General features: G+C 37.1%; 1 long non-coding RNA gene across 1 annotated transcript; it reads right to left on the bottom strand.

Moving 5' to 3' along the window:
• Positions 1–3,232: 3,232 nt before the first annotated feature.
• LOC105482736 (uncharacterized) lies at positions 3,233–106,080 on the bottom strand. The gene is made up of 4 exons (XR_987830.3): positions 105,977–106,080; positions 101,729–101,893; positions 18,639–18,750; positions 3,233–4,357 (listed from the first exon to the last, which is right to left on the bottom strand). It is a non-coding gene; the product is annotated as an uncharacterized lncRNA (long non-coding RNA).
• Positions 106,081–144,179: the final 38,099 nt, after the last annotated feature.

Below are 144,179 nucleotides of genomic sequence, written 5' to 3' on the forward strand. Positions count from 1 at the left end.
CCTCATGATCATCCCAATATTTAAAGGCTGAAATGCACCAGTGTATAGTCTCCAGAATCCTTCTCTAGTGGCACTCACTTCAGTGTAAACTCATCTGGTCTTATGGCTTTAAGTACTGTTTATTTTCTCATGATTCTCAAATTTATATTCTGGGCCTGGACCTCTCCCTTGAACTAGGACATATCTATCCAGCTGCCAACTCAACTTTCCATTAGGTTGTCTAGTGGCCATCTCAACAGAACATGCTGCAAATCAAACTCCTAATCTTCCTTGCAAAAGCGCTTATCCCACTGTGTTTTCTTTATTAAGTGAATTGCAACTCCCCATTGCCAAGCTCTCAGGTCCAAAAGTTTATATTCATCCTTCAATGTTTTTCTTTTTCATACCCCCATTAAATCCACCAACGAAACCTTTTGGTTTTACTTTCAAAATATATCAGAATTAGACCATTTCTTGCCATTTATACTACTATCACCCTGGGTGAAGCCGGCATCCCCTCTCTGGATTATTGCAGTGCTGCTGTTCTTCCTGCTTACAGTCTTGTCTCTGGCAGTATCCTCTGCCAGCAGTAGTGTTGCTTCTCTACTCAGTGGTATCTCATCTCACTCTAAGTAAAAATCAAAGTCCTCATCAAACACTCTATCCAGCCTTAAAATATGACATGGTACCTAACAAATGGCAAAAGAGAAAGATCAATGACATAACTCTTTCTTCCTCTTCTGTTCTTATGCCATGTTACTTTATTTAGCCTTTGGAGAGCTATTTTGTGTCTGTTACAAACTTCTCTGCCAATACATCTCAGCCTTTGGCACTGATGAAAAGGGTCAAAGAGAAAGCTAAACAAGAGAAGGTGAAAGGGGACTGAGATATGGTTATGCAATAGGGGAATGTAAGTAATGAGTAATGGGAAAACACCTTGTGCCTATGCTCTCAGGACACAGCCTAAGAAAAGGTAATTACTGCCTAAAGGCCACTTAGGGTAACCTTCTTTCAAATTCTGTTAGGCAGTCTTGACAGTTAACACACTGGCCCTTAAAAAGATTATTGACTAAACTTAATTATTTTTTCAGGGATAATCATATAGTGCTAAGTTTGCACTGATAAATTTGATTCTATAAATATGAGATATTACATATGCTATATAAATATGACATACAAACATGAGATAAAAGAAATTTTTCTTTTTCAAAATATAAATTTTCTAGCTCTTTTCTGTAGTAATGGGAGAAAGACAGGAGGCAGATGGCTGAGAACACACAAATGGAAGCAGGGCTGCTGAGGGCACAAAAGCTCGAAACAGAAACAGACTATTTGTTAACATCTCGTAAGAGTGCTGGGAAATGATTGTGATTGTTTTCTGTAAATATGGGAGACCCTTTCTCCCATTTATCTTCTTAAAATAATTTTGTACAAACCATTTTCTCCTTCAATCTGGCATACTCAAAGCTCACACTGGGAGTAATTCAACAGAGATTTTAAAAATTGTTGCTGAGCTATTGTGTCTGAAAATTTGTCTAACATTATAGATGTAACAACTTTTGTCCAAAGATTTCAAATGACAAAAGTGACAGCAGAGACTCATCTTTACTGGGCACACACTCTATGCCCAATATGAGGCTAGAAGACTTGAAAACATGATCTCATTTTGTCCAGGCTTGGTGGATGTTCATCCCAGCTAAGCCATTCCTTTAAGCCTCCTCTAATCATCTCCCTCGCCCTCTTCTCAGCAGTGATTTCAGGACTTCTCTAGTCTGCCCAGACTTCTGACCTTGTCATCTTTCCCCACTCTTGAGAAATGACTTTGCCTTTTACACTACACAGAAAACAGAAATAATGAAAGGGAACTGTCTCAGTTCCCCAAGCTAATGACTTTGAACACCCCTAACTCACCTTTTCCTTTTTCTATTCTTTTCTAACACAAAAATTCTCTAATCTCTACCGATTCCAAAATATCAACACTAAAACTTGCGTAGGGGTCTCCCATCCTTATAACAACAAATGAACAAATAAATAATGGAACTCTCCTCCATCTTTCCTCTGTATCTCTTTTCTCTCCTTCAGAGCTGAACATTTTTACTCAGTTTTCCCTTCTTCGCCTCCCTTTCTGTTGCTGCTTTTTCCATGATCTTCCTCCTTTGCCCCCCTTATTACTAAGTCCAGTGAACTCTTCTCCATCCTTGTCTCCCATGACTTTTGTGTGTCATTTGATCCTTGATTCCTCTCGAAACATTTTCTTGCCTTGAACTCCATGACTACATGTTTTTCTGGGTTTCCTTTGGATTTTCCTTCTCATTCTGCTTTGTGGAATACTTCTCTGCCTAGTTTGATGCCGCATTGATATTTTTGAAGGTTCTAGCCTACAGCTTCCCTTTTCACTACCTGTAATTTCTTGGTAGTTTCACTTTAGCAACTGAGCTTGTATTATTACTTATTTTTCTTTCCTGTTTTGTTACTGTAAAATTTTCTATTCAGGGATCCCAACTCCCCTGCACATTTTGTAAATGTTTCTGGATGCCTTCTTTGCAGTAGGTGGAATTAATATTTCTTGCTGATTACAAGAACAAAAGTAGAATTTTCTTGGATGGATTTTGGTTTAAAGGACTCTCCTCAATAACTCTAAATCACTTTTCTTTAGGTCTTATTTTAGGTTCACTGTTTGTGTCTCCTCTTTCCTTGGGGCAGGGTTTAGCTCACTGATTTAGCACTTTAACTCCTTCCTGCATCCTCTATGTAGATTATTGCGGTAAGTAGGCTTCTAACCACAGATCAATTATGCAACATGGTAGACAACTTGTCTTGATGGATTTTCAGAAGCATGAATTAAGGTTCTCGTTAAGGAGGATGGACACAATAGATATGAGGACTCAACATGCTCATAGGAAATGAATGGACTGGGTGGATATTTGGGCTGTGGTTTGAAATGACTTGTAACTTATCTATGGGAAATAAAACTATACCTAAACTGGGTCCAAATCTTGAAAGATGAATAAATTTCTTGGTAAGATGTTACATATGTTAATAGCTTTGCAATACTAATACTAAATTTTAAAGTTTATTAGTGACTCTCAATATATCCACCTATGATGAAATTTAGTAGGTTTCACTCAATATAGAATGTATTCATTACTTAGTTTCCCTTTTGCAAACCCTTGTCACAAGGGACATATCAATAAAAAGCTATTGAAATAGAAATAAATGACCTTTTGAGCACATCATAAACACATAGGTCAGGTCTTCCATATATAGGCTTACATTTTTCACACGTTACCATATGTTCTTTACACATCATACACCTCTTATTCAGAGTCTTGGCCACCACTCAATTACGCTTACACCTGCCTAAAACTGCATGCATGCGTGTTTTATATTTTTATGTACAGTGTATGTATTTAGGTAAGCCAATATCCACCCCTTCCTTTTCAAAGAGATTTATTCACTTAGGGGAGGTCTACCTTTCATTCACTGTGCATGCAGAACTCAAATTAATGCTAAGGTGGGTTATGTTTTTATGTCTTGGGAAGAATAAACTTCTTAAATGCTTTACAAGGTTTTTATTTTGGCACTGGGACAGGACCACCTTGTGCTCTCTGAGTTGCTAAAATATGAAATTGTTGATTCATTCTGGTTTCTGAAGGCAATTTTTTTTTTAACAGCAAAGAGAGGTAATCTCGGTATTGTGATATACTCCATGCCACAGTACATTCAAGGTAATGAGCATGTTTGAAATGGAGGCCACTGGTAACAAGAAGATGCTTAAATTGGGGAAAAAATGTCTAGTTCAGAGCCAAAAGCTGTTGTCTTATTACAAGTCAACACCATCTATTGTTTCAAAAAAATGTTCAAAATGGTAATATGTGAGGGAAGTAGCTGAGTTTTATAAAAGATGAAGTTTAAAGTGTCTCTCTTGTGTAGCAAGTGAACCTTAGATGAAAAATCCCAGTGGGGTGAGGAGAAAGGTAAGTTTTCTACATGGCTGTACATATTTTTAATAAATAAACTAAGATCATTTATTTTTCCTATGTCCCAGTAGCCACCTTTCTGCTACCATGCAGTTCAATTTACAGAGGTTCTGTGACGTGTTATTTTTATCTTTATAGTACAAGCATATAGTAGCACAAGGCAGCAACAGAAATGCAAAATCACAGCTTTTTAAATCCAGACACTTAAAGCTAAAAAATGTCTGGACCTTGCTTTTGTTAGAGCGACACTACACTTTTTGGCCAGCAGCAGGAGGCATTACTGCATCACAGTCAGAAGAAGCTGTAGGTCTTCTTATGACTTCTTAGGTGTCCCTTCCCATCGGAGTCAAATAATTCCTCTTCTCTGAAGCCACCTTTCCCATCTGCATTGCATTTCTCTGCACAAAGGGAGTAGAGTGAGTCTCACATTAGAGGGCAAATTAATTCCCTCTTATTTTACATCTGCACTGAGAATAAGCAGGCTCCAGGCCCTTCATGATTTTGAAACTTATATATGCTGGGTTTATAAGATATCAGTATAGCCCATTCATTTGGTCCAATACATAAAAAGAGTAGGAGGATAAAAAGAAAAAATCAGATTGAATTTACCATTGAAATCCATTATTTTTAACAACCAGAAGGGTTAAACCTCAGTATCCAGTAATCCCATGTCAACAAACACAGTGGGTCTTCAACTTTGACTGGGAAGCTGCCACTCTCAGGAGAAAGGACTCATGTAACATTCGTACACATCAGTAAAGCACAGCTTTATGTCAACCCTATGTCATCTGTGTCGTTCACTTCCATCTTGCACAGATATTCAAATAGCATTTTTCACTGCACAAATATCATTATAGCCCCAACCAAATTAACCTCGCAAATTACACTGTCTCTGGCCATGAAGCCTGCTTCTTTCAGACTGCAGAAGGTGCCCTGGAAAAATGAGGAGGAATTAGTTTATTTTACTTACTACAAAGATAGGAACATACTCTTTTAAAAAATGACATAAGTATGTGTACCATGTTTTCTGGCTACAGGAAGATTAAATTCCTTTATAATTATGCGTTTTATATAATCATGCCAGGGCATAGCTCAAAATATTTGGATTCACATATCCTGTGCAAAGGGGAGCTTTCCACATAAAGAAATACTCTAATTGTATACAATGCCTGTCTCAGACAGGTGGGATGACAAGAGGTGGAAAGAAGCTATTGCTTGCTTCCTCAGGAGTTTCTGTACCCATTAACCTATTTCATCATGAAACTTCTGTGTGCGCAGACCATTAAGGTAAAGAAAAAACTCTATTTCAAAGTGTGTATGTGCGCTGGTAAAAGGACATCTTTTACCAAATAAATCTTAAATCAAACCCATCATGCAGCCTCTTGTCAATGCTGGGTTCATAGAACTGTGCTTTTCAGATGGTCAGAGGGTGTCTGTTCCTCTAAAATGACCCTTGATCCAAGCGGCTGGGCAATGAGGATGATAGATTCAGACTGCCAAGTTCCCATCTAGCACTTACCTTTGTGCTTTTCTCCTCTTCTGTTGACATTGACCTCACACTCAGCAAGGTACTTAGATTCAGATTCATCCCTGCAAGGATTTGATGACACATTTTTGCAACTCATATCTTTCCTTGACCACTCCCCGAAATATTCTTGCTGCAGGATTGAGTCATGGCCATTTCCATCTCTGACTTTTGGGTTTACACTCAATCGTGTGACACATATTTACTGACTACCTAGTATATGCCAGGTGCCAACTGTGGAGAGTACAATGATGAAGAAAATACAGTCTTAATGGAAATGACCATCTGCTGGGGGCTACAGGTAACTAGAAAGATAGTTTATAATCCTTACATCGTAAGTGCTGTAGGAGGGGACAATTTGGGTTTCAAGACGGCAGAAAGGGAAGATGCCAGGTCAGAACTGGGGGTGGGGGAGTTAACTGATAGGTGTCCCTAAGGGACTCTTCCTGGAGGAAGTAGCATGACCTCTGTCTAAACAATAGGGCTGAGTAGGGTCACAAGTTAGGGTTCTTGTGCAGTTACATGAAATGAATTTTCATGGCCGTGTGCATCCAACTTCTTAGATGCCATACTGGTTTCATTCTCGAAATATTTATTCTCAAACATCTGCTTCTCCTCCTTTCTCTCAGTCCTACGACAGAAAACTTAAATAGTTTATTGAATTGCCATGATTTCACCTAAGAACAGTGGGCCATGTAACACAAAGGAGAGTGAAACTGTGAGGCTCTGTCATAGCTGTGGCCGGTAGTGGATGCCGGCAAAGCACCAGCAGAATTTCCTGCGCGGCGGCTGTATTCCTATCCCTTTCATAATATTATTCATCTGTGTCTTCTCCACCTGTCTTTTTTCTTTAAACTGTCTCCAAAGTTTTGTCTGGTTTATTGTTTTGCTTCAAATAACCAGGTTTGGCTTTGCTGATTCTCTGTTATCTTTGTTTTCTATTTTAGTTCGTTAAAATTTCTCCTCTTTATTATACCATAAAATCTACTTTCCTTGGTTTTATTTTTTTCCTCCTCTCCTCTCAAATTGTAAAGCTAGACTCTTAAATAATTAATTTTCACTCACTGGTGATATAATTCAATGCTAGAAATTTCTAATAAATATTGCTTTATTTCACAGGAGATTTAATGTGTAATGTTTTCCTTGTCTCTCAGTTCCACGTATTTTTAAAAATCCATTTGATTTATTCTTTGAGCCATGTGTTCCCCAGAAGTGTGTTTAAAAACATTGCTATAGCTACCCCAGCTCTCGTTTGGTTGGTATATGACTTGTATTTTTTAACTCTGCTTATTTGTGTCCTTACGTGCTGGGTATGTCTCTATAGTTTATGGGCAGTTTATTTTTTAAAGTTTTAAAAAATCCAAACTGATAATCCCTGTATTTCATTTCTGCCATTTCAGTTCACTTCTTCTTTGCCCATTTCCTGTTTTCTTCTTTTGTATTTCTTGCTTTTGTTTTTATAGATTTTTTTTTGCTTGTTTTCATCTTATTTTTTTCTCTCACATATTTGGAAGTTATAAACCCCCATTCTATTGTTTTATGGATAATCTTTGAAATTTTACCATGCACACCTAAAACTTGAAAGATCTGAAGTTAACAACTTGATATCGACTTGAATAATATGTTATATGATCTGAATGTTTGCATTTTCTGAAAATTTAAAGGTTAAAACCTTCACCCCCACAGTGATAGTATTAGGAAGTGGAGGCTTTGGGGTGTGATTAAGTCAGGGGAGTAGAGCATTCATGAATGAGTTTAGTGCCCTTATAAAATTGATCCAAAGAAACTTCTCTGCCCCTTCCACCATGTGAGTATACAAGAAGGCCCCGTCTATGAGAAGGCAAGCACTAACCAGACATCACATCTGTTTATGCCTTAATCATGGACTTCCCAGTCTCCAGAACAGGGAGAAATACATTTCTGTTTATAAGCTACCAGTTTATAGTATTTTGTTATAATAGCCCAAACGGAATAAGACAATACAGAATTTATTACACTTTAATTTCAATCAACAGTTTTTTACTCTATATGCTGAAAATTTCTCAATATTGTAGATCTCTTTTTTTCCAATCACATAAACTGGACATTATTCATATTTTAATTGAGTATAAGCATAATTTTTTAAAGATTTGTTACATGTTTACCAGAGTTTTGCTTATATCCTCTTTCAATTTTGGATTTTCTTTCTGGAGTCATTTTTCTTCCACTTGAAGTACTGTGAAGTTTTTAGGGGTTATTTTAATGAAATTCTATTTTTTTTATAAACTCTCAATTTTTGTTTGTCAAAAATGTCTTTATTTTTCTTTTTGCTCTTGAAGGATAATTTTGTTGTACACAGTTCTAAGTTGAGAGTTACGTTTCAGCACCATGAAGATGTCATTAAACCGACTTTTGTTTCCCTTATGGCTTTTGAGATATCAGTTTTCCACTAATTATGTTTCTTTTCTTTTGTATAGATCTGTCTTTTTTCCTCTGGCAGCTTTTAAGATGTTCTCTTGTTTTTTGTTTGAAGTTTTATAGAAACTTCAAATGTTCAGGAGTATTTTTTAGAAATGTATTTGGCTATATCAGGGCACTATAGATATGGATCCACTTTATTTTCCTTCAGCTATCCTGGCTCAGTGGATGAGTTTCAGTGGATGAGTTTCAGGTTTGCCCTTGATTTCGTGGTGGCTAGCATTTGTGCCAAGGGTAACTCTGAGTTTAACATCACTAATCAGTGTTTGGCTTTAGCTCACTGTTCTTGAGTTTGTTTGTTTGTTTTTAAAGAACCTTCATTCATTAATTTTATTATAGGGATTTCCCTTTCTTTTTCAGAATTCTAGCAATGCATTAAATAAGTACATTTGTTATGTAGATCCTCTTTTTCTTTCCAGCTCATCTCTCTAACCCTCCTTAGCAGGAAAACGTTCTTAACTTTTAGGAACTCGTGACTGGAATTGGCCCACCTAGAAAATCCAGAATAATCTCCCCATCTCAAGGTCCATAACCTTGATCACATCTGCAAAATCCCCTTTTCCATGTAAAATAACATTCATGGGTTTTGGGGCTTAGGGCCTGGGCATGTTATGGGGGTTGGGGGGTAGATTCTTCCATCTAAATAATTTATTTCTATGCTTCAGGTTCCTCATCTGTACAATGAGGCTAATACCTTCTCAGTTGTATTTTGGTGAAGATCCAGACATTGATTTGTAGTGAGAATCAACAGTTGAGGTATGGGTACTTTGCACATTTTAAAGTAATATATCAGTATGACATATGAATAAAATTGTTAACGAATAATATGCTTGCTAGACTTTCTTATTTGACTTTGAGTCTCCAATAACCTGAAAAGGATCTAATATTCGATAAATGTTTGCTGAGTGACAACATGCATAATTATTTCTATTTTTGTCTTTTAGCCGGGGAAGATCCCATTTTTGTGAGGCTTTAAGAATATATAATTGGTAGCATTCTCTTTAATAAATAAAATATGAAGTCCTAAACAGAAAATTAGGCACAGAGCCTTGGAAGGGGCCTGTGCAAATGAGGTGCCCTGAAACTTAAGCTTCTTTATCTTTCCCCCAACTCTACCTCTACCTCATCTTTACTTTTTTTTTTCTTTTCATTTTCTTGCTCCTCACTACCTTATTGACTTGCTCCAGTACTTCATTTCCAGCTTTCTTTTTTTTTTATGTTCCTTATCTTGGAACTAAAACCCCATTTCGTTAATGTCCTACTGTCTGTAGTCCAATGTGATAGTAATGATGTAAAAAAGAAATACATAATTAATCTATTTATTATATATTTATTGTGTGCCCACAACATGCCAGGCACTGGGTTCAAAGCTGTGGACACTAGGATGACACCACATGTCACATTTCACAAGTTGTCTGGTCCTGATTGGGTGAAAGAGAAATCCTGAGGGCAGAGGGTCCTACCCTAGAGATGTACTCAAAGCAGCCTGAGAAAAGTAACTGGAATGGAATTAGAAGGTACGTTAGAAAAAAGTATATCTCAAAACCCAATTAACAGAAGAATAAGCAAACGTAGGAAAGAGGAACAGATTTAAAAGCCTAGAGAGTTGGAAGCAAGACAGGCTTTGTCCACACGAAGAAAGAGCACAGGAGCCCAGTTAGAATTCAAGTGCTGAGGCCCCGGAGACACAAAGTTGAATCCAGGGCACCTGGTGAACTGGATGTGGTACCTAAAAGAAACTTTATAGGACGACATGCCGGTTCTTAAAATGCTCTTATCAATTCACCTTGAAGTCTTAATTTGGCATCAAAATCTCTTTCCAGAGATTTTTTTTTCCCATCAATCTTTTCTCATGTCAAGAAAAACTTAGGTTATTAATCTCTCATAGACACTGTGATGTTTGACACATATTGTATTACTGGGATAAATGGAATTATTAATAGAAATTCCAGGGAACCTGAAGGCTCCTGGGAAACATATTTAAAATGAAGGAGACAGGATTATTTTATTTTATGGAAAGACTTTTAACAAAGTTACAGGAAGTACAAGCCACATAACCTTGGCTTTGTCCAATACTGCACATTGTGTGCTTAGTATATGTTGGCACACAATAAACACTTGCCTGTTAATGGTTTGCCTGGGGTTTTACATATTCAAGGAATTTTCACATGATTTTATATTTTTTCCTATAAAACTCTCAGCATTTGCAGAGATGTTATTACTTATTTTGCTTGGAGTTTGTTCTTAACATCATTGATTTATCCTCTAAACTCCTGACACTATCTTGTTCCAGAAGCTGTGCTATGTGCTGCGGATGCTAAGATAAGTAGATCATAATCTCTGTCTTTTAGAAGTTTCTGGTCCAGTGGGGAAAAAGACCATCAAACAGAGGAATGTTCATATCTACTGAACCAGACCACAGAGAAGGAAGGACCCACCTGCCTAGAAAGGCAAGGGAAGACTTCCCAAAGACTGTCATTTTAAAGCTATGTCCTAAAAGGCAAGCAGAGAATTTGTTAGGTAAAGATAACCAATGGGAGGAAATAATGAATTAATTAAGGCAAAGGAGGGATGGGGTTGGAGAGTAACCATGTGTAAGAACATCAGGTTAGGATTTTGAAGCAGCTTAGGTGTTTGGAAGGACAGGAGAGGGTGGCTATTTAGGTCAATAATGTTGCAAGGCGTAAGGTCATCAGATCTCTTGACAGTGGGTTGAAGTCTTCTCTGCCACTGGACTGTGCTTTCTCACTGGCTTATTTAGCATTATGTTCTGGAGCCTTAGTCCCTGGCATATCACAGGCACTCAAATACCACTTTTTCATGCTTTCTCTTCTACACACACACCCCTACCCCCACCCACATACTATACACGAGTTATGACAACTAAACATCACTTGACTAAATTTTTTCTTCAGGGGGTTTTACCATTGTGAGAGGTTTGACTTAATGAATCCTACATTTCAAAACCTACTATTTTTTTCTAGGGATCTTGTACTTTTAAATAAATTAGTTTTGATTGGGTTTTCTGTACCTAGGTTGTGTCCCCAGTTACCTGGTAGGGTCCTTTGTGACTGACAAATTGCTTATCTTCTCAAATTTAAGTGCATTTAGGAACTTTAAGTCTGGTTAGTTAACACTCTCATGAGTTCTGGATATGTGGGCTGGAGAAAATTTGAACAGAAAATCATAAGTTACAACTTTTGACAAATTTAAACTACCCATGAAATAATTGACTGTATTTCAACAATCATTTCTTCTCTGATGGATCTCAACTAAAGTAGAAGTACTGAGAAAGATAACATAATATCTCCTCTCTGTTTTCCTCCATTTAGAGCTAATTTTCCACTTGGACAAAGCAAGAGAAAGAAGAAATATCTATAAATAAGATATAATGATAGTTCTTTCAACTGCACTGACTTTGATTTAAAGCAGGAAATTTTCTACCATATTGAAGAAAACATAACATAGCACCCTCTTTCCTTGTAATTTATTTGGCTGTGACTCATTTAATGCAATATTTAATTGGAAAGCTGGTTTTCAGCAAATTGTTTCAGTTAGCACAAGGAACAACTACTGTTTACAATCTATCCTTTGTATAGAAAGGAAACACTAGGAATAGCATTTGAGTGAATGTTTTCAGTGCAGATTTGAAGAACTCCATGACAGTTTTCTACCTTCACACTACTTTGTTCACTCTAGTTTTTGATCTGACTTCTCTAGATAGTGCCCTTTTTTTTTTTTTTTTAGATCTTGTTCATCTTTCCTGTAGTCATACTTTATTGTCCTGTATCCCATTCCCTCATAGTTCTACTCCCGATGGAGTGAGAAAATTCAATCTGCAAGCCAAAGCATGTTATTGAGTGGTAGCATGTGAACATGGTAGCCATACATCTGAAAACATAGGGTCATGTCTACCACAGTGGAAATTTTACGTGCTATTTGGGCAGGGGGAAGTACATTTTCTGTTTATGTGCAGAGAAAAGACTTGTCTCCAGTTAATGCATAGATGAGAAGAGGAGAGGTTGACTATAGCTGCAATTGTAAGACCAGATGGAGATGCATAGCACACTTTCAGATTATGGAGCTTGGAATTAAGTGTTCTCTTTCTTCATCTCTGATGAGTATCAATTTTTCCTCTTTTCTTCAAAAGACATGTTAGACCTCAGCAAATACCTGTAACCTTGAGATATTGTCATACTGCTAATGATATTTTAGCTCTATATAGACGATCTGAAAAGATTTCTTTATGATGATCTTTCCAGCTGCTTCAGCTGCATACACACAAAATAGATGAATCACATTACTAACAAGGATATTTTCTTAACAGCATGGATTGAGTAGGAGGGGTAGAGGGAGATGGCAATGAAAAAAGGAACTTGATTGCTTCTGTTTGAAATAACTATCTGATTAAAACAACAGCAACAATAACAACACCAACAAAGAGGAAAATATACTCTACCACCAAAAAAACATAACAATTTTCACTTTGGATGGACCATTTCCTTTGAAATGAAAAGAAAAAATGAAGCAGTTACACCATGGGTGTCCCTAGCACAAGATGTATCCAACCTATAACTTCTGATTACTCAGAAATTCACAGAAAGTAAATCCAGATAGGATTAAGAAAGCCCCTAGGGACTAACAAGTGGAAGAATATTTATTTGTTTGCACCAAATAGTTGACTGAATACTGAATAACTATTAGCTTAAATTGCGATAAACTCAGTTATTTAACTGAGATCTAACAGTTTGCATTTTTCTTTTTTTCTCCTAAGCAGCCTCTGAATAACATCTTTAGAGTATCTCACAAACAGAATGACTATGATCTTTATAACTGAATAGCAGCTAGCAGCATTGTTCAGCAATTTTCTAATATTTCCTTTTGTTTTCTAAGATGGCACTTGTTAGAATATAGGAGCAGACACTCACAGAGATATTTTTCCCCTTTTGGAAAAGAGTAAAGGGATGCTTTATCTAGAAACACGCATGTCTTTTATGATGAAGGGATATAGTTTGAAATAGAAGACCAGGTTCTGACTCAGAATTTTGTTTCCCAATCACTGATTAATCTCCACCTGCTCATTTTTCCACATCCTTTGGCAGCAAATGTGTTGATATTAAGGTTTATCAACTGATATCAATTGACACATTTGATTTTTTTTCTTATTGTTGTTTGATGTAGACTATCCCATTAGAGAATATATTTGTAGCCAGAAAACCACCTTGGACTTTTAGGGAGCAATTCCTCCCTAAAAGCGGAGCAATGGTCAGGGCCTTCTGGAATTACTCCTACAAGAATAGGAGCAGGGAAAGGGGATATATTTTGGAGAGGAAGTGGGATATAAAGAGGACATTTGTGCACAAGGATTTAGGATATTAGCTTAAGTAGAGTAAGAAGGACAGAGCTTATAACCCCAATGGGATGAAATGGCTATCCCTATTTCTTTGTGTTTCTAGGTGTGTCTGGAGAAACAATTTGTAATATTAATCTAGAATTGTTTTCTCCGTGAATCTTTGATTCTCTTCCTCTCATCCAACTCAGGGAAGGGGTGTGAAAAAGCAGAAAGAAGAAATGACATTCCAGTATTTCTGGCTTTTTATTAGTTAGTTTATCCGTCATTTAAAAGCCCCACAGAGGAGAGAGAATTGGCAGGCTGGACAGAGTATCTTGGCCAGAAGCAGTAGGGAGAGCTGGACTAAAGCCCGTAAGACTAGAGAGATGTGTCTCCACTTGCAAGGAGAAAGCAAGATAGTTTGTATAAGTCCCTGTGTGGTGGAGACCAAGGCCTCAGTCAACAGAAGTAAGGTTGAATGGTGGAAAACCCCTGAGAGGAAATGACTGTGTGGGGTATTTGAGAAGGTGGTTTCAATGGACAAACTCCGAGAGAGCTTTTATGTCCCATGTGTACCTGGCAGGAGTGAGCCAGCATGCCAGAGGGGCCATGTGGAGAAAGACAGAGGGTGTCTCAGTAGCTGTCTGTGTGTGGACAGATGCTTAAGGATCAGAGAGATCCCACTCCTTAATCCCAAGGCATTCTCTCAGAACACACTAAGGCACAGAAAATCACGAATGGGACTGAGTTTAAGTTTCCCACTACTCATGCAGGAAAGGGGGCTCTTACAACAAAAAGTTTTATAATGTAAAGATTGTAGATTTCTCGCTCACTTGAATTTGTGGACTGAGATTCATACCTGTAAATAGAGTTAAAAAGAACAACAGTGTGATATTGACATGAGGCCTCAAGAGATGGTTATAAGAAGCAAAAGAAGGGAAGGAAAAAGAGCACACTAGTCATATGAAGTGACAGGTGCCTGAACCATCCTGTCCTGCTGCCTTGGAACTGAGAACACCCTGAGTTGACTGTGTAGGAGACTGAAAGGATTGAGCACTTACTGCTTCAGCGTGCTTTCTTGAAGAGCAGCTGGAAAGCATCTAGAGCAGTGAGATGACCATAGCAGGAGACCAATATTGACTAGGAGACTGTGGGGCCACATTCCATTGTCCACCGTGCTGCAACAAGACCCAATGGAAGTGCTTACTTGAGATACTGGGTCTTTGCAGGCTTGAGTGTGGAAATATGTAAGGTTCTTCTTTTGGTTTGTGAAACCCTCAAGATTATGAACAGCCCAGAGGAGTGAAGAGCATGAAGAAGGAGAAACTGGACTTCTTGCTTATAAGACAGGTAGCTCTGTTCCACATTGTCGTGCTGACTCCCTGAATAGCAGGGCATTAATTTAGGCCAGTTGGTCTTTAATTATTTAATATAGCAGATACATAGTCAGTTCAGGTTGAGGATATCTGATTTGTTGGGCAAAGTAGAAGACTTTAAGAGGGCTAGGTTGGAGTTCCACATTCCAACTTTTAGGAATGATGTAATCTCTGGCATGATCTATCTCACTGTTTCCTGATTTGTTAAATGGAGATTACTACATTGCATAGTGATACAGAGGGGGAACCATGAGTACAAGTTGAAATCTTAATCTCCAAGGAAGTATTATGGAAGTACAGGGGAGGAATCAGTAATTCTTCCTCAGAAATGGAATCAATGACATTTGACATTGGGATTGAAGACTGAGTAGAATTTCACTGGAACAACAACGAGGGTTCCTACACAACTAACGGTTTATGTACAATAATAGTGTATATGCGAGGCTGTGTGGTATGTGCATAAAATCAGTCCTGCATCAATGCCTACCCATGTCATTCTGGCATTCTGCTAGAACCGTCTGTAACTCTCTACCTGAGACTTTCTGTGTATTGGGCAGGCTGGAAATGGTAAGAGATGAACGTATGCAGTAGCTGTTCTTGGCCAGTGACAAATGGATTGGAGAATACACACTCCACCTTCCTTGACCTTGGAGGCAGAAGGGATTGGGGGTTGGATAATAAGGAAGAGTGTTCCTCACTATCTTTTAGAACTCCCCAATAAGATTGAACTCAGTTGACCTACATCTAACACCTGCTTGACAAGGCACAAATTATTGGTTCTCTTTCCTTTTCTATATTTCTCTCCAGACATTTACTGTTGCTTCCTGGGATCGTTTCCCAAATAATATAGCACCAGTTCTCAAATCCTTGTCTCAGAATCTGCTTCTGGGGAAACCAGCTTAAGACAGAGACATTTGTTGCTCATATAAGGCATAAGGAGAGTCGAGGCAAGGGCTGGTAGGGGAGCTGTTATTTAAAGGTAATAGTGAAGCCCAGCAGGACATGCTGAGCATTTAGATAATACAGAAAATAGGGAGCCATTAAAAATCTAAACATAGGGGAAACTGGGAGGAAAGCAAAAGTGATATTACATATCCACTTTTTAGAAAGCAAGCACAACTAGCTTTATAATGAAATAGGTTGGAGAAGGTAGGGAAGGCATTTTATTGGTGACAGTGAAAGAGACAAAAGTAGTATTTTGATGAGTAATAATGAAAGCTAAATTTGTGTACTAATAGGGAATTTGCAGAGAATCTGTAGGATTAGGCAAATAATAGGGTAAGAATTTTAAAGGGAGGAGAGTGTACGGTCATTGATGAAGCCAACATTTTTGGCCTTAACAGACGGGTAGGTGGTGAAGCAATCAACACAGATAAGTAAGAATGGAGAATAAAACACTGGATTTGATTGCTTGTGGAGGATTCAGATGGCACCATCTAAACTTGCCATTTAACAGTTGTTGAACTTATTTTGACCCAGGCAACGACTAGATGGCTAGGTCCTAGTGCTGAGAAGTCACAGTTTCTGCTCTTATGCACCTTAACTGAGTAGTGGAAATGTTGTAAACGTGATATAATGAGAAGACTATTTACACATAGGTGTTGGTTAAAACTGCAGGGGTTAATTTTTTTATTAGTAGAAAAATATTCTACTGTTTTGCTAAGATAATGTCTGAACTTGGTGGAATTTCTTTTCATAGGCAAATAGTGCTGTGAAAGAATAGATTACAATATTGTAGCCCTGAAAGTTTTAACATTAATATTTTTTTAAAAAGAAAACAGAAAGAGAGGAAGTGCATAGTCAAAAGAATTAGAATTCCCCTGTTTAAGTTGATGTAGAATAATAAAAATCATGAGGCATTGATTGTGGCCTTATTATGTATTAACAGTCTTGTCTGCTAGTGTTAGTGTGTCTTCAGTGGCAGAAAAAGTAAAAATAAATATATTTTCTTCTCTTGATGCTATTTGCCTTATTTGTAAATAGCAATATTTGTTTGACTTCTTGGAAAAGAAACAATAACTGAATTGTGTTTTGAAACTCAGGGAAAAAGACTCAAAAGTGTGTTCCATGCATTGCCCAATTCTTTTAAAAACAGTGTTTCAATACAATTTAGTATTTCAATAATATTTTTTTCCTAAAGGATGGTAGTATAGAATCCTGACATGATAAGCACCTAACTTTCTCAGCTTGTTGTATAGGTCTTGTGGGCCTTTATTTGTTTAATTGAAATAATGTTATTTTTGAATCATTTAATATCATCTTGACTGCCTTGGCTTTTTGTGTCCCAATCTAAAATAATTCAAGAGATATAGGACATCTGCCTTGTAAATTACATAACGTTTTGTATCTTTTACCATTGGGTGGTAGTTTTTAAAATTATTGAATCTATCTTCAATTATTCATTTCAAATATCGCATATACTTTAAAACCTAACTCACAACCAAATGACCTCTTTTGGGATATTTTCATCCATTGTGACAATTTAATATATATATCTTACATTTCCTTGATTTATAACTATTGTTTTTTTTTTCATTTATTTCTTTAGTCAATTAATTTCTTAGTAAGTATTTATAGAGCTTCTGAAGCTCAAGCCTGCCAGGGGAATCATTCACATGGGAACAAAAACTCTGATTTACCCACATTTTCAATAAATCCTTCATCAGGTTGCTGGTTCCTTGCCTGTGGTGAGCAGGCGTTGCTATAATGAAGTCCCAGAACAGTTTAGACTGGCAAAGGAACACTTTTCAAAGAACCTCGTGGGGCTTCACACTCAGCAGCTGGGGGAACTTGTAGGAATTGAGACCTTGGAAGATTTGTCTATTCTCTGCGTTGCTGTTTCTTCTGCGAAGATAAAAATCTAAACCTTACTCACGTTAAAGAGATCTGTATCTTTTTTTTTTTTTTTTTTTGAGTCGGAGTCTCGCTCTGTCGCCCAGGCTGGTGTGTGCAGTGGCACGATCTTGGCTCACTGCAACCTCTGCCTCCTGGGTTCAAGTGATTCTCCTGCCTCAGCCTCTCAGGCAGCTGGGACTACAAGCGCCCACCACCACACCCAGCTAGTTGTTTTGTATTTTTAGTAGAGATGGGGTTTCATCGTTTTAGCCAAGGTGGTCTCGATCTCCTGACTTCATGATCTGCCATCCTTGGCCTCCCAAAGTGTTGGGATTATAGGCATGAGCCACCGCGCCCAGCTGAGATTCCTATCTTTCATCTGGTGGTGCCTTTCTCAGAATCACATCCTCATCAGCCACTTGACGACACATGCCCAGGTTTTGCCAAAACACCACGTAAGCACTGGAAATACAACAGTATGGCAGACTGCAGTATGGACCTCTCAGGAACCAGGAGCATGCAAGATTGCAGTGCTTCTCCCCCTTTTGGTGTGAGGACCTCTTTATAGTCTTAAGGTATCATCAAAGACCCCAAACAACTTTTACTGATATGGGTTATATTCATATTTACCGTGTTGAAAAATAAAGCTAAGCACTTTTTGAAATTGTATTAATTAATTAATTTATTAAAACAACAATAGTAATCCCATTACAAGTTAGGTCTCTGTAGGTGAGGCATGTAGGTGATGCTGTGTCCATTTAAATCATTTATGTCATTCAACAAAAATTGAGCATTCTACTCTGTGGTGTGCATTGAATATATAACAACAATTTTATGTTGTTATATGCACTGGGTATACAACAACATTAATATTAAACCTATGTTTTGGTTATAGTGCAATAAAACTGTCCTGTCCTATGTACTGCTACAACAATAATGCTACTGTCTGCAAAGCATGTACAACACTACTATACTATTGTATGCACTGAGTACACATCAGCAATACCACCCTGTTTTCTGTACTAGATATACAGAAATTTTTGGGCAGATGCCCTCTTGAAGTCTTTACGTTTGATCCTTATAGATAGATCACAGATGAAAGTTGAAGACACTATTTTAAGAGTGAAAATACAAGAGAATCAAATTTGACCCACCTAGACTTGAAATGAAGATATTGATTTCCACAACGTCTATGTAGTTTGAGACGAAGAAACATCCAGAAGAAATTGGAAAAAACAGGAAGAATTGTAGAGAAGTCATTCTAACCTATGAATTAGGGAAGGTGGGTAGTTGGTGAATTAAAAAAAAAAAAAAAGAAGAAAAATAGAGGGAAGAAAAAGAAAGGGAAAGAAAAGAAAAGAAAGAGAAAACCACAAAACTGTGAGTGAAAATGATAGGAAATTATAAATATACATCATAAAATTTTTATCTTAAATACATAAATGCACATTGAAGCACATGGAGGCACTGCTTTCTATTCTCTTCTTTTAAGAGATAGGGTCTTGCTCTGTTGCCTGGATTGGAGTGTAGTGGCACAATCATAACTCACAACAACCTCAAACTCCTGGGCTCAAGGGATCCTCCTGCCTCAGCCTCCCTAGTAGCTAGGATTACAGGCAAGTGACATCATGGCCAGCTCTTTCTTTTTCTTTTCTTTTCTTTTTTTTTTTTTTTTTTTAAATTTAAAAGAGCTTTATTTCTCCCTGACTTATCCCAAGGACCTTATAAGACATCCAAACCATTCCATTTCTTCCATATGTCTTCTAAAGCCATTTTGAATAAATCCTTTTTTTTTAAAAATTTATTTATTATTATTATACTTTAAGTTGTAGGGTACATGTGCATAACGTGCAGGTTTGTTACATATGTATACTTGTGCCATGTTGGTGTGCTGCACCCATCAACTCGTCATTTACATCAGGTATAACTCCCAATGCAATCCCTCCCCCCTCCCCCCTCCCCATGATAGGCCCCGGTGTGTGATGTTCCCCTTCCTGAGTCCAAGTGATCTCATTGTTCAGTTCCCACCTATGAGTGAGAACATGCGGTGTTTGGTTTTCTGTTCTTGTGATAGTTTGCTAAGAATGATGGTTTCCAGCTGCATCCATGTCCCTACAAAGGACACAAACTCATCCTTTTTGATGGCTGCATAGTATTCCATGGTGTATATGTGCCACATTTTCTTAATCCAGTCTGTCACTGATGGACATTTGGGTTGATTCCAAGTCTTTGCTATTGTGAATAGTGCTGCAATAAACATACGTGTGCATGTGTCTTTATAGCAGCATAATTTATAATCCTTTGGGTATATACCCAGTAATGGGATGGCTGGGTCATATGGTACATCTAGTTCTAGATCCTTGAGGAATCGCCATACTGTTTTCCATAATGGTTGAACTAGTTTACAATCCCACCAACAGTGTAAAAGTGTTGCTATTTCTCCACATCCTCTCCAGCACCTGTTGTTTCCTGACTTTTTAATGATCGCCATTCTAACTGGTGTGAGATGGTATCTCATTGTGGTTTTGATTTGCATTTCTCTGATGGCCAGTGATGATGAGCATTTTTTCATGTGTCTGTTGGCTGTATGAATGTCTTCTTTTGAGAAATGTCTGTTCATATCCTTTGCCCACTTTTTGATGGGGTTGTTTGTTTTTTTCTTGTAAATTTGTTTGAGTTCTTTGTAGGTTCTGGATATTAGCCCTTTGTCAGACGAGTAGATTGCAAAAATTTTCTCCCATTCTGTAGGTTGCCTGTTCACTCTGATGGTAGTTTCTTTTGCTGTGCAGCATGATTGTATATTTAGAAAACCCTATTGTCTCAGCCCAAAATCTCCTTAAGCTGATAAGCAACTTCAGCAAAGTCTCAGGATACAAAATTAATGTGCAAAAATCACAAGCATTCTTATACACCAGTAACAGACAAACAGAGAGCCAAATCAGGAATGAACTTCCATTCACAATTGCTTCAAAGAGAATCAAATACCTAGGAATCCAACTTACAAGGGATGTAAAGGACCTCTTCAAGGAGAACTACAAACCACTGCTCAGTGAAATCAAAGAGGACACAAACAAATGGAAGAACATACCATGCTCATGGATAGGAAGAATCAATATCGTGAAAATGGCCATACTGCCCAAGGTAATTTATAGATTCAATGCCATCCCCATCAAGCTACCAATGAGTTTCTTCACAGAATTGGAAAAAACTGCTTTAAAGTTCATATGGAACCAAAAAAGGGCCCACATCTCCAAGACAATCCTAAGTCAAAAGAACAAAGCTGGAGGCATCACGCTACCTGACTTCAAACTATACTACAAGGCTACAGTAACCAAAACAGCATGGTACTGGTACCAAAACAGAGATATAGACCAATGGAACAGAACAGAGTCCTCAGAAATAATACCACACATCTACAGTCATCTGATCTTTGACAAACCTGAGAGAAACAAGAAATGGGGAAAGGATTCCCTATTTAATAAATGGTGCTGGGAAAATTGGCTAGCCATAAGTAGAAAGCTGAAACTGGATCCTTTCCTTACTCCTTATACGAAAATTAATTCAAGATGGATTAGAGACTTAAATGTTAGACCTAATACCATAAAAATCCTAGAGGAAAACCTAGGTAGTACCATTCAGGACATAGGCATGGGCAAAGACTTCATGTCTAAAACACCAAAAGCAACGGCAGCAAAAGCCAAAATTGACAAATGGGATCTCATTAAACTAAAGAGTTTCTTTTTCTTTTCTTTTCTTTTTTTTTTTTTCTTTTCTTTTCTTTCTTTTTGTAGAAACGGATCTCACTATGTTGCCTGGGCCTTGAGTTCCTAAGCAATCCTCCTGCCTCAGCCTCCCAAAGTGCTGGGATAACAGTCGTGAACCATCACACTCAGCCTGCTTTCTTGATATATAGTCTGGGTATTTTGATCTGATTGTTCAGACACTTGGAGTTCCACATTGTCTGCTTTATATGAACCATATACATCATCACTCTTTGATAATTTGCAGATCTGATTCTATTAAAGTAGAACAAGAATTTAGACACTTGCAAAAGCAAAAACAGTCTTGGTACAGAATTCTTCCAGATTTTTATTATTTTTTCAATTCTCTTACAATTTCCTTATCTGCAACAATTCAGTAGCAACTTTTGGGGAAGTAAGAAAGGGGAAAGTCTTTCTGCTTTTATTTCTACTCTTTACAAGTGTTTCCAAAGCGTTCATTTAAGTATCTGTAGAAAATACAACCTCATTTTCAGTTTTTTTAAACCAACTAAAATTTAACATTTACTTCATTTATGAATATAGGCAAGAAACCATGGTGCTATTAGCAGTACCTGTGACTTTGTTCACAATGGCAATTACAGATACATTCGTATCACATTAGAGTTATTACAGATATTTTGAAATATCATTCATACACATCAGTACTTCAAAATTATGGTAATTATTAGAACCACTACCAGATGTTGTCAATTAATGGATAACAAAGTATGTGTATTACTATTAGCTACAAATTTGTTTTATAATTTTAAAAATGTTCTGATAAAATAATTTACTCCATTTTTAGTTGATTGATTTTATTTCATGCATTTAAAAATACTAATCTGTGAAGGGGCTTGTAGGCTTCAACAGACTGCCAAAGAAGTCCATGGCACAAAAAGTTATGAACCCTTTATCAATGACTATTCCAAAGAATGTTGATTTTGTTCCTGGGGATGTCAGAGACTGATTTCTCTAGTGACTATAAAGTATCATTTTAATCTGATCATCACATTCATTTATCAAATAATTTGATAAATATTTGGTGAGTTTCCACTGCAGGTTAGATACTGACCTATGTCCTTGGGATACATCAGTGAACCTAACAAAAATCTCAACCTTTGAGGAGTTTTCATACTAGCAGGGAAGGCAGAAGATAATCAACACAAAAAATACACAGATTATGTAATAGGTCCAAAGCTAGAAAGGAAAGGTGCCAGGAAGGCTTTTGTTGCCATTTTAAATTGAGTGGTCAGAGCAGGTCTCATGTACAGACTTGCCTATAAGGGTGAGCAAGTCCCAGGCAAAGGAAACAACTCAAAGCTCAGAGGAGGGATCATGTTTACTATGTTCAAGAAATAGCCAGAAAGACTCTGTGGCTGGAGCACAGTAGGATGAGGAAGAAAAGAAGGAGGGAAGATCAGAGAGCTAATGGAGGGAGGAGGAGAGTACATAGAGGTCTTTACAAGCCATATAAGAACTTGGACTTTCACTCTGAGGTAGGTGAGGAGCCTTTACAGGATTTTTTGGGAAAGAAATGCCATGATCTGACTTATGTTTCAAAAGGATCGCTTATACTTCTTGGTGGGCAACAGAACAGCAGGAAGCAAGGGTGGGAATAGGAAAACAGTTATGAGATGGTTGCTAAAATCTAGCAAGTCTGACCCACAGTGATAGCAATGGAGGTGGTGAGGAGTAACTGGGCTCTGAATATATGTTTAGGGAAAACACAAGAAGACTTCCTGGTGAATCAGATGTGCAATGGGAGTAATAAAGAGAGGAATCAAGGGTGACTCAAAGATTTTGACCTAAGCACTAGAGGGGTGAATTTTTCATCTACTGAGATGGAAAGCTTTGAGCAGCTCAGATATTTGGGAGAAGATCAGGAGTCGCTCTTGAAAAGTTTGAATGATCTAAATGGTAGACTTTGAATATAGATTTGGAGTCTGAGGCAAAGGAACATCCAGGGCTGGAGATGTAAATTCGGCAACAAAGGGCATACAGAGGGAGTCTGGATGAGATCCCCAAAGGAAGGAGAATAAATTAAAAAAGAAACTACAATCTGGGGCAAGTCAGTCCAGGACTAAGAGGTATAAGCAAAGATAAGTCATTTACAAAGGTCTGAGACTAATGACCAGTGAATTAGGAAGCCTTAGAAGCCAAGAAAAAAAAAGTATGAAGGAGTGGTGCCCTCTCTGTCAAGGGAGGTAAAATGTGAGAGGACCAAATGTGGGCCATGAGATTTAGCAACCCGAAGTTTATCTGAGACCTCAGCAAGAGCAATTTTGGTGAGAGTTAAGACCTGATTTCAGTGGATCTATGAGAGAATGAGAGGAGATGAACTGGATAGAATTAATAGACCCCCTTTCCAAGTGTTTTTCTGCAAAGGCAAAGAGAAATGGGGTCATAGCTGGTGGGGAGAGAAGGTCCAGTAAAAGGTTTTATTTCTGTTTTTTTTGTTTTGTTTTGTTTTTTTGTTGGTTTGGTTTTTCCTTTTTAAGATAAAAGCATAACAATCTTTTGTGCTGAGGAGGATGATTCAAAAAGTGGAAAGAATTGACAAGGTAAGAGAGATGGGAGAATACATGCAGGGATGCCGTTGAGTGGGCAGCAGGGCTTGCAATCTGGTGCACGTGTGAAGAGATTGGCTCTGGAAAGACCACAGATAATTCGCCTTTCAAAACAGCAAGAAAAGCACAATGAGTACACGTGCTTGTGGGAGGGTGAGCAGGTGCAGTAGTGAGAGACTGGGGAAATTCTCTTTTAATTGTTTCACCTCTGTCAGTGAAGGAGAAAAAAAGATCGTGCATTGAGAATGAACGTGAGGGAGCAGGTGCCAGAGATTTAAAAGGGAGGCGAGAAAGGACAGTTGATTGGGAAAGAGATAGAATAGTGGGTCTCAAAGGGCAGTCTCCAGATCAGCAGCATTGGTATCACTTGAAGACTTGTTGGTAATGCAAAATCTCAGGTCTTACTTCCAGCTTGCTGAATCAGGAACTCTGAGGTGGGCTCAGCAGTCTGTGTCTTAGTAAGCCTTGCAGGGATTCTGATGCACGCTGAAGTTTGAAGTGGAATGGATGGTGCCTATATGATTGCTGGGTCACCCCGCCTATCTTGAATGTCAAGAACATGCCAAGTGAGACCAGTCAGTATATTGTAGCTCTTTCTCCAGCTACAACCAGGTATTTCTTATGGGATGAGCAGAGAGTTGGATGTACAGGTTTTGATTGTTGGTTTATAAGAGATAAATGGATCTGAACAATTACAATAATAGAGATTGTGATGGGCTGAGTTGTGCTCCCCCAAACTCATATGTTAAAGTGACAACCCTCAATAGTATAGAATGTGATTGCATTTGGATGCAGGACCTTTATGGAAGCAATTAAGGTTAAATGAGGTCATTAAAGTGAGCCGTAATCCAATATGACTGGTGTCCTTATAAGAAGAGATTAGGAAGCAGACATGTACAGTGGGAAGATCATATGAAGACAAAGGAAAACAAAACAAGCCAGATAGAGAAGTCTCAGTAGACGCCACCTTGATCTTGGACTTCTAGCCTCTAGAAGTGTGAGAAAATAAACTTCTGTTGAATAAGCCACCCAATCTGTGGTACTTTGTTAAGGCAGCCCCAGTGAATGAATTAAAACATACCAGAAAAGGGTTAAAAGGTCTGCCTTCACTGGGTAGATTAGTACCTTGGCCACCACATGCTCTAAGTCCCTCTATGCCCTTCTGCGAAGGGGGATAATGATAATGATAGAGTCTACTCAGGAGCTGATATGGTTAGGCTTTGTGTCAACACCCAAATCCCCTCTTGAATTGTAATCCCCAGATATTTAGAGAGAGACCTGGTGGGAAGTGACTGGGTTATAGATATGGTTTCCCCATGCAGTTCTTGTGATAGTGAGCAAATTCTCATGAGAGCTGATAGTTTTATAAATGGTAGTTTTTCCTGCACTGACATACACGCTGTCTCTTTCCTTCCATCAGTGAAGAAAGTCTTTGCTTCCCCTTAACCTTCCGCCGTGATTGTAAGTTTCCTGAAACCTCTCCAGCTGTGCAAAACTGTGAGTCAATTAAACCTCTTTCCTTTATAAATTATCCGTTTTGGGGCAGTTCTTTACAGCAGTGTGAAAACAGACTCATACAGGAGTTATTGTGGAGATTCAGTGAGGCAACGCGTGGAAAGCCTCAGCTCAGTCCTAACCCATGATAGGTCCTCAAAAATGTCAGCATGAAAATGACCACTACCTCAAAAGAGCATATGTGCTTGGTCAGTATGGCTCTCCCTTGTGAATCCACATTCAGAGCCAAGATTGCCAAGTCCCGGGGGGAATTGGGCTCAGCAGCTGGCAATTTGAGGCATGTGTTCCTGAGCCCTATGGCAGTGACCTTTTATCCTTCTCAGGAATTGATTTTTGAAGCAGCCCTAAAGGCCACAAAGCAGGGTTGGGACTCCTGGATTGATTTTCTATGTTGACATAGCAGGCCAAGCCCTGTCTGGTTTATAAACTGATGTTGTATTATTTCCAAGTCTCTTATAAAACTGAGCCAGGAAAATCATTCTTACAGAATTATTGAGTTTTCTCTTGTGTAGTTTGGGGGGCTGTGGAGGCGGGGGACGAGGGGTAGGGAGGAGACTAAGCAATTTCTTTTCTCCTCCCAATTTTGTATTTAGCCATTTCGAAGTGTCGTCACACTGAGAAAATACTTGTTAATTGGCAATATGACAGTTTCTTATATAAGATTATCACTTCCAAGTGTGGTGGTTTGTTGTGTATTTCCTCCACAAGCAGTTATTTGTTGGTAATGGATTTCTGTAAGCCAAATTATATCCTCCCTTTAAGGATCATTTTGACTGTGTATCTACAACACCCTTTCAGAAAGGGCTAATTATTATTGACAGGGATGATAGAGAGACAGATTCTCCCTGTTCTGGGCAATTGAATAACCTCTTGTCCCAGTTTACTTTGTGCAGATATGTCATTGAACTAGCATCCTTGATTTGTGTTTAAACCACAATAACAATAAGTGTGGGAAGTCTCAGTTTATGTAAAGGGCAGTACTCCCACAATCTCAAACCTTTTTCAAAATTCTGCAAATGTACTGTTTGTGGATTCCACAGACTTTATTCATAGGGTCACTCTGTACAAAGTAACCATCTGCAAATGCCTTTTGTCCCATTAAATCAGAGAAAAAACTGGTGGTTTATAGTTGAATCAGTTCTACACACTTAACAGCTTGGTCTATTTACTAGAGTTTTAGTGTTTTTCATTAGTGACCTAGATTTAATAAGGATCTCAACCTAATGTCTTTACGTTTGTTCAAAATTTTTTCAAAGACAATATTGGACTTTAGATTTTATTTATGACGTTTTCTGTGCTGAGTGCTATGTTTCATGTTCACAAATCTCATATTTTTATATATAAAGTGAAAATTTACATTGTTTTACCCTGTCTTTCCAAAAGCTAATAGTTATTCCTATATCCTTCTATTTGTCACTGATTTGAAATGTCACTTTTGTTATGTAGTACTTTCTTACATATGCTGTCATCTATATCAGATAGCTGTCCAGTTCCATGATTTGTAGGTCTGTTCTCTTATCAATACCAGTCTCACTGAATGATTGAAATCTTATAGTGTATTTTAATGTATGTCAAGGATAGTCCTTACCTATTACTCTTTTTAATCAAAATATTTAATTGTTTTCTGAATGGTTTATTATTCCAAATAAAAATTTTAACATTGTGATGATAAAGACAATACTCTTTAAGTATTAAATTTAGCAGGTAATGAAATGATATCTGATAAAAGGTAATAGCTGTCTTGATTTTTCAATCACACCCTAAAATCAAACACTGTTAACAATGTGGTGAGTGTACTGCCAGATCTTTTTCTGTGCATTTGATTATACTTGTTTTCAAAATAGCTTGGGGCTTTGTTTTTACTTGAATTACCATAGTACACATACTAATATTTTCAACCTGTAACTACTGAGCACCCACATGTACAGGCACCAAGATACATTGGTCACCAAAGCAAGCAAATACTACTCGGCTTATGAAGTTTCCATTCTAGTGGAGAAAATGATGAGCAATAAGCATCACATATCATCAAATCATGTAACATCTTAGAAGATGGCAATGCAGTGAAATTGCAGAGCAGAGGAAGAGGGGTGAGAAGTTTGTGTGTGTAGTGAGGAGTGCCGCAATTTTAAACAAGATGGCCAGGCAAGCTTCACTGAGGGAGTATTTGGGCAAAGACTTGTAGGAGATGTTCCAAACTTAATTTAACACTAAACATATGGAAGACTTTTCTTATCAGCATATGAAGATATCTTCATTCTTTTAATTACTCTTTAATATTCTATGGCACTCTAATGCTTTTTTCTTGGAAACTAAGAATATAGGAAATTTTAAAAACACGATGAACAACATGTATTTACTAAACATAGAAATATGTTACTTAAGCTAAGAATATACATTATTTTTAACATTGATGAAATATCTAAAATAATTTACTACACATTAGTCATTAATCATCATCTCAAGAAATTAAAAACAAAATACCAAATGGATATAATTCAGATTATATCATTAAACTACATGCATAAATTTAGAAAAGAACAATGAATTAATAGCCAATTAAATCCATTTACCATAGACATTTTAAAAATACATGACAATGACAATAAACAGATAATCAAAATTGGTGTTAGAAACTGTTTTAAAACAAACAGTGAGAATATTAACCATCGATTCCTCTGAGATACAATAAAAGTAATATTCAGAGTTTATTTCACAATCCTCAAAATGCTGAATTGAAAGCAACATAGTTTAATATAAAGTATTGTACTTGAAATCAAGGAAAGGAATAAGTAAAATGCGAGTAAATCAGAATTTGCAAAGGAAAAATTATGAATCAAACAACATGGAAAAATAGCTGATAATCTATACCAATCTACTTTGTAAGTTAGTTGAAGAAAGAAGATAAGGGGATATAATTACAAATAAAAAGAACTTTTTAAAATATAAAGAAAAACATATCATTTTTATCATATATGTAATCATTATATATGTAATCAAATATATGTACAATAGCACATACATTTTTTTCAAAATCTAGAATCCAGATGAAATGCATAGTCTCTAGAAAAATGTAAATTACTATCATTGACTCAAGAAAAGTAGATAACCTAAATAGATCAATTACAATAAAACAAGGAAAATATAGTCAAAGTATTCCCTTAAACATTAAAAAATTTAGTTTTATTGTGGTTGATTAAAATGACCATTTCTTATTTTTCCTCTCAATTATTATTAAAAACTAACTAGAAAAATAAAAAGCAAAAAAGTTAAAATTTTGGTTGAAACCATGAGACTACTTAAATCTCTGAACTGCCAAATAAGAAGAGAGCAGCCCAAATCAGTCAAGGCGAAACAGGTGTGAGTGGAGAGAGATGCCGGAAAAAAATGGTCATAACTTCAGAGCTCAGAAAATGTTGACAAAGCATTCCTTTCTAACTTAACTGGCACAAGCTATTGCAAAACAGCACGTTTTTCTTTACAACAGGACCAGGGTCTAGGAACTCTTAGTGGGAAATTCCCTGAGTCTGATTCTGAGGAAAATAGAGAAGGAAATCTGCATGGGCCATGTTCACAGATGAGCCGCATTTGCAGGTAGAGTATCAGTGAGGTAGAGGGAAGGAAACTTCACGTTGTGAGCAGCTCTGCAGAATTGATTTTGGTAGACTGGGGCGAAGTAAAATGGAAATAACATAGATAATTCTGACTTTTTAGACTTGAACATGACTCTGTTCCCCTCCCACACTTTCTGGAAAGAGCTGGTCAAGGATTTTTAGTCAAATAAAAAAGGTATGTTCTTAAAAACAACAAAAACTAGCATAGTATGTATTGTCATTTTTAAAGAGAACATAAAAACCAAATAGCAGTTACAGAATAATCTCTGGAAAACAAACCTGTTTTTCACAGAAACAGTAGAAGTTGTTCCTAAATGTATCAATGAAGTTAAAATAAGACTTAAAGTAGCTGCTTTCATAAAACCAAAGCACAAAAAATTCATGTAAGAGTTCAGGAAAGATATGAGAAGACTACGGAAAGAAATTTGAGCTTGCAGAGTTTAGAAAAGTGGTTGATGATTCAAATGTATTTGAAAATATGATTCAAGAGGACTTATTTATAAAAGGAGGCCTAAGTCTATATACTTAAAGGACATATTCTGTTAACACTACTGGACTTGAAATACCATAAAGGACTCTCAAGCAGGCAAAGGGTTAAAGACCCTTCTAGGGGAAAAGAAATCAGGTCGTCCTTATTAGCTCTACATTAACGTAAAATGCTAGAGTCTTTTGAAGCAATAACCACAACCTGTAAGGAATATGATCCCTAAATTTTCCACCCAGATAAACTAATTCAAGTAAAAAGCAGTTGAAACTGTTAAGGGAATACTACTTTTGCTTTTCACATTGGCAAAGATCAACAAGTTTGATAACACACTATGTTGGCAAGAATAAGGGCACACAGTCCAGGTTCAATGGCTCATGCCTGTATTCCCAGCACTTTTGGAGGCTGAGGCAGGCGGATCGTGTGAGGTCAGGAGTTTGAGACCAGCCTGACCAACATGGTGAAACCCCGTCTCTACTAAAATTATGAAAATTAGCCAGGCATAGTGGCAGGTGCCTGTAATCCAGCTACTGGGGGGGCTGTGGCAGGAGAATCACTTGATTCTCTGCCTGGGAGGCGGAGGTTGCTGTGAGCTGAGATTGCACCACTGCACTCCAATCTGGGAGACAAGAACAAGACTTCGTCTCAAAAAAAAAAAAAAAAAAAAATCGGGAGGGGACACAGGTGTTCTATACATTGCAGGTGGGAAGATGCATTGGTATATCTTCTAAGGAGAGCAATATGACAAGGACTTTTGAAATTATATATACAAGTGCCTTTCGACTTGGGATTTTTCTAAGATTTTTAAGTTTTTTTCTTTCAGAAATTCTTGCATAAAATTACAAAGATATAAATACAAGTATTTTCATGTAACATTTTGCTTATAGAAAATGATTGGAAGCAAACCCAGGTGAGGTGACTTGTACCTATAATCCCAGCTACTCAGGATGCTGAAGTAGGGTGGGAGGATAGCTTGAGCCCAGAAGTTCAAGACCAGACTGGGCACCATAGTAAGACCCTGTCTCAAAAAAAAAAAAGATTAGGAACAAAGCAATGCTTGTCAATATGGGAATATTTAAATATCTTATTTAAATATTAAATACCTTATTGGTATTTACATGCATGACATAAAGAATACTTTAAAAGAAGATAAATAAATTTCTATTATAAAAGACTCGATGAGAACATTTTTGATCAGGAAGGGGCTGCTTGGCTTCTAGCTATGCAGTCAGATTCCTATAAATGTCTTCCTTTTAATCTATAAATTAAGCTACTATAACATGTCTCTTCACTTCATCCTAAATGTCTCCCCTAACCCGTGCCATCTTCCCCTAAGTACTCTCCTACTTTCTCTGTCTTCCAATCCCAAAAATATCTATCTTAAGAAAGACTTCAAAATTCATTTCTTTAGTGTGTAAATGCCTCATGTGGCTTAATTTGTAAATCTCGGGATTATTTGCTGTTCAAGAGAAGGCAACATTTAAGTCAAAGTATAAATATGTAGTTGTAGAGTCTCAGTACCAGCTTGCCTATGGATGAGTTGGTTTGTGGGTGGCAGGTGGTGGGGAGATGTAACCTTTCCTATTGCTTTTCTAATCTGATATTTTGCCTTCTTGTAATCCTGTCCTTGCTCAGAAAATACACGTTTGCATACATCGGAAAATAGAGATTTTTTTCTTTGCTTTCTCTTTTTGAAGTTCTGTGAGGCTCTTCTTCCTTTCCCATGGGTATTTGTGTAGGGAGTTTGTTTGTTTTATGTCCCTTCTACCACATTAGTGTGCCATACTGTATTCTACAAGTGGCTTGGGAATCCAATGTAAGATTTTTTCAAATTCAATATTTTATGTGCAAATCATGTCTAAGCATTCTCCTGAGCATTGTGAAGAACACTGGAGGTTTCGCCTGAGTTCTTCCCTCAGTTTAAGATTTACTGGTACCCTTCCCACCACATTTCCTCCAAGTTCCTCTTTCGCTGTCTACATACTTCTGTCTTTTAAAACACCAACTAATGTGTTCCCTTCTACACAAAGCCTTTTTTTGTTGTTGTTAAGTCTCCCCAAACACAGAAATCTTTATTTGGAAACAAATGAACTCATACAGCCCTTATTGAATGGATCTATAATGTGATACTCTGTTGAAAAAGAACATACGTATCTCTCCCTCTGGGCTTGTTGGCATGAAGTTGGCAAAAAGTTTTAACATTTTGTGAATATGCTTCTTTGATTACAATGTGTTGTGTTCAGGGATATTTATTTCATGAAATTAAACAGTGTGTCTCCCACACACATGTTTTGTAAGCACTATTGGCATAGTATTATATTAACATGTTTAATTTTTTTAAAACACAGATACATAACATAACCTGGTGCTTGCAAATAGGAAGCTACTCTGCTCTATCATTACCTCATTGGGAAATTACTGATTTTGTGAAAATTTATCAAGTGGTTGAAGATGGATCAAAAAGGGGGAAATCTCCCTTATGCTTCTTTTCATGGAGGCAGGCATTCCCAAGTTCCAGGTGGAATCTGCTCCACTTCCGGTCCTGGGTTGGGTGGTCTCTTCCCTCCTTTCTGACTGTGGCCATCAGCAGCAGGTTGACTTTATTCATTTAATCTCAAAATTTGGAATATATATTCAGAAACCTTCTAATTATTTGGAGTGGAATAGACTGTAGGTTTTGCTCTTAAGATACCATCTCCCTACTTTTTTTCCCTCATACAATAAATGCCTTTCCTTTGTCATTTCACTGCCAGGCACAATGCCTCTTCTAGTCGCATGTGTGTGCACGCACACACACACATTATTAGCTGGCTATACATGTAGAGGGCCAGTAGCTGGCTATGCGTTCAGATGTTACTGTTTCGTGTGTTGGCTCACCGACTGGCTTCTAAGCATTTCTAAGTGTCCAACATAGCTTTGTATTCCCTTCCCCCAGAACTTACAGAACCTACCACAGGCTTGCTCAGTGGGTAGTATTTGTTATCAAGGAGGATGGTGCACAGTCAGGCTTTCAGAGAGGGGGAGTCAGGATGGCACAAGCATTCTGCTGCAAGTGGCATGTGAGTTTCTGTTCCCTTCTGCTTTTCTACCTTCCCACATGGGTTTTTAAAGTGATGCTGATGAATGTCAGAACTGATGGCTGGTCAACTCATATGAATGTCATATAAACACAAGCATTTATGAATAGAAAACGTGTCAGCAGCCCAGTATCTCAGTATCTTCTCCTTCCTGTGCCTGAATCTCTTACAGGACGGAGTAGAGTTGTTTTATTTGACCCGTCCTGGAAAGGAAAGTGATACTTTGAAGCTGCTTTTGCAATGTCAGAAAATATCCACTGGTCCACCTTGGCTAATGAAAGCTGCTAGTAAATCATTCTCTCCTGACATATCAAAATAGGACAGTTTCCAAAATTCATGTTAGTCATAATTCAGTGGGTGAGATCTATGTCTTAAAAGAGTTAGGTAAATTTATATTTGATAAATATACAGAAGTAGCATTTTTGGGGGAAATACATTTTAAAATAATGGTTTCAACAGCTAGATCAATAGGTCATGCATAGTGAACCAATAACTATTATGAAATACCACCCACCTATCCATTTTATAAACAATTTATATAAATGCTTTTGCCTATCATCTGGTTTCCAGAAGACATAATACTTTCAATGTGATTCTGAAGTAAAACTTTTTAAAAAAACTGTTGGATGATCTCACACAAAACACAGTTCAGCTCTCTAATTTCCAGAGAAAGCAGAAATCTCATTGGACTTAAAATTTATGTTTTTTTTTTGTTTTTTGTTTTTTTTTTTTTAGTTCATGGAAAGTTTGGTAATATCAGATTAAAATAAGGTATAATAGGAGTGAATTCTATGCACAGTCCTGAAGCTTGTTTAATACTCCACATAAACAGCCCTTGTTGCCAGGGGATAGCTTGGAAATAAAAGAAAGTGAGACCTACAAACCTGTCTTTAAAAGGACACTGCACATACCTTAAAATTATATCCTCCTGGAGGAAGATTATTTATTGAAATAATTATAGAAGTTGACACTTTTCTGAGAAAGTTAGAAAAGTTCCTTTTGTGTTTTATTCATAGTAAAGGCAGTCTGAGAAAAAGGTCTCTGTTGACCTAGATTTGCTGTTTTCCTGTATGCCAATAATTCAAAGAACCCAAATTCATGCATCTGACACTATCTCATCACAAATAGCAGTATTCCTGAGTATGTGTTCTTCAAGAAGTTCAAATCATTCCACACACATTTTTCTCATGAATTCTCCCATACTATTAGGTCCAAATTTCAGGACTATGGAAATTAAGATTGAGAGAGGTGGAGTTATTTACCCCCAAACATGCACTATGCTAAGTAAGGAGCTTAGGCATGGAGTCCCAGAGTGCTCTTTGTACTGGGTGGAAGCTCCATTCTTCCACATAGGACCACTGGAAGGTGATCTACCTCAAGTGCCACATGCTTTTAATAAGTGAGGTTATATTCTTAGGCCAACTACATATCCATTGAATTTATTTACGGTGGCCACAGTGTCTCATTTGAAAGATCAATACCTCACCAACACTGAGCCATAAAACATAAATTCTTTTGGATAAAAGAAAGCTGCTTCCCTATCACTTTATGGAACTTGGCTCTTAGCATCATGGACCTGCCATCTTTCCCATTGGCATGAGCTTTGATAATTTATTTTGCCAAGGGCAAGATTTATACGCACGAACCACATTTATTCCAATAATGAATGCATTACTTTCCCTCAAATGTACAGTGAAAAATTACTATTAAGTCATTATTCTGTCTCAGCCGATGGGGCTGGGGATGAGAAATAGTCCTTTGAAGCTTTTACAAATTTTTTTAGCTGTCTTGAAGCCCTCATTCTTCGTCAGGTGTGGGAGATACACATGCCAGACATTCTAGGGAGAAGCTTTAGTCAATCTTTTGAAGAGAAGTCTTACCAATCTCCATTTGATTCTCCTGTTGGAGAGGTTAAAAAGTATACTTCCCAAACTCCTTTGCAGCTAAAGTCATTTACACGCACTTGTAACAGATTTGGAAATCAGAAGTGAGGAAATCAGAGGCCATTTTCCTGCAGTTGTAGCTACAGGTAAAATCTGGCAGTCACAAAGTTCACAGCGGTTCAACATGACATTCTGGGGAGCCACTGGTGTGAGGAGGCTATGATGGCTACAGTGGTAGGAACTGATAGCAGTAGCCACTGCCTGAACTTTGGATTTCACATATAATGGTATGACCTAGAAACTAAAAATTCAAGGGCAGTCCACTGACATCCATTCCTCCAGCCCTTCAAAAGACTTTGTAAGTGCACACTTCACTGCATGAAATCACTTTCTGTTTGATGTGTCGGTGGTGGGTTTGGAACTTTAGTGAAGCAGCAACTGTTCTTCTACTTTTAAGTGCTGAGGAATAGATAATTGGGAATTGGGTCATCATAGAGTAGAAGATTAGACATATTTAGGTTCAAATGCTGGTTTTTGAACCAGTATTTTCAAATACTCTGAAACTTTGGTTCTATTTTCTTATCTTAGGAATGAGTCTACTAATATCAGCTTTACAGGAGTTTTGTGAATATTATAAGTAATAATGTATATAAATGCTGAATTAATTATATTGATTTGGTTTTAGTAATAACATTTAAAAATTCTCTTACTGAAACCAGTTGAAATCATAAGGAAATTGATCATCTCAAATATTGGGAGTTAATATGCAGGATAAGCTCAAGGAATGATGAAATATGTGGCTCAATGATGTCAAACGGGTTCAATGATTTAAACAGTCCAACGACTTTTTTTTTTTTTTTGAAAACACAATATTACTGAACCACAGACATGATATTCTGGTGACTTTTGCACTATAATGTCTGAGTTGAATAGTTGCCACCGGAACCAAGGACCGTCAGATTGGCAATGCTAAAGTATTTACTATATGATTCTTTGCAGAAAGAGTTTACTGACCCTTAATATAAATATAGACATTACTATCTTCAGCAGTGATTTTCATCCTAAAAATGAATCCCTTTATGGCCAGAAGATGGCTACCAGCAGCCATTGGGCTGTAGATCTCCCTGTTTATAACTAGCAGAGGAAAGGGGAAGGTGGGAAGAAAATCATGTCCTCCAGGCATGGCTAATTTCTGTTCCTTCAATTTGATTGGACCAAATTATATTACGTGGCCACCCCTGGACCAATGGCTGTTGTAATGGAACCTGCTAAGCATGAATTGACTTAGACTAGACAGAATCTCACTCTGGAGCTAATGATGGGATGCTTACTTTAAAAATTTGGGATTCTGTAAGGAAGAAAGGAAGAAGAAATGGTGCTTGGGTCAGCAGCACACATTGTCTACCACAAGCAGTTAACAAAGTGCCTAGAAACATGTCAGGTGCTCAATAATTGTTCATTCCTTTGCCCAGCAGTGAAGGGGTCTACTTGGCTCCAGTAAAATGAGCGCCAGGCTAGGAGTTCAGAGATGTGGCATTTCATACTGGCTTAAGCTAAGACTAGCTTGTGATCTTGGAGAAAAAGTCACTTAAGTTTAATGTCTCCATTGTTATATAAAGGGCTGTGAATTAGGCAATACCTAAGGGCTATTCTGGTTCTTAAATAAAAGTATTCATTAAAAGATCTATATTTGTCTAATGCATTAGAGTTTTCAAATTTCTCTTTGTATACATTACAAGAAAATTTTCTGCAGCAGTCCGAAGAAGAATACCCCAAAGATGTAAGATTGGAGTATGTGCTTACTTCTTGATAGCTGCACATCCTTGCTGGGACTGAATGTCAACCAGAGGTGGGAGATGAACTCTGCCATGGAACATCTCATTCGCTCATTCATTCATCACATGTTATTCAATGTCTAGTATGTGCTAGACACTAAGCTAAATGGAGAAGAGGCTCTGATTTCACAGTGTCTGCTTTCAAATGGGGGAGGAAGAATTGTCACTAACCGTGAAAGCAGAACAACTATTTCACATAGTGACAGAGTGCTATGAAGACCATAAAGCGGGTGAATATAAGAAATGACTGTGAAAAAAATGACTGTGGAGGTTACATCATGTCAGGGGGTCAGGGCAGACTTCTCTCAGAGAAGTTTTCATCAGTTAAGATGTGAATGTATAAATCTGGAGGAATAACATCTCTTTCCCTTTTATGTATTTTGCCTGATTTTTAGGTTTCATTGATACAGCTATAATTTTCCATTTCTTTCCTAAGAGTTTTCTCTGTTGAGAAGCTTTTACAAGCCTTCCCTTGGGAAAATGTTATGTGTTAGAAGAAGGAAGACTGGAGAAGAAGAAATTTTAAAATAGTTTTTGAGTTATTTCAGAATTACAGAGCTATGTCTTCTAAGGTTGTAAACTCTTCTTCAGCTGTTATGAGAGTTAAAGCTCATATTTTCTAATTTTGGAAGCATATTTTAGGCAATAGAAACTGAAGTACCCAGAGACCTATAGCAATATCTCTATATGCCAATCAAGTTGCGTGAAGAGGCACAGAAACAGCACCCCAGATTCACCCACTCCTGGGTAAAGTGACTTTTCAAGCTTCAGAGAAAAAGAACAAAGTACTTCAAGAGGCAGCAGGAGTATCTTCCTGCTTGGAGTCTAAACTGAAAATGGATTCCTCATTTGTGCAGGGATTTAGCACTTCTGTTATCTCCACTCCTTGGTCCAACCTTAGCCGATGATGTTACTGCTCAATTAATCCTTTTGCCTCGATAGCAAGTGTCTTATGCTACGTTTACTAAACCCTCATTCTTGTTTCCTGTCTTTGCTTCCCTAAAACCTTGTTTCTACTTTTGAATGTGTTTTTCAAAGCAGCTTATAAGCATTTAGACATTTGAATATGTTACTAATGCCACACTTGTAAAAACAAAACAAAACAAAAAACAACAACAAAAAGGGTTAATCTGGGAAATCCAAAATTGATATAGGAAAGAGTAATCCTGCCTCTAGGCGAAATTGACCCAGTTAATGTTTGTAATGATGGGTTTGCAGGGATTTTATAAAAGTCAGTTTGTCTTATCTGTGTCTGGTCTATATAGTGGTGAGGTAAATGATTAATTCAATTAACTTGCTGACTCTCTCCTCTGCCCCAGAAAAAACATCAACCAGTTTTGTATCACTGCTTCAATAGCAAAACTCTGAAAAAAGTCACTTATTTTTTTATATGTGAATGATTAAAATGTGTTTTGAGATCGTAAATGCCCCGAACTTTTGAAGATAAAAATACAAAAGATGAAATTGATTGAGAAATAATATAACTATATAAGTAACATAAACAAGCAGTAATAATACAAAGATATTTTGCATACTTACATCAGGCTCCACCAGACAAAACATCAATCATATAAATAAATTCTTTTAAAATTATAAATCCAGTTGATCCTAAATCACACCTTCCTGTCTTGGTGCCTACCACAATCTCCGTATTGACTGGGGAAATGACGGAGATATTTTGAATAGATATGCCTATAGAAAATGATCATGATTATGAAATGATGATTGTGAAATGATCATGAAAACTGAGGGTTAAGGAGAGTCCAAGTAACTCCTTCAAAGTCACTTAATCCATTCAAGTTGGGTTTCAAGCCCAGATCTGCATAGTCTCCAGCTCTCTCCACTATAGCAGGATACCTGCTTTACTAAACTTTTGCATCTCCCATGTTTCCTTGCACATGTTATCACAGTTATTTGCTGATTGAATGAAATAATGACAATACACATCACAACTGAATGGAATTATTGAATTATCCTTCCAAATCCTAATCCTTAATTATTTTCACTGTAATTGTAACAGTCTAGATTGGTTCAGCTAACCTTCTTCAGAGGACTAGAATGTGAATATTTTAGGCTTTTCCAGCCATGCAATCTCTATCACACCTTCTTAGCCCTGTCCTGGTAGTATGAAAGCAGCAACTGGACAACAGCAAATCAGGAGACATAGCCATGTTCCAGTAAAACTCTACTTGCGGCCGGGTGTGGTGGCTCACACCTGTAATCCTAGCACTTTGGGAGGGCAAGGTAGGTGGATCACCTGAGGTTGGGAGTTTGAGACCAGCCTGACCAACAGGGAGAAACCCTGTCTCTACTAAAAATACAAAATTAGCTTGGCGTGGTGGCACACACCTGTAATCCCAGCTACTTGGGAGTCTGAGGCAGGAGAATTGCTTGAACCCGGGAAGCAGAGGTTGCGGTGAGCCGAGATCAGGCCATTACACTCCAGCCTGGGCAACAGGGCAACAAGAGCCAAACTCCATCTTAAAACAAAACAAACAAAACAACAACAACAGCAAAACAGGCAGCTTTATTTGCAAATCCAGGGCCACACAGTGGGCCTATTTGACGACCCTGGTGTAGATATCGAAACTATTCCACTGTCTGTTAATAACGAGCACTTTCTCCTGAGTGTAGTTTTGGTGACTTGCGGTACTTACATCCTGTTTATGTGTAGGCTGTGCTCACTTTGATTGGAATTGTCTCTGTATGTACCTTCCCTTGTATTTGTGACTGTTCCTCTCATGGCCTGTTAACTGAAATTATGTGCAGCAATTACGAATTACAGACTACAAAGGATTGCAGTTGTTCTCAGGACTGTTTATTCTGTGTTATTCTTTTTAACAAGGCACCAGTTAGGATAAATCCCTCCCCTCACTTTAAAGTAATGCCTCCTTATTAAAATTTTAATTCTCCAAGTGGTTCTAATCTCAGTTGTTCTCAGCAGTTTCTTCATCAAAACCCCCTCCACTACATCCAGCATTCAAACTAGGATGACATTTTTTACTGGTCTTTTCCATTTTTCTGTATGACTTCCTAAAAGCAATACCCAGTTAAGTGTCACCTAGGCAACCAGTACACTTAAATCACCTTCTTTCTTGCCCCGATCCTACCCTCAGAGAAGAAGATGCACATCCAAAATCCTCATTTGAAACTTCCAGACAGAAAGCCCAGTATTTGGAGAGTCTCTTTGGACAGCTTTAAACACAATTACAGAAAAGAAAGCGATGTGAGTAGGAGACAGAAATGGAAGATAACATGTAAGTTGGGACACCTGTGTTTGCTAGCATTTTTACTCTCCAGAACACATTTTTAATGTCTTATTTGATTTGTCCCATACTGCTCTCTGAAGTTTGAAACCTTTGATATTCAGAAAACATGAAGACTCAGAGAAGAAAAGTGATATGTTAGCACGCTTTGTAAATAGTACAGCCAGAACTCCTTTTATGTAAAAATCCATGGTACTTTCTACATTTTCCCATGGGTGAATTTTAGCCAAAGTTTCAATATTAAACCTGAAATCATCAAAAAGACTATGGTTAAATTAGACGTACTCTTGACCCTTGAACAACAAGGGTTTGAACAAAGGGGATCTGCTTCTATGCAGATTTTCTTCGGCCTCTGCCATCCCTGAGACAGCAAGACCAATCCCTCCTCTTCCTCCCCCTTCTTCAGCCTACTCAATGTGAAGATGATGAGAATGAAGACCTTTATGATGCTCTACTTCCACTTTATAGATAGTATATATTCTCTTATGATTCTAATATTTTTTCTACTAACTTACTTCAATGTAATAATGTAGTATATAATACATATAACATGAAAAATACGTGTTAATTGACTGTTTATGTTATTAGCAAGGCTTCCAAGGAACAGCAGGCTACTAGCAGTTAAGTTTTGGGGGAGTCAAAAATTATACACAGATTTTTGACTGAACTGTAGGTCAGCCTCCCTAACCTTTGCATTGTTCAAGGGTCAACTATATATACATATCTAATTTTGAGATAACACACTGGTTAGTATATTTATCAGTACTAGCCACAGTGTATTATGTCAGTATTTGTTGAACAAATATAACTACATATACTTGTCATGCCTAGTCTTGTTTCTATGGAAAAAAGATTTTCATTTAACTCTAGGCACAAAATATGTCTTGCTGTATCACAGGGGGTAGCGTCTTCCCTAGTGACACTGGAACAGTCTCCACAAAACAGTACACAGAGGGGTGCAGACAGCATAAACTTGGTAACACTTAAGGAAAGACACTGTATACCTCTGAGTAAATGAATGGCACATGTGTTACACGTCTCCTGCCGTGTTCCGGCACGGATTACACTATTGCCATGAGCAAAGAAGGAGATGGTATAATGTGAATGCCATTTATTTGCTATTATGATTTTTTTTTTTTTTTGAGACGGAGTATCACTCTGTTCCCCAGGCTGGGGGTGCAGTGGCGCGATCTCAGCTCACTGCAAGCTCTGCCTCCTGGGTCCACGCCATTCTCCTGCCTCAGCCTCCCAAGTAGCTGAGATTACAGGCACCCGCCACCTCGCCCGGCTAATTTTTTATATTTTTAGTGGAGACGGGGTTTTACCATGTTAGTCAGGATGGTCTTGACCTCCTGACCTCATGATCCACCCACCTTGGCCTCTCAAAGTGCTGGGATTACAGGTGTGAGCCACCGCACCTGGCTGCTATTATGAATTTTAACACTAGAGAAGTCCTGTGTTAACTATTTACTAAGTGTATTGACAGCATTCTTTGTGATTTACCACACAGGTGAGTTCAGAATCCTTAACACATCACTCAGCTACCAACGCCGATGAATAAGATTTTGCATCACAGTGGAAATCTGCTCACCACTCCTTTTGTAGATGTTCTGAATTAGGTGCCAGAAGTCAATTGTCTCATTATTAAGATGGGTTCTAAAGTGATTCATTTTTGTTGCACTTAATGACTGTTAGTTGAGGTCTAGCTGTATGGTGAAAAATGTTGATGACAATGTTGTCTACAGAAAGGATAGTCAACTTATATTAACTGTGAGTTATACTAGGAGCAATACTTAATTCATTTGGACTTTATTTGGTCATCTGCTTTTTATATTTAATTTCATTTCTTTTGACCAGGATGAAATAAAAACAACAACCGTGAAGTTCAGTCTCATTTATTTGACTGGACATGGCATCTAGAGATAAAATGAGAATAAATTATTTTCCATTAATCTTATTAATGGTTTATTCAAATGATTCCCCTACTTTTTACAATTTAATTTCTTAAGAAGTATTTCTGCAAAAATCTAGTTCCAAATTTATTTTAGAACCATAAGGCATTTCTCAGAGACATTTTCTGTTTGCTACCTGTTTCACATTTGTGGTTCAATTTCTATTTTTGCTTTCATCTGTGTTCTATTCTGATATAGTCATTAGAGATAACTTGAACATGGAGAGTAAGTAGCCTAGCAAAAATGTGAAGAATCTTGACACTGAAGTCAAATAGAAAAACTGAATTTGAGATTTGTGACTTAATACAGTTACATAGTATTTCCCCAACTTAGAAATCAGTTATTTTCTAAAAGTTTCCTAGTGAATTAGTCATTTGAACATTGTAGTTAGATTTTTAAAACTAATTTCTGAAGTCTAATTAACATATAATATAGGTTTGGGAGTTTATATGTTATGAGAAAAAGGCAATTGCTATGGTCTGAATGTTTGTGTTCCCACCAAATTCATATGTTAAAATCCTAACCCTCAAGGGTATGGTGTTAAAAGGTGGTTACTTTGGGAGGTAATTAGGTCATGGGGACAGAGCCCTCATGAAGGAGATTAGTGGTCTTATAAAACCTGCTCAAGAGAGACCCCTCACCCCTTTGACCATGTGAGGACACAATGAAAAGGCACTATGTATGATCCAGAAAGTGGAGACTCACCAGACACCAAATCTCCCAGTGCCTTGATCTTGACCTTTTCAGCCTCCAGAACTGTGTAAAACAAATTTCTGTTCTTTATAAGCCACCCAGTCTGTGGCATATTTTGTTATAGCTGAATGAACTAAAACAGCAATCGTAAGGTAACCTAATAATTGAATAATGTAGTATTTTATTTATTTTGAATATGTATGATGATAAAATATTCACTTAAAGAGGAAAAAGAAATAGCTGAGATAGTTTATAAAACTTCTGAAATGTAATTCAGGATATTTCTAGAAATGTTTGAGCATAAAACTTTTTTTAAATTGTATTTAATTACATTTGAAAACATGACTGTGTTTTTATTAGCATTATTCTTATTATTTTCTGCTCAAATCAGGGCCATTTCTGAAATATGTAGGAAAAAAAACAGGAAAAGGAATAGAAATTTTAGTCAGACAATTGGAGAAGAGTTGGAAGTGAGAAAGAAAGGTGAAGGATGATTAAAAATATTCGTCAGTTTGCCTCAGGTGAAATCAACTACAAAGTTTTATGTGATGAAAGAGAGAAAAGCAGAACATCTTCAATGTATAACATCCTTAGTTGAGAAGAGAGGAGGTGTTGAGAGAAAGATACTGGATTACAGTTCATAGTACAGCCATGGTTGATATCATTGGCCTAGGATGAGTTGCTATGTCTCAAAAGAGTGATGAAGATAATTTAGAAGCCAACAGAAATGACTACATATTAACTGTTTACATCTAATGAATGTGTCTAGCAGTTAAGCTTCATAACCCACAAAATGTCTGCGTTTCTAAAAACACACAATGAATAGGTCAGTTCGTACTTTTTGTGCATCTATGGAAGAGTTGGGGAGTAGATCACTTAAGGCCCCTAGTGGAGCCTTAAAACAGTTCATTTGCCAACACCTAGGAAAATTCAGTGTGACACCAAACACATTTCCATGTTAGGTTGAATTACTGCAATGTTGATATCTTCTTAAAAATTTTTTACTCCACCACAGTTTCCTTGGTGATGACTAGTACTGTTCAAAAGCTTTCATCTTTTTCTCCAGAACAAAAATCTGGTGTTTGTTTATGAGTTTATTATCTTTGGTCCAGTATAAACTTACTGAGGTGCCCTTTGGTTGTCCCTATGTTTCTTGGGAGCACCAGGCAGTTATCCAACATGAATGGCTGCATCTTTCATGTGTGATTTACAAGAAAATTTCTTCCAAAATATCAGAGACTTAACATCACGTCTGCATATTGCAATCATTCTCTGTCAACTTTTACTGTCTCTAATAAGCTATTTATTAATAATCTAATAATTCATGTAAATGTATTTATTAAATTTCTATTCATTACATTCATTTTATTTCATATACTCTATGTTTCATGCCAAAATACATAGAGAGAGATATAATTTAGGTGCATAAGTATCTTAAGAAGACAGTGAATATAATCTAAATTAATTTTTTTAAAAAGAATCTATACCTGCTATCTGGGCACTCATGGTTCATCTTATAATACCTCCTTATTAAAGCAAAAAGTAAATAATGTGATTTTGTTCCAGTCTAATTATTTTGAGCCTGTTTTCTGGCTGTGAAGGCTCAACAGTGAAATGGTCTTGACATGCAGAACACAGCTTCCATATTATATTTTATTTAAAGAATTTCTGAACAGTCAAGAACACCAAGGTCTTGAGGTAGATTATTTCTTTCACATTTTCTGAGCAGAAGTTTCCTTTTTTAAAAAAAGAACAGTTCTACCAAAATAAACTCAGAGAAGCAATGCCTTCTTATCTCAGTTACAAGTTGTTAACTTAAAGATATAATTGTATTTCCATATGTTGTAAATAGATGTTCTAAAATAGTGTGATAAAGAAGAAATTTTCCTTGGTATAGTTGGAAGACAGGAATTGTTTCTATTATATTCATTAAGTATCACTGGATAAAAGTAGAGTCTGTATATGCAAACTAAAATATGGATTGACCTAGCAGGTAATGATTTACTAATGCTAAAGAGATATTAGAGCTTTCAAAAATTCTAGGGATAGGCAGGAGTGTCAGCGTGTTGACTTTGTGTGCCTGATGATGATATCAGGGCAAATGATGGAATTCTCTTTGAATAACATTAGGATGAGAGTTTTAGAGGAAGGGTGAAACCAGTTGGGAGTGAAAGCCAGTCCTAGATGCTGCAGCTTCTGCAGCAGTTAGACAGGGCCACCAACTTGGCAAGGATGAGCCTACTTTCCCCAGATTTTTCCAGCTGGTGTTAACCCATTCTATGAGCTGCAGAACGGAGCTTCTGCTTAAAGACTCTTGAGCTTTTCTTCTTTCTTATTTAGCAAATGAGTAGAAAGAATGAACACATCTTTTAAAAAGTACCTGATAGAATTTGGTTGAATAGCTCTTAAATGATAGTAATCATTTATTTAGTGAACAAGATAGTATTCTTCCTGCTCTTATTATTCCATGCTTTACTTAATAACGCAAAGAACCGTATTGTTGTCACTAGGAATCATTTTAAAGTCCCTTAATGGAGATGGAATGTCTCAGACATTAGCATAATGTCCTGAGCTTGCAAACCTTTTCTGTGGAAATATGGATGCCAGTGAGCAAAGAATGAAAGCCTTTGGAATATATAGGCAATTACATCACATGATTTGAAGTATGCTAGAACATTTCCTTAATTGTCCTAAATCCTTTTGCCATCCGCTGAGTCAAAAATTCTACTAGTGAAGAAAAATATCTTTAGTTTAAAACTTTATTTTATATTAAAATTCTGTCTTCCTGATTTTGGGGGAGGGAATTTTTTTCTATTAGTTATATATAATTATTATTGGCAGAACTAATAATGATAAAAATAGAATCATGTATCAAGTGCTTTGTTATATGTCAGTCACTGGGCCCAATTTTCCATACACCTAAGTCTTTATGAAGACAACAGTAAAGAATGCCCAGGTGCAGGAGATGTTCTTCTTATCCCCATTGCATAGTTAGGGGTATTACAGAGCATTGTTAATCCCTACACTTTAGGCCACACCATTAGTGATTAAAGGCAGAATGTTCATCCCCAGAGCCCCTTTCTTTTGATCATTGTGTGCCTTGTTTATTACCTTGTTTAATCATTTTACATTGGTAAAGATAATGTCCTGTGAGAATATGAGAACATAAGAATATAATTAGAATGTAAGAATGTTCCTGCACTGGTTCATGCAGTCTCTTCCACCATTGTGTTTTGTCAATTAAAATCCTTTATAATCATCCTTCCAGGTCAGTTCAAATGTTACAGGCTTCAGGAAGTTTGCCTCAGTCCCTGCTATCCATTCTCCTCTCATTGTTGGAGTTATTTCTTTCTCTGTGCATTAAGAGGACGTGATCTGTGCCCAAATTATAGCACAGCACATTCAGCCTTACTTGATCCTGTCTATCCCATTGCTGAGCTTGTGTATTCGCTTAGGAGCATAAATTGTGTTTGTCATCTTTGAATCCCCAGCCCCTAGCTCTCCTACCTATTGTAGGTACACAAACAACTATTGAACATATTCTAATTTGTTCCTCAATATTGGGTAGAGGAAGTGCAATGTTTCTTGATCTTCTCTGAGCTACACCCACCTACAAGTGGAAAATTAAATCAGTTGGAAGTGCAGGGGAGAAAGGAACACACACATACACACAAAGCTGGCAACAAGCACACTAATGTCTGATGACTCTACATTTTTGCTAAAGAGCACAAGTTTGCTAAAGGAAAATTATTAGTTTGTTTCTGTGGGGACAAGTGGCATACCAAAGAGATTAAATGACCGTATCTGGAGTGCTTTTAGGCAGAGGAGAGGGCCGCTCTAAATCTCAGTTCTCTAATTTGTTCTAAGAATTAGAATAGAAAATACCTGGCATTTAAAAAGATATTTTAGCTGTAATAGTCATAGTGTTTTCTTACTGCACAGATGACTATAGGCAAGATTCTTAGCTTTTCTGAGCTTCTTTCCTCACGTCTAATCTCCTCCTGGAGATTCTCATACTTAATTTTGAAAGGCACTGTTTATAACTGACACAAAGTATGTGCCTGATGCATGATTCTCGCTTCCCCTTTCTCTGGTCCCAATGGAATATCCCTCAATAACTATTTTAAGCAGAGAAAAAACCAGTTATCTTAGGAAGAAGTTGCCCTTTTTTAAAATAGCAACATTTTACCTTGTGCTAGATTTACAGCCAACCTTTGACAGCTTGCTTTGCTCTGATTTTTTTTTTTCTGATTCTCAATTTGTTTGTTTTTTGATGACAGCTTAACTAATTGTATCTTAGACAGAAGAAAAATATTGTTTAACACTCTGTTTCAATGGCCAAGGAATGTATACACCAATGTAACTTGGTTATATGACAGCATGAAGTATGGACTCTTCAGTCATAACATACTTCAACTCATGAAGTCACACTCTGTAACCTTCTTTCAGAGGCAAATCCAATTTGATTTTTAGTAACATGCTTCTGAAGACTAAACAGTAAAGTTCACAGAAAATTTATTACGTGAAGACACGATCCAACAGGGTCACTTTCTTTAACAAATAATGGCAAAATAAAAAAAAAAAAAAAGAGCGATTGTAAGAGTTCATTAGTTTCAAGGACTGTTTATACATTGTTAAAATCTTTGTAAACCACTTTTTGGTGGGTGATAATGACCCTTTCATTTGTGGAATTTGGAGATAAAATGGTTGGTGTCTGACATGTCATAAAGGTTATGAACAGAATGGACATAGATTTGCTCATCAAATATCAGAGTACTTGAAAGTTTATATAACTTTATGGATTCCTAAGATGTTTGTAATAGAAACAAATGAGGATCGAGGCACATACCTGACCTTTTGAAGTTAACAGAAGTAAACTCAGTTCTCCCACAAAACATGGCAGAATGTACCTGTCAAAGTTAAAAATGTACAGGGTAGCCCATCTGTCTGGAAACAATCTCTTTTTAAGAATAGAAATGAAGTAATTTTTAAAAAGTGAAAACAATGATATTTTCTCTTGCATGTATAATTTGCAATTCTTAAGGGAGGGGGACCCCTATGTGAATTATAACAGATCTTCAAGGGAGGCTTGTTGAATAAATAAATGAATGGAAGGAAGAATTCAGGGAAACTTCAGCAACAGGAAAGCAAGGTGATCCTGTGGATTATTATGTAATATTCCAATTCATAAATCTTAAGCAGTGGCAGCAGTTCCAATTAAACCACTCACAGGTATTATTTTATTGCAAACTGGAATGATTGCCAATAAATTAAGAAGGTAAATGTTATAAAATGTTTACAAAAATTACACGAGGTATGTAATTTGAATGAGTAATTGATGCATGTTGACATTTGCTTTTGCTCTTTACTTTTAGTCATTTATTTAATTTGTTAATTTTATTTACTTTTTTTAACCATTGTTTTTACACATGTTTTCTTTGTCTGCCTCTTGGGTGTATCTGTTGTCTTCAGGCAAAGCCCACATGTCGTGGCTGAGGATGTTGCCCCCACTAGGTTGCTGGTTGCAGCAGCTACTGGAAGAGCCAGTAGACTCGTCATCTGGGTCAGACTATTTGCTGTGTTCAAATGGACACTGCCTGTCTTTCACTGTCTTTTTCTCTAAAGAAAATCTTAAATTTACTGAAAATTTGAAATTTAGAAAGGTTGGAAAGGCTACATAACACAGGACCTTAGATTTGGTGGTTGCATGTGGTACATGCAAAAAGCTGCTTAATTATGAAATGATGCCAGAGTGCTACTTGAACCATTTTTTTCTGGAAGGAAAGTTCAAATAAATGGTAAAAAGTTATCAATTATTGAATGCAAATTCCATGAGTTCACTTGTGTGTTTCTGGTATCCTTTAAGGAATAATATTCAAAAAAGAAGCTCATCATATAAGCAGTGGGCTTTGAAGGTCTCCTTTTACTTTCCTTTTAGTTTCCTAAGACATTGTGTCTTTTAGGTTCATTCCCAAGTATCCTTTGCTACGTTTTTCTTTGTAGCATTATCATCAATCCACCCAGACTGAGGCATGAGGCCTATGTTTACAAAGTACTAACCTTCATTTGGGCTCCCAGTCTTTCTTTTTGATCTTCATACCTGCTGTTACAGAAAAAGTCCAGCTCTTTAAACAATAGAGTTTCAGACAAACATCTGTCTCACCTCAGAAGCGTTTCTTCACAGGCCAGATAGCCAGGAAGCCATTAAATTCCAAATCCAAGGTTGCTTCCCAGGACAAAGCATGAAGCCAGAATCTCAAATCTATAGTCTGTTCACATTTTCAAACAAACAGGGTTGCCTTTTAAGGAGAGGCTAGTGCCTCTGAAAAACTTCACTTAAGAATTAATTGCATATATGAATCAAAAACAGACTAATCAACAAGTAAATGTTGAATTTTTCATAGGCTCTTGGCAATTGTTATTATAATAGACATTAAAAGACAAATACATCTATCAGTCCATTTAACTCAGTGTTATTATCCAAATTGACTTGCAAACATTAAACATATCTTCCTATAAAACATAAATAACATACCCTGTTTCAGAACTTTTTGAAGGTCCGTGTGCAGTTGAAGAAATGTTTATTAATGCTTCTGGTACTTATCCAGATTTGAGTCAAGAAAAGTTGGCTTATTTATAAACAATGGTCCCCAAAACTTGCCTTTCCGGAATTACAAATTCTACAATGAATCATCTGTATTGTCTGATGTATTTTCTAAATTTAGGACACAACTCATTATCTAAATCCTTGCTTATTTCAAGACTTCTGCCCTTAGTTCTTTAATATGTAAATATAAAATGAAAAGTCCCTAAATGCAAGGCACAATGTAACATGATAAAAACCTCTTTGTGTTAGAAAATTACATGTCAGAACTGGGTAATCTCTAATACCAATTAACAAGCAATGATAATTGTAAGTTTTTAAGAGCTAGCAAATGGGTTGCTCTGTCTCAGAGATGACTCTTTTTCATATACTTTTGACATTTTTCCCCTTTATTTTGTAAAGTCTTCTTTGTGAAAGACACAAGACTATTTATAACAATAGATGTTTTAGGAATTGGCAAACTTTAAATCCTAGACGGAATGGCAGAATAGGCCCTCAAGGAGGGAATGGACTTTATTTATTCTTGGTGAGTTCCAAATGCACAAAAATAAAGGGCTTGCCAGTTGCCAGTGGGAAGTGAACATAATTATGACTTCACAGCTGCTTCTAAAGTAAAAGGAGAGAAAAAAGGAAGAGTCATGCTTTTTTTTTTGTACTGTATCTAAAAAGAATATGCACAAAGGGAATATATTTATGCCAGATATAAGAAGCCATAAAGTAATACTGTACTACCAAACTTATGCCAAGACTTTCAGAAATCTTGACTTGGTGGACTGTAAATCAGAGATATGCATCTATACTACTCTAGCAATTAGAGCAATGTATGGAAAATTGAGTTCCTCAAATATATTCCCACTAGCTTGTTTCCCCTGATGCAAGTGGAGTGATCTTTCAGCCAAATTGTCGTCATCTACTTTACTGGTCTGACATTTGCAAAGCTCTGTTCAGAGAATTTAAAACTTGATGGATCTGACTCTATAGTGTGTGGTCTCAAGAAATGGCTTTTGGAAAGTTTTGTTTGGGACCTTGAAAATTATCCTGCATACATGCTATGAGATTCTCAAGGTAACTAGTTACATCTGCCAGGGCTGATATATTGTTTAATGTAGAACAGTTGTTGACAAATTTTTATGTAAATAGTGAAGTTGTAAATATTGCAGACTTTGTGGGCCATATAGTCTCTATCCCAGCTATTCAACTGTGCCATTGTTGCATGAAAACAGCCTAGATAATACTTAAATGAGCAAGCAAGACTGTATTCAAATAAAACCTTACTTACAATAACAGACAGCAGGTGGATTTGGTTCTAGACCATCGTTTGCAGACTCTTGATCTAGAAAGTTCTAGTCATAAAGCTGGACTTGCTAAAGCCAAATAGTTATGGGAATCTTTATCAAAACAGAGGTCTTTTGTTAATGCCAGTAGAGCTTTTAAGGATAATTTAAACATATGGATATTTTCCTCAAGATGTTTTGTCAATTACTAGTGGAGAGAAGGACACCAGCAAAGAGCAGTCCTTTACCAAAAACACTGCAAAAATACTTTGGTTACTTGCTTCCTTACAAAATCATTATATCATGCAACTGCATACAGGAACTTAGATTGAACACAAAGCTCCAAATATTTTTATCTCTACTGATCCCTAGCAGATGTAACAGAAAGAAAAGATGAAGAGTCAACCTGATTTCAATATAGATATTTTGTGGCAGCGAGAAAGGAGATGCCAGTTGAATCGGAATTATTTGTGAACCTGCTTGAGGCAGCCTCATGAAAAAATAATAATCGGGGGGCGGAGCAAGATGGCCGAATAGGAACAGCTCCAGTCTCCAACTCCCAGCGCGAGCGACACAGAAGACCGGTGATTTCTGCATTTTCAACTGAGGTACTGGGTTCATCTCACTGGGGAGTGCCGGACGATCGGTGCTGGTCAGCTGCTGCAGCCCGACCAGCGAGAGCTGAAGCAGGGCGAGGCATTGCCTCACCTGGGAAGCGCAAGGGGGAAGGGAGTCCCTTTTCCTAGCCAGGGGAACTGAGACACACAACACCTGGAAAATCGGGTAACTCCCACCCCAATACTGCACTTTAAGCAATCAGGCACACCAGGACATCATATCCCACACCTGGCCAGGAGGGTCCCACGCCCACGGAGCCTCCCTCATTGCTAGCACAGCACTCTGTGATCTACTGGCAAGGCAGCAGCGAGGCTAGGGGAGGGGCGCCCGCCATTGCTGAGGCTTAAGTAGGTAAACAAAGCTGCTGGGAAGCTCGAACTGGGTGGAGCTCACAGCAGCTCAAGGAAACCTGCCTGTCTCTGTAGACTCCACCTCTGGGGACAGGGCACAGTAAAACAATAACAAACACAGCAGAAGCCTCTGCAGATGCAAACGACTCTGTCTGACAGCTTTGAAGAGAGCAGTGGATCTCCCAACACGGAGGTTGAGATCTGAGAAGGGACAGACTCCCTGCTCAAGTGGGTCCCTGACCCCTGAGTAGCCTAACTGGGAGACATCCCCCACTAGGGGCAGTCTGACACCCCACACCTCACAGGGTGGAGTACACCCCTGAGAGGAAGCTTCCAAAGCAAGAATCAGACAGGTACACTCGCTGTTCAGAAATATTCTATCTTCTGCAGCCTCTGCTGCTGATACCCAGGCAAACAGGGTCTGAAGTGGACCTCAAGCAATCTCCAACAGACCTACAGCAGAGGGTCCTGACTGTTAGAAGGAAAACTATCAAACAGGAAGGACACCTACACCAAAACCCCATCAGTACATCACCATCATCAAGACCAGAGGCAGATAAAACCACAAAGATGGGGAAAAAGCAGGGCAGAAAAGCTGGAAATTCAAAAAATAAGAGCGCGTCTCCCCCGGCAAAGGAGCGCAGCTCATCGCCAGCAACGGATCAAAGCTGGACGGAGAATGACTTTGACGAGATGAGAGAAGAAGGCTTCAGTCCATCAAATTTCTCAGAGCTAAAGGAGGAATTACGTACCCAGCGTAAAGAAACTAAAAATCTTGAAAAAAAAGTGGAAGAATTGATGGCTAGAGTAATTAATGCAGAGAAGGTCCTAAACGAAATGAAAGAGATGAAAACCATGACACGAGAAATACGTGACAAATGCACAAGCTTCAGTAACCGACTCGATCAACTGGAAGAAAGAGTATCAGCGATTGAGGATCAAATGAATGAAATGAAGCGAGAAGAGAAACCAAAAGAAAAAAGAAGAAAAAGAAATGAACAAAGCCTGCAAGAAGTATGGGATTATGTAAAAAGACCAAATCTACGTCTGATTGGGGTGCCTGAAAGTGAGGGGGAAAATGGAACCAAGTTGGAAAACACTCTTCAGGATATCATCCAGGAGAACTTCCCCAACCTGGTAGGGCAGGCCAACATTCAAATCCAGGAAATACAGAGAACGCCACAAAGATACTCCTCGAGAAGAGCAACTCCAAGACACACAATTGCCAGATTCACCAAAGTTGAAATGAAGGAAAAAATCTTAAGGGCAGCCAGAGAGAAAGGTCGGGTTACCCACAAAGGGAAGCCCATCAGACTAACAGCAGATCTCTCGGCAGAAACTCTCCAAGCCAGAAGAGAGTGGGGGCCAATATTCAACATTCTTAAAGAAAAGAATTTTAAACCCAGAATTTCATATCCAGCCAAACTAAGTTTCATAAGTGAAGGAGAAATAAAATCCTTTACAGATAAGCAAATGCTTAGAGATTTTGTCACCACTAGGCCTGCCTTATAAGAGACCCTGAAGGAAGCACTAAACATGGAAAGGAACAACCGGTACCAGCCATTGCAAAAACATGCCAAAATGTAAAGACCATTGAGGCTAGGAAGAAACTGCATCAACTAACGAGCAAAATAACCAGTTAATATCATAATGGCAGGATCAAGTTCACACATAACAATATTAACCTTAAATGTAAATGGACTAAATGCTCCAATTAAAAGACACAGACTGGCAAACTGAATAAAGAGTCAAGACCCATCAGTCTGCTGTATTCAGGAGACCCATCTCACACGCAGAGACATACATAGGCTCAAAATAAAGGGATGGAGGAAGATTTACCAAGCAAATGGAGAACAAAAAAAAGCAGGGGTTGCAATACTAGTCTCTGATAAAACAGACTTTAAACCATCAAAGATCAAAAGAGACAAAGAAGGCCATTACATAATGGTAAAGGGATCAATTCAACAGGAAGAGCTAACTATCCTAAATATATATGCACCCAATACAGGAGCACCCAGATTCATAAAGCAAGTCCTTAGAGACTTACAAAGAGACTGAGACTCCCATACAATAATAATGGGAGACTTCAACACTCCACTGTCAACATTAGACAGATCAACGAGACAGAAAGTTAACAAGGATATCCAGGAATTGAACTCATCTCTGCAGCAAGCAGACCTAATAGACATCTATAGAACTCTCCACCCCAAATCAACAGAATATACATTCTTCTCAGCACCACATCATACTTACGCCAAAATCGACCACGTAATTGGAAGTAAATCACTCCTCAGCAAATGTACAAGAACAGAAATTATAACAAACTGTCTCTCAGACCACAGTGCAATCAAACTAGAACTCAGGACTAAGACACTCAATCAAAACCGCTCAACTACATGGAAACTGAACAACCTGCTCCTGAATGACTACTGGGTACATAACGAAATGAAGGCAGAAATAAAGATGTTCTTTGAAACCAATGAGAACAAAGATACAACATACCAGAATCTCTGGGACACATTTAAAGCAGTGTGTAGAGGGAAATTTATAGCACTAAATGCCCACAAGAGAAAGCAGGAAAGATCTAAAATTGACACTCTAACATCGCAATTAAAAGAACTAGAGAAGCAAGAGCAAACACATTCGAAAGCTAGCAGAAGGCAAGAAATAACTAAGATCAGAGCAGAACTGAAGGAGATAGAGACACAAAAAACCCTCCAAAAAATCAATGAATCCAGGAGTTGGTTTTTTGAAAAGATCAACAAAATTGACAGACCACTAGCAAGACTAATAAAGAAGAAAAGAGAGAAGAATCAAATCGACGCAATTAAAAATGATAAAGGGGATATCACCACCGACCCCACAGAAATACAAACTACCATCAGAGAATACTATAAACACCTCTACGCAAATAAACTGGAAAATCTAGAAGAAATGGATAATTTCCTGGACACTTACACTCTTCCAAGACTAAACCAGGAAGAAGTTGAATCCCTGAATAGACCAATAGCAGGCTCTGAAATTGAGGCAATAATTAATAGCCTACCAACCAAAAAAAGTCCAGGACCAGATGGATTCACAGCTGAATTCTACCAGAGATACAAGGAGGAGTTGGTACCATTCCTTCTGAAACTATTCCAATCAATAGAAAGAGAGGGAATCCTCCCTAACTCATTTTATGAGGCCAACATCATCCCGATACCAAAGCCTGGCAGAGACACAACAAAAAAAGAGAATTTTAGACCAATATCCCTGATGAACATCGATGCAAAAATCCTCAATAAAATACTGGCAAACCGGATTCAGCAACACATCAAAAAGCTTATCCACCATGATCAAGTGGGCTTCATCCCTGGGATGCAAGGCTGGTTCAGCATTCACAAATCAATAAACATAATCCAGCATATAAACAGAACCAAAGACAAGAACCACATGATTATCTCAATAGATGCAGAAAAGGCTTTTGACAAAATTCAACAGCCCTTCATGCTAAAAACGCTCAATAAATTCGGTATTGATGGAACGTACCTCAAAATAATAAGAGCTATTTATGACAAACCCACAGCCAATATCATACTGAATGGGCAAAAACTGGAAAAATTCCCTTTGAAAACTGGCACAAGACAGGGATGCCCTCTCTCACCACTCCTATTCAACATAGTGTTGGAAGTTCTGGCTAGGGCAATTAGGCAAGAGAAAGAAATCAAGGGTATTCAGTTAGGAAAAGAAGAAGTCAAACTGTCCCTGTTTGCAGATGACATGATTGTATATTTAGAAAACCCCATTGTCTCAGCCCCAAATCTCCTTAAGCTGATAAGCAACTTCAGCAAAGTCTCAGGATACAAAATTAATGTGCAAAAATCACAAGCATTCTTATACACCAGTAACAGACAAACAGAGAGCCAAATCAGGAATGAACTTCCATTCACAATTGCTTCAAAGAGAATAAAATACCTAGGAATCCAACTTACAAGGGATGTAAAGGACCTCTTCAAGGAGAACTACAAACCACTGCTCAGTGAAATAAAAGAGGACACAAACAAATGGAAGAACATACCATGCTCATGGATAGGAAGAATCAATATCGTGAAAATGGCCATACTGCCCAAGGTTATTTATAGATTCAATGCCATCCCCATCAAGCTACCAATGAGTTTCTTCACAGAATTGGAAAAAACTGCTTTAAAGTTCATATGGAACCAAAAAAGAGCCCGCATCTCCAAGACAATCCTAAGTCAAAAGAACAAAGCTGGAGGCATCACGCTACCTGACTTCAAACTATACTACAAGGCTACAGTAACCAAAACAGCATGGTACTGGTACCAAAACGGAGATATAGACCAATGGAACAGAACAGAGTCCTCAGAAATAATACCACACATCTACAGCCATCTGATCTTTGACAAACCTGAGAGAAACAAGAAATGGGGAAAGGATTCCCTATTTAATAAATGGTGCTGGGAAAATTGGCTAGCCATAAGTAGAAAGCTGAAACTGGATCCTTTCCTTACTCCTTATACGAAAATTAATTCAAGATGGATTAGAGACTTAAATGTTAGACCTAATACCATAAAAATCCTAGAGGAAAACCTAGGTAGTACCATTCAGGACATAGGCATGGGCAAAGACTTCATGTCTAAAACACCAAAAGCAACGGCAGCAAAAGCCCAAATTGACAAATGGGATCTCATTAAACTAAAGAGCTTCTGCACAGCAAAAGAAACTACCATCAGAGTGAACAGGCAACCTACAGAATGGGAGAAAATTTTTGCAATCTACTCATCTGACAAAGGGCTAATATCCAGAACCTACAAAGAACTCAAACAAATTTACAAGAAAAAAACAAACAACCCCATCAAAAAGTGGGCAAAGGATATGAACAGACATTTCTCAAAAGAAGACATTCATCAGCCAACAGACACATGAAAAAATGCTCATCATCACTGGCCATCAGAGAAATGCAAATCAAAACCACAATGAGATACCATCTCACACCAGTTAGAATGGCGATCATTAAAAAGTCAGGAAACAACAGGTGCTGGAGAGGATGTGGAGAAATAGGAACGCTTTTACACTGTTGGTGGGATTGTAAACTAGTTCAACCATTATGGAAAACAGTATGGCGATTCCTCAAGGATCTAGAACTAGATGTACCATATGACCCAGCCATCCCATTACTGGGTATATACCCAAAGGATTATAAATTATGCTGCTATAAAGACACATGCACATGTATGTTTATTGCAGCACTATTCACAATATCAAAGACTTGGAATCAACCCAAATGTCCATCAGTGACAGATTGGATTAAGAAAATGTGGCACATATACACCATGGAATACTATGCAGCCATCAAAAAGGATGAGTTTGTGTCCTTTGTAGGGACATGGATGCAGCTGGAAACCATCATTCTTAGCAAACTATCACAAGAACAGAAAACCAAACACCGCATGTTCTCACTCATAGGTGGGAACTGAACAATGAGATCACTTGGACTCAGAGAGGGGAACATCACACACCGGGGCCTATCATGGGGAGGGGGGAGGGGGGAGGGATTGCATTGGGAGTTATACCTGATGTAAATGACGAGTTGATGGGTGCAGCACACCAACATGGCACAAGTATACATATGTAACAAACCTGCACGTTATGCACATGTACCCTACAACTTAAAGTATAATAATAATAAATAAATTTAAAAAAAAAAGAAAAAAAAATAATAATCTTTTAGTCTGCCTCCTACATTCAGAGGCTACCTTAACTTCTGAAGAAATGTTAAATTATCTGAGGGATAACTCTAGGTGAGTCAAGGGTGATACCTTTCCCTGGGTCTTCCAGTAATCTGCCATTGACCTCTATATGCCACTTAACTTCCATTTGATCTATTTCCCAATTTATAAAATAAAGGAGAATAAAGAGATGTCTATAAAGTGGTTTAAAAGCCTGAGTGAAAGGCCATCTGAAACATAGGATGGCTGAATTTCAAAGAGTCAGGAGGACACTTTGGCTATTGAGAATACATGTTAAATCATATAAGTGGACACAATAGTATTCTTGTGAATGCCACATTACTCAGCAGTATTCCAGAGGGTCAAATAGATAAGGAGGACATGAAAGTTTAATATTCAAGTTAAGCCTTTTAATTAAAATATATATGAGCAAAATATATAGAAGGAATGCATTTTGAATTGAAAGTTGTTATTTTGTGATGTCAACGTAGGAACATAGACAAAAATTCACCTTGACATTTTTCAAAGGCTCTTTTATATATAATCGAGGTACTCCAGTTTTTTATTTTTACAATATGTTTTAGCTACTTTTAGTCTTACTGTATTTTTTATATACTTCTCTTTCTATTAAGACCCAAAGTTAATGTCATAGAAGCAGCATAAGGTGGTAGAATTGTGCTGTGCTGAGTGTTAGAATCTTTGCTTTCTCTGACTTCATTTTTTCCACTAGTAAAGGCGATAATAAGAAGCTTTCAATTCTTTTAGGAGATTAAACGAGGTATTGAATGACAAAGTAGGTGCTTAACAGTTATAGATGTTCAGTAGTCAAGACTCAAATTTGAGTTTGAAGGATGCTGATTCTGAGATACTCAGGCTTGGTTAATTTCTCTAATAGGAAAGAGAAAAGGTATAATTAATTGCAGTTTTTCCAACGAAGAGAGCATTGGCATGGCAATTTTCACTGTATATTAATGATGTCATTGCAAGGTATTTACCATTTTTGTCCCCATCCCCAAATGCCAGTAGCCTCCTGCTGTGGTCAAAGAATATTCTTTCATTTTTCTAAATACAGTCAGCCCTCTGCATCCCTTGGTTCCACATGGGTCAAACAACCATGGCTTGAAAATATTAGAAAAATTTGCATCTATATGAACATGTATAGACTATTTGTTTCTTGTCATTATTCCCTAAACAATACAGTGCAACAAATATTCACATAGAATTTACATGTATTAGGTATTAAAAGTAATCTAGAGGTGATTTAAAGGAAAGGGGAGAATGTGTATAGGTTATATGCAAATACTATACCTTTTTTATGTCGGGGACTTGAGCAACCATGGGTTTTGGTATCCAAGGGAGGTGCTGGAACCATGCCCTCATGGAGACCAAGGCACAACTGTTACCTCTTTAGGAGGGGTCAATACAAAAACTGGATGATCATCTAAAACACTTGTGAATTCAGCGGGCAAAGTATTATTTTGGCATTAGAAAACTTGCTGGCATACCTGAACTCTCCTCAATGACCTGGGATCTGCTTAGAGACTAGGGCAGAGAATAAGATGGAAATTTTACAAATTAAAGTCAATACTCAAAAATAGCTAATGATCAAAAGGATCCACATTTTTCCACTGCCACTCACACCCCCACCTGGTTCAGCAACATAGAGCCATGGCAAAATGGTCACAAGTCCCTATATCTCACTAATGACAGAGACTCAAAGGAAGCCTGGCAGCTTAGGGCTGGTGACAGGCTATCAGAGTTGGAGGGCCCATCGTTTGCTGGTTGACTTTAGATGAGCTTCTTTACAAATGAGGGGTGCATAGGAGGTTGTGGGTCAGAATCAAAAGGAAGTTCTCTTGCTCTATGTAGAGAGGTGTGTTGTTTATCAAAGAAGAGAAGGAAAGACGATTGGATTTAGAAGATTATTTAATTGCATGCAACAACTGTAGAAGTATTGAAGTTTTTGTCCCATTTAATAGATGGTAAAAATAAGATGGTTTTAGTGCTCATACTGCTTCAGGGTGGGTACAGGGGAAGATTTGATTAAGAATTTATGAATAAATTTTTCTTTCACCTGATTATTTTGATTCTACCATGAATAAGCTGAGAATTGCTTAGGAGAATCTGTGCAGGCTGCCTTGAAACAGAAATGCAAGACTGATTGGTCTAGGGAAAAATATGCCAGCTGCCTGTACTAACAGCACCCATTCATTGGGATTTTAGTATGCACAATGTTATTGTGTAACTGAGTCTTTATTATAAGAATCATAAGATGTTTGTTTTGCTTAGTTTTATTTTTTCCTTGCCTTTTTCTGCCTCCATGCATTCTTGCTTGCACATAGTCATTTTGGTAGAAGTAGTCACTGGTAATTGACTAACTTCATATCCTTACACCCCTGGCCTGCAAGACTGATAAACTGTGTGTGTGTATATATGTGTGTGTGTGTGTGTATATATATATATGTGTGTGTGTGTGTGTGTGTATTTTTTTTTTGGAGAAGTAAAATGAATCTTAGGTCACAGAAACCTTGATGACATCCAGAAGTTTGATCAGGTCAAGAGACACAGACAGCTTTGGTTTTCGGGGTATCTCATCTCCTGCATACCCACCTGACTCGTAGAAGGCGCCACTTATGTGTAAAGGAAGGTTGGACTTGAGAGACTGTCTTTCCTGCCCTCTCACTTTGGCCAAATTGAATAAACCTTTATGCTGATGTGTCAATGTTTGGCTTACTGTGCATCAGGTATGTGAACCTAAATTTTGACGTTAGATAACAATTATCCAAAGCATTTTATATACTTAGTCCTTCTATTCTGCACAATAAATCCATAAGGTTGATATTTTCATTATCATCTCCATCTTCAGATGAAGACATAGAACTTGTAATGCCAAATACCTTATTGAAATCACAGAGTCAATAAGAGAAAGAAGCTGGAATTGAACCAGGGCTCCTTACTCAGGGCTCATACCTAGCCTGGTGGGAGTGCTAGGGAAGGAGGGCAGAAAGGCAAGTCCCATGCGAGCAGAGCGGAGTGATTCCAGGATGGATCAATTGGCATCCATAGGACTTCTTGAGATGCTGAATGCAGAGGCCCTGAGAAGCCCACACTTTCTAGATTATGTACATCATGCCCAGACTCAGTGGATATCTATTTAGTTTTGATTAAAACCCTCCCTTCTCTAGAAAGGGAATGTGAGTCTGTATCACCTACAATCAGACAAATCAACAGATGAGATTATCTGCATGGCCCTTTAAGGAACCTTCCCCACCTCCCTACTCTGTTATACTCTACCTACAAGATGAGAATTTCAAAGGAACATCGTTTCCCCTTGACTCAGACAGATAAAAGAAATCTGACTCCTAGTCACCAGGAAACAAGAAGTCTCCTCCACAGTCTTTTGACCTTTTGTTGCTCCAAGAAGGCCCACATGTCACTGCTTTGCCTCTTGAGGCCATTCAACCCATTTCGATCCTTTATATAACTGCTAAACATAGACACTGAAATGAAGAAATACAGCCTAAATAAAGACACCAATAACAGCTTGCAGGAAGTATTAAAAACAGTTCTGCAGAAGGTTAGGAGCCAAGGCTTTTTCTACTGTGAGCTTTAGAGTTTCTCTCTTTGGTCAGCCACAAGTTTACTTCACTACAGGTATGAGATTAGAAATTTTGAAGAGTATTGCACACAATTTTCACAGTGGATCAGCCAGAAGTTGTTAAGCAAAGAGAATGGTGAAACCATAATATACTGAGATGACAGAGGGGGCTCATGAGTGTTCCTGCTTCCATGCTCTGTGGGCCAGCCACCGGCAGCAGCCACTGTTTGTGGCATCCCTGACTTGGTTATGTGGGTTGTGCCTGTTGAGGGAGTGCTGAGAGGAGAAATCTACAAAAAAGCCATGAACTAGGTGGTTGAACCAAGTGAGCAAAATAGACAAGAACTTCAGATGCAGGAAATCTCCTTCCAGAGGCAGGTGTTTTTGGGTCCCTGACTTCTTCTCAAATTAGCCACCATGATATCAGAGCTTTCACACCAAGCTAGTATAGTATGGTGGCTAAGCCCAGGACTTCTGTAGATAAGTAGAGCTCAATCTAATCTCTGACTCCATATGGACTAATTGTGAGGTCATTGGAAAATCACTTTAGCTCATTAAGTTACAGTTTCCTATTCCGTAAATTGGAATTAACATTAGTACTTACTATCTAGGGTTGCTATGAAGACTAAATACTTAACACAAGGTCTGGACCACAGTGAATACTTCATTCATGGGAGTCATTGTTATTGAGAAGCTTTCTATGTGTACATCACTGTTCAGAGAACTGGGTACATATTAAAGTAAAAAGCCTGTGGTTTAGTCCTAGGATGCATATAATCTAGCTGGATTGACAAAAAAGGTACGTGCACAGAAAAGTTAAATAATATAAAGGAGCATACAAAAAAATGTTAACTGTGCAGCATGGATGATAAGTGCTTTATTCATTCATTCCTTCATTAGTAAAACACACACTGAAGACTTCCTGTTTTGAAGCAATGTGATAAGCACTGAGAAGGGTAGCAGAGCTTAATCCCATAGGAATTATTGCATGAAAAGTAGTATTGTTATCTTGAAGTTTGCTTATGGGAAAACTGAGACTTAGACACAAAAAAGGAGCATCTTCAAGTTCTCACTAGTAGTAAGTTAACAAGGTTGGGATTGCAACCCAGACCTGCCTGACCCCAAAACTCATGATCTTGTAGAGCAGTTGTCAAGAGAATAGAATCTACAGTCAGAGAATCTGGGCTCAATCCTGACTCTGCCAATCATTAGTTTTGTGATCTTAGTTAAGTTACTTAAATTCTCTGGACCAGAGTGTCCTCATCTGTAAAGTGAAGGTAAAATATTAGTATCTACTTCATGTGGGTTTTGTGATGATTAAATGATGATGAGTTAATCTATTTAAAAACGTATCAGTGCCTGGAACACTATCAACACTGTAAATATAAACTCTTATTATTGTAATAGTGAACACTATAAATTATTACTATCTTAACTGAGCTATGGCATGTGAAATGTTTAGAACATTGGTACATAATAAACATGCAGTAATTAGCTGTAATAATAAGTATTATAATTATAAAGAGAAGGTTAGTCAAAGGCGGCTATTTTATATCAGGGACTTGAGCAACCACTGATTTTGGTATCTGCAGGAGGTCTTGATTCATAGTCTAATCAAAATAAATAATAATAACAACAGTTATTATTATGACCTAATGAGTTACACTGCCCCGATTGGTTTACTTGCTTTCAGTCAAAATTGTCATTTTCTGCTCCTAAACTTCCAAACTATTTCACTCCTGTCAATGGTATCATAATACCCCCATAACACAACATTATTTAAAGAATTACTGTTTTTGTTATCTTCAACAGGTAACGAAAGAAATGCTAGGATTAGAACAGGCCTTCGTTTAATTCTAAATCACGGTGCCATTATGAGAATTAATCTGTGATTACATGTAAACCACTATAGGACATAGTATATGCTCAATAAAGTTGGTTATTGTTCATATAATCAGTTCATATACTTTATTTTCAATATGTCATAGAGAATAAAGTCCCATCACTTTTCCTTTAGAACACATTTCATGTAATTATGTCTTTCTACATACCCTAGCTGAAATCCTTGGGTGCCAGGCTTTCTATTAGGTGTAATTCATCCCGTGTACCACTGCTGTTACCTTCAACAGTTTGCTTAGACTAAGAAAACCAACACGATTTTCTGTTTTCTAACCCCAACATGTCAGACACTTCTCCCCAATGGCCAACTCAATCTTTTCGGACTTCTTTTACTGCTTATAGGGTCACCGTTCTGGTCAAAATTATCTCCTCATTACCTACATGCCTTTTGTCTTATGTTGACTTTGGACAACACTCACATGCTTTCCCATTCCTTACCTGGGAGCCTTTGATTTCACTCTCTGCTGACTCAAATCTGCCTCTTCTTCAAGGATAAGATCATGTATCACCTTTTGCTTAAAGCCTGTCCTAATTAACTCCCATCAGCCCTTCCCCTCTCTGAAACCCTATAACCCTTGAATCTTCTACGCCTAATGCAGATATGATATAGGGATATGTTATGAAGAGGTTTAGTACATGGCCACCTGAGTAATATTACCTGAATTCTAACTCTTCCTCATCTTAGGACTGGGACTTGGGCCTCAGTTTCTTCATCTGTCAAGTGGACATAACAGCAGCACCTATCTCATAGTATTATTTGTGATACTTAAATGACATAAACCATGCAAAGCACTTAGCATAGTAGTTGATGTGTGATAATCATTGAACACGTTAGCTGTTATGATGTGGTTGTTATGATGAGCACTCACCATCTGCTTGTTGAATTAATGAATTAAACTATTGATTTCCACACAGTTTTATAGTCTCCATGTTTAGACGAATAAAATAGATTGTACAAGATATCTGAGAATCCCTAAAGGATGTATAGTTACATTTACCTTTAGAATGTTGCCAGTCTTCGATGTCACAGAACACACAGGCTGATGGTTTAAATGCTCTCCTCCTCAAAGTCTGGGTTTTTTTCTCTCCCTCCCATCCTTATTGCCAACCACCCCTTACTTGATAAGTAGAGAAAGGAAGAGGGTTATGAAGATTTCAGGTAGCAGATGAAATGTACAAAGACAAACCAAGGGCTTCCCATATTATATTGAATATAGAGAATGCCTTAGGGAACTCTAAGAAGTTTGAAGTCATTTTCCCTTTAGAAATTGTAAAGAGGTCAGTGATTTATAATTCAGAAGAACAATGGACAGGAAAAGTTCTCTACCTGCCCGTGCAAGCCACGACTGTCTTGCGAGGCCTTCTAATGTAGTCAGAGCTTCAAAGTAGTTAACAGCTCTTTTTCCCTAACTGCCTGCTACGCTTTATCCTAGAGGCACTTCTGCTCTTCTCTGATTCCTTTTGGCTTAAAAAATTATTTTTTTCTGCCATTCTCATTTCTCCTCTGCAATCCTCTCTTTCTTTCTTTTTCTCTTTAGTGGTCTGGCTTTGGTGCTGACCCCACCGTGCCCTCTCAAGGGCACTTAGCAGAGCTGTTGTCTCAGGCTCGGGTGTGCTCCCCATCCTCTGACGGGTAATAGAACAAAGGACAAAAGGCCATCTCTCCAAGTCACAATATCTCTTTATTGAAGCTTTGTTCTGCTGCTTTGAGCCTTTTCTCTCTGATTCACTGGCCTTGCATTTGAGCAACTTTCCCATTTCTCGCTTTTCTATTACCTCCCAATTCTAGAATGACTAGGTTAGACTTACTGTTTTCTTGTTTCTCACTTCCAATAAATTTTTCGACACACTGATAATATCTGAGGGTTATATCAGAAGATGGAAAAATCAAATGAATGCCAATCTTCATTCCTGGGTCCCTTGCTCTCTGGCTTGGCAACTGAAATCCTGGGTCCTGCATTTTCCCTCCTAAACCACCTCCAAGATTGGCCTTCAGAGCTCTTAGGATTAGACTGGCTGGTGGAGGGAGTGGTGCTCTCAAAGGGCCTTTCTTTTTAACAAATCCTCCCTTGCTTGAATGGGGTATAGAAGCAGATTTGGAGGCTTGTGGAAATGGGGCCCATCAACAGTCAAGCATGTATCCTATTACCATTTCAGGCATTCTTTGTGGCTCCGTCATTCTGTTTGTAAGTCTCATTATTTCGTTTGTCCTTTAGCAAATACATCCCTGGTCTACCACATACCTCCTCCTCTCCAGTTTTACTGCCACTGCCTTAATTCAAGTGCTATTTGTTGAAGAAGTGTTCCACGTATCAATACTTGTGTTGGTTTCCTTGGGCTGTCACATAAAAAGTACCGTAAGCTGAAATTTATTCTCTCACAGTTCTGGAGGCTAGAACTGTGACAGGGCCTTGCTTCCTCTAAAGGCTCTATGGGAGAATCTGTTCTGTGCCCCTCTCTTAGCAGTGGTGTTGGTGACAATCCTTCACATTCTCTTGCCTGTAACTGTGTAACCCCAAACTCTACCTTTATTGTTATGTGGCATTCTTCTCTGTCTTTTCCTTTTTTAATAAGGAAAACAGTTATATGGAATTAGGGCCCACATTAATGAAGGCATCTTAACTAGATGTCACCTGCAAAGATCCTATTTCCAAATGAAGTCACATTCACAGGTACCAAAATGTAGGGCTTCAAGATATCTCCTGGGAGGACACCATTCAACCCATCACGAAACCCTCATAGATCTCCCTGCCACCTATGTTTTCCTTCTCTAATCCACCCTCTTTATACCATCCAGTCAGCTTTCTAAAATACTCATCAGATTATTTATACTTGAATTTAAAAATTATCTGCCAACTTGCCATTTCTTTTAGATGAAATCTTTAGAATTGCATTTCGGGTCCTTTTCATTTTGGGTACTTCCCATGTTCCTTTCCAGCACACCGTGTCTTCCACTTTCATGGACCTGGCAGGGTGTATGACTTGCTCATTATGTTAGGACGTTCAAGGCCTTGTGTACATTTTTGCTTTTTTTCACCTAAGCCCCATTCTCTTTTAAAATGAATAACCCATCCTAGATTTTTTTATAATCCTTTCTTTATTCCATTTTCTTATTCATTCTGAATTTCTCAATGCCTGGTACTTATTATATGCAAATAAATGATATTGAATAAATGATTTCAGAAAGGAATAAACAATTTGATAATTAATGTTACAAATAGTTTTTTCTTCATCATGATCTTCATAAGTTCTAAAAACTTCATAGTTATTTGTCAATATAAATAATTTTTTCAAATATTTATACCATAATAGCTAAGAGGCAGGTTTTGGAACTGCCTAGTTCACTTAGAAGTTATGAGATTTTTTTCAGTCTTGTATTTGACCTTCCTGGTCCTTCAGTGTCTTAATCTGTTAGATGGGAACACGAATTCCTAATTAACAGAGTTATTAGAATAAAATGTATTAGATAAAAGAACAATCCTTAGGGTAGTGACTGATACAAATTAAATGGTTAATATTTATTTGTCATATTGTCTTTATAACTACTATATTTATAATATAGTTATTCTATTTATATTTATTATAATATAATATATAAAAATACATAATAGAAATATTAATATTATATAACATTTATAAATATAAATATAATAGTATATAATACTGTAAATATAGTATAATAGTGATATTTATTATGTTTAATAATATAATTATCTATTAAGACATATAATACTACTGTATATCTTTTTAAAAACACTTATTTTAAGTTCTTAAATTAATTGTTATTTTAAACCACATGATCAACTGTTTTTCTAGTTAATTATCTACAAGCTAAAATATCACCATTCTCAATTATAATTGAGAATATATCATTGTCTCTCCAACCACCTCCCGATTAAAGTATTGAATTTATTTTATAACAAAGGTGAATCCTATGAGACAGAGGTAGATAAAGTTGGCCTTGATATGTGGCATTGGATTAAAGAATAATAGCTGTGCCGGGCGCGGTGGCTCATGCCTGTAATCCCAGCACTTTGGAAGGCTGAGGTGGGCGGATCACGAGGTCAGGAGGTTGAGACCATCCTGACTAATTCAGTGAAAGCCCATCTCTACTAAAAATACAAAAAATTAGCCAGGTGTGGTGGCATGTGCCTGTAGTCCCAGCTACTTTGGAGGCTGAGGCAGGAGAATCACTTGAACCTGGGAGGCGGAGGTTGCAGTGAGCCAAGGTTGCACCACTACACTCCAGCCTGGGTGACAGAGCAAGACTCTGTCTCAAAAATAAAAAATAAAATAAAATAAAAGAATAATAGCTGTAACATGCTCTTTTTAACAATGCTGTTTGGTAACTGTTCTCTTTGGAGGGGAAGCTAATGACAGCCCCTCATGTTACACTGTCTGGCATATGACTATGAAAGACACTACACCAACAGAGGACAATCTAGGAATGTGTTCTTATGTGACTATAATAAACTTTCATTCATGAACCACTTTCACTCATGGTTACCATAGTGTGGATTCTCAACAAGTTGTAAATCTGTGTAAATATAATAATTCTGAAAGCAACCTCAAAACAAAGTAATAATGGATGATGTTGACTCTCTTCCTAAATAAGCACATTTGCCTTCTGAGGCTGTAAACAAAACTTATAAATTATATGGATGGACTCTGGAAAAATTTTGCATGACCATGTAGGTAGTACTCCTTCTTAGGTAGAAAAAAACCAAAAGCTGCATTCACGTAGAAGATAAGATTCGGTATCTAATTTCATCAGCATTTAACATGGAGCTCATTTGGTTTTCCCAAAGAAAGAGGAGGCAGGAACTAAAAATTTGATCTTACAGTCTCTCTTTCTCTCTCTTTCTCCTTTGATGTACATTAGTTCCCATGGAAACTACATTGGGATGGCTTGAGAGTGACATCTACAAATGCAGTGTAAGGTCATTTTTATCTAATGCTTTGAAATTTAAACCATGATTTGTGATATATAGTGAAACCTCTTTAACATATTCTGAAAGACTATGAAAAGACAATATTCTGAATGCAAAAACAAGACATGTGACCACATTATGCCAGGTCTCAGAAAGTTCAGCATTGCACTTTGCATTGATAAACAGAAAGAGCTTTATTTTTCAGTTTGCCTCCAGGAGAGTCCTGGCAATGCAGTTGGCCTCCTTAATATGGAGGGAAGAAAACCCCTCATTCTACCTCCTTCCTTGTATTTTTTTTTTTTTTATAAGGTTTCACTCTTGTTGCCTCAGGCCAGAGTGCAATGGCATGATCTCGGCTCACTGCAACCTCCGCCTCCCAGGTTCAAGCGATTCTCCTACCTCAGCCTCCCAACCGAGTAGCTGGGATGACAGGCACATGCCACCACCATGCTCTGCTAATTTTTGTATCATTAGTAGAGACAGGGTTTCGCCATGTTGGCCAGGCTGGTCTCTAACTCCTGACCTCAGGTGATACACCTGCCTAGGCCTCCCAAAGTGCTGGGATTACAGGTGTACTGCACTGGCTTTTTGTTGTTGTTGTTGTTTTGAGATGGAATCTCATTTTATCGCCCAGGCTGGAGTGCCATGGTATGATCTTGGTTCACTGCAACCTCCGCCACCCGGGTTCAAGTGATTCTCCTGCCTCAGCCTCCCAAGTAGCTGGAATTACAGACATGCGCCACCAAGCCCGGCTAATTTTTGTATTTTTAGTAGAGATGGAGTTTCACCATGTTGGTCAGGCTGGTCTTGAACTCCTGATCTCAGGTGATCCGCCCTTCTCGGCCTCCCAAAATGCTGGGATTGCAGGCGTGAGCCACTATGCCCAGCCTCCTTCCTTGTTGCTGGAGCCAGCGAGGCCACCAGATAAGGGACAAGGGTTTAAGGCTTTAAATGCTGCAATAAGTAACTGCATGAGGACTGTGATAAAGCTACGGGGGTTTTCTTGCTTCTACGGTTCCTACTAGCACTCTTGGCCTGTCTTCCTTAGGGCACTGATGTGATTTCCTTTATTAATTTGCCAGAGCTTCACCTATAACTTCCAGGTGTATTCGAAGGGAGATACATTTCTAAAGGAAGCAACTGGAGCCTTGGGCTCCAAATGACTTGAGGTTTAATGGAATATGATCAGCTTAGGCTTCTAATGTACTCTCCAGTGAAGAAAAGTGTAGACGCTGAGTAGGGAGGTATGGAATCAAATCTTTACTCATTTCTTTTCTAGCTATGTGTCTTTAGCAAGTCAAAACTTTTCTAAGCTTTACTGTACTGATCTGAGGAATGCTGTCAAATTTTAAATGGGTGAACATGAGAAAAGGGAATAATGTATAAGAAAGTGTTTAGTACTAGCTACATGCTGGGAACTCAATACAATTGTGTTGCGTAAATGAACTTTGTTTATATGTAACTTTGTTCTCATCAAAATGCTTTATAAGGAAAGTTGTGAAAATAGCTCTCGCTTATCTCAGATCATAGTTAAATGTGGGTCAAATGGCTGTCTCTTCAGTTTACAGTCACCATCTGGAATATGTGGGCTGTAAGATCAGTTTTGGCAGCAAAAGAGAGGCCAGGAGGAGGCACCTGGGTTCCTGCATCACCTCCATTCTGGCTATAATGGCCTAACTGCAAGGTTAGGCTTTGAGATGCCAGCTAATATGTCAATGATTGGTACACACTAACTCTGTCTCCCCCACTTGAAAAATGTTTAATAAATCTCATTGTTTAAAACTGCTGATTGTAATAACAAAGAGAATCATAAAGCAAGCACATTTGAAAAAATGGCTGGTGTTTCTGATGACATTCTTGTGTGATCTGCTATTCCAACACTGTTAATTTTATCTATCCGAAAAAGAAGAACAATACATTCTTCATTGATATAGTAAGTCACATTGCTTCGTGTCTCTTGCCCACAGACTTAAACTTTAAGAGGCGCATAAATAAGCAACTTAGCATATGTGACCTCCTGACCGTGAAGTGTTAAATTCCAGGAACTATATTACTCCACCACTTTTATTTGTCTGTGGGAAATCAGTTGATTTATGCCTGTTCCCAGGATACAATAAAAATGTGCAGGTATGCCAAACTAGAACTATTAGAACCTATCAAATAAAAATTTTTGTTGCCCTTAAAATCTGCAAATAAAAGTAACCTTTGATTAAGGATAATACGCTGTATATCATAGTTTTATCAGTATTCAGCAAAACATATCCAAACAATTTAATTTCAATATAGTATAATGCATCACAGCCTTTGAAGAGAAAGATCCCTTTCCTGATGAAAAGAAAAGTTTCTTATTTACAAAGGAGTTACGGCAAAATGGCAGCTCTACCAGCATAGACACAGTAGATTAACAGAAACATTCAGCCAAGCAGGGTCTGAAGTTTCTCAAATTTGGCTTATTTACACTGTCCATTCATTCTTATTTTATGGGCTTTAGAACTTCAGATGGGGTCCAGCTAGGATTATAAACCAAAGTGCCAAAATAACCCACAAAACTGTTACAAAGGAATTCCCAGCTCAGTTTTCAGACTCAAGAGTTTGGAATCATTTCAAAAAGATTCTCAGCTCTTACATATTTTAGGCAGGTCTACACTGATATAGAGTGAGACTCAAAAGCAACTTGGAGAATTTCCATCTCATTAACACTTCGTTTACTGTATACCTATGCCAAGCCTCAGCCTTGGAGTTCTGGTGTTAGCTTAAATGAGGGAAAGAAAACTTCCCTAGCCAATGCTGAGCGGAGTACAGATTCTGTCGTGTATAGTCATGATTGAAGTATACTCACATCACCTTTGAACTCAGATTTCTCAGTATTCGCCAAAGGATGAAATATTTCTTTAAAAAATTGTAGGCGTTTATTTTTTCTCTGTCATTGAATGTTACATTTTTGTATTCTGGTTCATTTTTAAAACTGGATTTTTGTTGGTCAAAAATATTAAACAAAATCACCTGGGTTTCAGGTCAGCATACATCTTATTGGAACATGTACAATCCCACTCTGAAAACACCCTGTTTAAGTTGGGGTTTAAGAAAATGTCACTGTGGAAACCTCAGCAATAGATAGACAGGGATTGTGCTTCATTCACTTTTGTGACCCCAACGTTTAATGCAGTATCTATAACGTTGCAGATGCTCAATGTTTGAGAATGGGGAAATAAATGAATGAATGAGAAAGAAATTTTCCTGAATGCATCCAGTTTATTCCAGACAGACTTTGTTCAACACTCCCCTGTGAATCAGAACAAGACCTCAGTCAAGCTGTGGACTATACAACATGATATAGGTAAATCACCACTGGGGCCCTGTGAGGTTCCAGGGAAGCAGGAAAGCAGGAAACAGCTGACAGCCACCAGGGTCATTGGGCAGATTACATCAGAAAGTGGTTTTAGCTGACTAGTGGGTTGGAGGTCTTGTGGTGTCGGGAATGCACAGCTTTATGACTAGTTTCTAATAACTTTCAATTACCTGTAATTGTGATCAGGTAATGAAAAGTATCAGGGACCTCCAAAATAATTTATGTTATAAAAACATATATATATTTGACATGCTATGCTTCAGACTTACATTTTTAATTGAGATTCTCATTAGTCAAGACTAAAATCTGTTATTCTCACTGTTATAACTCACTTTCACTAAAGCTTATTTGAGATTAAAACATAATGTGAAAAATTCAAAGATAAAATGACTATATATGCATATGTATACATATACACACACGTGTATGAAACATAGTTTTGTATGAGTACAAACACACATACTCACATAGTAACAACATCTATATGATTCCATATTATATATAATGATATATAGCCCATTATATAGATGAAAACATGTGCATATACATATATATGGATTAGGTATATATAAAATTGTATACATTTATGGAATTGTATGGGTGCTGCTATTATGTGAGTATATGTACTTGTGTGTAGATGTGTGTTTTGTGATGGCACCATTCTTTTATCCACCAAATATTATTGAATATTTACTGCATTTAGGAACTCTGTTGGGCACTTAGGATATAAAAAGTGGATCCGTCCAGACCCTGCTTTTAAGAATGTCCTACTATAGTGAGGAAGCCAGATTCATAAACCTATGTCTGCAGTTTAAAGATGGTGTAGGAAAATACTTTATAGAGGGGCTTAAGAAAAGAATGTTCCATGGCCGGGCGCGGTGGCTCAAGCCTGTAATCCCAGCACTTTGGGAGGCCGAGACGGGCGGATCACAAGGTCAGGAGATGGAGACCATCCTGGCTAACCCGGTGAAACCCCGTCTCTACTAAAAAATACAAAAAAAAACTAGTCGGGCGAGGTGGCGGGCGCCTGTAGTCCCAGCTATTCGGGAGGCTGAGGCAGGAGAATGGTGTAAACCCGAAAGGTGGAGCTTGCAGTGAGTTGAGATCTGGCCACTGCACTCCAGCCTGGGCGGCAGAGCGAGACTCCGTCTCAAAAAAAAAAAAGAAAAGAAAAGAATGTTCCAAATATTCACCAATGCCTTCCACTTATCACACGCAGGCTTTCCTCTTTCTTTCTAGTCCTATTCATCATCCAAGTAATGAATTTGCAATTAATTTTTTACTTTAATAAAACCTCAAAAATGGTTGTAAGTGTTGGTGGGAAGGTTTTGATTTACGCCTCTAAAAGCTGTAAAACATTTTGCTTTTCCCAACATCACATCAAAATTTGTTGCTTGAACTTTGGAGAGAATTCTTCCCTTTTAAATTTCTTCCCTTTTATCATATTGTAATTTGTTAAATGGAATGAATCATTAATGAATTTCTTGTGATTTTTAAAAGTAACCACACTTATATATATCTTAGCAGCATTCAGAGACTGTGTGCAACTCTGTAGACACCTTGGAAGTGAATGTACACACATAAGTATGCATGATCAGACTGATGAAAAATAGCATTGTTGTTTATGTCATGATGTATGAGTGCAGATATGGTTGGAAAATCTGATGAATTATGAACATTCTGTTTCAGGGTTTTCATCTGGAAAATGGAACTAACAATACCTTCTGTCCCTGCTACATATGATTGCCATGAATTTCAAATAAGATAACATGAGAAAGTGGTTTATGAGGTAAAATTTACTGTATAAATACATGTCTGGCCAAGGTGTGAGGGCCATCTGCTGCATATCAGACTCTCACAGGTTCCTAACTACCGGGATGGCTTCTGCAGGTGACTACAAGGATATATTTTACATTTGTAGATCTCTTCCAAACCACTTTTCTACCTCTTTCAAAAGCCCAATTCTGTCCTCCTTTCTTGACCATTCTCTGTGCTCTAGCTTCTATCTTTGCCTCTGTCTTTGATTTTGATACTTTCTCTGGTAATAATATCAGTTCCTACTATGCTACTTCCTGTTGTGCCATTCCATCCGAGTTGCCTCTCCATTGCCTTCCCCAATTTGATGCAGAATTCTTCTTCCCTGAAGCTGTCCTCTCTTTTTAAGCTCAAGCTCCTGTGATCACAAGATGTCCACACTGGGCTTGCCTTTGTATTTTTATAAGGCAGCAGCTATGAGAAATTTCTAGAATTATCCAAGCCTATTTAATAATAGCAAAAGTGCTGAGCATTTACTTTCCAAAATGACTGAAGTCTCTGAGAAGGGCTGAGATTTTCTAGGCATATTTACCTGAAGAAAAAATAAATCTTGCACTCTAGATGCACTTAGGATACAAAACGTATTGACTCATTGAATAATTTTAACATTGCTTCCAGTTCTCCTTTCGAATAAGAAGGAAAACAGCTGGGTCTAACTAGAATTAATTAGACACCTCAGATATGTTCTTTTGATGAAAAGATTACACAAGATATATCGCAATGTGATTTTTAAGACAATAGGCTTTTATTTCAGAAAAATCTGAGCTTAAATATTGGCGTAACATTTAATTGATTATGATACACAACAAGTTACTTGGCCTCTCCAAGTCTCAGATTTCTATATAAAATAATACTGGTTGGCTCTCATTTTGCTAAAAATGTAGAAAGCTGCAAGAGAATGTCATTTTACTCTACCAACAAAAATAATAACAAAATCTATGAAAACATTACTCTTTTAAAGAGACGACTGGGCGCAGTGGCTCACGCCTGTAATCCCAGCACTTTGGGAGGCTGAGGCAGGCAGATCACGAGGTTAGGAGATCGAGACCATCCTGGCTAACACAGTGAAACCTTGCCTGTACTAAAAGTACAAAAAAATCAGCTGGGTGTGGTGGCGGGTGCCTGTAGTCCCAGCTACTTGGGAGGCTGAGGCAGGAGATTGGTGTGAACCTGGGAGGCAGAGCTTGCAGTGAGCCAAGATCATGCCACTGCACTCCTGCCTGGGTGACAGAATGAGAATCTGTCTCAAAAATATATATATATATAAATAAAATAAAATAAAAATAAAAAACAAAGAGATGAGGCTTCTAATCACAGAATCTTATTTTCAAAGACTGAGAAACTGCCTCCAAAAAGAGATTAGGCAAATAAACCATTTCACCTTTGGAAGATTATGAAAGAAAGAGGTGACTGTCAATTACAGCCAGTAAAGAGAAAATAGCCAAAATTTTAACACGTTTTAAAAGGCCAAGTGTAAGTTAACATGACAGAGTAGAATCCCCAGGACTTCAGATTGTGTGAAGTCTGTACTCTCTAAGTATTTTTTAAATTTACAGGCCCTACTTGTGCCCACAAGAAGTATTCAGGGAAGGGAAGGAAAACTAAGTGAACACCCTCAATGGTGCATCTTCATATTTCTCTCAAATGAAGTAAAAGTCATATGTTCCCAGAAAAGGGATGGGTAACTTCTTCTTCTCCTAGCACCCAGGCAAAGAACTACTGCCGGTGGGAGAAGGTAAAAGCAAAGTAGTTTGCTTCTGGAGGAGGGGTTAAAAACTCACCTACTTCCAGTTCCAGGAAAAGGAAAGCAGGAAGGAATAGAAGCAAAAGCTGCCTGTTCCAACCAGAAGGTTTGTATTGAGTAATAAGCAATAGCAGTGTACTACTGCAGAAGTGCTAAGAAAACCCCTGCCAATAGAAATAGGCAGGGGTAAATTGGAACCAAAAGAGGAATAAAAACAAAATCTGTATTCCTTGGGAGAGAGGAAAAAACACTGCTAAGACCCAGGATTTTGAGATGATATAATGCACAGGGGGAAATACACAGTATTCTCTCCCACCCAGGTCCCCCTACCTTCCTACAGAAATAAGGGAAACATTTGGCTACTATGAGGATGGGCAGGAACACTGAGAGAGCTCCATTCTCAAGGTCTAGACACACAGGACTTACCTAAGTATGAGGCTGGGTCAAGATAATAGAAAACTACTCACTTTACCCATCACACCATGAACAATGTGCAAAATAATAAGAGAGAACAATAGTATAAAGAGATACTCCTAAATTGCATAAGCATATAAGGACTGTTATTGAGAATTGAAAACAGAGAATAGAGCAAGAACACAGGGGAAAATCCTCCTATGGGAAGATCTAATTAATCACAAGGTATCAACAGTGAAATGCTAGTGGAATGTGAAGTTATTGCTGGGATGAAGGTTACCATGGCAATAACAAAACACAAACCAAACTCAAAAACTGATTAGACTGAGTAAACCTTCCCATCATGAAACGCATATGAATGGCATGAGAAAATAAAAGACATGCCTATTTTCCAGGATAAAGACTATTTACCTTAGTCTATATTATTTTAAACACAATGTTCAGCAATAAACCAAAAATTACAAGATACACACATACTCATAGGTCAGGGGTGGGGATAGAGGGGTAGAGAGAGGGAGAGAAAGAGGTTTTGAGGGAGAAGCAACCCACTGTCAAAGTATAAAGTAGCCAGCAAAACCAGATTTATAGATGATCCAGACATCATTATCAGATAGGAGCGTTAAATAAACTATGTTTAATATTTTAAAGGATTTCATGGATAGATGTTCTATATGCATAAGCAAATGAGTAATTTCAGCAGAGATGAAAACTATATAAAATACATATCATGTCCAAAGGGTCAAAATAAAAAAAAAAATCATAAGTAAAAAATTCGTTCAGTGGGTGTATGAGCAAACTGGACAGAGCAGAGAGTAGACTCAGTTAACTAGAAGATATATAAATGGAAACATAAAGAGAAGAAAACATAATGGTGCATCCAGTTGCTATGAAACAATGTCAAATGGTCTAATATGTGTGTAACTGGAGTCCTAGACAAGAAGAGAGAGAAACTTGGCAGAATAAATTTTGAAGAGAATAGGTAAGAATTTTCTAAAATAATGAAAGTCAACACATTTTCAATTCCAGAAGCCCAGGTGATCCCAAGCAGTATAAGTATAGATCAATCAATTGATCAGTTGATAGATAGATAGAGAAAATAGAATATACCTAGGCACATTACACTTACATTACTGCAAACCAAAACAAAGAGAAAATTTTATGGCAGTCAAAAGGAAAAACAACAAAACACATTATACATAAGGTAACAAAACTAAAACAATAGCAAATATTTTTGCAGAAATCATGCAAATTAAAATACAATGGAGTTACACCTTTAAAGTACTTGGAGGGGAAAAACCTGCCAATTCAGAATTTGCTATCCAGTAAAAATACCTTTATAAAAATAAAGACAAAAAATCAACAAAACAAATCTGAGAGAGTTCATTGCCTGTAGACCTGTACTACAAGCATTTTCAAAGTAAGTTCTTCAGGCAAGAGTATAATACTAGATGAAACTTTTGATCTGCATAAGACATAAAGAGTTCTAAAAGTGGTGAAAATGAAAATAAATATAAAAAGACATTTGGTTTAATTTTGAACTGTTTTAATAAAAAAATTAAAAACAAGAAAAATATTAACAGTTTAATTTGGGGTTTATAACATATATAGATATGAAATGCATTACAGCAACTTCATAAAGAATGAACTGGATGAAATAAAAGTATACTGTTTTAGGGTTTGTAATGGTATCTAAAGTGGAGAAATATCACTTGAAGATATACTGGATAAATTTTAAAAATAAAATTTAAACGGTACAGTAATCATTTAAAAAATGGAAAAAATAAAGATATTTACCTAATAAACCAAAGTGGGAATAAGATGGAGTCATAAAAAAAAAAAAAAAAAAAAAAAAAAAACAGCAGAAGAAAAGAGAGAAAAACTAAAAAGAACAGATTAGACAAAGGAAAAATAAAACAAATAGCAATATAATAAAGGATTAAAATACCCCAATTAAAAACCATAGATATTAAGATAGAATCAAAAAGTAGAAATATGCCATATGCTCTCTATAAAACAAAACCTTAAAATATAACTACATAGATGGGTTGAAAGAAAAAGAGTGAAAAATATACAGTGTAATAACTAATCAATAATTTCAGAAGTAAAGAGATATATAACATAAAGAAGTGAATTCACCAAGAAAAAATAATAATTTGTAAATTTGTATGCACTTGATAATAGTGATTCAAAATATGTAAAGCAAAAATCTAATAAAACATAAAAAAGAAATAGGTATATCCCTATTATGGTTGGATGTTTTAACTTTGCTATCTAATTGATTGCTGAAATCAGTAGACAAAATTTTAGTAAGAATATAGAAGACCTGGATAATAGTATCTGATAACCTACTTGATAATACGAATCTAATTAACATTTAGAAAGCACTCCACCTAACAGTTGCAGAAAACACATAATTCTTGTGTACACATGAAACACCAACATAGACCATATTCTAGTTAACAATGAATTATGCAACTATTGAAAATAGTTTTCAACTCTAAAACTCTCAGCAAACTAGGAAAAGAAGGAAACTCCCTCAGTCTGACATAGAATATCTACAAAATGTCCACAGCTAATATGAGATTTAATAGTAAAAGACAAAATGCCTTGCTCCCAAGATCAGGTACAAGGTAAGGGTGTTTACTCTCACTACTTCTTTCCAACATTGTACTGGAGGTTATACCAAGTATATTGTAAGAAGAGAAATAAATAAATGACATACAGATCAAAAGTAAATAAATAAATGTGTCTCTATTCACAAACAGGATAAAGATTCCTGTGGGAAGTTTCCTATGGGAGATGGTGTGCACTGACATAGGGGTTTGAGCAGCAGATATTTGTTTGTGTAGAAGACATCTATCTCATTGTCAGCAGTAACCTTGATCTCAGAATTGTTCTGCTGCAAGTTTAGGCCACAAGGAGCCCCTAAGTTCTTATCATTGCAGGCCAGGTCAACCTCTTTGCTCTTGCCAGATTGCTGGGGTAATTTCCAAATGCTTATATGGCCGCAAAGGTGTTTTCTATTATTTATTTGGAACACAGGAGAAATGCCTGGTGCCACCATTACTGGTAGAAAGAAAAACAAGAGCAGAATCTGTCTTCATGTTCTTTGCTGGTAACAAACTAGGTCAGCAAATGAATAATATTTAATTGTGCATTCTTATAATGCCAGATATTTTGGCATGGCAAGAAAATACAACAATTATGGAAGTAAATAGCTACGAGGTGTGTTACTTTTGAAAAAGAGATTTTTAAAATTTATTTTATTTTTATTTATTTATTTTTTTAAATTTTACTTTAAGTTCTGGGATACATATGCAGAACGTGCAGGTTTGTTACATAGGTATACTTGTGCCATGGTGGTTTGCTGCACCTATCAACCTGTCATCTAGGTTTTAAGTCCCACATGCATTAGGTATTTGTCCTAATGCTTTCCCTCCCCTTGCCCCCACACCCTGCAACGGGACCCGGTGTGTGATGTTCCCTTCCCTGTGTCCATGTGTTCTCATTGTTCACATCCCACTTATAAGTGAGAACATGCAGTGTTTGGTTTTCTGGTACTGTGTGAGTTTGCTGAGAATGATGACTGGTGGAAAAGGAGACATTATATTAAATATCCTTCAAATTATTGTATAGCTTGACTTTAAAATATCTCAATTTAGCATCCTTTTCTGTAAATAAATTCAATGCTTCATTAAAACACACCAGTAATATAAATGATAATGAAGGTCTTACACCACTATTTACCTTACATTTGTTTTGTGGCACTTTACATATAATTCTGCATTTGGCTACATACAACCATGTAGCTGTGTAGAACACAGTTCCTGTAAGCTGTCCATTCACTATGCCAAATATGCGACTTTATTCTCATGGCTACCTCAGGGTCAGAGAAGGCTGCCTTTCTTTTAGCATCGCATTCATTTTCCAGACAAGGAACAGTTAAGGGGACAGTAAAGGGAAATAGAATGGGTGAGTTAGTTCTGTCCCCTTCTGAAGATATTTTTTATATCTTTCTTTCAAAGATCTAATCTTCTGTTCACATCTCATTAGTATCACTGTGCTACATGTGCCATACTTGCCAACTCACTAGCTGCAAGCAGCGGCGAGGTTGTGTGTATATGTGTAGGAATGCATGCATGCATGTAGTTCTAAGGAGAACACATTATGGTCACAAACAAAGTCTGTATTCTTTTAAAAAGAAGGGGAGACAGGATTCTGAGCAGGAAAAAAGTGAGGTCTGCCGTACATAGTAGTCTTCTTGAAAGTCCTATAAGATGGGTGTTATTATTTCTGTGAAGCATGCTATAGGCAAAGTTAAATAAGCTTTTAAATAAGTTGTGAAAATTGTTTGCACCCAAGAAGTCACATTTGGAGGGGAATTATTACAGAGAATTTTTCATCAGTATGATTCAAAGAAATACGGAATAATCACAAGGAACTTTTACAAGCTTAGAATTGTTTGTGCTTAGCAATATTCTCCAGTTTATGTGTAGTATTATACTTCCATCCTACTAGGCTTCTTCAGTTCCTCTCACCCGTCGGGGGCTTTGTTCTTGTTTTCTGTGTTTCAAAAACTGTTTCATCTGGTGTTGAGACGGTCCAGATTCTTTTCTTCTTCAGGTTTCAGTTCAAATGCCATCTGCCCAGAACGGTATTCCAGCTCCCCATCTGGGTATTACCAATCCCCAAGTCATTCTCTATCACATTATCCTGAGGTTTATTGCCTATACAGCCTATTACTATCTACAATTATCTTGTTTATTTACTTATCTTCTGTATTTGTCCCTACCGGAATTTAAGTCCCTGGGAGGCATGGATTTTTATCTTTCTTCTCATTCGCAGAACTATGCCTGCTAACACCACCAATGCCTGATACATTGTAGCCTCTGAATATATGCTTGTTTAGATTCTGAATAAGAATACTCTGCGGGCATGGTAGCATTAAGTATTAAGATGCAGGGTGCCATTCAGGTTTCCACTAGGCTTTGGTCAGTATCTATTCTACTGTAGGAAGTGTATGCAGTGGTAAGTGGCTGGATTTTGGCTGCAGAAAGATGGTCCTACCAAGCACAATAAAGGCAAGGAGTGAGTGTGAACAATTAACAGACCAAAGTCAAGCCATCAGGGCCTTTTGGCATAAGAGTGGTCTGGTTATGAATGGTGTTTACATGGAATGGTGGGAAGAGAAAGCACAGAATGCTCTGTGTCTCTTTGAAGTTTCAGAGCACTCATTGTGTAGATATCCGGCATGTCTGCAAAAAAATGCACAGCTGAGCAGAAGGCACCAGTTCTTAAGACATGTGGGTGACATAAGTATAGTTCTGAGAAAGCCTAATTCAACCCAGAAAGCTCAGGAATGAACCCTTCAGAATATTTAATTCCATGGTTATGAGCATTTACTTGAGTTGAGTAATAACTGTTTTCCTCTTGCATAAAAATAAAAGGACCTTTATGTTTTTAAGCAACATTTTCTTGCCAAGCTATGAATTATGACCCAGCATGTTGTATTTTGCCTACAGATGTTACAAGGAACAGTAGAAATTAGTGGAGCTTCTGAAATCATTTAAAAGGTTAAATATTTGACTTAAAAATTAAGCTGGTAAATTGTATTTTTGTTACTGATAACCATTATATTTTCCTCAAATTTTGGACCAAAGTATTATTGAAAACTGTCTCTTCACTCTTAATAGGGCAGATTATTTCAGTGATATTGTATGATATTCTATTGTCTGTAGTGAGATGTTTTAGAGGAAAAAAAATTACCCCTATATTCTGTATGGAGACGTCTCTCTGGCTAGCGTTGACAGTAATCTCAAGGTAATCCTTTGAAATAAAAACCTATAAAAAATGTTGTGACAGCACAAAGAGATAACATGTGTGGCAGAGGAAATGAAACTAAAGTGTTTATTTTTCTGATAAAATAGGAATGCCTCTTCTTTCCCAGTTGTAGCATAGTGACTCAGTTCAGTGAACTATATCATCCTCTCTGGAGCTTAATTAGAAACCTTGTAAACTGAGTGCAAGAGGCCAGAATATACGTTGGATGAACACAGAAAAGGCTTTTTACGAAAACAGGAACTCCTATGAACCTCCTTATAATGGGGTTTAATGACTTTGTAATTGGATTGCTCCATTTGGGTTCAGAAAAGGGGAGCTTCTATGTTTTCAGAAGGATGATGAGAACTATGGACATCGCATGTTTATAATTGAAGCAGTCTTCCTTTGCTCCCCAAATTTCAGAGGCATAAAACACATTGATCCAGATTCTCCCAGTAGCTGCCTTGTGGACTGTAAACTAAGCACCACAGTGATTCCCTAAATGGTATCCTGATGAACTGCCAGCTTCTGCCAGGGTGCAGAGAGACCCCGGTTCAATAAAACAAGAGAGATAATAGGCGATCAGGAAGGAATCAAAACTCACTGTTTCCTTGAGTAATGGCATGCAGCAATCCCTCTGCTGCGGGAGGCAATGAAAAGTGGGGGAACCCCTTGAAAGGGGTCAGTAGAATTCATATTCTTGAAGAGATAGAGTCCATTTTAAGTGTCTACTTCTGCACTCAGATGATAAACTATGGGTACCTTTTAAATATCTCTTTTTCCTTTTCTTTTGATTCATTTAAAAAAAAACATATGTTTTAGGGAGTTTACTTTCTTCAGTCATTAAGCTTGGACATAAGTAGACATTGTTGATAGAAAAAACTGTGTTCTTTGCCCTGGCGTTTGCAGTTCATTGAACTTAATGATATTGAGAGGCTGGAATGATTGTTCCATAATTTTAGAGGTTCTCAGGACCAGCGATAGAAAATTATTCCCTGAAATCGAGGTGCATTTTGATATCCTTGTGATTTAAAAAAACATAAAAATGATTTTATAACTCTGGCGTTTTCATCAGATACATATACTTATATGCCAACAGTCATGTTCAGTTATATGATATGCATAATAGTATATAAGTAGATGTATGTTTTATAAGTGGCAACTTGTGACCATAAAGCACACATAGAGCTGATACCTAGTTAAATTCCCACAGTAAACTCGTCTTTTCAACTCACCACATCTCCCATTCTCTAAAATATGTTGGAAGTTACTTATGTTACGTCCAAATAAGTGTACTTAGAAAATATTCTTCCATCTTTTGAACTTTTTCACATGATGATGCAAATAACATTATATGTTTTCCAGTACTGGTTTCGTGGTCATTTCCTTTCTTTTCTTTTCCTTTCTCTTCTCTTTTCTCTTCTCCTTTCCTCTCCTCCCTTCTTTCTTTTTTTATGTAACTGATTAGGCCTTGGGAAGAAGAAAGAAGAGTGAGGCCCTGTTACTATTGCAGCATGCCATATGACATGTTGTACTTCAGCCCCCTTTTGCTAACAAAGTATAAATCTGGTGATGATTTAAGATGGATGAAAGAGGGCCTTTCTACTCCAAATAAGCTGCCATGGTTTTCCAAGTTACTTCAAATGCCCCTCAACTCCTCATTCTGGATAAAGTTTTTATTTGGTAATATTTTAAGGTGTTCAATTTGCATTTTTCCCCTAAGTCCTTCTACTTGCAAATATTCTATGCTAGAGATTAAGACATTATTTCTGCCCTTATGGACAACTTTAATGGAAAACAACAAATATGTCTTTTGTTATGACAAAGGATAACATGTCATAAGAGAAGCACTAAGGAATAACATATTTAAAGTGCCCAGCACAGAAGAGAGAGCGCTGCACAGAAAATATATTTAATAGATGCTTTTTCTCTTCCCCACTTCTGTGGGAAATGTTGCATCTGGTTGGAAGAATAAATAAAGCGCTGATAGGGGAGATGGCATTTTGGTTAAAAAAATTTGGGGAAATGTCTGTGGAATGTGAAGCAATTTAGCTAGACTTGAAAGTAGCGTAATTATAGAAAAACAGTTAAAATGATTTTTGGAAAGGTGGGTTGCAGCCTGATATGCAGGGCTTTGCAAGTTAGGGTGAGAAATTTTTAATTTAAACTTTTTATTATTATTATTATACTTTAAGTTCTAGGGTACATGTGCACAATGTGCAGGTTTGTTACATATATATATATGTGTGTGTGTATATATATATATATACACACACCATGTTGGTGTGCTGTACCCATTAACTCATCATTTACATTAGGTATATCGCCTAATGCTATCCCTCCTCCCTCCCCCCTCCCCACAATAGGCCCCGGTGTGTGATATTGCCCTTCTTGTGTCCAGGTGATCTCATTGTTCAATTCCCACCTATGAGTGAGAATGCATATGGTGTTTGGTTTTCTGTTCTTGTGATAGTTTGCTGAGAATGATGGTTTCCAGCTGCATCAATGTCCCTAAAAAGGACACAAACTCATCCTTTTTGATGGCTGCATAGTATTCCATGGTGTATATGTGCCACATTTTCTTAATCCAGTCTGTCACTGATGTACATTTGGGTTGATTCCAAGTCTTTGCTATTGTGAATAGTGCTGCAATAAACATACTTGTGCATGTGTCTTTATAGCAGCATGATTTACAATCCTTTGGGTATATAACCAGTAATGGGATGGCTGGGTCAAATGGTATTTCTAGTTCTAGATCCTTGAGGAATCGCCACACTGTTTTCCACAATGGTTGAGGAAGCCATTGAGAATATTTAAAGTAAAGAGAATCATACCAAGACCTGTGCTTTGGGTAGATAATCTGTAAGCTGTGTGAAGAATGAATCAGGGAGAAATGGGCAGACAGATAATTTTGGGAGGTTAGTTACATAAAGAGATCAATAATTATAATCTTTACCATCATTGAATGCCCGTTTGGGACCAGAATTTTTATATGCATATTTTTTCTTCCTCTCAGCTATCTTAGAATATAGATATCTCCATTTTGCTAGTCAGGAATATGAAGCTCAGTGACTTGTTCGTCGTATCACTAAGTAGAATATGCCATGACTTATATAAGGCATATTACTAGTTGACCCAGTGTTTAAAACCACATTTTTCTGATGCCACACCCCATAATAGAAAGAGAACCCACACTGACCTTAATGAAATGTGTGATCTAGGAAAAGTCTCTAAATTTTCCTAGGATTCAGTTTCTCCATGAGGAGACAAATCAAACTTTTAAATTTTACAGTCTACCTATAGACATACATCCAATTCTTATTACAGTCAGTGGCATGCATTTGCATCCCAAGTGGCCAGGGAATCAAATAGAGACCAATATGGAATTTCCTCGGGAGCTATTTTCTAACTGAAAAGAGCCTTACTCTTCAGACTGAAGTATAATGCATTTTAGCAATTTCTAATAATATGATTTTTTTAACTAAGTTGATATAGAGTTTTATACTTACAAGTCATATAAATTCTGCAGGAATAAGATAATATTTAACCATAATTTTATAAAAGACACATTTAGAAAGATCCAATCAATTATAATTTCACTTGCAGATATTCTAAGTTAAGAAGAAAAAGTTTGAGGAAAAATATAAAGGCCTTAAACCCCTTATTACTTCAGTTCAACAAGGAATCAAGAGTAAAGTTCTTCAAAGAATTAATTGAAGACACCCTGGGAAGAGGGGACTGAGGTTCTGAAGTTTATCATAAATCATTCAATGCCTTTGGCAAAGCCTTGGTGGAACTTATGAAGCTGAATATTATAATGTAATTTAAGTTTTCACTTAGGACTGAATTCTGATTCTGATGGGAATTTGACCCACGAAAGGATTGCGGAACTGAATCCCAACAGACAGATTCTGTTGATCATGATAATGTTTTGCTTCCAGCAGAAAGGTGAGCTGCTCTTTTTGAACCCAAATGAGAAGCGTTTTCAAAGCACCATATCTATTCCTTTTATACTGATCAGGGGTAAACCAAGGAGAGGATATGAAATCTATGCCTCTTCTGGAAAAAGGATAAATGATAGTACATTTATTTGTATAGAACTGAACTTAGAAATCTCTTCTGAAATCTATATCAAGTGTTTCTAAATGGTATAGGCGTGTGCATCAGTGATGGCTCAGTAGATCTAAACCTGTCTGAAAATCAGAGCAATTGGAAAAAGTTTGTGCTCACTCACCTTCTGACAAAGGAAACAATAACTAACACAGTAGGAAGCTGCAGCTGTCTTCTGACACATTATGTTTCCAGCCCCAAAATGTCACATGAAACCCACTGAATGAAGATGAATGAAAACCAGCAGTGATCCTGAAACACGCAAAAGGAGAAAAAGCTCCAGCTGCAAAAACGACTGAGGTTCTTCAAAGCCCAACAAGCTGTTGACTCAGACCTTTGCAAAGTTGAGAGTGTGTATTCATTCTCTGGTAAGGCCAAGGGTCTTATAATTGACCAGGCAGGGAGACTCAAATCTCTAATTTGAGGTATAATTGCAACATGCAAATTCTTTGCAAGAAGCCCTTAGAGGGAAAAGCTATAGTAAACGTTAGAATGATTTTCTGTTTCTCTGTCAGTTGAAAATGTAAGGACTCTGAAGCGTATAATATTTGAAGACAAGGGGACCTAGGAGGTTCCAGAATTCAAACTTATTCTGCTAGGGCTGATTCTCCAAATTTAAATTGTGTACCCTGTGGTGCTAACAAAATAATCCTTTATAACTTGTGCGGGTTGAAGACAGTTGATGAGTGAAGATGATTTATTAACTTTATAGTAATATCCTCAGAGCTTTCTTCTGTCACCATTTTTGCAGTCAACATGAACTTTTTAAACCACAAACGTGTCTTAATGGATGAAGTTCGAAATTTATGCTCATTAAAAACTGAGGAGGAAAATGAGAAAATGGAAGTTATCTTTTATAACTTTAATTTTGAAAGTTATCTTTGAAAACTTTAAAATAATTTATAACAATAACATACTTTGAGACTTTACTGAGCAAATTTACTTTATCATGCAAAAATATAATTAAGTTTAATATATGTGCTGGACATCAGAATTTCTCCTTTTTTCCTAGTTTCTTACTTGCATTGATTGTTTGCTTTCAATTGGCCTGGATTAAAAACTTGACTATCTTTTTGATTGGTGCACTAAATAATGAAAGCATCTTGCAAAATCCAAGAAAGAGCCATTTTATGAGATTATTGTGGTCCTGAGCTGACATAAATCACCAAGTTTTGTTAGTTTTCCTGTCCCACAAAGAAGGTGCTATAGTGCCTTCAATTTTTGCTTCTTGCTATTGTTTCACATTATATTGTTTTTCCAGTAATATTAACAACAAACTCATAGACATGGAGTCACATTTTGAAAATTGTGTAGATAACTTCATTAATTGGGAAGGCAACACTTGAAGTTAGATAACTGATTTCAAAGGTGAGAGGTTAGCAGAAGATAAGAAAAGGGGCTTCACATTAGTTACCTAGTTGAATTGTTCATTTGAATAGAAACATTGCATTCTGACCTTTGAGAAAGCCATAAAAAAAACCAACCCAAATTTTAGGAATTTCTTATATTTGTGGTAAGTATATTTTAAGATAGGCCATTTTTACATTTATATATAAATCCTTGACTCTTTTTCTACCAAGGGTCTACGATTTCATTTAAAAAAAGTCAACCCCATGGTGGAAATTAGATGCTGGTGAAATATGTGTGGAGACCACTACGTGTTGACATTTTCGTTAAAATGAAACATTGCCATTAGGCTAGGTAAATACATTCTATTGCTTCTCTCACCAAGTTACAGTTCATAATTGGGGGGAAAAAAAGGACCTTCTCTAATTTTTTTCAGCACTTAGAGCTGTCAGAGCTCAATAACTGTCCCATGATCAGTAATAAAGTGATTCCTCTCAAAAATGAAACTACACATATACTGACTATTTTCCCAAGCCCTCGAAATCCCTCTTGCAGCCAACCCAACATGATCTATCAAGCGCTAAACTGAAATGTGTCTAAAACATTACAAATTTACAACCTTCTCCTTAACTCTGAAAAACTTCATTTTGGTCTTGTCGGCATTATTTTCTGGTACTTTGGTAGTAGTAGGCAAAATACATTACCTGAGAAATATGCTACAAAAGGAAAAAGAAGAAGGTTTTGGGCTATGAGGTTATATTAACAGCTTTCTCAAGCATTATTTTAAAAAATTGATGCAATAAATGTCATTTTAAATGTTTTATCATGCATTTAATCTGGTAGAGCCGGGTTTTGATAATTTATTTTTAAACGTAATGTTCTTAATGAGGCTTTTCATACACAAAATTCATTAGTGCTCAGGACAAAGAAAAATGAGTGAATTTGTACCCCTGTGTTGCCAAGTGTATGATTTGTTGGTATACTAAATAAGTATGGTTTTTATATTAATAGATTAATTCCACATACATTATGAAAGTGTGAATTGTTCAATTTTCCTAATTTTATTTTTCAACATCATAGAAGCTAATTACATTTGTATCTAAGAGATCATTCCCCAAGCTTTAATAATGTGAGGTATGAGTATATAATGAATTTCAACCTCTTTGTTTTTTGATTTTGAATGTCTCGGTTAATCTAAAGAGAATAATTGGTTGATTAATTCATTCATATATTCAGAGTGATGAATTATGCCTAATATGTGCCAGGTACTAATCTACATGTTGGAATACAATGGTGAAAAGTCCTAGGTCTTACCTACAGTAGTGTGGCTTCCTCAAAGAATGATGGGAGGGTACATTGGAGGCTTGGCTGAGGTGCCAGTTTAGGGACTACACTATGTAGGCTTGGAATGTTTTCCTCAGGATGTGTGTATGCCCCAAATTAATGGCCAACATATGGTGCTGTGACCTCCCCAAAGCTAGAATACAGGGGTTAGAAACCATGAAGTAAAAGATTGACCCCATTGCTATCACTCATACTTACTAGTGATGTCTGTTCTCCTCATTCCTACAATGTAGGCTCTGAAGAATTAGGAGTTCTGATTTCTACCATAGCAGAAGGATACTTCACTAGGGACAGAATAAGTCATAGCTTTGGAACTATGACCATTTTTGGCCATTTTGGGCTTCTCGTGCAAGTGGCCCCAAAAGCAGAAGGAAGTCATCATGTTGGTGGAGATAACTGAGTCTGATTTTAATGAGGAGCTATGGTTGCTACTCGTGGTGGTGCTACTTGGTGGTACCATGGAAGAGCAGGTGTAGAAACCAGGAGCTTCCTTGGGACTGTCCAAATGATAACAGAAAATGGACTATTGTAAAGACAATGACCTGACTGTGGTGTAGTAATAAAGGTTTCTAACCCCATGTAGATGATGGTTTGAGTCATCTTTCCAGACAAAGCAGTTTAGACCAACTGGAGTGGTGACTAAGAATAGCGGAAACTTAGAATGACATTGGTGAAGGAAAAAAGATAGTTAATATCAGTGATGGCCTGGTGATAGCAGGGACTCCCTTTCCCAAATAGCTTTTCTTTATTGAGTCTATCGTAGTAATCACTATTGGCTACACTGCCTTGAAGGCTCTGAGAGAAGTCTCAATGATGCAAGAGGTGGACTCTATCATAAACCTATATATCCTACCTGACAACCTCTTGGTTGACCATTTTAATTCCAGACATTGGTACCACAACTAACTGATTGCAGATGTGACCAACTAGCACCTCACTCCAACTTTTGCCCTAATGTTCCTCTGTGTAGAACACTTATGGGAACCTGCTTAGCCATTCTGAATCTTTCCTAACACAGACATGGGATTACCCTCAAAGAATAGGAGATGGAAGCCTGCACTCAGGTAGACAATTCTGATATCTGTTATACAGGACTTTCAGAGGATCCCTAATCATATTGAGCCCTAGTTACCCACATTTGTCATCAACTTGGTAATGCACTGCTAGATTTGCTTTGCTTTTGTTCTCTTTTCACTCTTTCCATTTTCCCATTTTTGTTCCTTGCAAAATACATTGTGTACATGCAAACTCTTGCATAAGGTTATTTTGTTGTTGGGGACAGGCTTGGAATAGATGGGTGATGTAGAATATGATGGTGAGAAATATGTTAAAGGGAAGTAAAGCAGGGAATGGAGTAGAGGAATATCAAGAGGGAGAGAGGAACTGGTGACATTCAAAGAGACCTAAGGAAAAACAGCAAACCCTGTAGATCTTCAGGGGGAAGAGCACCACAGGCAGATGAAGCTATTAGTGTAAAGGCCCCGCGGAAATGTGCCTGGTACATTTGAGGAGCAGCAGGGTGGCAAGTGTGGCTGGAGCTGAATGAATGAGAGAGTGATACAAAGTAAGACTATAGAGGCAACTGGACCAGATGGAATAGAGGCTTTGCTGCCTACATCAGGATATTTAGCATTCCTTGTCTCTTATTTGTTAATGGGGCTAGTAATGCTGGCCTCACATGGTCTTGAAAAAGGTCCCAGAGAATGTAGTGCCTAAGAGGAAAGAGCCTGTTTTCCATTTTTATATCTATCAATCTGTTGATTGATCTATCATCTATGTCATCATCATCTTCCTAGCTAAGCTATCTACATTGTACTTCTTAATTTTCTCATCCTCTTCCATCTCCTCCTGTGGCACAGCACTCATTGATACTAAGTCTATTGTAAACTTTGGCCACACAGGCAGTCATCAAAAGGAACTGGAGAGCTGTGAGCCTTCAGGGGGTGAGACTCTCACACATTTGTGTATGGCACATCATACCAGTTGCCTCCGTTCTCATCCTGTATTTCCCTTTGGTCTCTGGACTCTGTTACCTGTTTGCCTAAAAGCATTGTCCTGCAAGGAAAACTTACATCCTGATCACTTAAAAGGACATGTGCTTAATAATGTACTTCCTCTAAAGGAGCCTGTAAATCTCATAGGGACCTTGAGCTTTTAATCTATTATTAGTAGCAAGAAGGTCCTTAGTTTGTTGAGTCTTGCTTTATGTTATTCTTTTTCATTTAGGCTATAAAGAAAAGTGTGAGTCATCATTATTGGAAAGAACAAGGTAATGGTGAGTAAGTTGACTATCATCAGATCATGGGCAAATTATTTGACACCTCCTGGAGCATCTAACTTTATATTAATTATGAAGCAACTTTGATATATTCTCTCCTTTTTTTTGATATCTTCTTTTCTTCTTACATGCTAATAGAATTTTAACCTGGGCTAGCTAAAAGTTTTCCAGTTTCTTCCCATTTGTGACAACCAAAAATGTCTCCAAACATTGCCGAATATCTCCTGGGGACATTCCTAGTAAGAGACATTTCTCAGGTAGATGTCCTTGGGCAAGTCAGCTAAATCTTTGAAATATTAGTTTCCTCAAAGGTGAAAATAACAGATATTTGTCTCTCCAGATTATTGAGGTAGGCAGAATTCTAAGATGTCTTAAATGGTTAGGCTTTTTGTTCCCACCCAAATCTCATCTTGAAATGTAATTCCCCGGTGTTTAGGGAGAGCCCTGGTGGGAAGTGGTTGGATTAAGAGGGAGGGTTTCCCCCATGCTGTTCTTGTGATAGTGAGTAAATTCCCACAAGATCTGATGGTTTTATAAGGCAGTTTTCCCTGCTTTTGCTAGCAGTCTCTCCTGCTGCTATGTGAAAAGGTTCAAGGTGCCTCCCCTTCACCTTCCATCATGACTGTAAGTTAGCTGAGGCCTCCCTAGCCATGTGGAACTGTGAGTCAATTAAACCTTTTTCCTTTATAAGTTACCCAGTATCGGATGGTATCTTTATAGCAGTGTGAGCGTGGATTAATGTATACTTCCTACTCCACACTTTTGGCTACTTAAACATCTGTTAATTTTGTATCTGGTGATGTTACTTCTCCTCAGTACTAGGAATTCTATTTATAATAAACCATATGAGATCCATTAATTAATTTATTTGCCAGATTATATTTAATCTTATAGGGTTATAAAAATTGTTATGATTGTGACTTGAAAAATATTCACACCTTGTCATCCTTCTTTACAATTTTTTTTGGCCTTTTTTTAACAAGGCAGTTTGGGCCCCTCATTCTTTATTTTACAAGCATCTTAGTATGCCTGATATGGTGTCAGATACCAGGAATATAACAATGTATAAGATGTGGGTCCCCATGGAATTTGGAGCCTTGTGACGAGGGCATTGAAAAGCAGTTGTCGATGTGATGTCTCTAGCAAAGGAAAAGTACAGAGATTGGAGGAACTGATAACATAGGCAATAGCTAGGCCTGAGCAGTTTTGTGAGTCTCTGTGCTATATTCCTCATTTATCCACGTATTCTGCCACTTAAAATCTGCTATAAATATTTAGAAGCTAGAAACTGAAGCTGGAAGAAGATATACTCTGACTTCTGACTCAAGGCAACATGCCCATGGGAGCAAGTGGGGAGGAAGTTGAGTGGAGGGCTTCTGTGATGGGAGAGCCCCAGAGCCCCTTAAAGAGGAGCTGCTCAGAGACTCAACTTGGGTTCTGAATTATGCAGTTGGGTCTAATTGGGATTTAAACTAATAGGATAGTTGCCAAATCACTTCCTTCTACTTCATCCTCCTATCCCCTCTATGTCTTCACCAAAACCAAAACCAAAGGAAGTAGAAACACTTTTCTTAGATAAAATTGGCCTCCTATTTGGTGATACTTCAAGTGGTAAGGCTACTGATACGACTTGAAAATCGATGCCTAAAATTACAGGTAGTAGATAAAGCCCAAATCACAAAATGATTATTGTGGACTATTTTAAAGCTCAGACTTCCACAAACCATGCCTAGAATAGGCATCCAAATATGAGACCTTTGGCATCAGAAGATGTAAACGAAGAACAAACAAAAAGCAGATACTTAGGAATTCTAAAATTTGAGAATTTTTACAGTGCCAAGCATTAAAAACAATACCATACCGCAAAGCAAGCATACATATTACACTATAAAAAGACCAAAATAATTTGAAAATAATTTTTGGAATCTCAATAGAATTGGGTCAAACTTTTGAATGTTCATGACACTATAAAATAAATAAAGTAGGGATTTGACTATAATCTCTTGAGCATTTTAATCAACAATTATACTACTCAATTTAGTTTTCAAAGTAGAATTTGTTTGTTTAAATTTAAATATATTCATTGACACATTAAATGTTGTGCCATTTTGGGATGAATAGATTATTTTTATTTAGAAATAAATGTATAAGTTTTACTATCATGCTTCATTTCTTTAATTCTTCACTTGGCTTCTGGGACATAGCACTCTCCTGAATCCTGTCCTTCCTTGCTGATCATTTCTTCTTAGTCTTGCTTGTTGGGTTCTCTTTATCTCCCTGAACTTTAAACAATGAGTGTCCAAGAACTCAGCCTTTGGACTTCTTCTCATGACCTCAAAATCTTGAAGCAAATGCTGTCTCCCTGACAGAGAGACTCCTACATGCAATTGCTTACTCAACTCCTCCTTAAATGTTCAAACTCTTATCCACTTGCCTCCACCAAATCTGCTTCTCCCAAACTTTTCTCCATTTAATAACTGGCAATTCTGACCTTCCATCTGCTCAGGTTAAAAACTTGGAATTATCCTTGACTTTCATTTTTTCATACTTTTTATCTAATTTGTTGGCAAATCCTATTTACCCCAGCTTCTAAGTATATCCAGAATGTGACTTCTCCACCTCATCTCCACTGATAATACAAACCGTCCTCATCTCTCATCTGCATTATTTCAACAGCTTTCTTAACTAGTCTATTTCCTTCCCTTTTTCTCTCGAGGGTCTATTCTCAAGGTAGCTCGGGTGTTCTTTTCTAAGTCATAAGGCAGATCACATCGCTCATCTGCTAAGGATCCTTTGAAAGCTGCTCATCTGACTCAGAGGAGAAGCCACTCAATGGATGTCCCTCCAACACAGACACATTCTCTACCATCACCATTTCTCTGATCTCATCAACTGCAGTTCTCTTTTTCTTACTTTCACTGCCTCACTCTTCACACAGTCCAGGGAGGCCCCTGTCTGAATGCTTTAACAATCGCTTTTCCCTCGGCCTAGAACATATTCTCTTCAGGCCCTAGTGGCATGGCTTGCTTCCTTACTTCCTTTGGGGCCGTTTGTGCGAATGCCATCTTTTCAGAGAGGCTCTCCCTAAACATTCTTTTTCTGCCTGATTTTTCTCCATAACACTTATAATCAACCAATATACTATATGTATATGTATCTCCCTACTGTAATGTACATGCCACTGAGACAGACATTTTTGGAAGTTTTATTCATTTCTTCATGGTAAATTATAATTTAAAAATAACTAATATGCACATATTAAGAAGCACGTGTATCACACATTTAACAACTAGATGAGGCTTATGGCATAGTGAAGTCTCCATGTGGGCTTAGTTTTGAAACAAATCATGGATAGTTAAGGTTCATCAAATGATTTAAAGATCAAGGCTTTTGCTTAGATGAAATTGTTACAGAGTTTAAAGGTATAATATTTAAACAATCATGAAAAAGCAACAAAAACTGTTCCTCGAAAAACATTATTTAAGTTTAAAATGTTTGCTAATTATGTTAACCTGTAATTACCAACAGATTTTGATGTATTAATAAACCATCAAACAACTCCAAGAAAGCAGCAAACGAAACTCTGTCTTAAACAGAGTGAAGAGCTGACTATAATAGGAGACAATTCTACCATCCACAGTACAAGACAAGTTCTCATGACTATTAAAAGTCTGTATAGATCCCAAGAGACTCCAAATAGAAGCAGGCCAGACATCATGGCATCCATGCAAAATTAGGTATGACAATTTATTAAAAGTATCTTTTAGAGAGGATTGATGGTTTTTTAAAATTCTCTTGCTGCAAAACAAAACAAAACAAAAAAGATGAAATCCTAATATCATGTTTAACTGACTGACATTCTTTCTGTTTTTTTAATAAAAAAAGGATTTCAAGTGCCACAATACCATATTCATTGTCAAACATAAGAATGATGTGTATGAATAAGAAATAAGTGGAGATGAGCGCAGCGTGCATTGGTGTCCATATCAATCTTGTAAAGTTGTACATATTTACAAATTCTCTTGGCTCTGTACTTTGCCTTTCTGGGAATAATAATCTCTGGAATTTAGGACTGTTTGTTTACAATTTAGGAATATAATGTTTCATTTTTTTCTGATACAAATGGGACTTATTAGTAATAGCATCATCTTATTGTGAACACACCCATTTCTCAATAAATTCACAGCTTGGTGCTTTGGCAAAAAGGAAATGCCATTTAAAGAACAGACTGCACACTGAAATAGGATGCAGAGAAACAGCAGTGTGGAAATTATTGAAAATAAAATTCATCCCACTACTAGTTGAACATTATTGAATCAATCAAGATTGTAACTTGGGGGCTAATTTCACCTACTAATGGAAAAGTCACAAACTCTAAGATTTTGAACTCAGATTTTATGTGTTTTACAAACTTAAAAGATAAAGCAAAGGTTTGACTACTGTTTCCCACCCCTTTCTGAGTCCTTAACTTATGTGAAAGCTTTGTTAGGCAGGCTGGCAGCAGCCTTAAGTATTTTAGTTCTCCACTGCTACATGAAGTCAAATTGCCATGGAGTGATAATTGCTCAGAAACTGAACTATAGGAGGCTCTGTCCATACGGTGTATCATCAGACAAATATTTCAAAGGGAATATTGAAACTCAGAGAGGCACAAATGATCTTGACTGTGGAAGTCTTAGGATTTCAACTTCAATCAAAGGGAATAGGACCTGCTTAAAAATAGTTGTCTCCACGCACACTGCAGCCTGAAGTTGGCCCTGCATAATCACAGACAGTCCCTGTCAAGTGAATGGAAGTCTCCCCTTAAAGCAGGAATGCACGCGTGGCTCTCAAGGCAGCCCATTTGGATGATTTGTGGCATAGGATCAGAAATCGCTTCAACTTGTTTGAATAAAAGAGCAACAGACTTTAGAAAAAGAACACAAAATCCCATGTGATCTTGATTCTCGGAAACACCTATTTTCTTAGTAAACGTAAAGCACAGAGGAGTGCATCTGTATTATTTATTCCTGGCCGGGAATGTATGTCAGAGTGGAAGGGCTGTGTGTGTGTGTGTGCGTGTGTGTGTGTGTGTGTGCTGGCATACAGGATTGGAATGAGACAAACAGAGAAACATTCCATTGTTTGCCTCTGTAGGCTGAGGGATTGGAGACAAAGGCACTAGAATGCTGGAGAAGCACTTTTGCAGAAATGCTGGTGAGAAGCACCAAATGCTACCCTCCCGTCTCCCCAGCTTGCTTTCATTTCTCTGGAGCTGAAACAAAGGTAACTCTAAAAGCACACACACACATACACACACATAAAAGAAAGGTGACATGCCGAGTCACAGTTACAAATGAGAAGAATATTCTTATAACATTTACAAAAATGAGAACCTACTCGGAGCCCCCTCATCACCATGCATACACCCTCAATTAAAACGATGCCCCTGATAGCAGGCAGTATAATCTGCATTTTATTTCACTCATGAGCAAAATAACAAGTTACTCAGGCCTGAGGCACTCATGAGTGATATGGGGCATGTAATATCCTTTCCATTGAGTTTCCTATTATTAAGCTTGAAATAAGGAGTTCAGAATTAACTGTGACAATGATTTTATCTAGTGTTGGCATCACCATTAGCTTTTGCAGTTTACTGCTAATAAAACTTTAAATTTGCTATTACTTCTAATAACCTTCTTGCCACCTTAGCTGTAGAAATTAGACAAAGAACCCTGCTGACATGTGGCTAGTGACATTTTCTGGAAGTGTAGAGAACTCCGATGACAACAGTGACTATTATTTACCAAAGTATAATAAAGTCAGGCCCCACTGGCCTTCGGCAGCCTAATTTAAAGCACCTGTTCCTGGGGTTTGAAGGGGTCTGTAACAGAACAAAGCATAAAATTTTGGTTTCTGTTGTTGTTCCAAGCATTAGAGTTTTATTTTATAGCAGTATAGTAGATTCTAAAGTAGGAAAAATAATTTGTGACAAGGCCTACATGATGAGATGAAATATTCAAATCATTGCTCAACGCAGAAACTCAAATTCATTCACCTAAAGCATTAAAAAATGAGGCAATGATAGATAGGTTTGTGAACTTGGTCACTTTCTGTCAAATCTCTAGTTTCTTTCAACCCTTCCTCTGTGATACTGGACGTTGCCCTTCCCCAATTCACAACTCTAATTATAGGGTAATTTTTGCTCCCATTTTCTCATATTGTCCACAGAATTAATGTGTGTCTGAACATTATGACTTCTGGCTGTACCTGAAATCTCTTGTAACCTTGTCCCAACAAAATTTTCCCAAACAACAAATAAACAAGCAATAATGAGACAATAGACTTAAGCATTCAGGAAAATATAATAATGAATCATTAAATATTTTTTAAAGTATTTGCTTTTAATCACAGTGAAAAGCATTAGTCAGTCACCAGACTTTATTTGGGAACCAGTGTGTTTTTGGGAACCATCAGGATTATGTCTGGCATATGAAGTCTTTCCCTCACATGCGTTCATCTCAGGGTATGTTGTGATATTGGCAGGTTTGCTGTTTACTCTCATTGGGCAGTGCAATTGTTTGCTGAGAAAGTCTGAGTTCCAGAAGATTGGGGGATCAAAATAAAGCCTGTTGGTCAAATAAAAACGTATCTTTGCTCAATGATTCCTTTTCATTATATCTTCTTTAGTCAACTCGCTCCTCATTTTACATAATTGAATTTTATTAAGAAATGTGCAGCAATGAAATTTTCCCCCCAAGACACTCCATTGAAGATGTTTTCTTTGCCAGCACTTCTAGCATCACTTTGAGCAAGATGGTCTGTAAGTGGCAGTAGAGAAGGGAGCAACCTCTTGAGAGTTCCTGAGCTGTGAATGAGTTTTTGATAATTGGAGGAACATGCTCAGACCCTTTGCAGCCTTTACATGAGTTGATTACAGCCACAGCAAATGGTGGTACTTCCTTTCTCAAGTAACTTCAGCATCATTCTCTTTTCCCAGACCACTATAATCACTTCCCTAGTGAAGGATAGGCATGCACCCATATCACCTTCCTCTTTTTTTATTATTTATTTATCTATCTATCTATTTATTTATTTATTTATTTTTTGAGACGGAGTCTCGCTCGGTCGCCCAGGCTGGAGTGCAGTGGCGGGACCTCAGCTCACTGCAAGCTCCGCCTCCTGGGTTTACGCCATTCTCCTGCCTCAGCCTCCCGAGTAGCTGGGACTACAGGCGCCCGCCACCACGCAGAGCTAGAGCTTTGCTACTGCTTTTCGGGGCCAGTCTTTCTGAACCAGATAAAAGGGTATATAGGTACCAACACGAAGTCTAACTAGGAGTCAGGAGAGGTGGGTATGTGTGAGATGGCTAGGAGGCTAAGCGCCAAGGGAAGCCCTTGGAACTGGGTGGGGTATCAATGGTATTCTCTTGTTATGACTTTCTTGGTGACCTGGGAAGTATTCTTATGGCTTTGGTTAAATTTCCCAATTCGCTCTCAACTCTGGGAAATGCTATCTTGGTATTCTGAGCCAGGACGGAATGGTATCTTCCCTTTAGTGAGCCAGGACTTTATTCTCTGTGAATGTGAACTATTTTTTGCACATCTGGGATTCATCTGTTCAACCACAAAGCATAGGTTAAGAAAGAAAGAATTCAGTTAAGACAGGGATATTCAAGGCCAGCCCATTCTGAGCTGACTGGGAATTCGGTTATAATAGATAGAAAATGACTGAACACCAGGTGAAAATTACTGATGGATAGACAGTGCAAAAGGAAGCACACAGCTCCTGGCCCTCATTGCTGACCCCTCCACTTGCATGTGATTTCTCCTCATGTCAGGGCCCCATCCCAAGTTCCTGTCTTCAGTCTAAGCATCCTGTTTCTAAAAACTCCATTTTGATTTTCTAAGTTATAGATATGACAGTTGAGGAAGAAGGAGAGAGGAGGAGCTCCTGCTTTAGCATCCAGGGGGGCTTGCTCCTGATCTGCACCAACTTAGGGGTATAAAAAGTATACTTGATTGCAAGTTCCCATGGGGCTCTTGTTGAAAAATTGTGATTGGACTCGAGTTAGAGCCACTGAAAGTTAAATTGTCACTAGGAGTGAAATTACTAATATGAAGTAATGCATTTTGGGTTTCTGAGATACTGCCTCTCAATAGAGCATTGGAAAATACAATGGATTCACACATTGTTTTTGCAAAAATGGGGGACTAATTTCCATAGATTGCCTTAAATTTTATTGCCTTTGGATAGCTACAAATGATCCAAGTTTGTTAGAATTCTTTTTTCTTATTAAAATAGTGAAAACTTTTCTAAACTCATTATTTACCTCATAAAACAGTACTAAAATTACATGTACTTGTCCCCGAATTGCCTTCTTCTCTGGTAGTTACTAATCATTTGGACTATTCCTCTCAATTGCTGAACCACAACAAAACAAAAGGTATCTTTGGTTATATACAAACAGCTTTCAATTTGTTAATTAGGGCTAATTGGAGGGCAATTGAACTTTGCTCTACTTGTATTGTTCTTTCTTTAAACTGTAAGCTGATGGCATTTTGCAGACAAATAGAATGAGCAGCCTTCCTGAGCCTCATACTCTTTATTCATTCTGCTTCCATACTTTCCTTGTCAGTGTTGGTTTATATAATCTCTAGGAGTGCATCTGTGCTTAGTCCACATGCTAGGGGGAGACTAAGGTGGCTGGATAGAGCTTGGCTGTTTGTAAAGAGAACCTTTGGTGTAAGGTGGGGTAAGGAAACGTGTTCAGGAAATCTCTTCGGATTCACTTATTCTCTGTGCTGTTTACAGATATTTCCTCTGTAAAAGTAAAGTAAAAAAGTTAGACTTTTCTGTTATTCTGTTCTATGTTATTAACTAACATGATTTCTCTGGTTTCTTTTATCAGCCTTGTAGGGTGGGCAGTTTTCTTAGCCCCATTTCTCTGATAAGCAGAGGTTTGGAGAACTACCTGGAAAGGGAACATGACACAGTACAGTCTTTGAAGTTACACAGCCTTGGGTTTAACTTCTCCACTCTTTCTGTTGTTTACTTTAGCATGTTTCAGAAACACTTGGAATTTTATGTTCCCTCATTTCTTTACGGAAGGATAGTACTTAAAGATTTGGTGAGGCTGGGAGTCAAAAGTTAAATTCAGTGAGCTCAAGATTCGTTGATTCATGAAACTCTCATTGACATTCTAACTATGTGCCATGTATTACAAGGTACTGAAAATATGAAAGTAAACAAAAAATATGCTGTCCTCCAAAGAATTTTGATCCAGCGGAGAAGACATGCAAGGTAACAGAAGATCAAAAGACAATGGGATAGCACTGTGATATAGGAGGTATGTACAGTGGCCATAGGAGGATAAGAGTGAGGGGGTCATCTGACTCAGTTTGGGGAAATTCAAGAAGGGAACCTAAAGCCGGTGACAAGTTAGCTGAGACTTGAAACAAGAGACAAGTTAACAAAATCAAGTGATGAGCGAACTTAAGACGATTGTACTTAGGAAGAAAATGAGTGATGGCAGATGCCCATACAGAGAGTTCAGGGAATTACAAATATATAAGTTATGGATGAGAACACAGGGCTCAGGGGAGTTGCTAGAGACGTAATTGATAGGATAAAAGGTAGTATAGGTTTAAGATTATAATTAAGAAGAGGTGGAATCAGGTTTGAATGCCAACTTTCTGATTTCAAATCCTATCCTTTTTCGTCACAGTCCTATCCCAGGTCAGTATGAGTATGGATGTGATGTGTGTGTGTATATGTATGTGTATGTGTATATGTGTGTATGTATGTATATGTGTACATTTGCATGTGTTTGTGTATGTGTGCATGTGTTTATCTGTATGCATGTGATAGGTGTGTACGTGTGTGTGTATGTATGTGTGTATATATGTGTGTATGCCTGTATGTATGTGTGTATATATGTGTGTATGCCTGTGTGTATGTGTGTATATGTGTGTTTGTGTATTTGTATTATGTGTGTGTTTATGGCTGGATATATGTGAGTATGTATATATGTGTATGTGTGTATATCTATGCATGCATGTATGCATGTGTATGCGCATTTATGTGTGTACATGTGTGTTTATATGTGTGTATATGTGTGTGTTTATGTCTGTGCGTGTGTATGTGTGTGTAAGTATAGTCATATGCTGAAATGAGTCCTTCACATATATACTTACCACTGACTGTAGAGCTGGCATTTTCTTTACACACAGCATGTGAGTATACATTGGTAATCCTGTTCTAATGAAATTGGAGTGTCAGCATACTTTGAGAGACATCTTTAGCTATCTATTTTTTTCCTACAGTTATCTGTACTTTAAAACTACAGAACAATTCAAGCCATTCAAAACTGTTTGTGAAATATTCAAGCTTTAAAAAGTTACCTTTGATGAGAGTGCAAGCAAAGAATGAAAGCAAAGCAAATTTGGGCAGAACATAGTTATCGTTTTATCTGAAGTGAGAACCAACCATCCTAATGGACTTAAAGGATTGTGAATATTTTCCCAGTGACTGGCAATTGTAGAGAGAACTCTGTAAGTGGGCTATTTTTTGTGCTTAGATTCATAGATAGGTGGATAATGGATAGATATTTTATCTATGTAGGGAAATAGTTGTTACTTTTTCTTTTAAAATACAACCAATATGTGTTACATAATACCTGGATTCAGTATGGAATGTAAATGTTCTGAACAAGAATGTCACTTTCCTAATGAAAATAGATAAATTTGTATTTTTAAAGTAAGCTCTAATGGCATTCTAATCCTCTAATTCTAACCCAGATCATTTGATTGCAGAAATCATAATAAAAACATCTGTGAATGAAAAAAATACACAAAACAAAAATAGCTGAGCTCATATCTAATACCTAACAGATTTAAATGTTTACAATAAAATGGGCTCCTCACAAGCGTGTGATTTAGAAAGGAAAAAGCCAAAAGTTCATATACATTTTAACCTTGTTCTGACAAACATATGATACTGATATCATTCTTTTTATGGATATAATGCATATTTTAAAATACAGTCTATGATTAAATGTCTTTAGAGTAAATCCCAGTTTCCTGTTGTTTTTCTTATTAACTAGGGGGCATATTTCAATAGTCTGATTAAGAGAGTTTTTTGGGCAGGGAGTGAGGAAGAGGTTAGTTATTCCCATGGCTCCTGGGAATATTTTCACAGTATTTATGCTTGCTGTAATGTTGTATTTGCTAAGAAGTGGAAGGCAAAGGTTAACAGATTTCCATTGCTTTTGTTCTGCTTTGTTTAATTTCGTTTAACTTCTATTTCTGAAGATCTTAACAGTTTCTCCCACTTATAGATACTCTTACTTCATACTTGTACTTCCCAAAGCCGAATCTCTCTCTTAACTTGGTCAGGGTATGTCATATGTGCAATAAGAAGCTGCATTTTTGTTTTTCTGCTGAAGTTGAAGAATTGCAATTATATTGCCGGTCTATGAGTATAGAGCATGTATCTAGAATAAAATACTCTTTTGATGCTTTCAGCAGGCTGATATGAATAGACTGTGAAACAAAGCGTCTTTTTATCTGGTTTTCAGTGGGGTTCACCCAATAGGAGCCCCTGGTAGGAAGCTAGAAGACATGAAGAAAGAAAAGTCGGGGTGTTTGTTCCCTTGGTTCATGGATCGGCAGTGTCTGAGCTCCTCTTTCATTGGTCCCAGCTCCTATTAGGTGGCCTTCCCTTCAGACTAAGGCTGCATAACTCTTTAAACCTTTTCTCTTCACTTCAGACTTTACCACGTCTGGGAGCCTGAGGAATGCTTGTTTCACCCTCCTTGGTTGAATTCCCTTAACCCTGCCCACGCTTTGTGCCTCCGTTGAAACTCTTTAATTGCTTCTTTTGAGTTCTGTTTCTTGCCAGAACTCTTCTTAATGCAACTTTTTAAAGCCCAAAATGAAGAAAACAATGGAAACAAATAAATATCAAGTTTGGACATTGAATAAGCTGAAATTTGTTTCCTTGCATCATCATATACTGTATGAACCAAATTTATTTGAATATAAAGTGAATAATCTCTTTAAAAAAGAGGTCTAGTCAAGACTCACAAATTATTAGTATTGCCCCATGCTTAGTACTTATTGTAGACCAAACATCTGCAAATGGTACCAATTTGCACTGGAAAGTAAACTGTGTTTTCTTCCACCCTGGAAGGCCAATTTTATTTGAATATGACACTTTATTTTTCATGCAAAGAGATGTACAAAAAAATGGAATTACGGAAGCTAAATATAGATGACTTCAAAGCCACAGTGTTGGGCATTTTATAGGCTCCTCATTTTGATAATGGTAAAATCCTGCCTGCCAATCAGTGGACCTGTGCTTAAAAGACAAACTTCGTTGTGTAATGACTTACCACCAACTCCATTAATGCAATTTGGGGGGTTTTGTTTTGTTTCATTTCGTGGCTCATTTCTTGCTCCACACTTCCTTGGTCTCTGGTGCTGCTTTCCACCATAAGTTAGAAATGAATTTTTTAAAATAAGCACTTGTACTTTGAACCATAAAACAAAATCTGAAGCTGAAATCAAAGGAAGAAGGTAAATTACTTTTAGTGCTCTGCAAAGAAACTTTCACTTGGCTATTTCCTGTTGTTTTGAAACTCTGAAAATCAATACAGAAACATATCATATTCTGAAGGCAGGTCATCTGTGCACTAGGTGTTTTTAACAGTTGGCTTTGAAGGGGATACTTATGCCCCCTTGACATGAATCTACAGTTCTTTGCACTAAGTGTCCCCATGAAACTACATTTTTGCTCAGGCTATCCATCTCAATGGTTATTACTTTTTACTGTTCCAAGCTCCCATCTTCTATTATAGATTCACTGATAGATCAATATGACAGAGGCAAAATAAAAGTCAGTTAGCTGTACATGTCTATTATGAGCCTGAAAATTCAGACACACATTTCTTCTGACAGAAGCCAGGCATGTAACCGAACAGTTACGTGTCTGGGTGGTTTTCTAGTCCTTTCTGCACAAACTCACATTTCTGGAATCTTTCTTAATTTTGAGGTCCTCATGGCCTGTCAGGGAGTTAGGAGTGAGTGGCTCCCTAGGGGCAAGAGTGATTTTAAAATACAATCTTCACTTTTGAAGAAAGAGAACAAAACACATTTGCTGCTACACTGAGGCAGTAAAAAGGAGTGCTGACATGCTCGGTTCCTAAACCACAGGCAAGTGGACTGTAAAACCAAGTGTTGTTTCAAAGTCAAGGGAAAAATCTTTGCAGTCCTCTGGTGGGAAATGGGAATGCGAAAGCTGGCTTTGGGCAGGTAGGAAACCACAGGTTCCCTCTGGGGCTGATCCTTTCAGCTATTAATCAGCAACCATTTTGAGAAAGAAGTAGAAATCTGTCAAACATTTAAGCCACTGTCCACTAGATGGTCTAAAATATCTACTAGTATCAGCTGGGACAGAGTGCTTCAGGGACACGCAAGAGAAGGAAGACACAGGCAGCAAAAGAGTCCGAGATTCAAATGGTCTCATATTTTAAGATTTTTAGCTCTAATTTCAAGTTCTCATGGTTAGATTTGTAGCAAGAGATATAAAACTTGTAAAGCCCACCAAGGTTATTAGAAATTCAACTAAAACCAAGGTTATTAGAAATTCAACTAAAACGTAATTCATTACTGTATCATGTCATGCATGGATTAGACACTCATTTATTAAGTTCTTACTGGGTATCAGATGCTGTGCAAGGTGTTCAGGTTGGGAAAAAGCTGGTTTCCCTTCCTCAAGTAGCTTCCAATTCAGCAACAGAGAGACAGGTGAATAGCAATTATGTGTAAAATACACAGACATTTTCACAGTCTTATCCACAATCAAGAATACATACATGTTTATGAATCCAAAGAATGCTATACAGCAGTGGCTATAGGGAGAGGTAATGGCAGGAAAAAATGAGGATGCAGGAATTAACTAATTATAATGAATTACAGTAATAAAAGAAAGGCATTATATGGACTGGTAACAATTGGCTATGAAAAAAAGTTTACAGAAAAATAAAACAAAACCTAGGAATGATAATGCTGTGTGATGTGTGCATAGAGCACTGCTGGCAACATGAACGAGGGTGCTTTGCTCAGATGGGTTTGGAAAAGGTAGTTTCTGATCCGGTAGCTTAAAATAGGAGAGAACGTGAATCTCAGATTTAGAAAGGCCTCCTGGCAGAGTTGGTGCTAAAAGGACTGCCAGAGGATGAGGGGGCTTATCAAGTGAAGAGAGGTCAATAAAGATATATCCATAATATTTATAAATTCATCTATTCTATTGTAAAAAATATATAACATGAGATACACCCCCTTAAATTTTTTAAGTGTGAAGTACAGCATTGTTAATGCTAAGTTCAATGTTGTACAGATTTCTAGACCATTTTCACCTTGAATGAATAAAACTTTATACCTGTTGAGCAGCAACTCCCCATTAATGTCTCTCCCAGTATATTTAATCTTTTTGTAATGTTAATTTCTTCTCCTCTACCACACATAAAGACAAGGGGGCACTTATTTGAAGACATGAGAGAGAACAGCAAATGTTTATTAGCTCCAAGGGGAGGGAGTGGCAAGATTTTCCGTGGCTGTCGGATTATGAACGGCCTTCTAAGTTGTACTATGAAATTTTTCTTTTATCTGGAGTGATTGGAAGCCACTAGAATTGTTTTCTGTAAGGGTTTGAAATGGCCAGGATATCCGCTTCACAACCATCACTCTGGGGGCCATTAGGAGAGTGGACTCCAGGGGAGTGAAACCAGAAGCAAGTGAGCCAGTCCGGAAAAAGTGGCAATTTAGGCAAAAATCACAAAGGCTTCAAGAGAAACTGTGGCGGGGAGAAGTGGGTGGGGGTTCCAGGAGAGGTAACTCAGATGACAGCTCTGCGGCCTGTCTACTTACTCAGTTTCTCACAACTGGGCAAGTTAAACCTCAAACTGCCGCTGGAAGAGAGGCTGTGAACATGAAATTGGGAACAGCACCAAGCGCGCCTGGTGCAAGTGTCGTTTACACACTGAAGTTGGCCTTGATATGCAAACCTAAGATATGGCAAGCAGTGCCTTTTCTTTTTCACACGTCAATTTTAAGAGCAAGCTGAGCATGAGTAAGTATCACAGAAAACAAGATAATGAAATACAGAGCTGGAGTTCTGTGAAAAATCAGTGTCTAGTATAGAACATCAAAAATTTTTCATTATTTCACTTTTCAAATGTGTCAAATATAGTAAATAACTGTGCGGTTCTAAAGAAGCAATACTAAGACTTTTGTTCTGTTTTCACTATAAAGCTTCCAGTCAAGAATGTAGAAAAAAGAGAGGCTAAAACAAGGAACAAGCCATGTTTTGGTCAGAAGATGAGGCTTAAGTGTTTATGTAATTTTTACCAGCTTCATTGAGATATAATTCCAATAGTATAAAAATCCTGGTGGCAATTAAATGAGTTTTAGCATAACACAGAGTTGTGCAACCATCACCATGATCACTATGATCTAACTTTACATTTTTCTTACCCAAAAAGAAACCCCTTGTACTCTTTGGCAGTTAATTCCTATGCCTTCCACATCTGCAATGATCAATCTGTTTTCTTTATGTAAAGAATTGCCTGTTTTGGGCATTTTGTATAATAGAGTCATGCAGTACGTGGGCTTTGGTGACTGGCTTCTTTTATTTACCATAATGTTTTCAAGACTCCTGTATCATCACATATATCAGTACTTCATTCCTTTTTCTTGCTGAGTAATATTTCATTGTATGGATATACCAAATTTTGTTTATTCATTCATCTGTGGATCCATATTTGAATTGTTTCCTTTTTGGCCATTTGTGTAATGCTTTCATGACCAATTGTACAAGTTTTTGCATGGACCCAGGTTTTCCGTTCTCTTGGGTAAATACCAAGGAGGAGTATTGCTATGTTTAACGCTTTGAGGAACTGTCTGACTGTTTTTCAAAGCGACTGCACCATTTTATGTTCCTGCCAGCAACATACGAAGGCTCCAATTTCTTCATATCCTTGCAAACATTTGTTATTGTCTATCTTTGATTATAGTTCTCCCTAGCAAGTGTGAAGTGATGTCTCATTGTGATTAATTTCCATTTTTCCTATGTTTGTATATTAAATCTGGTGACTAAATAAATAATCTCTTCTAGCATTATTTATAGAGTATATTTCTCGTGTATTTTTTTGATATTGTAAAAATTTGTGAAAACTCTCCAGTTGTCTATTAACACAATAATGCTGCTTAACAAACAGTATACAACTCAAGGGCTTAAAGCATTCAGCATCTATTAGTTCCTGAATCTGTGGATGATGTAGGCTGGACTCAGTTAGGTGGTTCTGACTTGAGCTCACTTAGCTGTCCAGGGGTTGGCTGGTTGTTGGCTGGCCTAGACCAGCCTTAGTAGAACAACTTAGCTCTCTTCCATGTGTCTCCTGCCCTCCAGCAAGCAAGGCCAAGCATGTTCTTCCTAGACAGTGTCCTCATAGCGTAAGCTGACTTGGCAATGTGCAGATGCTTTTCTGTGCCTTTGCATCTGACAAAATTGCTTCCATTCCATTGGCCAAGACATGTCACATGACTAGACTCAGAGCCAAGGGGCAAGGAAAGATACTTACTTCTTGATGGGAAGAGCAGCGAAATCTTGTGGCAAAGGGCATGAATATCATGAAGGATGAAGCATCAGGGCCATGTGTAATGTCAATCCACCACATGTTGCCCTGTCATTCAGAAGAGAAATTGATTAAATTGGTGGGTCAGCACCTGTTGCTTCACTAACCTCCTACACTATGGCCATATTTGTTTTCAAGGTTTGTGAAACATGCCGTGTTAAATATTCTCCTGGTGACAGCTATTCTATTTTTTTTTTTTTTTTTGAGATAAGAAAGATGCTTATGTGGCAAATGAACATTCTATTGTTTGAAAACTTCTTCAGTGCCATAATGAGAACTCAGGACAAACCTAGATCAAACAGCAGCAGGTACTCTGAAATATTCCGGGAAGTGTTTTAACCTGGAATATGTGACATTATTTAAGTATTTATAAATGTCATATCATCTGTTTTGGGAAAAGCTAATAGAATATCTTGCAGACATTTCAGGTCTTTAAAAAATTGCTTCTGTAATCTATTTCCACAGAATCGGCAAATGTGGAAGCAGACGTATTATGGGTCAATACCAGTGAAAGGACGCTCTGCACAGACATAGGATTCACAGTCCATTAAGCTTCAGGTCTGCCCTGATGTGGGTTCCCCTGATATATTACTATTATATCCTATTTTTGTTGACTCAGTTACTATGTCAGCAAAACCAAACATTTTGGCTTGTGGCCCAGCCTCGAGCTGTCTATGGAGGATATGTTTTTGCCTTTACCACCATGACAGTAATGAGCAACTGGCATTAGTTTGATTTGCATAATTGTGTGCTTCCAACTTAGACTCTGTGTCAGTGGGAGACAACTTATTGTGATGATACCGACAGCATATTATCTGTTTTGTGCTATCAGCATTTATTTATGTAAATTCCATCATTACAAGGGGTCATTTTCCAACCATCTACCACGAAATCACATTCTCTGCCAGTAAGCTGGAAGAAAATGCCATAGGAGGGACTGGTGTATTCTGTCATTCACAGTGGTTGGTCAAGGTGTTGGAAAGGATATTTTTGGTGGTGACTTGCTTGTTTGCATTCTAGGATAGTTTGCTTTAAGGACTGACAGGTAAGATGACAATCGGGTAGTCTGTCTATGATCATTTAGAATGAATGCCATCAAGCAGACATTCTTTTTCTCTCACAAACATATACACATACACCACAAAGAGCGCCCAACTCATCTAAGATTTTCTTTAGGAATAATTTATGGTCTAAAAAATATTTTGTGTTTCCCAGATGATGAGTGAATGCTTTCTTTGATAAGAAGCAGAACTCTGTAATTTATTCATACAAGAGATAAAAAGATAGAATAACTAACTAGGGTATCCTACTTGTAAGAGTATCTAAAAATACAGTCAGGAACCATGTGAAGTGTGAGATTTCATTAACCAAACGTCACAACTCTGTTCACAAAACTATAGCCCAAGTTGATTAGATATCTTGTCATTAGAGGTGGATGAGCCTCCTAAGCATCAGTGTAACTGGAGCTGTAATTTATACATTGCTTTGATAGTTATCTCTGGTTAAGCACAAAGGGATGTCAGCATTTAACCCTACCTCAAGGAATGACAGTGTAGAAAAAAGGGGAAAAAAAAGGAACCCAGCAGCCCCATTTAAATCTAGTTGACACCTGTCAAAAGCGGCCCTTACTAAGAGGATGATAATTGGGGTATTACTCTGTTGCAAGCATGTAGTTCTCAGTCTGGTTTGTATCACTCTTCAGGCTGGTCAGAGAAGAGTACAGAGGAGGAAAAAAGGAAAAACAACAATCAGAAGTCACATTTCATACTTTGGCAAGCTCGCATTTAGGAACTGTTTTCGCCAAGGCTCTTAATGGGAATCCAGTTGATCATTCAGCTCAAAAGGAACTTGGAAATAATCTTGTAAGAGGTTCAACATAAAACTCACATTTGGGAAAGTTTGTAAGGAAGAGGTGGAATTTCCCTAGAGATCTTTGCAAGCCCCAGTGCTGAGTTGAGATACAACAGAAAGGTATTTCTCCAACTCCAAACCTAATAGGATAATCCTTTGAAAGAACAATCTGTTAGGTGTATGATTTTTTCCCACTTAATTTTTGACACTTTGGTGTGCAGGAGGACAGTGGTTCACAGGTATATGATACATACAATGACATGGGACATTTATTCCTCTTGTATAAGCATTTAGAGCTTCAACTCACAACTAAATATGTTTCATACGACTTTTTCTCTTTTTTTCAATTTCCCTTCTTGATAATATTGTCATTCATTTTGTATTTTATGCATGAAATCTCTCTATATAAAACATGTAGAATCTGCTGCCACTTTAACTTCTGTTTAGAACACACAGTGACAAGTGAAACTGGCTCAAGAATACAGTGATCAAATGAGACACCACGAAGTACCATACAAAATATGTGATTAGGAGTTATAGACAAGATTTAATTCCCAGTCATTTTCTACAAATTACGTAACATTTGCTAGCCTTTTAACATGTTGGGCCCTCGGTTTCCTCATTTGTGAAATGCAGTCGAGAGCTCTAAGTGTTCTGTGAATGCAACCTTTGAAACAGCACTATGATTTGTTATCATTTGCTCGACTGCTTGCATTTGCAATAGAGCTAGGAATGGAAAAGTTAGGTCTACTGATGTTATTTCTCACGGGGTACAAGTTCTCAAAGGGAGAGGAGAACGTTCTCAAAGAAATACAAAGCCAGCCCATCAGCACACACCTTCCCATGGGAATACCTACTAACAAAGAGTTCAAATGAGTGAGAAAGGAAAGCTGGCTGTGGAAGAAAAGCTGAGAGAAGGAAAGGTCTGGCCACTGCTTCATCTACAGTGGGAAAGTTACACCACACACACTTGTCAAAGGGAAAAGGCAGCATTTCTGAATAGGCCTCTGTGTATTTGGAGACGTGGTAGGTTGAGAGCCAATGTGAAATGTTACCTAAAAGCCAGAGGGGCAGAACAGTAGCACTGGGAAAAATAATACCTACCCCAAATGGGGGCAAGACAACTGAAGGTTGTAGTTTAAGAAACTGATTGAGATCCAAGTGAGGCAGCTGAGCAAGAAAGACAGAAGGAAATGACAGAAGCAGTCAGAAAAAAGTGAATATGCTGGACCACAGCAACTGACAGAGGCATCTGGAAACAATGAGAGGCGGAATTTATTTTTTTTGAGAAGTTTTATTTGAAAATAAAACTCTGGTAAAACAAAAACCATAATAACAATACACTCACATTTCACTTTCTTATGTTTTAAAAAATGATCAAAGAAACGAACACGAAATTCCGGCTTTGTTAATTAAGCAGAAATAAGATTTACAAAACAATTTGTTGTAGCCTTTTCTGATGTCACGAGGTCTAACTCTACTTAGCAGAAGCCTGGGGCATGAGAAGATGGCTTAATGAATACTTATTCTCTATTCCCTATAGCCACTCTTTACTCTGCGTACCCTGTTTAGGACATATGGAAACGTAATGCAAGGAATGAACAAAAGACTCTGATGTCTTTTCTTGGCTAATGACAAAGAAAAAAAAAATCCATGCTGATCATTTATAATATGTAATGTATTCATATCAAAGATAACATAATCAGAGAAGAGTGGGTTACAAACTACCCAATTGACTCAGCAGGTATCACCAAAATATTTGCAGGTTGCTTGGTAACTCAATTAAAAGTCTCTATTTAAATCCCAGATCATTAGTGACTGAAAGTCACTATCATTTGATGGCTCATCTCAGTCCAGTTCTTAGGGGAGATTTTCCTACATCAGAAAACCACCAACATATTTGGCACTAATTGGCTCCCTTGGTGGAAATCTCAGCCTATAGGCCAAGAATTGAGTGGACCTGGGAGGATAAACTATTCCCCCAGCCTGAAAGTTGGTGCTTCTCAACACAGGCTGAAGGACATTGGTGGGTTAATATGAGATTTTTACATGGATATTACCTGTCTTTGGACAGATTGAGATATTCTATTTTTAAGAATATTATACTGGTGTCAAGTTCTTTTTTAAAAAATCAAGTTCCATTTAGGACTTTCTTATTAAAACATGTCTTCCCCCCTCCCCCCTCACCTTTTATCAACTCCTCCCCCATGCTTACAATGACTAACAGGAAGAATATCAAATTTTATTATCTTAAAATTAGAAATGTGAATTACAGACATTGATGTGACCCAAAAGACAGGCCTAGAGTAAAATGGAAATTGTTTCTTTACTAAAATAACTGATAGCTTTGCTATTTTGTAGGATATGATAAGAACTTCGGCAGGGATGGACACATTTATACAGTATTCATATAAGTGCATTAGAGCCTATTATTTGAGTACTTTTCTGTTGAAAATTGGTCTGAAATTGCTCTTTAGAAATAATGGAGTTTCCATATATTTTGATGTTGACAGTAGTAAAAAAAAATTCAGTCATCAGTGAAGATAAATAAATATGGAGAACATATTATTAGAGATTTCAAGGTTTGCTACTAGAAATGATATTCTAACTAAATATGTCTACCTTGGACATTTGACTATTTGACATTTGATTATAGAATGACATAGATAATTGCAAAATAAATCTATCATATTTATGGTTCAATATTTCTCACACACACATACATAAAAGACAATGAGGACTATAGGTAATAGAACAAAGTTACAAAAACTAAAACCTAATGTAAGGGAATTGGACTGAGTTAGATGGCCTGGGCTCCAGTCATACCCTGCTATCTCTTTAGTACTGGATTTTTTTACCTGCATAGCTGGAATTAAGAATATAGAAGACCTTTTTTCAGCTCAGGAATTGTGAGATTCTTTCAGAAGGTATTCCCTTATAATTTTTTTCCTACTAATAATCTGCTTTTTTGTATACTGAGGCTAAGAAGAGTTAGTTATATTTTATCTTAAATGATTTTTTTAATAAAAATTTTAAAATGACAAAACTGGCTGAATTTATTGGACTGCAACATTTTCTATAATGAAGCTCAGAGAATCTACTATGAGAAATATTTCACCATATCAGGATAGTTTTAGCTTCATTTGGTCAAAGCGTTGTATAAGAGAAAGGCGGAATTGATTAGTAGTCAAAGAAGCAATAGGGAAAACCTCTAACATTTTTATAGCAATGAACTTCCTCAACAAGAGATTTATGAGAACAGCCAAGATGCAGCTCCCAAGCTGATTAAGTACACTAGCTTTCAACTATTTACAAATTGGGAAGATTGAGATTTTTTTCTGAATTATTTACTGAGAATAGCAGATCACAATAATTTCTTAATTTCCATCATTATTTGATATTATGGTTTTGCTGTGTTCCCACTCAAATCTCGTCTTGTGTTGTAGCTCCCATAATTCCCATGTGTTGTGGGAGGGACCTGGTGGGAGGTGATTGAATCATGGGGGCAGTTTCTCCCATACTGTTCTCGTGGTAGGGAATAAGTCCTACGACATGTGATGGTTTTATAAGGGGTTTCCCCTTTGGCTCTCATTCTCTGTCTTCCCTGCCGCCATGCGAGATGTGCCTTTTGCCTTCTGCCATGACTGTGAGGCCTCCCCACCCACGTGGAAATGTGAGTCCACTAAACCTCTTTTTCTTTATAAATTACCCAGTCTCATGTATGTCATTATCAGCAGTGTGAGAATGAACAAATATACTATTGCTAATAATTTTTGTTGAATCTGGAATAGGTTTTTCACAGTTGATTTTACTCAGGTGATCTTTCATCCAGTGACTTATACTTTGAGGAGGCAAAGTTTTGAGCACCGTTTTCTAACTAATTTTTGTGAGAATATATATAATCCAGTTAAGTCCCATAGGCATTCAAATAGGCACCTTTCATTTTCTGCGGCTGCTGTGTAGATATTCAGCTCACATTAATAAAGATGACCCAGCTCTAGGTAAGTATCCAAATGTGTCCTGAAATAGAAAAAGAGATTGCAGTGGTTATGTTGAACCACTCTCTGATACACAAACTCCCCATAAGACACAGCAGTTTACCAAGCAAAGTTTGCAAAATACCAGTCCTAAAGGTGTCTCAATGAAAAATATGTTTGGTGTTCTATTAACCTGAAACCTTTTGCATGCCATATCTTTCCTTCTGAGAACTACGGACCATAATAAAGTCTTTGAGAAATCCTGCAATGGGAGGAAAGGCTGCTTACTTGCTTAACCTGGAGTTTCCTTTACAATTTGATCATAAATTCATTTTATTCTTTAATTTCTATTTACCTATATTCTAAAGAATAAAGTATCTGACAAAGTAGCTAGGTATAGCCAGGGATTTTCCATAATTTTTTTTCCTAGTAATTCCTTCTATGTATTTCACTAGAATTCTTTCTTGTTGCCTTCACCTATTCATTGTGACTGTACACCTTAAAGACACACAGTGAATATTGATCTTGTGGCAACACTGCAAGTATTTTAAATCAAGAAAATAATTAATTTTGTCTCTATGACCCCTATCCTGCATACTAAACACCCTCAGACCCTTCAGACTTTCCTTCTATACCATAGTCTCAAGAACATTTTTTATCTCTAAACATGCTCCGATTTGCTACTGCTTCTCTTAAGGGCAGCACTGGAGAGGGATTTAGTATCCCAAGTGACTAGAACAGAGCAGAGCAGAGGGATACTCAGATGCCTTATGGAGAATTCAGTAGTTTATCATTTCGCCAGTGATCATTTGTTCTGCTTTTGCTGAGGAAGACTCATGATGGATGTCCACTGTGGTAGGCCGAACTCTAAGATGGCCCTTGAGATTTCCTACCTCCTCATGTTCATTCCCTGCCCAGTTCCTGGGACTATGCATATGATGGATTTTACTCCCATTATTAAGTTTTGGCACAGTTGACCTTAAGATAGGGTGGGCCTAATATAATTACACAAGCTCTTTAAAACTTAATTTTTCTCTGTCTCCTCACAGACAAGTAAGTCAGAGGTTCAAAGCAGGAAATGGATGCAAAACATAGTTGCTAGTCTGACGATGAAGGCAACCAGGTGGCAGGTGGCATGGGATATAGATGGCTTCTAAGAGCTGAGAGCAGCCACTGGCTGATAGCCAACAAGGAAAACAGAGACCCTAGTCCTAAAACCACAAGGAGCTGAATTTGGTCAAAAACCTGAATGATCTTGGAAGTGGATTCTATCCCAGGGTCCAAATGACAATTGAGTCTAACACCTTGATTTTGGCACTGTGACATCCTGACCAGAGAACATGGCAACACCGTGCCAGATTTCTGATCTACAGAATCCTGAGCAAATAAACAGGGGTGTGGGGGGGTGGGTTTAAGCCACTAAGTTTGTGGTAACTCATTACACAGCAATAAAAAACTAATAAATCCAGATAACCAAAGCTCACCATCTTTACCATATTTTGCTTTTATATGTGCTTTGTGATATATGACAGTAATGCATTTTCCATTTTCTCTGGCTGAACAGCCCTAAGTGTCCCACATAAATAAATATTACTTGTATGTCTTCTTTTCTTTGCTTCCAATAAGACGCTGTCAGCTTGCAGCCATCTTCTGATTCATGGATTTCCTCACAAATTTGTATTTCATGGACATGCAGATCTGTCTAGCTTTGTATACTTTCTGTGGACTTTTTCCATTAATTTACACACTTCCAATTCTGGATTCTCAGCTTGAGGCACATGGCATAAGTGCTTTATTATTCATAGTATTTACCTTTATCTAATAAGATTCTAAGTTTACTCTGTTGATTACCCATACCCTAAAATTATTATGCTGATTGACCTCAAGTTTTGATTATGTCCTCTTTTTTCATTTGCTTCTTTGTTTTTCTGAATTACCAGGAACTATCTTTCTCACTCACATTCTTTGTCCTTTATAATAACTGTTATTAAAGATGGCTTCCTTTTCTTCTCCTACATTTTATTTTATGCTTATTCAGCTCTTGTGTTATTCATTCTTTGACCAACTATCTTAGGCCATCATTGCAATATCTTGAGCCATGGTCTAGGACACCTCAATCTGTTCTATGATATCTGGATATAGATAGCTCTTCACTGCACATTACCCGATTTATCAACCAGAATTCCAGCCTTAAAATGAACAAAATGATGGAGTTTTTATTTACCTAGGGCCAAAGTCCTTCAGCATTACACCTCTGAGGGTACTTATTAAACTTCTTCTCTTGTCCTGCATGAATAAGCAGTTATAGACACTAGAGGGTAAGCCTCAGAAACCTGTAACATCCCATAAATCCTCTCCGAGAAGTAGCAAATCCCTGAAGAGACAATCGATTACTTCAGCCTCCTAATTTTGTTTCTGAAAACCCTAGTCATTTCTTCTCAGTCTCTTTTGTTGCCTCCCTTTCCTCTGCTGGGTCTATATAACCACATTTTACTATGGGCTCAGTATGTGCTGGATTTTAGATTTGAATGTGAAGCAAAGAAAACTATACTTTGGATCCCATGTGTGTGGGTGGTTGGCTAACAATAGTCTCAATAAAATGTCCTCCTTCACCTTTCATAGTTTTTATGGAAATAAAGGGCTTATACTTTGAAAGTATGATTCCAACTACCTGATTTGAAAAAGGCTTATGATCTATGCTACTAAATATCAAAGATTAATATCTAATGTCATTTGCCTTAAATTGCCACATGGTCCCTAGAACCAGGAAAGAATAAGAAGTCTGTCTGATTCTCCAGATAACAAACTTCAAAGGAGGCTTTTATTTTTGGTCTTGATATCCCAAAGAGTTCAAGGACCTCCATTAGCCTTGATCTACTCCAGCAGCACCTATCTTTTGGCAGCAATATCAATTTTAATCTTTTCGTAGCTTCACTTCTTAAAACTTGAGGAACAGGTGGGTGTGTATGATGCACGCACGTGTGTGTATGGGGATGGTACTCTTTGTTCACCAGGTGTTCCCAAGTATTTTTCTATGCTTTCCAGCTTGATCATTCATTCTGAAACCCATCATTATTTGGTTTCCCCATTATCCTACAAATGTAGTAAATGCACTTAGTTTTGTTTTGTTTTGTTTTAGAAATATCTCAATTGGCTTCCCTCTAATTAGTTCAATATTTCACTAATATTTACTTTTACTATTTATGTTCTTTTGAAATTTCAATTCTAAATCACAAAATCTGAAAATATTTCTTCAACTACAAAAATTTGATAACCTATTTTTAAAAATTCCTTTTAATAACCAACAGTACAAATTAGCTGAGCATATATATTGCTTATATAGTATATTTTATAGAATATTTTAACTTTCTAATATGCTCCTTAATACAATGTTAAATTCTGTTATGTACTTAAATATTAGTACAGTAGAGTGACAAATGTGAATTAAGCTCTAACGTTATTAGGTTATCACAGATATGTATATGTAAAAGGTCCATTGAAAATCTCTCTGAAAGGTCATGTTGAAGACTAGGAAACCAATATTTTCCTTCACATTAGAACAGATTGCTGTTTTCTTGATTGAGTTTCACATGAAATAGTTGGCATGAATTTAAGTGTCATATTGCACTGAAAATAAGCATCTTTCAGTGATGGGTGATGATTGAATGGAAAGCCAAATCATGTCTGTCATCTCTTGCTTGCTAGGTGATTCATGCTCCATTCATTATTAGAATGGTGGTAAGAATTCTCTGTAATTATTTGATTGTTCTTTCTCTCTTTCTTTTGCTTGCTTACGCTTTCCTTTTATTCAAAGACAGCCGAATTTACTTAATATTACTGTGTGGGTCAACTGACTACCCTATACTAAACGATGTATTGGTATGATAGCTACTCATTTTTTAGTTGACTAACTTCCTAATGCTGAGAAAAAAAATATATATTTTATTCTAAATTTTCCCGTGATATACTTTATACCTTTTCAGTTTTATTTTGATATGTTTGAAAATGAGGAAAGAAAGACAGGAAGGGGAAATCAAGGAGAATTGAGAAGAATCAAGTATATGTTCTATGCTACTGATTCTGCATGCATTGTGCCATCAGATCCTTCAATTAATCTCATAAAAATATTTTACCCATATTACAGACAATAAAACAGACTTAGGGCAAGATCATTTGTCGAAGCTTACACATCTAGTATGCACAGATGCTACTCTACTAGGAAATACAGTAATGAGAGTTAAAGCCCAAGTTCTTTCCAGGACGCCACCCACTCTCTTGTCATCTGTTCTTATCCACGAAGTCAGACAACGGCTTTGTGGTAGCAGGTTGAGGTTTCCTAGACTTTGTTAACTGCCCCCACAGTTTAAATATAACAGTTTTTGTCTCATTTGCAACAAACAGGAAATTTATTTTTTTGTGGACCCGATTTGCTCCTACTCTACTCACAAAGAGGTTTTATGTTTTGCAAAGAACTATTTGGACTACAAGTAAGATGACTTTTTAAAAAATTGCTGGAAGTAAAATGCTGATATAAACAAAATACAAGCACCTCAGACTATTGAAAACAAAGCTTAAATCCCTATGCTTATGCCCACAATGGTGTACCGTAAACTTGGCAAAACATATGTTATTGCTTATACTTTTGATTGCTTAAAATTAACATCATAAACGCAAAAGTGTGTTTTTTTTCCCCTTAGTGCTTATGAGATATGTGATGCAGATGGATGTGTGTTTGTGTGTGTGTGTGCATGTAGCTCTTATTTCCTCTTGAAATTGCATTGGTAGAGTATTTATCTTCTAAATACCTATTTTTAAAATATACCTATTTTAAAATACCTATTTTTTAAAATACCTATTTTTCTAGATATTTGTACTATGCAAATCAGCACTGTATATTGGCCCAGAATTGAAACTATACTTAAGTACATAATGCCAAAGATTTCATGCAAATTTACAGATGTTATTTTTTAAATCTTAGGAAGTCTGGTAGTTCAGAAACATTAAAAGTGAACTTCTCAATTTCCTTAAAAAATAGTTGAGACTGTGGAGAAACAAAAATTAGTTGGAACTTAGTGAACTGAAGAAATAAATTCCACTCTGGGTAGATCGACTTCCTAATGTCACAAGTCAATTTAGAAATTATGTACAAGATAAATCTCTTTTCTCTCATTGCACCAAGGTATTTATCTTAATCACAAGCATCAGTGGAGACAGAGACTAAAAAATAAAATTGTTCACTGTCTCCAAGACAAACCTCAAATAGGAAACTTGATATTCTGCCGAAAGTCTATCTCTGGAATATGCTTTGGAAAAGCCATGGTATAATTATATGTAGTATTATAGAGATTCTTGTGTGTATAAATATTTTCAAAAGACTTTGAAATTGTTTGTAAATCCAAAGTTTATAAATGACTTATGAAATCCACAAATTTGCTAAATATGTTTCTGCATTTTTGTATTATGCTCTCTGATTTTTCTTTCTATGTGGTGTAAGTCGAAGAAAATGATATACAATATGGCTAGATGGGACTAAAATCTCCAAACAAAAGAAGCATCTGTTTTTCTAATTTAGTTTTTGAATTTATGTTGGTTTCACAATTGGTTACACTGCAAACAATGTGGTTCAAATGACAATAACACTGATTACAATTCTACTTTGCACTGAGTGCTTTTTATTCAAGATTGTCAACTCCCTTAACTAACAATAACGAAGCCTTTCAACACCTCTGTACCTTGGGTATTGTTTTACCCAATGTGAAGCAGATTGAACTGTAACTTTGCAGGAGGCTAGCAAGTTTTTCTTGAAGCCAGAGAAGGCTACAATTTTAAAGTCAGCAGGTTGCAACAGTTTATCTCTTGATGTACATTTGGAAATATTGGAGCAAGGTACTTATGAATATGATTTCTCCCCATGCTCATTTTTTTTCTAGTACTTTGAAGTGACTCCAACCTCAGAGACCATGGGCTCTTAATTCTTAATTAACTATTAATGGTTTTCTTAAAAAAATTAATTATTGCTTTCTTCCTGTTTCTATGCAGTGTGTCCCTACTGTCTCCCTTAGCCAGTGGAAGAGGTTATAAGTGGATAGCAAGCCTTCAGAGTTACCATCCTGCTCCAGAGATCTCTGAGATAGTTTCTATCAATTGTTGTAGTCTTTAGAAAGTTCTTTAAATATTCATGTCTGCACCTTGTTTTCTTAAAAATCTATTTATTTACGTCTATACTGTGTCTGCAAAGACTATGAATCCCTTCAAGCCTGGGAAAAATTTGAATTCCCTATTTCCTCATTCATTCATTCTTCATTTGTTTATTCAGGAAACATTTATTGGACACCTATGATGTGGAAGACAGGTATGCTAGGTGCTGGTTCATAGGAACAAATGAACACATTTTTCTTGTTAAGATAGCGATTGTTTCAATACGGCAAGGGCCCCAAGGGAAACCCTTTGGAAACTGAGTTGACTTATGTGCTCTAGTGAAATGTTTTCATGATGTAATTTGTGCCTTTTATATCAGAACCTTTACATTGTGTAACTTCTACAGTTACAATGTTTTAGTCCTGATGACTGCCATTTTGTACTTTCTCTGTTGAGTGGGAACCTTGCCTTCATGAACTGAAAATGGAAAACCCTTAATCATTTCTTGAGGGTTTTACATTTTCTACGATACCTTCAGTGGTTTCATTAGTGTTTAGATATGTACTAAAATACTCTCAGAAAAAATAACTAATGAATACAAGATTTAATACCTGGGTGATGAAATAATCCGTACAACAAACACCCATGACACAAGTTTACCTATGTAACAAACCTGCACATCCTGCACATGTACCCCTAAATTTAAAATAAAAGTTAAAAAAATTAATAAAGTACACTTTGTATTATAAGTAAGATAAACCTAATGGCCATTTTTAAAATGAAAAGAATAATATGTTATAATAAGGTAGTAAATGTAGATAATTTCTCAACAGCAAAACCAGACTAGAATTAATGTATGCTTTATCAAGTGGTATGTTAGAGTAAGGAGAAATTTCAGCTAAAACATTTAATTACTATCTCACTAAGAGAGCCAAAAATGGCCTATTACCTAATTCCTGTTTATACCATTATTGACATTAACTAGACACATAAGTTTTGCTTGAGTGTTATTATAATATGGTGAATAACCTGATTCTGGAATCAGGCAAACTTGGGTCTAAAACTTGCTTTTGCCTCTCACAAACTGTATAAACATAGGAAAATAATTTTGTCTCACATAAAATGCAGTTTTACCAACTGCAAAATGTAAAAATAAAAGTGTTTCAATGAGTGAATGCATGGAATACTTAGAAAAGAACCTAGTACAAAGTAGCAACACTAGAAATGTTAGATGGTAGTAGTAGTAGTGGGTTTTGAATAAATTGAATTTATGCCAAATTTATTGGAACAGATGAAGCAAGGCACAGGAGATCCCAGATAAATTAGTAAGCTATTATTGACTGATCAGAAAGCAACCAATACTTTTGGGGATTCTCAGGCTATCATTACATAGAAACTTGGCACATCGTTTTATTGAAGTGATCATAGAGTCACTTAGTAACTGTTAGAAATGTTTAGTCATCACAACATCACAACAGTATTATGAGGTAGGTAATGTGCTCATTTTATAAGTGAGGAAACTGAAAGTCAGCAAGAGAAAGCTATTTATTAGGGTTGAATAACTGTGAGAAGGGCAGGCCTTGACTCTAGGTTTATTAACTTCCATATGTTTCTTCTGCATGCTTTCCAATAGCCTGTCATTCTAATTAGCATTATTTAAACATAAGTAGCAATTAGTTCTGTCAAAAGAGTCAAATCATCAGCTATGATGTAATAATTATTAAATGTCTATTACCTGCCACATATTATAGAACAGGCTTTAATAAATATTTTATAACATCCTCCTTCCTGTTATGATCATTTTGCTATACTTATAAGCCATCAATTCTGCCACTGTACTAGCTACCAGGGACACAACGAAGATGATACATTCCTCAACTTAAAGAGTTTTTTTTTTAGAAAGAGGTTTTTTGTATTTTTTAGAGTTGTTTAGGTTCACAGCAAAATTGAGAGGTAAGCACAGAGATTTCCTATATTTCTCCTGCCCCTGCATATGTATAGCCTCCCATATTATCAATAACCCTCACCAGAGTATCAAATTGTTAGAGTTGATAAACCTACATTGACACATCATTAGCACCCAAAGTCCATAGTTTAATTTAGGGTTCACTCCTGGTGTATAGGTTTGGACAAATGTATAATGACATGTATCCACCATTATAGTATTATAGGGAGTAATTTAACTATCTTCTATGCTCCATTCCTGTCCCCCTCCCAGGCAACCACTGATTATTTTTTTTTTAATTGTCTCCATAGGTTTGCCTTTTTCAGAATGTCATATCATTGGATATGTAGTACGTAGCCATTCAGTTTGGCTTCTATCATTTAGTAATATGCATTTATGCTTTCTTCATGTCTTTCCATGATTTGGTAGCTCATTTCCTTTTAGCACTGAATAATCCATTGGCTGAATGTACCACAGATTATTAATCCATCCATCTACTGAAATGCATCTTGGTTACTTCCACATTTTGACAATTACAAGTAAAGCTGCTACAAACACTTGTGTGCAGGTTTTCGTGTAGACATAAGTTTTCAACTTCTTTAGATAAATACCACAGAAAGTGATTGCTGGACTGCATGGTATATGTATAGTTTTATAAGAAACTGCTGAAATGTCTTCCAAAGTGGTTGTGCCATTTTGCATTCCTTTAGTCAATGGATAAAAGTTCCTGTCATTCCATATCCTTCCCAGCATTTGGTGGTGTCAGTGTTCTGGATTTTGGCTATTTTAATAGGTATACAGTGATATCTAATTATTGTTTTATTTGCATTTTCCTTGTGACATATGTGAAACCTGTTTTGGTAGGCTTACTTGTCATCTGTATATTTTCTTTGGTGAGGCGTTTGTTAAGGTCTTTTGCCAATTTTTAAATCAGACTCTTTTCTTATTGTTGTGATTTTAGAATTCTTTGAATATTTTGGATAAAAGCCCTTTGTCAGATGTTTGTTCTACAAACACTTTCTCTTCCTCTGTGGCTTGTCTTCAAATTCTCTTGACATTTTCTGTTTAGAGAGCTGAGGCTTTTAATTTTAATGAAGTCCAGCTTATCAATTATTTCTTTTATGGACCATAGCTTTGGTGTTGTATCTAAACGATCATAACCAAACCCACAACCATCTATATTTTACCCTATGCTATCTTCAAGGAGTTTTGTGGTTGTGAATTTTACATTTAGGTCTGTCATTCATTTTGAGTTAGTTTTTATGAAGAATGTAAAATCTCTGTCTAGATTCATCATTTTTTATGTGGATGTCCAGTTTTTTCAGTACTCTTTGTTGAAAAGACTCTTTCTGTATTGTATTGCCTTTTTCTCCTTTCTCAGGATCAGTTGGCAATATTTATATGGGTTTATTCCTGAGCTTTCTATTTTGTTTCATTGATCTATTTGTCTATTCTTTTGCCAGTACCACACTGTTTTGATTACTGTAGCTTTAAAATAAGTGTTGAAGTCAAGTAGTATTAGTACTCCAACTTTGTTCTTCTCCTTCAATATTATATTGGCTATTCTGGATCTTTTGCCTCTCTGAATAAACTTTAGAATTCATTTCTTGATATCCCCAACATAACTTCCTTGGATTCTTAATGTAATTGCGTTGAATCTATGGATCAATTTGGGAAGAACTGACATCTTGACAACATTGTGTTGCACAACCGATGAACATGGAAATCTCTCCATTTATTTAGTTCTTTGATTTATTTTCTCAATATTTTGATAGATCTTGTACATATTTTTTTAGCTTTATGCCTGCAAGCTTTATTTTGGGGGTGCTAGTGTAGATGTATTGTGTTTTACATTTCAAATTCCACTTGTTCATTGCTGGCACACAGAAAGACAATTGGCTTTTGTGTATTAACCTTGTATCCTGCAAACTTGCTTTAATCCCTTATTAGTTACAGGAGTTTTTTAAATTGATTCTTTTGAATATCCTACATAGATGATCCTGTCATCTGCCAAGAAAGATAGTTTTATTTCTTTCTTCCCAATCTGTACACATTTTATATTTATTTTTCTTGTCTTATTACATTAGATAGTACTTCTAATAAAATGTTGAAAAGGAGTGCTGAAAGGAGACATCTTTGTGTTTTTTTTGATCTTCTTGAAAGTGTTTCTGACCATTGTTTTTGATATTAGTTGTAAATTTTTTGTAGCTATTCTTTATCAAGTTGAGAACGATTCCTTCTTAGTTTACCGAGAGTTTTTTAAAATAATGAATGGATGTTGAATTTTGTCAAATGACTCTTCTGCATGTATTAATATGATCATTTTTTTTTTATATCCTGTTGATGTGTTGGATTATGTTAATTGATTTTCAAGTGTTGAACCAGCCTTGTACACTTGGAATAAATTCCATTTGGTAATTGTGTATAATTCTTCTTATACATTGTTGGATTAAATTTGCTAATATATTGTTGAGGATTTTTACATCTATGTCCATGAGAGATCTTGATTTGTGGTTTTCTTTTCTTGTAATGTTTTTGTCTGATTTTAGTCTTAGGGTAATAGCGGCTTCATAGAATGGGTTAGGAAGGATTCACTCTGCTATCCTCTAAAAGATATTGTAGAGAATTAATACAATTTGTTCTTTAAATGTTTGATAGAATTTGTCAGTGGATCAATTTGGGCCTGATGCCTTCTGTTTTGACTGGTTATGTGTTATTGATTTGTTTTATTGAATAAGTATAGCCCTATCCAGATTATTTATTTCTTCTTGCGTGAGTTTTCACAGATTGTGTTTCAAGGAATTAGTTTAGTTCCTCTAGGTTATCAAATTGGTGGACACAGAGTTGTTCATTATTCTCTCTTTTTTTTTTTTTTTTAAATTTTTGAGATGGAGTCTCACTCTGTCACCAGGCTGGAGTGCAGTGACATGCTCTCAGCTCACTGCAACCTCCGCCTCGTGGGTTCAAGTGATTCTTCTGTCTCAGCCTCCCGAATAGCTGGGACTACAGGCACGTGCCACCATGCCCAGCTAATTTTTGGGTTTTTAGCAGAGACGGGGTTTCACCTTGTTGGCCAGGATGGTCTTGATCTCTTGACCTCATGATCCACCCGCTTCGGGCTCCCAAAGTGCTGGGATTACAGGTGTGAGCAACTGTGCCCGCCCTTTCATTCTCTTCTTAATATCCATGGGATCTATAGTGATATACCTTTTCTTTCTTTTACTTAGTAACTTGCGTCCTCTCTCTTTTTTTCTTAGTTAGCCTCGTTAGAGGCTTATCAATTTTATTGATCTTTTCAAGGAACTAGCTTTTTGTAAATAAGTCTTTATAATGTGGTGGTAAGGTATGGGAGGAGAAGTGTTCATAGTCTCATGATTAGTTCCAAGTCTTTCAGGGATCCTATGTCTCTAGACTGTACTTCACAAGTATATCTCAGCTTTTTCTTTGCTTTTAGGTGGGACAGGATGGCTACAGTGGGCTGGACATTGGTATTTTCCATCTGCCATGTGGAATAATAGACCTGGCTGAAGTCGGATATCTCCCTTCCTGCAGGTTACTTAGACTATGATAATATTCCTCTGAAATTAGGGTCTAGTTAATTAGTTTTTCTTGACGGAGGCCTTTTTAAGAAGAGAGTATTCTAGCATGCTTCAAAATGATTCATTTTCCCCTCACTTTGGTGAAAGCACAAAGAAATTTTTATCCAATATTTACTGGGTCAAGTTCTTGGAGATAAAAGACACAGAAGTATGGAGTCTCCCTTATGCTTAGGTTCTTCTGGAGCTGTAAACTCTGACTTGTCCACACTAATACTCCAGCAATTCGTCAATTACAGTTTAGGTTTTTCTACACTGGCACTAGTTCCTGCAGTGGTTTCCACTTGTGAGTCTCTGTTTAGATAAGCCATGACTCCCCTTTCTGTATTTGTCTGTGTGTCTCCCTAATCTTAGAGCCACTAGTTTGCCTGTGTCTTCACTTCTTTTAAGGATCCAAAAAGAGTTGTTGACTTTTCAGTTTGTTCAGCTTTTTATGTATTGTTGCGATGGAGTGGTGGCTTGTAATCTCCTTGTATGTGGGACTGGGAGTTGGAAGTCTAATAAGTTTACAGTGTCATAAGGTAAAGGCATAAGCAGACTACTACAGAATCATATAAGTGTTACCATAGAGAACTTTCATATCATTATTTTTCTATTTTTATCCCATTATAGATTAAGAAACTGAAGTTTAGTGAGGAGCATAAGAAGGAATAGAACAACAACTAATATGAAGAGCAGCTTAGATTCAACTCAAATCAGTCTATCACTTAACCTTTTAAATTTTTTTACATATCATATCTATAGTCATTGTCAAAGATGGAATTCAGATGCTTACACACACAACTCTTAGATTTGCTGCATCTTGATTATGTGTGGTTCTACACCTGTCTGACTCTGTCATGAGAAACTGTTTTATAACCTAGAATGAATGTAGAATGTAGCAGATACTGCTGTTTGCCTGCAAACCACTATTTTCCACCTTCTTTATTAACAGAAGCCCAGGTTTGTTCGGGTATCTTGTGTCCCTGCACTCTGGATTTGTTTTAGCTCTCCAAGAAGTAAATCAAGATTTGTTAAAAGAATCAGATCAAGGACATTCTCCTTGACAGTGTTGTCTTGGTCTCGTCACACAGTTCTGGTAAATAGACTGAAAAGAGACATCTGCTGGGAACCATCTGGATAAAGTCCATTAAAGAGACCCACAGAAGGAAAGACTGCATTTATGCCTCTCTACATTTTAGAGTCATCTTGGGTCCACAAAAAGCAAAAAATTCACTGAGGATGACAGGTCATAAAGATAGAATGCACTTAGGTCACTGATGATGTCAATATGCCACTGAATTATCTAACTCTCAAACCTCTCAAACTTTAGACTTGCTAATATGTGAAATAATACATTTTTGCTATTGCTTAAGCAATTTTGCGTTGGATTTTCTTATTCTTGCAGGAAAAAAAATATAAAAGGTATTTTTGTGGAATTCCTTACATACAACTTTAAAAATGTTTTCGTGTTCCTTCTTTGAATTTTTCTCTTGTCCTTCTTCCTTCCTAACACCACAATATTTTAGTGATATGCAAATATTATAGTCATATTGGAGGGCCTAAGATGAAGTTTAAAATCTCTTATTGGACCCAGGATTAGATATGAGACCCTGATTTGTGAAAAAGGCTATAGTTACTGGGCACCTAAAAGTCACTCAGAGATGCTTATGGATTATTTGGGAGGCCCGAGAGTGGGTTTCTTGAGAAAGGAACTCAGATAAGGCAAATATAAGTTTTACATTTTGAGATTGGTTGAGTCAATTTCTATGTTTATCTAAAAACCGTAAACATCACTTCTGTGAGGAAGTTGGGCTGGTTTCAGTACCAAGAGAAACATTTGGGAACTATTAAAATAAGATTGAAATTGACACTATACGGAGGGTTATGTTTGCATTCATGCCTCTCTATGCACAGTTAGAGAAAAGAAAATAAGCAAAGAAAAAATTCATATTAAAAAAGAGAAGCTCATGGAGGAAATTGAAAAAAGTAATCAAAGACACAGAAAGAAAACAAAGAAAAAGGAGTTTAAGGGAAAGAAAGATAAGTTATTTCAGGAAGAATGCTGGATAAGCATTTGTGGTTTGGCTTATCTTTGTGTCTATCTCCTTTATCTGGTACCAGAACCCCCTTGCCTGTGAGATTCTCCCCTCCCTGTGCTCCCTGCTCCCTTATGCAACACATACATGTACCCAAGGTAAAGGTTAAATGATGCAGATGGGCACTGTAGCACATTCCTGTAACACCAGCACTTTGGGAGGCCGAGACAGGAGGATCACTTGAGCCCAGGGGTTCAAGAACAACCTGTACAGTATGGTGAGTCCCTGTATCTACAAAAAATTAAATGCATACCTAGGTGTTGTGGCATGTGCCTGTAGTCCCAGCTACTTGCAAGGCTGAAGTGGGAGAATTGCTTGAGACCAGAAAGTCAAGGGTGCCGTCAATTGTGATCTTACCACTGCACTCCAGCCTCGGCAAAAGAGTAAGATTTTGTCTCAAAAAAAAAAAAAAAAAAAAAAAAATAGATGGAGAGAACATAGATGCATAGATGAAAGTAATCATGGCCTAGAAGTACTATACATTCCAAGTCACTATGGAGATTTTTGTTTTATGCCTGTGTTCCGGGTAAAATCATTAGTATTCTCCTCCTCGCTTGCAAAGATAGTTTGGTACAACGATAAATTATATGTTTACTCTACTTGAAGGTTCTTCATAATCTGACTTCTCCTTAGCTATGTAGCCACAATTTTCACAATTCTCTTTCCCACCTGTATCCTGCACTTTAACCAAATCAATTTTCTTCCATTTCCTCAAATGCATCACAATCTCTTTTGCATCTGTGCCTGTGTGGATTATTTTTCCACTGTATATCTATTTCACTTTATTTTCCAAGACAATTCAATGCATTGTTTGAACCCCAGCACTTGAATGATTTTCCCAGAGATCAGACCTTCCTAATCCCAGCCCCCTGCCTGAATCCTATGTCTTGTCTGCTCCTCCGTAGCCAGTACATTACTGTATTTCCAAAACTTTTTTGTTTTTTTATATGATTCTGCTCTCTATCATGAAGCCATGCTTTATTTGAGGTCAGAGTAAGTTACATTTGCCTTTTTTTCCCCACCAGGGCTTACCCAACATTTGCCTTCAAAATTACAAATATTGTTAGGTGCTAAACAAATGCTTCTGAAATAAATGAAAAAAATCAATCTGTAAATACTATTCACTCAAGATTTGCTATGAAAAGTATGAGTGTAGACTGAGGACACAATAATTAAGGTTAGTATTAATTAAGCTCTTACTGTGTCTTGGGTACTCTTTTATGGGCTTTACATTTTATTAGCTCTTTGAATCTTTAAAATAATCCCTTAATGTAGATACAATTATTATTCCCAGTTTGCTGATGAGGAAACTGAAGAACAGAGAAGTTAAATAACTTGCCCTAAATAATGCAACTTGTAAGTGCCAGAGCAGAACTTAGTTCCAGGTAATCTGCTTCTTACCCAGCTTTATTAACTACTACTTTGTACTGACTTTCTTAAACATGAGAAAACTAGGTGTGAAGTTTATTTATTTTAAAACTTTTTATAAATGTTTATATACCGTGAAGAAAAAAACTCAAACCAACAGTTTGTTTGAAATTTTTTCTAACTAGTTTTTTGATACTATCTGGATAGCTTATCTGTACTTTAGTGAGCTTAAAATTTAATCTGTCAATTGTATTTTATAAGAACAAAAGTGATTTTTATATTCTCTCTGACATATAAAAAGTACCAGCATAATTCCGATTATAAATTGGGCAAATATTGCCATAAACAATGGTATAAATTTAGTGATTTTTACAATATAACAAAAATATTTTCAACAGTGGTTTCATAGATTAATTTTTTGTGATTGTAGCACTGGTTGTTCTTCATACTTGTAAACAAACCTGGCTGCATCCCCTAGCTATTGGTTCCTTTAATTAAACTTGTAATTAAGAAATAATAATAATAATAATAATAACAAATGGTCCATGCTATGATCTGAATGTTTGTGTTCCTCCAAGTTCATGTGTTGAAATCTTAACCACAAAGTAATCGAATCAGGAGGTGGTGTCTTTGGATGGGAATTAGGTCATGATGATAGAGCCCTCATCAGTGGGATTAGGTCATGAGAGTAGTGTCCTTATAAATGCAGCCCAAGAGAGCACCTTCATCCCTTTCACCATGTGAGGACATAGTGAGAAGTCTCCATCTATGAATGAGAAAGTGGGCCCTTATCAGACACAGAATCTTCCAGAACCTTGTTTTTGGATTTTTCAGCCTCCAGACCTGTGAGACATAAACTTCTGTTGTGGATAAAGTACTCAGTTTATGGTATTTTGTTATAGCATCCTGAAAAGTCTAAGGCACTGCATATACTTTTAAACTAAAGCAAACCCATTAGCAGAAAATTAATTCAAATTTACTGGTTAGATTAAAACGACTAGTTAATTGCTCTCTTATGAAAAACCTTAATTTACTTTCTGACTTTAAAGTCCTACAAAACTTCTCCATCTCTTAATATTTTAAACAAAATTTGGACTAATGTTTTTTGTAAAATATCTCTCAAGTTGTAAAGGAAATATAAATTTTCATTGTCAAAACAATGCAAATAAGAAATGACATTTTGAGATATAGCCTTCTAATTTTTAATTTTATAAACACAAAGGATTATAGATATATTGATAGATGAACATATTTAGATAGACACAGACATAGATACACTGGAGGTATATATTTTTGACTATCATTATTTTTCACTTAAAGAAGTTTTATATTATTGAATACTTTTTACATTCTGTGAATACATCTTAATTAAACTGTTACTCTATTGCTATACATTTAGGTCATACTTGGGATTTATTTTTATAACCAAAAAGTGGTAAAATCACTATGCATAAATCTTTGTTTACATTTCTGATAATTAGGGATGAATTTTTAAAATAAATAGACATATGGTCAAAGACTTTAAGCTTTATTAATATGTATTTTTCAATTACTTTTTTTTTTTGAGATGCAGTCTTGCACTGTTGTCCAGGCTAGAGTTCAGTGGCATGATCTCAGCTCACTGCAAGCTCCGCCTCCCGGATTCACGCCATTCTCATGCCTCAGCCTCCCGAGTATCTGGTACTATAGGCGCTCGCCACCACGCCTGGCTAATTTTTTGCTTGGTTTTTTTTTTTTTTTTTTTTTTTTTTTTGTATTTTTAGGAGAGACGGGATTTCACCGTGTTAGCCAGGATGGATGGTCTCAATCTCCTGACCTTGCGATCCTCCCACCTCGGCCTCAAAGTGCTGGGATTACAGGCGTGAGCCACCACGCCCTGCCTTAAATTACTTTTCAAAGAATTATACTAAATTGCTGCCTCACCAGGAGGTTATCAGAATATCTTTTTCATATTCTTGTCCACAGAGAGAAAGGGGATAATAATTTATTTGTTAATTTGGAGAGTAAAAATTTCACTATGCTTATACTTTAATTTGCATTTACTTATTTGTGAGTTTAATTTTTTGCATAGTTATTGACTATTTGCCTCTTTAACTAGTATCTCTTGTTCACATCATTTATAGTATGTTTTCATATTGATTGATGTGTGCTGTTTATTGCCATTAACACTTTTTCATTATTTCTGCAGCTACTATTTTTATGATGTTATTTTAATTCTGTTTATATTTTGAGTTTCCTTTAATCTTCTTACACCAAATGTTTTGACTATCTTGAAATTAATGAAATTAAGCACCTGAGTTATGTCAGCTAAATTGTGCCAATAATATGCCAAATAGCTTTTAAACATTGGCAAATAACTGGATAGCCTACTCAATTTTTCATTTTTATTATTAGTAGTATCAGTTTCTAAGCCTCCACTTAACATTTACAATGTAAGTGTTCAGAGAGTAAACATTGATTTAAAGTTAAAGAAATTGAGCAAACCTGCTCTTTACTAATTTTTGTCTTGAAAACATTCTATCGAATACAGAGATAAAAATAGGAGCTTCTCTTCAGTTTTCTGCTCTAATTATTAATTTTATTTAAATAACAGTCTGAGCAACAAAGAGGCTATCAGTTGCAAAATGAATATAGGCAAATTTTGTGGCTCTGATTTATTTGCTCTTCATTTAAGGATATGATCCACTTTCAAAGAGGCTCACACTTGCCAGAACATTTGCAAATCTGTAATCTTCAACATACAGAAACAATTTTCAAGTATAAAAATATAGCTGTTTTTGAATTATTAAGGGCATTAAGTTTGGTTGTATAAGCTATAGAAATTACATTATAAACTGGACAATAATTTAATTAGCCTGTTACGGAGACAATTTAATGAAATAAATGGCAGCATTTGATTGAGAGCCTTAACATTCAGCATTTTATAATATCTTTAATTGAATTTCCTTTAGGATGAGCATAAAGAGATACTTGGAAAGAGAGATTTTTATTTCTATCATGATGAAGAAAAGAGGCTTTTATTATTTTAGGATCTAGTTGCACAAAATTGTCCACCAATAATTACTTGATCTGAACTGGGATGATCATATCATTTATTCTCAAGCTGAAGAATTTTTGATAGTACATGCAGAAGGCTGAATAATTAAAATAATTGAATTTTTGAAATAGTTATAATTAGATTTATTATGCTGGTGGGCCTATACCTTAGTTCTTATACAATTATTTATTATTTTAGTATTAGTCATATTATATGCAGCTCTTTGCCATCAAATCACTGAGTTCATTTTCATTCTATAATGGTACATAATATAAATTAGTTCAACCATTGTGGAAAACAGTGTGGCAATTCCTCAAGGATCTAGAACTAGAAATACCATTTGACCCAGCAATCCCATTACTGGGTATATACCCAAGGGATTATAAATCATTCTACTATAAAGACACATGCACACATATGTTTATTGCAGCACTGTTCACAATAGCAAAGACGTGGAAGCAACCCAAATGCCCATCACTGATAGACTACATAAAGAAAATGTGGCACATATACACCATGGAATACTATGCAGCCATAAAAAAGGATGAGTTCATATCTTTTGCAGGGACATGGATGAAGCTGGAAACCATCAATCTCAGCAAACTAACACAAGAACAGAAAATCAAACACCGCATGTTCTCACTCATAAGTGAGAGTTGAGCAATGAGAACACATGGACACAGGGAGGGAAATATCACACACTGGGGCCTGTTGGTGGGTGGGGAGCTAGGGGAGGGATAACATTAGGAGAAATATCTAATGTAAATGATGGGTCGATGGGTGCAGCAAACCACTATGGCATGTGTATACCTGTGTAACAAACCTGAATGTTCTGCACATGTACCCCAGAACTTAAAGTATAATAATAATAACAAAACAATAGAGCCAAAATAAAATGTAATATAAGTTTAAAAAGAAATTCACTCAAAAATAGGGGCCTCATCAAAATTCTTCCTAAAAGTTAATATATTTCAATATGCTCTTAGAGAATTTCAAAATTACATCCTCCATACCATTTGCACACTTATCATTTAATCAATTCAATGTATCCCTTGCTTTTTAAGAGCTATCAATATCTTCCTGTATGAAAGCTTTATTTTCAATAAATACAGTTTGCCAAAAGCTTTCATAGTTGAAATGTGGGTGCTCAAAATTGTAAACTTCAGGAGTTGAAATTTGGATGCTCCAGGATTTTCTTTAAAGATTTCTAATTTTGAAAAACATACAATCAGAAATGTGAGGACTCATTTACAAAATATTTAATACTTTGCTAGGATAACTAAGTAAATTTGCAAAGCGGTTATTCAAAGGTTAATTATTTCTCAAATCTAATTGATCATGGGCAACAAAAAGACCAAGTATGTATTGTCATACTGAAGTATTTCCTAAAATTATTTCAAATCAGCTTAATCATTAAAGTTTATAATTCAGTTGCAAATACATACACACACAAATATAAAAATATATATATACAAGTGTAAAAATATTCATAAATTGTGACTACTACCATTTTATTTCTCTTGGTATAAAACGTGAAGTTTTGGGACTCTCTTTTCTTCAAACTCACTTCCTCGTACACCACCGCATTTCAAATATTTCTGTGCCACATATTTCTTAAGTTAGTTAAGAAAATTATTTTACACATGATGGTATATTATATCAAAATTTGTATTTATAACAACAAAAATAAATAATTTTGTCTTCAATTCACCTACCCTAATCTGTAATTTCCCACATTTCCACTAAGCAGCTTCCATCACTGAAGAGTACAGAGAGTTGACTACGTCGAATCTTTCTTTTGCAAACTCACTTTGTTTGATCAGTGAGGCCCATATGAGTTTTCCTTGAGAGGGAAGTATTGGTTACGTTAAGTCTGAAACAGGAAGAGATAAGTTATTACTGCTGTTCTTCTTTAACATTAACTCCCATTTAAGGTGAGAACTGCATTCCCTGGATTTGTCGCATGCTACTTAGACATGATTATGACAAAGATTGGGAGTATGAAATAAAGGTTGTAAAATGCCCATCTGGCTTATTTTCATTAATAATAACAATCGTCATAACATTGATGATAATACTTTGTTAAAAGGTAAAGCAATCAAGGACAAAATGCTAAACCGGACTGGCCATCAGGACAATAGTTACAAAAGTGCTTCATTCCAGGAAACTGTAATATATGGTCATTCTATTTAATAAGTAAATTGGTCTCTTTTGGCAAACCCTCTGTCCTTTTATTTTTGGTTAAATATTTGTATTCATTGTATTTCTCTTATTCACATGGAACTTAATCATCATCAATAAAATTATATTTTACAACTTTTAAGACATTCAAGGCTATTCAAAATTGTTGTTATTACTAGTAGTGGCAGCAGCAGTAGCAATATTTTGAAATATTAATCATTTACAAGGTTGTTAGAAATACATATTTTAAAAGATCCGAGAACTCATTTATTTGCTGTAATACAGAGCTTAGTTTCGTAGTGTAGATAATTTTACAGGTTTATTATTCCTTGACCAAATATAGTATAATCTAAGTAAATATTACTCAACTTCCCTCAATATTTATATTCGTTGTTCTTAGATATTGTTCTTAGTTACATGCTATACATTGCACAACAGCAGAATTAAGACTTTTACCTGATCTTTTTAAAGTGGCAGTATTTTTTTGGCTAGCTGCTGATTTTCTGTTTCAAAAGATATTTTAACTCAAACATCATATTGTCCTTGTCATTCATTTAGACTCTTTTACACAAATCCCATGTGGCTGTTTGAAGGGAAACATTGGGATGAGCTGTTGATAAGGCTTATGGATACTTCCAAATACTTTCTCACTGAAATATTAATTTACCATATCCTAATAAAACCATAATATGCTATAAAATATGAGATTTGGGCCACATGACTTAATACTGTGTGTGCTAACAATAGAAATAGTATAATTTTAACACAGAGATTTATAAATACATAGCATTTATTTACTTATAGCACAACAATATTCTTGTAATTATCGTTAGAACCGAATGAACATCATCTCTAAGTAGGAAAAATACCCAATAGCACGTGCAGCTGTGTGTCCAGTATGCAGTTGGTGAACCAGGCGAAAATAACACAATGATAGTAAAAGTGTTGGAAAGTTTGAGGGTGTATATCTTAGTACAGGACATTTCAGATGTGAAAGCATAAGCTTACATACCTGAAGTGTGTTTTCCTTAGCTAATCTGCCTGGCTGGGCAGGTACCTGCTTTGTCCTCACACCTCCGTGAGTCACATTCCCAAGGCTGAGCAACTGATGGCACTAAATCGCCTGTTATTATTCAGCAGCATTGTTCTTCTTCTGAGATAATCTCCGCCAATGGTCTAGTTGGGAATCGTAGTAGAGATCTCACCTAGATTATTGCAACAGCTTCCTAAATAGGCTCATTATTTTCAGTCTCATTTCTAATAGCTCCCAGATTGATTTACCTAAAGCACAAATCTTGCCGTATTTTCTGTCTCGTTAAAACTCCTTAGGAGAAACTAGAACCCTCGTACATCGTTGATGGGATTGTAAAATCATGCAGCTGCTTTGCACAATAGCTTGACAATTTTTTAAGCAGGTAAGCATAAATTTACCATGTGACCCAAGAATTCTATCCCTAAATATCTACCCAAGAGAAATGAAAACATATCTGTGTAAAGACTTGCATATGAATCCTTGTGGCAGCATTAGTCATATTAACCAAAAATTAGAAACAATCCAAATGCCCATCAATTGGTGAAAAGATAAGCCAGTGATGTTATATTCATACCATGGAATACTATTTTACAATACAAACAAATATGCTATGGATACATACTGCAGCATGGGTAAATCTAAAAAACCTGATGCCTGATGAAACAAACCAGATGCAAATGACTACATAGTCTATGATTCCATTTATATGAAATGTCCAGAAATGACAGATCTATAGACATAGAAAACAGACAAGCATTTGCCTGGTTCTTGGAGGTAGGAGTCAGTAGTGACTATAAATGGGTATGAGGGATATTTTGGAATGATGGAAATATTCTAAAACCTGTATTGTGTCAATGATTGTACAATTCTGTAGATTTAATAATAATCATTGAATTGTTCACCTAAGTTAATCTTCAGATGTAAATTAAACCTCAATAAAGCATATATAGTTTGCCTTGTCCCCACCCAAATATCATCTTGAATTTTAGCTCCTATAATTCCCATGTATTGTGGGAGGGACCAGGTGGGAGATAATTGAATCATGGGGGCAGTTTCCCCCATACTGTTCTCATGGTAGTGAAAAAGTCTCATGAAATCTGATGGTTTTATAAGGGGTTTCTCCTTTTGCTTGACTCTCATGCTGTCTTGCTTGCCACCATGTAAGACATGCCTTTCACCTTCCACCATAATTGTGAGCACCACCCCCCTAGCCACGTGGAACTATGAGTCCATTCAACCTCTTTTTCTTTATAAATTACTCAGTCTTGGGTATGTCTTTATCAGTAGTGTGAAAACAGACTAATACAAAAGTTATTTAAGCGCAAGCAAAAATCAACAACAGCAAGCTCTTCAGAAGCTCCTGACCACAGGATCCAGCCTGGCTTCCTACATACTGTTCCTGGAGTGCTCCTCACCTTTGCCTTTTGCTTACTGATCCACATATCTCACTGGCCCCAGCATCACTAAGTAAACTCCTATAGTATTGCTGGTAGTTCCTTGAGTGTTCTAACCTCCTTTTCAACTCTATACCTTTGCTACTTCCCCTATACAAGAAATGCCACTCCCCAATGTCTTCCTGCCTGAACTCCTTTACCAAGCATACTTCTTATTCACCCTATAAGCCTCAGCTCATGCCATATCTCCAAAGGAATTTATCTTGGTGTTTGTGTTGTCCCTACAACCTGACCCCAGAATGAAGCTGATAGGGTTTGGCTGTGTCCCCACACAAATCTCATCTTGAATTCCCAGATGTTGTGGGAATGACCTGGTAGTAGGTAATTGAATCATGGGGCCAGGGCTTTCTCGTTCTGTTCTTACGATAGTGAGTAAGTCTCATGAGATCTGATGGCTTTATAAGGCAGAGTTTCCCTGCACAAGCTCTTTTTGGCTGACCCATTCCATGTAATATTGTGACTTGCTCCTTCTTGCCTTTTACCTTCTGACATGATTATGAGGCCTCCCCAGCCATGTGGAACTGTAAGCCCAATACCTCTTTCTTTTGTAAATTGCTGAGTCTCTGGTATGTCTTTATCAGCAGTGTGAAAATGAACTAATACAGTGAATTGGTATGGGAAGTGGGGCACTGCTGAAAAGATACCCCAAAATGTGGAAGTGACTTTGGAACTGGGTAACAGGAAGAGATTGGATGGAACAGTTTGGAGGGCTCAGAAGACAGGAAAATGTGGGAAAGTTTGAAACTTTCTAGAGACTTCTTGAATGACTTTGACCAAAATGCTATAATGATATGGAAAATAAAGTCCAGGCTGAGTTGGTCTCAGATGGAAATAAGGAACTTGTTGGGAACTGGAGCAAAGGTGATTCTTGTTATGTTTTAGCAAAGAGACTGGCAGCATTTTGTCCCTGCCCTAGAGATTTGTGGAACTTTGAACTTGTTAGAGATGATTTAGGATATCTGGCAGAAAAAATTTTTAAGCAGCAAAGCATTCAAGAGGTGACTTGGGTGTTGTTAAAGGCATTCAGTTTTACAAGGGAAGCAGAGCATAGAAGTTTGGAGAATTTGCAGCCTGACAGTGCCATAGGAAAGAAGATCCCATTTTCTGAAGAGAAATCCAAGCCAGCTGCAGAAATTTGTGTAACAAGCAACCAAATGTTAATCCTGAAGACAATGGGGAAAATGTCTCCAGGGCATGTCAGAGGTCTTCACACCAGCCCCTCCCATCATAGGCCAGGAGGTCTAGGAGGAAAAATGGTTTAGTGGGTCGAGTCTGGGGTCTCCATGCTGTGTGCGGCCTAGGGACTTGTTGTCTTGCATCCCAGCTGCTCCAGTCATGGCGGAAATGTGTCAACATAGAGCCCAGGCCATGGCTGCAGAGGGTGCAAGCTTCAAGCCTTGGCAGCTTTCACCTGATGTTGAGCCTGCTGGTGCACAGAAGTTAAGAATTGGGGTTTGGGAACCTCTGCCTAGATTTCAGAGGCTGTATGGAAATGCCTGGATGTTCAGGCAAAAGTTTGCTGCAGGGGCGGGACTCTCATGCAGAACCTCCACTAGGACAGTACAGAAGGGAAATGTGGGGTTGAAGCCCCCACACAGAATCCCTACTGGGGCACCACCTAGTGGAGCTATGAGAAGAGGGCCACCATCCTCCAGACCCCAGAGTGGGAGATCCACTGACAGCTTGCACTGTGCACCTGCAAAAGCCACAGACTCTCAATGCCAGCCCATGAAAGCAGCCAGTGGGGAGGAGAGGCTGTATCCTGCACAGCCTGAAGGGCGGAGCTGCCCAAGACCAGGGGAACCCACCTCTTGCATCAGCATGACCTGGATTTGAGACATGGAGTCAAAGGAGATCATTTTGGGGCTTTAAGATTTGACTGTTCTGCTGGATTTCAGATTTGCATGGGGCCTGTAGCCCCTTTGTTTTGGCCAATTTCTCCCAATTGGAATGGCTGTATTTACCCAATGCTTGTACCACCACTGTATCTAGGAAGTAACTAATTTGATTTTACGGGCTCATAGGTGGAAGGAACTTGCCTTGTCTCGAATAAGACTTTGGACTGTGGACATTTGAGTTAATACTGAAATGCGTTAAGACTTATGGGGACCATTGGGAAGGAATGATTGGTTTTGAAATGTGAGGATATAAGATTTTGGGAGGGGCCAGGGGTGGAATGATATGGTTTGGCTCTGTTCCCACCCAAATCTCATCTCGAATTCCCACATGTTGTGGGAGGAACCTAGTGGTAAGTAATTGAATCATGGGGGCAGGGCTTTCCTGTGCTATTCTCATGATAGTGAATAAGTGTCACGAGATCTGATGGCTTTATAAGGCGGAGGTTCCCTGCACAAGCTCTTTTTGCCTGCCACTATTCATGTTAAGATGTGACTTGCTTCTCCTTGCCTTTTACCTTCTGCCATGATTGTGAGGCCTCCTCAGCTACGTGGCACTGTGAGTCCAATAAACCTTTCTTTTGTAAATTGCCCAGTCTTGAATATGTCTTTATCAACAGTGTGAAAATGGACTAATACAGATGCACTCTCCTTAATGCTTGCATAATACCTCCAAATAGAGCAACACACATTTTTACAGCTGTTTATTTGTGAGTCTGCCTTTTTCTTTGGACTCTGAGTTTGTAATTATTAATTTTGGTATCCTTTGGACCTAGCACAGTGCTTGACACAGAATATTTGTGGAATAACGAATTAACATATGTATGGCTGCTAGATGTTCAGAATCAGTATTTATGGGGCATTCTTATCTTACCTGACATGAACTACTTCTTTAATGTTATTTTTGGCAGCTGAATTCCAGGAAAGATGACATAATGACATATATATGAGATTATAGATTAAAATATTTTATTTATAAACTCACATAAGTTCATGTTTTCCAGAACATGAAATAGCGATCTTTTGACCAAATTTATCATTTGCACATAGGATAGATCAAGTGTGTGCATGTTGTGACTGGTAGCTCCTCACAGTGATGACAGATCATGCCATCTAACAGGCTGTCATTTCTTGACATGATTTACAGTTCACAGCAGAGACCACAAGGGAAGATGGACAGCCACTTGGGTACCACCTGTTACAGGTGAAGAATGCAATATTATTTTCAGCTGTTATGAAATCAACTCATCAAGAGGATTTGGAAGCTAGTCAGCAGTCAGTAGGTAAACAAATATTCCAGGCAAACTAAACACCAACAAATGATAGATTTCAGACACAGGAGTTCAGATAAAGCTAGGAGTTTCACACTGTTTCATTTAGTATTACTAGAACTGTGTAGGGGATTGTGATATCACTAAATTCTGCTGTACATTAAAATGAATACTCAAAAATGAACATTATTTCCTAAGGCAGAAATACCAAGCAGATATCATTCTAGACAGTATAAGTGATTTGTTTGTTTCAAGGCTCTCAGGATTATGATTGAAAACAAAATGCCTAGCAAATGTTCTAAATACAAACTGTGAACAGAAACATGTTATTTATAATGATACAAGAAAATATGAGAAGAAAACCCTTTTAGAAAATGGTAGAAGGAACAATGAATCTTTGGTGTGAACTCACAGAATGTTGAGTGGAATTTCACGTACCCTTGTAGGGGTATGTGTCTCAGGTTGGTGGAGAAGACAGTAATGTCTTCCTAAAAGTGTATGGAACTACTTAAAAATGTAGAGAGAGTCTGTATACTCAAGAAATCGGAACTTCTATGGGTTACAGCATGGAAGTTTAATTATTCTTTCTCTGGCTTTAATTTTAAAATGTATTAAAGAGTACAGGAACCAATTAAAGATGGCAGAGTAAAGACATTTCTGCCCTGTTCTTTGAAACCAACTTAAAACCAAAACAGAGAACAAAGAAGCAGAAATGAAAACCTGGAGGGCTGTAAAAGTGTTATGAAATTTAAATCTAGTTAAAATGAGGAAAGCAGCAGGAGTGTGTGCCTCCATGTTCACAGAAAACATGCAGAATTATCCAAAGGTAAGTTAGACTTTCTGAAATATCATCAGTGGCCTCTTTGGAACAGCAAGTGCTCAGCTGCTGTGTCAGAGTCTGGGGCATCACTAACCCTGTTGGGCAGAAAAGAATGTCAGAGAAGGTGGAGCTAGTAAAGTGCTTACACACCTCTCTTTGCAAAACAAACAAACAAACAAGCAGAAAACAAAACAAAACAATTCATCAATCCTCCTAGCTGGGTGGGAGGGAAAATGTTAGCAAGCAATCTTTCAGTTGATTATTTGATATACAAAAGTAATATAAACTCCAAGTTACTGCATAAAATCTTGTGGCAAACATGACTGCATCATATGGAAAGTTTATAGTAACCCAGAGAAAAATCAAATTCTGGGACAGTCTTTTGTTGGGGAACATTTCAAGACACAAATTTGAATGCAAGCTACCTGAATATCCAACTCACTCCACTGATGTGCTTTCTAACATTATCCTCTAATGCATAGTTGGCCTGGGGAAAAACAACAAAAATAACAAAGACAAACAGAAAGAAAGGACATGAGAAATGCACATACAATTCTGCAAAAGAACAAATAGAAAAAAAGGTAAGAACACAGCAAAAATATTTTGTCATAAAAGACATGAAAATTATAAGAAAACCCTTCCCTGAGAATTAAAAGATAATTTTTGTAAAACTCTTCTGAAATATATATATATATACACACACACACTTACTATATACTTATATATACTTATATATATATATATAGTAACTACCTAGAAATCTGAAGAAGAGAATATGCTTTCCAAATTATAAAAGTAAATCATGCACATACGAGAAATATAGACAATATAGCAAAATAAGTAGCATTAAATACAGAAGTAGAACATGACATAAATGCCACAGCTAATTGCCATATCAGTAATTATCAATGAGATAAAATTGCTCATCAAAAGACCATCAATTTGGACAACAAAATGACACAAGCGCTATAGAAGATATTCATCTAAAATCAGTGAAGGCAGGAAGCAAAATATAGGTAAACAAATTAAAACTAAAAGCAGGCAAGAGTCATTTCATTAACATTATACATGGTCCACTTTAGGGAAAACTGCATGAAACTACCAAATGAAAGACAATGAAAAGGTATAAATCTACAGTTAAAGTTTGGTATGAATCTTAAGCTAAATAGCATAGTACCAAAATTCGAAATGCCAATTTTTTTTTTTTACAAATGCAAGAGAATTACACTGAGTGGAAAAAGCCAATCTCAAAATATTGCATACTCCATGATTCCATTCATATAACATTTTTGAAGTGACAAAGTTATAGAGATGGAGAATAGATGTGTGCTTGTCAGGCTTAAGGAGGGTCTGTGAATAGAAAAGGGTAGCAAGGGAATCCTTGTGATGAAACACAAGTCTGTATCTGGACCACAGCAGTGAACACAGGAAATTGCAATGTGACAAAATTGTGTAGAACTAACACACACAGACACATATACACACATACACACTAGTGAATGTAACCCTAACATATGAATAAGGTAGATGAATTGTATCAGTGTCAACTTCCTACTTGTGACATTGTCGTATAGTTATGCAAAACGTTACCAGTGAGGGAAAATGGTGACAAGTATATGGAATCTCTCTGTATTATTTCTTAAAACTGTGTTGGCCGGGCGCGGTGGCTCAAGCCTGTAATCCCAGCACTTTGGGAGGCCGAGGCGGGCGGATCACAAGGTCAGGAGATCGAGACCACAGTGAAACCCCGTCTCTACTAAAAATACAAAAAATTAGCCGGGCGCGGTGGCGGGCGCCTGTAGTCCTAGCTACTCAGGAGGCTGAGGCAGGAGAATGGCGTGAACCCAGGAGGCGGAGCTTGCAGTGAGCCGAGATCGCGCCACTGCACTCCAGCCTGGGCAACAGCGTGAGACTCCGTCTCAAAAAAAAAAAAAAAAAAAAAAAAAAACTGTGTATAAATCTACAATAATCTCAAAATTTAAAAAAGATCAAAATGTCAAAATAGTTTAAAACAATCATAAATAAATTTGAATGGAAAATAACAAACTGGAAAAACCTGCCAAGATATATGAAAATTGGCTCATTGCTTCTACCTTATTAATTTTTAGAAACAGGCCAAGATTATAGACAGATAATTCACAGAAAGAGAAACTCAAAAGACTTTTATATATGTAAAAACATACTCATATTTGCTCATAATAAAACCATTATGGTTTGCAATTTAAACTACAATGAGATTTGTAGTTTGAAATTCAAACAGCAATGAGACAGCTTCTTAGTTATTGTACTTGCAAGGATCAAATGGTTTGATAATAAATGGCATTGGCAGGAAGTTTGAGGACAAAAGCAATTTTGTGCACTGTTGGTGGGAATATAAGTGAATGTTTCACTTTGAAGGCTATTTGGCACTATGTATCAAAATTAAAATTCAATGCCAGGTGACAGACATTTCACTTCTCGAGATTTGTGTTAACAGGTGTATTAGCCCATATATAAAGCACAGTATGAATAAGCATTACATGAATAAGAAAGGACTGGAAATGGCATAATTGTTCATTAAAAGCCAGTAATTCAATAAATTATGGCACAACCATGCAATAAAATATGCTATTAGGAGAAATGAAGTAGCTCTCTCTATGTTCTGAAAGGGGGTAATCTCCAAATTGCTGTTAAGAGAAAATCACAAAGTCCGAATAGTGTAATAAGGTATCCTCAAATGTGTAGCATTAAAATGTACATATATATACACACACATGTGTGTGTGTGTGTATATATATACATATGCACAGACACAGTTGCACATACACATATTTCTGGAGAGTTTACAAGATATTCAATAGTGACAGTAGAGATCTGTTTGGAGAGTTGCATTTATTCTCTTTAGAGCCCTTTGTCCTGCTTGATATAGTTAATGTGTATGTTTGTCTTCATTACTGATGTGTCTTACCAGAGCCTAAAATTTGCTTAGTACATTGCAGTCGTTAAATAAACATTTGTTGAGTTGCACTGAACACTATTTCTATGTTGTTCACCCTCAAGGAGTAGCTCTCAGCATTGCACCCACTAATTTATTTGTAGAAAACTTACGGTTTTTATAAACCTTTTCAAATACATTATTTTATTTGATCCTCAAATGTTTTTCAAGTTATACAAAGTATGTGTCCTTTTTATATGCGTGCATATTTCAATTATTCCTTGCAACTGAGTTATTGGTACCTGTATGATTGCATTCCTTGTATAAACTGTATGTTCACATTTTGTTGATTGTCCCCTTTGCTTTTCAGTTCTCTTCTTTTACTCTTCTGATGAGTTCTTCCCTTGACTTTTAACACATTAATCACCTACCACACGTTTTATTACCACATGCATGATTTATTATTTTTCTTCCTGCTTGCTTTTTGATCAACAAAATGCTACTATTAAAATTAACGCACGCTAGTTCTCTTTGTGTTCTCCCAGCATTCCTTTGAAATCTATTTAGAAAGTAAGCATTATAGTTTTCCCTCCCCACCCTCATCCCAACCCACCTATCTATAGAGCGACAGTTTTTTCCCCAGCCCAAGAATTATTGGCTCAGGTCAGCAGTTTGTCATAAAATATTCTACATGACATCCATGCTTTGTCCTAGCTCTTCTATTTCCTGTAGACTCTTAAAGATCTTTTTTAATATCCTTATTCTCAAATCCATCAATTTCCGTGTTATAAGGAGAGAAGGCCTTTGCAATTACTCTATGTAATACTTTCCTGACTTCTTTTTTTAAGGATCTCATTCTGTATTCTTCATTTAATGTATTCTTTTGAAAAGTCAGCTTTTTCGGCTAGGCGCATTTCATAGTATTATTTACACTTCTGTTTCTATTTTCTGAACCTTTTGCCTTCCTCCTAATTTTTTTAAAAACTCAAGTAGTCCACTAAAAGTAGGATCACACTGTATCCATTTCCACAGCAATTCATTTTTTTTTTCTGCTTTTGATCAATTGTTTATGGTGCATTAACAACTTTGTCCTTTTACTAATTTCTTACTTTTGAAATAGTTCCACTTAAAAAAAAAAACAAACAAAAAAAACAAAAAAAAAAAAACCCAACTTTTCAATCATTTGCAGTTTCTTTTTAAGCATGATATGAATCTTCCTGTCCATTTTTATCTCCTAGGCTAAATGTCCCAGTCTTCCTGACCACTGTAGGAGGTTTCTAGAAAGTTCTTAATCTTTCTTCTTTCTCTTTTGTTCTTTGGATTTCCAAGAGTTTGTTTACAGTTTTCTCATTGTATCTTTTCTCTATCTTTTTAGTAACCATGTCTGCTGATGAGATGCCCACATTCTTTACTCTGAGCTACAATTGTTAGAATAGGCCTGGCTGCTTTTTTAGCCAGAATGCTGCATCACAAACAACCTTGAAATACAATGGTTTACAACAACATGCATTGATTTTTCTCAGCCATGTGTCTGTAGGTCAGAGGGGACATTTCTCCCCTAAGATGAGTGTTGGCTATACTTGAACTCAGCCCTAGGGATTGGCTAATGGTCTGCACCACATCTTCTCATTCTCCCTGAATTAATAGTTATGGGGTATGTTCTCGTGGTAGGCACAGAGGTCCCATATGAGCATTTTTTGTTTGTTTGTTTGTTTTTGTGAGACGCAGTCTGCTCTGTTGCCCAGGCTGGAGTGCAGTGGCTCCATCTCGGCTCACTGCAAGCTCCGCCTCTCGGGTTCATGCCATTCTCCTGCCTCAGCCTCCCGAGTAGCTGGGAATACAGGCGCCTGCCAACACGCCTGGCTAATTTTTTATATTTTTAGTAGAGACGGGGTCTCACTGTGTTAACCAGGATGGTCTGGATCTCCTGACTTCGTGATCCGCCCACCTTGGCCTCCCAAAGTGCTGGGATTACAGGCGTGAACCACGGCGCCAGGCCCCCATATAGGGATGTTGAAAATCTGTGCTCCTGTCCTCTCTAACTTTCCATTGGTCAAAGCAAGTCACTGGTATATTCGATTTTCTCTGCTCTACTGCATAGGAAGGAGTGAAGAATTGAGAATAACTATGCAATCTGCCCCAGCTTCCATAGTGGGCTTCTTTGGATACCTTATGTGTATGTACCCTCTGCTTCTTCCTCCAGCAGAAAAACCCTGATTTCTCCCCTGCAGTCTTTGCATCCTGCTCCAAGTTCATTCTCTCTGGATAATGTACGGTCTCTTTCATCTGGCCTCAATTTGGCTCCTCAAGTTTCAGTTACCTATAGATACTTTTATTAACCTTAAGACATGAATAACCTCTCTGATTTTACAGCAGCCAACTATTGCTGAGAAGAAATGGTGAGGGCTCACTGCCCTAGCTGTGAAGTGAGTTCTTTAGTTGGTCCATCTGGCAGTCCCAGGTTCTGCTCTTCAGTAAATATTCTCTTGTTCATTTTCTTTCTTGACCCATGGATTTGCTATTCAGGAGGGTCTTCCTTTTCTGTTGTCCTCTGTGGCCACTTCTGAAATGGACATTCAGGAGAATGTCTT

Source organism: Macaca nemestrina, chromosome 1, assembly GCF_043159975.1.
Source record: "Macaca nemestrina isolate mMacNem1 chromosome 1, mMacNem.hap1, whole genome shotgun sequence".
NCBI lineage: Eukaryota > Metazoa > Chordata > Mammalia > Primates > Cercopithecidae > Macaca > Macaca nemestrina.